The sequence below is a fragment of the Medicago truncatula genome, chromosome 7, assembly GCF_003473485.1.
Source record: "Medicago truncatula cultivar Jemalong A17 chromosome 7, MtrunA17r5.0-ANR, whole genome shotgun sequence".
In the NCBI taxonomy this organism is placed as follows: domain Eukaryota; kingdom Viridiplantae; phylum Streptophyta; class Magnoliopsida; order Fabales; family Fabaceae; genus Medicago; species Medicago truncatula.
Window position 1 is genome coordinate 46,278,534 of NC_053048.1, and position 144,179 is coordinate 46,422,712.

A 144,179-nucleotide genomic window follows, 5' to 3' on the forward strand; every position below is an offset into this window, starting at 1 on the left:
TTTGGATCTCATGAACAACTGATGAAGCTTTTATTAAGCTGTCCTATTCTAGAGGATTTGGAAACAACTAAAAGTTGCTTTATGTTCGGTCTGAGTAACCGTTTTTTGGTGGACTTTATAACCTTACCTAATATAATCAAGGCAAGGATTAGTGAATTCTTTGTTCCACTTAGTATGGTTTGTAAAGCAGAGAACTTACGTATAGAAAAAGTGGTATGTATATCGTGGTGCTAACTCCTAAATAAACCTTTAATAAAATTGTGATTTCGCACTATACATATTTAATGTTATGTCTTGTGTAACTCTTGCAGTGGATGTTCACATATTGCATGCAACTTCCCATGTTTGAGAGTCTGATTCACTTGGAGCTTAGCTTAAATTTTAAAATTTGGTATCCGAGGTGGGAGTGGTTGCTCGGAATGCTCAAACATTCTCCCAAACTACAGAATCTTACCATCCAGGTTTTGTAGATACTATTTAGAATATTTTTTTCTTCTTTACTCTTTTTTTGGGTGAATCTTTTCTTTACTTTTTATTTTTTGGTGCATTTTTCCTTATATTAAAACTCTAATTCTATGTATTTTAATTTTAAAAAGAAAAAAAATGTGAATTGTTGGCAGGATAATAAGGCTATAGAAGAGGCAATTGATGAATGTTGGAAGGATCCACCAATAGTTCCGGAATGTCTTTCATCGCAGCTCAAAACATGTCACATTAGAGTTTACAAAGGCACAAAATATGATCTCGAATTTACAAAATATATTATGGAGAATTCAAAAGTACTAGAAACTATGACAATTAATAGTACACGTTCCCTAGATATGAATGTGAAGTACCAATTGTTAATGAAACTATCTTCATATACAAGAGGCTCTACGACATGTAAACTTTTATTTGATTGATCACGGCTTGGCCATATCAGTTCTACCTTTTACGGCATAGAGATTTTTCAAATAGATATTGTCTTTCAAGTAACTAGTTGATTCTACATTCTCTTAACTTTATTTTTTTTTATTTTGTTATTGCATATTGTTTTTAATTTGAAATTAGGAGATATATCAATGTATATCATTTTCCATCAGTTGTTTTACATTAGGCTAAAATATGGTTTTGGTCCCTGTAAATATGCCTCGTTTTGGTTTTAGTCTTGTAAAAAAATTTTGTTGTTTTTGGTCCTTGCAAAATCTTTGATTTTGCAGGGACTATTTCTCTAATAAATGGGTTTAGTCATCATGTGTCACATGTGCAAATCATCACAAAAGTGGAGTCAGGGACCAAAACCAAAATAAGACATATTTGCAGGGACCAAAAACAACAAATTTTTTTTGCAGGGACTAAAACCAAAACGAGACGTATTTGCAGGGACCAAAACCATATTTTAGCCTTTACATTATTAAAGTGTGTGATATACGAATTTGTGTTTCGTAAGTTTGCCACTGGTATTTTATCAAGCATGTAGTTCTATGCTAGAAAAGAAACTTTTCTTTTTTAAGCTCTTTTCACAAAATTATGACTCTACACATGATATCCCATCTACTAGATAGTAATGGAATGTCTTCATGACACTATAAACTAATAGATGAGGAAACAATAGTGAAATGCAGTTTGTAGAGTGAGATAAGTGTTGAGAGCAGGCTAAAATGAGTAGGAACTTCTTGGAGTTGGAGGAGGCCATAAAATCTGTGTGGATATATAAAGGATTTGAGTGGAATGGCTGTGAGATTAAAGGGGGATATTCATAAATCATGAAGCAAGGTTAATAGAAGAGCTTTTCATTGGTGAGATTAAATGAATTAGAATGTTTGATGGTAATAGAAGATTCATTAAGTTTGTTAGCCGACGTGCCAGAATGATTTATAGTTTTTATTTTATGTTTTTGATTGGAGATTATTGCAAGAAAGATTAGGAATACGGTCTTGAATTGATAAAGAGTTATAGACATGCATATGGCCACTGCAGTTTTCATATGCAGATTAAAAGTTGAAGTTTGATGGGCATTAAATAAAAAAAGAATCTGGAGGTATCCTTAATATATATGTAATGGAATTAGGTGGGGTGCTGGTTTTTTATGGAACAATGAGATGTTTATATGTCTAAGTTGTGGATTATATAGATCAGGATTTCCTTGAGCCTACTCATGTATCTATTTGTTTTGAAATAACAAAAGAAAAGGTTCTACTAAATTATATGAATCTCACAATTTAGAATCAATGAAAAAGAGTGTATTAAAAGCGTGTGTTAGATAGTATTATTAATATATTTTTCTTAATCCAAATGCACAATAGCAATTTGATCGTCTCTTCCATTTATTTTTGGTGTGCTTGTTGATCTTATACTTTTGCTTGTTGATCCTTCTCCCTTTGCATTCTCCCTCCTTTGGGGTGAAGAGTTTCTTGAAGATAGTATTGGAGAATGCAGAGGGAGAATTGTATTCAATTTCTTTACATCCATACCTCCACCTTCCATTTATATTAGGCTAAATTGCACTTTTCGCCACCTAAATTTCAAAATGTTGGGATTTTGACCACCTAATAAAAAAATAGCAATTTTGACCCCCTTTCGTTTTAAAATTGTTGAGAAGACGCCACATGTCCTAAAACAGGGGTCATAATCGCAACTTTTTGAAAAGATAAGGGATCAAAAGATCATATTTCCCTTATGTTAGGAGGTCAAAAGATCATATAAGGGGTCATAATACAAATGTGACTCATTATTTTATTTCTCTTAGTTGTACTAAGCGTTTGAATAAAAAAGTGATTATTGATGATGTAAACCTTTAAAAAATGACACCATTTTTGTTGTCGATAATGCAATACCATTTTTTCGATAACTTCAAATTCTTCTTTTTCGTTCCACTTGATCTTCTTCTGCTATCTTCTTCTTCAACTCCTTCACTCGTCTCGGTCTCTCATCTCTTCCACTTGATATAGGAGATATTCAACATATAAATCATCCACATATGGGATGGAAATAGGATATTCAAGATAAAAAAGCATAGTATATATACTTGCTCTTAAGATGATTCCAAAATTTGAATGTGAACTTGTAAGTATCATTTACAAAGCATAGTGACTTTTAAATATTATTTCTAAGAATAATACAAACATCTTGCATCGTGTTATTGTGTTGACCACTTGAAACCGTGTAAGAAACATACTTAGATTTAACAAAAGAATAATGAGAGAATTTTAACTAAGAACGTAACTAACATAGAGCTTTCAATTGAAAGTGATAGTCGCCTAAATATCTGACAAAAATTATCACTTTATTTGAAAGGTCAGAATGAGTCCATAGGCTTGGCCTCAATTTTATATTGGATTTTACACATCATGAAATGTTAATTTTTCATCTCCGATTAAAATTTGAAAGATGTATATTCCATTATCATTTTTCTTTTACAAAAACAATTATCATTTTTCTTTTACAAAAACAAAAATTTCAATCACAAAAGCAAAAATGTCAAATGTGATATGAGGAATTTCTGAAGTCCATCAATGATATCTCAATTACATCATTCACTTATTATAAACTAAATTTTCATTGTGTATTCCTTCCTATGTGTCAACTTAGATTGTTAAGTACAAATCCATGTTAATATGAGTTCAATTATGCTCGATGATAGAGAAATTAAACTGCATAGAGATTGAAAAACAAAATTAAAAAGGGTTATAGAGAAAAAAGAAAGGCCTGAGAGACATTGAGATTTAAATGAGTCTCATAATTGAAAAGAAAAGAAGAAACAAAAATAATATAAGGGTTAAGAAACTGAAACAACATGTTAAGATAAATAAATTTGCATTCGGAGCAAAGAGTAATGGACTAATTGCAATTGAAACCAACCAATGAAAATAATTTACTTTACAGTAAAAAAAAAAATCTCATTTGTGCATTACATTTGAAGTGAATTAATCAAAGAAAATAATAGAAATTACAGCACTCTCATCCGTCACCAACACACAAATTAAACCCAACCATGCACGCATATATAGAATTAAATTGCAACTATTGTCCATTATGTTTGTGTGAGTTTCTTCTTTGACGCCTTATCTCTTTTGGGATTAGAACTTCTAATCCGGTCCCTGCACCCTAAGAAAAAAAAAAAACATTTTAAAACAACCATTGAAAATGTAATATTGATGAAGAGATAAATTAGAATTGTTACCAAAGTTTGTATTCCCCAATTGAGAAGTGTCTGCATTGGTTTTTGCATTCAAGCACCGAAACTAAAATTGCATTTCCATTCATGCATATGAATTGTTGACTACCGCATATAAGTAATTCCAACCACCCCTGCTGTTCTTATATTTTGTCGTGTAGACAAAACTCCCCTCCCCTCCCCTCCTTTTACTTTATGTATCTCTTCACATTTACGACAACCAAACATCCTTTCTCCGGCGACGTGCCTGGTGCTCCATCTCCCCTTCTATCATTTTCCCTCATCTCTTTATGTGGGTGAGTTGTGTAAAGATTAAATCTGATAACCTCCTTTGTTGTGCGGTTTATTTAAAAAAAACTAAACAATTAAAACTGGATGGAAACTCTTTTTTACCGTTAAGTTTGTTTTTGCCTTTAACAGTTGTATATATTCGCTTCTTCATACTGCTGCATGTTGTAGTTACTCTCATAACGTGTTGAAGTAATTGGTGGCAACAAAGGGTAAATTTGAAAATAGAAAAAATCAAACCATACAATTGAAGAGTACATTAACTCCTTCCTTGTGAGACTCATCTACTCCCTGAAAGAAGAAAAGATAACCTTGAACCATGATCATTGGTTCAATGTAATTGAAAATAAGACTTGCATTTAAAAACTTGTAAAAATGATAAATTGCATTGCAATTGTCATCTCTCTGCTCCTGTCGTCTGATTTTTTTCCTTGACAAAAAATAATGAAGCCGCTCAATGCTTTTTGCTTCAATGAAACCGATCAATTAATTAAGAGAAAAAAGTATAAACTACTAAAGTATTACGTTTATCCCTACAACTTAGTCACCACCACTACCACAAAAATGCAGTCCTTTTCTTTATGCCTTTTTTAGGTTCACACCATGTGGAAGATGAAAACATATAAGCAAGATGTGTAGTAAAAACCAAACCGAATTAAAGAATAAAAGTCAATTAATGATAAAAGAATAACAAAGAAACATGGAAGCAGAGAAAGAAGTTAAATAATAATGGAATGAAAAAGAAGTTTACAGGGTGAGATTAATGGTGTACATAACCGTTCAAATCACAAATGTTGTATTATCCAAAAAACGGTGGTTACAAAAGGGAAACTTTCCACAAATTCACATATAATTAAAAACCAAAAACAAAAATCTAGACACAACAAAAGAAGAAGAAAATAACAAAAAAAACATTTAGTTAGATTTAGAATCAAAACTAAATTGAATAAATAAGTAAAAACTTCAACGTGAAAAAAATCAATTAAAAAGAAAAACTGAATATTGACAGCGGTTGATTCATGCATGGTGTCCTCATCATGTTACAAAGTTGTTGTCAACTAAATTTCGGAAGTAAAAAGAGACAAACAAAGGAGAGGAGGAGATTTAGAGAGAGGGAGAAAAATAAGACAGGGGGTTATCATGTTGTCGCAAACCTTAGCAGTGTGACGCTCCTTCTTATATAGTTTGAATTACGCACCGCTCTTTTCTGCTTCCACAGCGAAATTTCTTTTGTGACTACAATGCAGATCTCAGCATTTCCCCAGGAGGTTCCCTCCTTTCCTTTTTTTTTTTTGGCAGTTAATTCTTTAGTTTGTGTTTGATTGAGAGCATTATTTTTCCATTCTTCCTCCTGCACTTCTCCTCCCCTCTTTCTATTGCACATTTTTTCTTTTATAGAACAAACACATACTATCTATATCTATTCTCCTTTGGTTTGTGTGATTTGAAAGCTTGAAAGGAAACTAAATGAAGAAGTGACCGTGTGCGTTAGCCTACAATCGAAAACTGAAACTTAAGTTAGAGCCAAGTTTAAAACCTTGATTGTGTTGTTCCGATAACATATTCTGACTCTTCTATACAAAAATTTGTCTTTGCATATGGAAAAAGAAAGAAACAGGTTATGTGGTGGTTTTTTTTTTTTTGTAGGGATACAAATGTGGTGGTTCTATTACAAACAATGTTGTTCCAGAAAGAAAGAAAAAAACCGTTGAGAAATTATATTGGCACATTTGAGGGAAAAAACCGCAAAGGTTAAATAGAAAAGAAAAGAAAAAAAGTAATTAAAGGAAATTGTAAAGGGTAGAATTGGAATGTAAAATAGGCTACACCAAAAGAAAAATATTGCATTTATTAATAGGTATAGATTTCTCTCTATTGATTTCTTATGATGCTTTTTGTTTTGGCAAATTCTATGGTACACCAAGTCGTAAAATTAATAATAAATGAGTTGTTTTTTTGAAGAAAAATAATTATTTTCTATCATTGACAACTAAGATAATTATATTTTATTTACCAAAAACTTCGACGAAATAAAATTTAATTTTTAAGAATTTTTATTACTCATAACAATGAATATTGATTATTTTTTATGACAAAATGTAAATTTTTTAATATGATCCTTATAAACAATGAAATGATGATTTTTCTTATGAAATGATGTTTTCTAAAATATAAATATTGACAAATACCTTTTTATTTCATTAAAGTGATCGTTAATTTATATATTTTGTGAAACAAGAGTACCAGTACACTCAAAATTATAAGTATACCATAGAAGTTCCCTTTTGTTTTAGCTAGGACGCTCTTTATAGTGATTCAAATAGGAACAATCGATAACAATAAAAATAACATATGGAAGTTCCTTGCCAGTTTTGGCTTTAGTTTAGGGTTTTGTTGTGCTAGTTCGGATCCCGTATTCATTAGTTTAGCGCTGTCGTCGTAGCTGTTTCTTGTATTTCCACTTGTTTGGTTTTTGTTTTCCTCTCGTGTTTGTGGCTGGTCGGTATGTTTCCTTGATTATGGCTTTCCTCTTTACATATTCTTGATGGGATTAACTTTTTCAATAATAAGTTTTGTTGATTAAAATATATATATATATATATATATATATATATATATATATATATATTCGCGCGCTAAACTTTCCTATAAAATGAAATATTTTTGGGTCATTTAAAAGGATAAGTATACTTTTGAAAAAGATACTTATAGTTTGTTATAATATAAAAATTAAAATAATAATTTATAAAAATTATATTCCATAATAGCTTTAAAAAAAATTATTAAAATTTATCAAAAGTAACACGGGGCATCTTTGGACCGGTCCATCTTAAATAAGCCCATAACATAACAAAATAAAAAGAGGTGAACCCTAGATCCTATTTATATACTGATCCCTTACTCTTTAATCTTATTAGGTTGCAACAACTTAACCCTAGAAATTTGGCTCCAAAATTGCAGCATTAAATGCTAAGTGAGATAACCCTAAAAAAATTTGGCCCTAAAGTGTTTGGAAATTTGAATTTCAAATTATTTTATTGGAACAAACCTACTAGCATTTACCAATATATGTTATTAATAACAATGATATTTTCCAAAGCAAAAATTTGACCCATATATGCTATTTGAAATTCAATTTCTCCCTCATTCACTCCTTATTTTGTGTAATTGTTGTGTCCCTTCCTATTTTCATGCAACATTTAGTGCATTCTTTACTGAATAATTGGACGGTTCCATGATATCAGACTTTTAGAATGCATTGAAATTCCTCAGCTTTTAATATTAGGGTTCCAGCTAAAAACGAATTATCTCTCTTCTTCCTCATCGCTCACCACTCTGTAGTCTCTCTCTTTCTACCAATCTTCTTTCATTTGCTTCTACAATAATTTCTCAGCAACGAGCAACTCACCATTTTCTCATCGGAAACCTGTCCCTCCACCTTTTCATATGTGTCGCTGAACTTAGTGGCGGGGGTTGAGGTAATGCCTAGATATGCTTCTCTAATGGTAGCAGATCATTTGCTGTTCAATTGGAGAAATTGAATCGTTTATTTTTCTTTGATTTTTATCGTTCTTACTAATTTGTATTTTTTTATTTTATTTTATTTTATTTTGATTTGAACTGAAGTACCTGTAACTTTTGATTTGAACGGAAGTCACAATATATCATGGACGACTTTGTGATTTTTTAGTTAACAAAAATAGATTTTTTTTCAAAAACCAACGGGTCACATATTACAACATATTACCTTCTCCTTTGTTTATGACCCGGGCGGTAGCACGGGTAAAAGTTCTAGTTTCACACTAAATTTGTATTGCTTTCCGTGGAGAACTTCTAACTTCTTCTTGTCGTAGTTTATGTTACGGTGTTCTGTTTAATAGTAATCTAGTTTTTTTATATGTTGATGATAATAGTAATAATTTAGCTTTTTAAGGGTTGATGAGCTTCGGTTCAGAGGTTAATTTTCTTTGGAATAATAGATAAAGATGTTAGGTCGATTTAATTTGGAATAATAGATAATGATATTTTTTGTAATGTTTATAAATATCATCATCACTGTTCTTTTAACAACATGATTATTTCCTATGATGCAGAATAATTGAAACCACACAAAATGGTGATGATTGTTAAGACGATCCTTTGTTCTAACGAAAAGCAACTCAAGGTCTCCACATGGTAATGTTTGCATACATTAATTTCATCTTTCAAATCTTTTTTTTTTTCGCAGTATTGTTTTTCTCCAAACAATAATACTACTTGTGTTACTAATACTACTTCATATATTTAAAAAGTGATTATTTTCCTATAAATCTTCTATTTCAGTGAGAGGTTGCTGAAAACCACGGTTTTGGATGCACAGGCACTAATTCAAGCCAAGAAGAAACAGATGGATGCTATCCGAAACGAAATTTCTAAGCTAGTCCCGTATCCGTTAGTATACAGTGCTCTTCCTCTGGTATGTATACTCACTAACTCTATTAGTGTATCTTTTTTTATTTAAGCATTTTTAACCAATGTCTTAGGGTTGAACTGAACAAGTCTTTGGATATTTCTTATTTTGTAACGTTTTTTATATGGTTATTTATGCAGATACGGACTTATTTTCATCAGAAAAATTTGACTCAGCTTCTACATATCATCATATATATTTGTGAAGTAGTTTCTTGCAATCTTCTTTTTATGGAATATGAAAGGTATTCTAGATTTTCAACGTAAATATTAAAAATGGTTGACTAGCTTATCATTTCATTGGATTTGTATGATAACATGTTCTTCTAATCACCCTTCATTCACATGTAAATAATATATCGACCATTCCGCATCGTGCAATCCTTTAAGAACAATAACATATAGAGCAACAATGTTGAATTTGATATTAGGAAGAAAAGAACTAAGTAGTAGTAAAGCAGCATGTTTTTTGTTATTTGCCACCACCTTAGATAAGTCAAAGTTATGTTTAGTGAGATTTTTATTGTTGTTTAATTATTCTGGAATTTTGTATCTGAAGTTTCAATGTTGTTTAGGGAATTCATCCCCGAAATGAAGGAAGCTATTGCTAGTTTATGCTATATTGGAGCAAAGTTTAGTGAACTTCCAGACTTGCAGAAGCTTCGGTCACAATTTTCTAAAAAATATGGGGAAAAATTCATAGCTAGTTTGGCAGAATGTGGTGCTAACAAAGAGGTACAGTGAATGTGAATGATTTTATATGCTCTTTAAGGTTTTGTTTTTGTGGATAAAACATCTTATGCAGTTTCAATTGCAGGTGATAAACTTGTGCATGGTTCCGGAACCACTTGTTGAGGAAAGAAACAAACTTCTTAAAGAAATTGCTACTCAATTCCACATACAATGGAATCCTCCCATGGCATTAAAGTTTGGATGCGATTGTGGATGCGATTGTGCTAGTTGCGGATGCTGCAAATAATTTTACATTTGCACAAACTATGTAAAAAAATAGTTTGCATGCAGATTTAATTTTCTAAGAATCTGGGTTGTTAAAATTAGCTGTTACAATCCATATTAGATGTAAATATTTTCGTGTCTCAAATTTACTTCGTACAATCGAGATTTTTTATGGATTTTTTTGAATTGGATAGATCAACAGAACCTTTTGTTATATGTTCAAGTGTGAGATTACAATCTAATGTTGGCTTGTCATTAGATGTTTGATATTTGACTATATTTTCCAAATGTGTTTGTCTATGTTTTGCTGCACTTACGGTCCTCTGTGTTAAATCCTTTTATCAACTTTTCTTGCTTAAAAGTGACTTTCTATCTTCATCAAAATTATAATACTATCAAATTATTATTAATAACAACATCACAACAAGTAACTAATTGAGTGCGCTTATTTCTATGATAAAACATCTTCGATTTAATCACAAAGGGTTGTGAAACAACCTTCTGTTATGCACATAACTGCATAAAATTTAAAGGCACCTATAAACCTTGGAACCAATACGTTTTGTGTGACTGTCAAGTAAAATGGGAATGCAGTAGTCTACTTTGTTAGAGTAACCAAGTCACGAGCGGTCATAATATAACCAAAAATGGGGAAATTTTTGTTTAATGCAAAACATGGTTCCCAAGTGATAGGTTGGCCTAAAAAGAAATTCCAGAAAATCACCTACCAACACATACTAAGAAATATAATTCATATCTATATGACTGGATACCAGGAATGTTGCCAGTTTGCAACAGCTTTTGAATGCCAAACAACATATGAGCCTGACATGCCTCAACTTAGAAGAATTTACACAATCCAATGGAATTAACTCCATAAATTCACTAAATTTTATTTCTGAGTCAAACTATTGGCAAAACAATCTAAAAGCTTCTATCTAATAATTAATTTTGCAGGCTAGAACCAAATCTGCTTGTTTAGGACCCACATGATTGAATCCATATATGGCATCCCATAAAGTAACTAGTAAAGTGTCTCTCCTAACAAAAACAGAGTTTTGCTTGTTCTTGAATACAATTTGTATACTCTATCTATGCAAACATCAACATGAAAAGCTTTTGGTTCCAAATATTTACTGAAGGTAACTTATAGCCACAAAAATTTACTAGAAATCGAAATTCAAAATTATACATAAAGGGAAAAGAAAATAACAATATTCAACATGAAATTCTTCTGAACAAAATTTGTGCACCATGTTGAGGCTGCAAAGTTATAAATAGTACAGGAGCATGTATATAGCTTGGAGATACCTCAAAACTATAATGTTGAATAATCAAAGCAAGAGCTATCTTTGCCTCGACCAATGCCAAATTTTGCCCAACACAAGTTCGAGGCCCTAATCCAAAAGGAAAAAATGCTGCTAAATGCTTCCGAGGCTCGCTAAATCTCATTGGATTAAACCCATGACAATCTTCTCCCCAGATTTCTCTATTGTGATGAATATCAGTCAATGGCAAGTAGAGTTGAGTCTTTGCAGGAACTTCAATGCTCCCTAGCATCACATTTTTATTTGTTTGCCTCATTAACATTAGAGCAGGAGGATAGAGTCGAAGGGTTTCATTAATTATCATGCTGACCTGTTGGAATATGTAAACTAACAACTATTATTACTCTTTCTTCAAAAAAAAAAAACTATTATTACTCTATAAAAACTCAATCCACAGTTTTGTTCATTTACCGATACAATACAAATACCAAATACATCAACATATTACGTACTTATACCGAACTACTACTACTTTTTGAAGGTTTTGCACAGTGTTCAAATTGACAGCAGAACCAAAACTGGGCTCCATTAAGTACACTTTCATAAAAAATGAAGATCTCTCAAACTGCACTAACCAATATAACTGCAAAGCTTATAAAAGCAAACTGTAATATTGCAAACTTATACAAGCAAACTTATATTTCAAAGTTTATGCTGCATACTCAGCCTGATACTGAACACCAGAAAAGCAAACTGTGCTGATAAAAAGTTTGTAGAATGAAATGTGTCTTTTAAGTGACGTGAGAGGATAATAAAATGTTTAGCTTTAGTGTGTTTGTAGAATGTGTCTTTTAAGTGGCACTGCACTGGAACTGTGTAATACTAGTAGTTAATAGAGGAGAGAAGAAAAAAAATCAATTTTCAAGGAAAAGACTCATAAATAATATATGGAGAAACCCATAACATGGTGCATTAATCACTCCTTATCCTGTGCAATCTTGCAGGTTAGAAAAACCCTTATTTTATTCTAGATTATTGTACTAAAATCATAAAATTCCACTGTTTCTCGATCCATGGTAACATTTTCAGCATCTCTGCTTCAATTTAAATGTCTCATTTAGCATAGGCAGAATGTTCACAATAGACTATTTGACCAATAAATTACTATATGCTCCCAGTGGCATTCATAAAAGTTATATTATTTGTGTAGTACTCATTCTAATACTGATAGAAACAGATTCACACTACTAATTCTTGTGTAACATTAAAGACGTAAACTAGAGTATATAATTGGACTTACAATCTTAAGGTCATTTAAATTGTCTGCAACTGGAAGTTGACTGTGTCCGATGACACGAAGAACTTCTTCACGTGCCATACTTTGCCATTCTTGATGTTTTGCTAATAGAAGGAGTGCCCAAGTCAACAAGTTAGCTGTTGTATCTTTTCCAGCAAAGTAGATGGTTTTACATTCATCAATAATTTCTTCCAGCCCTAGTTTATTTTCTCCACCAACTTCATTCTTGTAGGAACACATTAATGAATTTAGTACATTTTTGGTATTTTCTTTAACACTGCTCTTGGTCTCAATCAGCTTGCAAATTGATTCACGCGTCTCTTTATCTAGTCTCCACCTATCTCTGTTCTTCTTAGTTGGCAAATATCTACCATTTTATCAAAATTTTAGAAATAAAGGGGGAAAACTATTTCACTCAAGAAGGAAAATCATACCAGGCATATCATAAAGTTTATTTAGAGACATCTCTACAAAAGCAAATTGAATTTCACAGACTCATAGTGCAGCCGTTAAAGCATGGAACAAATAGAAGTATACATGGTTGTAATTCTCATCATAAATTATATATTTTCAGTATAAAAAGGAGACTAAATGGAACAATTCACAAAAATTATAAAATATCGTGTCTCAGATTTATATCACTAACACATACTGAAATATGACCTGCATCACTTATAAATTGCTTAAGGTAGTTTATAGTAACTGCTAATCTTTGATATTGTAACTTGAAATAGTAAACTACTCTTTATGTTGGAATATAAGTTATAAAGATTTATTCTAGCAAAAAAAAAAAACTTGTTAAGAAAATTTGGAATAGTTACCTTACCTAAATCCAGGGATATAGACACTTCTAACTGCCTGTGAGAAAAGATGCATCTGCTGCTCTTGTAATTTGAAAATATGTTTACCCTCTTCAAAACTGCTGCCAAAAGCAGTTCTTGATATAACATCTGCAGAAAGTTCATGAAGGTCTCTATGGACATCTATTTCAAAGTCATCTCTTCCTCCTCTTTGATTTTCCCATTTTTCCAGCATTGTTGTCACACTTAACACAATATCTGGCACCCATCCCTGCAACAGTTTTCATGACACCATTTGAATGTTAAATAAATTCTTGCATACAAAACATCAACAAATGTATATTTTTCTAATAAAATGATTCATCAACTCATACATGATTATTATTAATCTAAACTCATCTAACCTTAAGAATCTCAGTGTTGAAAGCCAAGTTGAAAATCCTTCTATGAAAATTCCATTGATCACCTTGCAATCCAACAAGTCCTTGTCCAAAAAGCAACTTAGATTGTGGATTGTAAGGAACCTTCCCATACTCAACACAATTAGTAACCAACACTTCCTTGATCAAATCCGGGTCGGATATAGCCAACCGGGGCGTTGACCCGAACCAATACAGAAAAGTTTTACCATACATGCAAGACCACCTGTTGTAAAATGGAACCACACGTTTTAAGATATCATGGTCAAATGGGTTTGATTCTGATTTAGTTTCTGCGTAGAGGCGTTTGATCTCGGATGAGTTTCCAAAGATCGGACGGTAGGTGGGGCCGGATATACCTTGGTTGCGGAAGTGTTGCTGGATTTTGTATGGGACATAGAAAATTGAGTGTAGAGTTTTCAGCAAATAATAGAGAACAACAAGGACAAGTATGGTAACAAGAACAGGTACGTGATTCATTGTCTGAAAGAGAAGTAGTGAGCAATGAAAGAGAACTAACTTAACAAAGCGTTGACCTCCATTATTATTGTGTGGGTCTATGTCACAACTCGCAACTTCCCAAGTTTCACGTTTTTTTTTTTTTTAATAGGCTAGTGGTTTGAATTCATATGAATAAATAGGGTGGTTGGTGTTGAAACCCCAATCCCTACACATAATAATGCATTGTCCTATAAATACTACTTATGAGTTATATTTATGGGACTCACGGTTCTGTTTTTATTTGTAGTTTTGGTTAATTGTAATTTCTTTTGTTTAACATGCATTCAACTATAAATACTACTTGTAACCAAAAAAAAACTATAAATACTACTCCCTCCGTTTCATAATACTTGTCAAATGGATGTGTATTTTAAAACGGAAGGAGTAATATATTTGATCTTGCGGGCTTAATTTAGTTACTTAGGACAATGAATAATATATGCAAGATGTTATCGAGTTCAATAAGTTAGTTTTTAGTCGATACTCCCTCCGTTTCAAAATAATTGTCCTTTTAAAATTTGTTTTATAATTCTCAAAAATAATTATCACTTTAAAATATCAACGTAACATTTTTTTTCTTCATTATTATACTTAATTATTCTATAATTACAATTAATAAGGGTATTTTAGTAAATGATATTAATTTTACCATTAAAATCAACATATTAATTATTTTTTTAAAGATTGTGTCCAAACCTTAAACGACTATTATTTAGAGATGGAGGAAGTAAAATTTTGAAGTAACTTTGTATAGTGAAATTTGTATTTGAAAAAAAAAATTGAGATTTTTTTTTTATAGATTTTTGTCACTACCTAAGTTTGTAATATTCGTATTCATATTGAATGGGATAGTTGTAAAAAAAAATCTAAAACATTTCACTTATTTTAAAATCCTAATAAATCCTCCCACATTCCTTTAATTTCAATGGAATAAAATTTCACTTCTTAGGATTTTGTATCGCTGAGTTTTATTTTCCCACAAGATTTCACTGTCGGTATGCATTATTTTTCCCATGTGTGGTTTATGACTCATGTATGCATTCAACAAATAAGTGGAGAAGGGAAAAAATTTATGGTCTTCTACAATTAGTAAATTTATATAAATAAGACTCATGCAACACACTATATGTGTTTAGGGTTTACCTACGAATCCATAATTAATATTCATTTTCTTATTCCTGAGGCAAAACTCAAAGCATGTGTTAGAGAAGAAAGGAATGAGAATATGAAAGAAGGAAGGGACCATAAAATTTTACCCCTCTGTCCACTTATTTCTTCCATCTATTTGCTTTGCAAACGAAAGCATGGCAACTTCCTGTATGGCCTTCAAGTACACTACTCTGTCAACTTCCTGCGGACCAGGATCCACTTCGGCGCAGAGAGCAGCGGATTGGGGACTGGTGCTCAAAACTGGTTCGGAGACGGAAACCATATGGAGTTTCAGTGGTGGTTGGTTCGAGGAGGGAATTGATGAATTCCTCTTCTCTCATTATTCATTCATGAAGGGGGCCTTTAATGATATAATTAATAAAGGTTCAAAATCACACCCTTATTGAGGGTGATGACTTTCCCTGGTATAAGAATATATATCAAGTTGTGCACAAGTCTAATTTGATTTTGAAGGATACCATGTAATGTAACTAATGTTCTTTACCCTAATTTTCTTACACCGCATGCTACCGCAATATTTGTATCTACATTTGACAACTAGGCTACCCATGAAAGAATGATGGGTAATTTACCCCAACCATTACACATTAGTCACATAAACACATAACTATCTTGACCCCACAAATAAATTGCTCATTTTCATTGGTTGGTGGGTAAATTACCCACCATTCTTCAAAAGTAATTTAGAAAAAACCATAATTTAAACAAAAAATTCATTATTATATGAGATTAATTTCTATGCACTAACGGTTATTGGATATATCTCTTTTTCTTTGTCAAAGCAAGTAAGGAAGTTGAATAAATATCTCTTACTACAAATCTATTGGAACTAAAATGGAAACTTTTGTAGGATGCAAATGTCTTTAACGTTTATATTAAAAAAAATTGATCAAAATAATGTTCCCTATACTTCTTATGAAGTGTGTTTATAATATATAGACCTGTTTAGTTATATAAATACTAAAATATTTCGTGGATTATCATGTTTATTTGGAAAAATTTGTGAGATAAATATTTCATTTGCTCTTCTAAAATTTGATATTATATCTATATCTCTTCTGTTTATTATGCACTCGTGCATAATAAACTGGATTTTTTTTACGCAGTATAATTGGTTTTTTTAGAGAAATATAACTGGTTAGTATGTGAAGGTTTGTCCCAAAAATTAATAAGGTTATAATGTACAAATTATCCAGCGACACTTCCTTCCGCAACTAGTGATCAATGGAATTTTCATAGAACTTAGAAGGATGATCAACTTGCCTTTCAACATGGAGCTTATTATGGTTAGCTTAGTATCATCTCATGAGATGAATTATCATAAAAATTTGATTTGTTAGATTAAAAAATAGTGCAGTATGTATGAAATATGCTGTGCATCAATAAACGAACAAAACAATTGATCGAGTTAATTGGCCTAGTAATTGTTTTTGGTTTGCATATTTGAACAGGTCAGTATGATCATTAATGAAACACTTCGGCTCTATCCTCCAACTGCAAGTATTTATTTTCTTTTGAATTTTTCTTTGATTTTCAATTGTGTTGTCAAGATAAATTTCAATTTAATGCTTTTAATTTTCTTTTCATTTCAAACAAACCTATTCTTCCTTACTTGCATAAAACCTAATCAAAATAAATTTTCTACTATCCTAAGACAATTAGAATGTATGCAATGACTAAATTACAAGAATCATTTAACCAATTAGTGACTAACTAACTGAAAGTGAAATACACAATAATAAGATAATTTATGAACATAAACTAAATTTTTATATGCAAATTTCGCAAATTTACTCCAAAGAATAAGAAACTGAAGAGACATTACATGATTCTTACACATCAAGTACTTTTATAACACATTCACCGGTTGGTAAGATATTGCAGGCACTAAAGGGAATAGTGAAGCTTCAAGTTATCATTCGTGGTAGAACTGTAAGTCGGCAAGCTATGAGTACTCTGAAGTGTTTGCAGTTCATTGTGGGTATCCATCCAGGCATAGGTCACTGCAAAGAAACTCCAAATGGTTGAAGGAAATTGGGATTGTGGTGAATTTGAAGAGATGCAAGATTCTAGAGACATGATCATAAGGGTGAGCATAGACATAAAATCTTTGACGATGCAGCCTAGATCACGCGATCATCACGGTCACTAAGCTTCTTTTTTTTTTTTTATACAATTAAAAACCGAAACATAGTTTTCATATTTTTTTCAGATGGACTAAAATTGTGAGACAAAGTGGGATGGCAACATTTTATTGAAGAAACGAGTATGTTCCTCTAGAATGTGCAAGAATGAAGCTACTCATATAAATATAATCTTAGAGTAAGATCTTAATTAACTAGTTTTAGTGTTTGTACTTTTCACATATTAAGGTTCTCAAACTTACTGTCAAAATCCTTTTAGAAATCGGCTGAATAAGATAGAAACAAAATAAATATGGAAGATGGAGGTATGGATGAAGCAGTGGGTAGACACAACATTCTAAAAATAAAGAACCTGAAGATTTAGACTCAGTTGAGGGACAAGATCAACAGGCACACAAAAAATAAGGATAGGAAGGAATTGGGACAATCAAATTGCTTTTGTGCATTTTTAAGGAAAATATTTAACAATACACACACTTCTATCCTTCAAAACAAATAAAAAAAATACACTTCATAATGCACTCCTTTTCATTAATTCAAATTTATGAGATTTCATATGATTTAGAAGAACATTGTTTTCTTAAAACAGATAAAAACATCAGTAATAGATACAGAAATAGGCTCAAGGAAATCCCGATCTATAATTCACAACATAGACATATACATCTCATTGTTCTCTACAAATACAATTTGGAGTACGTTCCATAAAAGACCAGCACCCCCACCCAATTCCATCACACACACATATGTATTCAAAAATTAGTTTTGAATTTCATGTTTACTATGCAAAAGGAAAGTATCTTTTCTAGCATAGAGATAAAATATACATACTATTTAGGCATGGCAACAAAATCCAGGTTACCCGCCCGAACCAAACCCAATTTGACGAGTTTTCCCCGTTTTGACTGGGTTTGGGTATGGATATGGGTTTTCCCCGATTTCAAAACATGGGTATGGGACGGGTAACGGGTATATAGGTACCCACCCCGAACCATACTCATACCCGTCCCAAATGTAAAAATTACTTTATGTTGATATGTCATGTTATTTTGTTTGATAATTGCCATGGTAATAAAAATTACCATTGATATTGGAAGGATCAATTAAATCATTACGTCTAACAAATGTTAAAGTGAGCATATTGGGGATGTCAAAAAACTTCTATTTTTTATTAAAAAAAATTATTCGATGCGGGGATGGGGTGGGGATACCCAAACCCGTCGGGGACGGGGATGAAATTCAATTTCTCATCCCCGTTGGGTAGGGGTAGGGTAACAGGTAAGTATATAATCGGATATGAGGACGGGGAAGGTAAAACTCGTCCCCACCCTACCCCATTGCCATGCCTAATACTATTGGCAAACTTAAAGAAACACAAATCCAAACCTAGTTGGGTTGGTCTTAAGATTCTCGAGTATGTTCCTCTCGTAGTGTTTGATTCTTTTGAGTACCACCAATTTGGGTGACCTTTTCAAAACGAAAACAAAAAATAATATAAAACAGCTGCTAATTTCATATTAAAAACAAGCACCAATAAGAAAATAAAAAATAAAGTTAAGAGGATCAAGAATCAACTAGTTACATGAAAGACAATATATATATATATATATATATATATTAGAAAAGTATTTATAATATAGAGGACAATATTCTTTCAAACCATCATCACCTCCTATTGTTGCATATGGCCTAGCCGTAATCAATTAAATAAAAGTTTGCATGTTGTAGAGCCTCTTGTGCTTGAAGATAATTTCGCCAACAATTGGTACTTTTCATTTATATCTAGGGAACGTATACTATTAATTCTCATAGTTTCTAGTACTTTTGAATTCTCCATGATATATATTGCAAATTGCAGATCATATTGTGTCCCTTTGAAAACTCTAATGCGACATGTTTTGAGTTGTGATGAAAGACATTCTGGAATGTTTGGTGGATCCTTCCAACATTCATCAATCTTCTCTTCTAGATCCTCGTTATCCTGCCAACAATTCACGTTTATTTTTTTTATAAAATTAAAATGCATTTAATAAGGAAAAATTTAATATAAAGATCACCTTGATGATAAGATTTTGAAGTTTTGGAGAAAGTTTGAGCATTCTCATCAACCACTTCCACTTCGGATTATAAACTTCAGAATTAAAGCTAAGCTCCAAGTGAGTCAGACTCTCAAACATGGGAAATTGCATGTAACATGGGAGCATCCACTGCATGAGTTACACAAGACACAACATTAAATATGCATATATAGTACGAAAATCATAGTTTCATCAAACTTTTATTTATTTAGGAGTTAGGACCATATGATATTCATACCACTCTTTCTACACGTAGGATCTCTGCCTTACAAACCATACTAAATGGAATATGTAATTCACAAATCCTAGCCTTGATCAAACTGGGTAAGGCTATAAAGTCCGCTGATAAACGGCTTAAAAAATTGGCCACAAAGCAACTTTTTGTTGTTTCCAAATCCTCTAGAACAGGACATCCTAATAGAAGATTCTTTAGATGCTCATAACATTTAAAATCAATCTTATGCAAATGGAGAGTTTTAAGACTAGGTAAATATATATCCACTTGAGAAATATCTCCCACAGTTAAGTTTCTCAACTTAAGAACCTTTAGGGTTCTACAACTAAGAATGGTAGCGGGTAATTCAATTGTAAAGCGACAATACTTATACAGGTCGAGGCACAAGTTTTGTATTCCTCGTTGTAGTACAAGGTAAACAAATTGATTGATATCGTTTTGAATACAAAAGTCACGAGATTTGAAGCGAAAGGAATGGATTGGTAGTGTGATGTCTCGCCGGTACATCGTTGAGTGCACTCCATCAAGAAAGAGATCGGAAGTTTCGATGCCTCCGGAGTCAAAGTCGAGAGCGAGAACTGAGAGCCACACATGTTTCCATCTCTTTGAGAGGACGCTTGTGGTTACAACAAGTTTGGTTGGAAGAAAATAAAGTATTTCAAAGAGAATTGAATCCGGCAAGTCGCTAATTCTGTCTACCGGCAGTGAAGATTTTTTCATCCTTCTCTTTTTAAGAGAGGGAGACGACATCATCTTTGGCAAGGTGAGGAAGATGCATACGATACATCTATTATTTATATCGATCTAAACCTAAAATATATTTTGAGCCAAAATCTAGTATATTTTGTTTAATAAAACATACAAGGGTTCTTTTAAAAAAAAGGAATAAATAAAACACAAAAAGATAATAGATTATAGATTGCATCTATAACAGTATTCCTTTTATATATTGGTGTGTAACAATATATTCTATAACTTTTTTTTTTTTAAAACAATATATTATATAACTTGTGCAACAAAAAAACAAAAGTATATTTTATAACAATATATAAACAGAATATAGATTTTTTTTGGGTTGGACTTTTTATTATTCTAGTTATATCTATATCTTTTTTTTGTGTGGTCGGGGTTTGAACCCAAACCAGGAAAATCTTGCATATATTATGCATTATCCCTACCAACTGAGTTAATATTATGAGGACTATTGAAGTTATATAGTTATATATATATATATTTTTTATTTTTTATTTTTTATTTTATTTTTTGACAAGGTATATATATAAAGAAAAACTATCCATTTCAACACTTTTGGGTTGGACTTTTTTTTCAAAAAATACCTTCAATTTTTAATATAAATAATACATGTAACAAATAGATAACAATAAATTTAAATATTAAAACAAATGTAACAAACATGATATGAATATACATTTGTTCAAAAAAAAATGATATGAATATACATGTGTGTGTGTCTGTGTGTGTGTATATATATATATATGTGTGTGTGTGTGTGTGTGTGTTTGTGTCTTTTTTCCCTTATCATTTAAAAAATATAACAAACTAGATGAATATATTTATACTTACTTTTTCATTATTTCAAGGCTTAAATATGCAATCCGTCCATGTAATTTGGGCGTGTTTTGATTTTCGTCCTCTTAAAAAAAAGAATTAAAAACATCCCTGCAAAAAAAAATTTGTTTTAAAAAGGTCTCTGGCCCCACTTTTTTGCTGACATGGGATGGCTTTGGCCATGTGGCAGTTGCTGACTGTGCAACTTTTACAACGTGATTAAAAAAAATTAAAATTAAAACATCATAAAAAAATTCCCAATATTTTTTTAAATATGAAGAAAAAAATTGGAAATTAGTTTTTTTAAAATCTGGAAATAAATGTTTGAAAAATAAAATTAAAAAATTATATAATCTCAAAATTTAAGGGTTAATAGTATTTTTCACCCCTGTAATATATGCCATTTCCGATTTTCGCCCCTACAAAAATTTTCGGTTTGATTTGCACCCTCGTAAATTATTTTTTTTCGGAAAACATCCCTAATAAGCCATTTTCAGAATTTTTTTTAAGAAATTTTGGTTTTTGAATGGCCGATAAAGGGTGTTTTCCGGAAAATAAAAATTTTACGAGGGTGCAAATCAAACCGAAAATTTTATAGGGGTGAAAAGCACTATTAACCATTTTTTAATTAAAAATAGAAAATTTAATTTTTCAGATATTTTTTAATTTAAAAAAAAAAACAAAAATTAATTATGTGGCATGCCACGTCACCGTCACGTGGCCAAAACCATGCCACTTCAACTGAATAGTGTAGTCAAGGACCTTTTTAAAACAACAAAAAATTTGCAAGATGTTTTAAAAAAAAAAATTACAAGGACGAAAATCAAAACACGCCCAAATTACAGAAACGAATCGCATATTTAAGCCTTATTTCAGTTACACCCTTAAACAAATTTTTCAATGTGTCATTAAAAAAAGAATTTAAATTATAGTTTTTTGTTATTTTGTTGGTGTCATTGCAATAAATAATGTTTGGTTTCTTATAACTTGAAAGCAACAAACATTTATATTTTTTGTTTTAATTCAAATCAAAATTTCATAAAACAAATACCGTTAATAATTTTCAAACGTTAGCGCAATAAAAAAAGTGTCCGTCTTTTCGCTAGTTAACATATAAAGGGAATACATCCTCTTTTTTATTGTACTTTTATTAGTCAATTTTACGCTCCACTTTCTGTTAAAATAATAAGTTGATTCAGTAAAACACCAATAACAGTATTCACTTTATAACAGCCTAAAAACATGAACAAGTGTGCACATTTTCATTTGAAAAAGAAAAAAAAAACTCTACCCCTATTCCAACTGTATTTTATAGAAGGTTATCAATAAAATCAAAAGTGAGTATAAGTTAGCAAATATGCACATTTTCTATTTCGTGAAACAAATTGTTAGACAATTTTGCTATTTCAAAAAATTTAGAGAAATATTGGTTGAAGGTCACAAATTCAAAGACCAAGTAGCATATTCGCTCATTCGTCAAAAGTTACATTGGGAAAGCAAATTTCTTTGAGAATTGTTGTTTATACATTTGATAAGGTTGAGAAACACGAGTAAAATACGATTTTATCCTCTCGGCAGTTGATTGCCGAGGAATTAAAAATCCGGCTGCAGTTAACTGCTGAGGAAATATGAACATAAACAGACGCAGAAATAGAAACATATATCATTTCAAAACTTCTCTAAAATTCTCAATTTCTCTCTAATGTTCACCAAAGTCATTTTCACGAATTGCAAGCAAATCAACTGCACATTATCACAAGTAAGTTGTATCAATCATTTTAATGATAATGTTAGTTTGTTTAGGTTTATTTTTTAAAAAAAATTAGAGTAGTTTGCATGTGGTTAGGGTTGATTTTAAAATTGACAATTTGATGATTGCATGTGTAGTTTATGAATTGATAAATGAATGTAGTTGTTGCCTATTTTGTTTAAATCATAATGTGGCTTTGAATGGTGGCAAATGAACACAATTTGAATATGTTTTATACTTTGCACACAAAGTGTTTGATAAAATGCCTCAATGACAATTTTATTGATTATTTAGTTAGTTTAGGTTATGGATATGGTAGAAATGATGTTAATTATAGTTTGGTTAAGTGTATATTGATGTTTTAGTTAGTTTAGGTTACAAGAATTATGATGGACACAAATGATTAAGTGTATGTTAATTATTGAATGATATTTAGGTTATTATGGAAATGATGTTCATTGTCGTACTTTTAATGTGTTTGATTATGTTTATGTTTAGTTTAGGTTTAACGTGTTTGATTAGGTTATGGAAATGATGTTAATTTAAAAATAAAATAAAAATTGTGTAGATATGTCTGATCAGAACCCGGTTGATCCATCTAAGATGATTGCTGGTAGGCGAGCGATGACTCAGAGCCACCGGAGGGAGAGGCAAAGCGGGCACATCCCAAAAAGGGGAAAAGGTCGGAGGGTGGATTGTTCAGGGAGTTCGCATGAGGCTGCTCAGGCTACATAGCCTGAAGAGCCCCAGGTGGTTGATCTGAGCCAGCAGGTGGAGTACCTGAATTATCAGGATCAAGTACACCACGATGTTACGAATGGTGGGGTATGACCAGGATCATATACCAGATCAACAACATATAGCAGATGATGATGACATTGCAGCATCTGCTGCCCCGAAGGTGTTACCTATGGACCCTCCCTTTCCTGGAGGATCGAAAAACCTATCTTTGCTGCACTCTTATGTCAATCATGTGGCATTGCCGCTTTGGTATAATTCAGAGAACGTAAGTGTAATTTTTTTAAATGTTTTTTCTTTATGTTTAATTATTTTCTTTATACGTGTGTTTGTTTAATTATTATATCAACTTTTATATGTGTTTTTTTTAATTCTTTTCTTTATGTTTAGTTATTTTCTTTATTTCAACTTTTATTGTTTTCTTTATGTTTAATTATGATTTAAATTTATTTTGTTATGTGTTTTATTTAAGTTTTAAGGTTTACATGTGTAATGTTTTATTTATGCATTTGTTAAGTTTTATTTTGTTTAGTTAAATGTTTACATTGTTTAAACTATGTTTATTTTTCTATTATTTCAGGTTCGTAAGCTGCGTGTGGTAAATCCGATTAATCATGGGGCTAAGATCTTGAGTCTCGGACGCTTAAACGGGAATCAAGATTGGTTTTGGGATCCGCTTAGGGAGAGCGGATTACATGATTTGGTTTACCTGTGCTACGCCACTGTGCCTCATGCCCTGCTGATGACTCTATGCGAGAGGTGGCATCCCGAGACCAGCACTTTTCACATGCCCTTGGGGGAGATGACTGTGACCTTGGATGATGTCGCATGTCTTATGCATCTTCAGATTGAGGGGCTGGTGTTGAGACATGGGAAGAAGATGCTGAGACATGAGGGAGATGCACTATTGATGAGGCACTTGGGTGTGTCACAGCAGGAGGCGGATAAAATTAGTGGATGAAAGACATTCTGGAACAATTAGTGGATCCTTCCAACATTCATCAATCGTCTCTTCTAGAACCTTATTATCCTGCCAACATTTCATATTTTATTTTTTTTTTGCAAAATTGAAATACATTGAATTAGAGTTAATAACGAATACACTACCAAAAAAATATTTACACTATAAAAAAGAGTTAATAACGAAAAATAAAATTCAACCAAAAAAAGAGTTAAGAAGAAAAAAATATCCTGAACATCTATAAAACCTGGATGATAAGATTTTCAAGTTTTGGAGAAATTTTGAGCATTCCCAGCAACCAATTCCACTTCGGATACCAAATTCTAGAGTATAAGCTAATCTCCAGATGGGTCAGACTCTGAAAAATGGGAAGTAGTTCCGTGCAACATGGGAGTGTCCACTGAATGAGTTACACAAGACACAACATTATAAATAAATAAATAAATAAATATATATATAGTGCGAAATCACAATTTCATTAAACGTTTATTTAGTAGGGTCTCTGCCTTACCACTTCAAAACATAGGGTCTCTGCCTTACAAACCATACTAAGTGGATATACAATTCATTAACCCTTGCCTTGATCAAATTAGGTAAAGCCATATAGTCCACAAAAAAACGGTTTTCCAGACAGTACAAAAAGCAACGTTTTGTTTCCAAATCCTCTAAAATAGGACAGCTTAATAAAAGCTTCATTAGATGCTCATGACATCCAAACTCAACCCTATTCAAATGGAGAATTTTAGGACTAGGTAAATATAAATCCACTTGAGAGATATCTCCCACCGATAAGTTTTTCAACTTAAGAACCTTTATTGTTCTACAACTAAGAGTAGTAGCAGGTAATTCAATTATCTCGCGATTACTCTTAGACAGGTTGAGGTGCAAGTTTTGTATTCCACGTTCAGTACATGGTAAAAAAATTGATTGACATCCTTTTGGACGATGTCCGTGCTAGAATTAGCATGAGATTTGAAGCGAAACGAATGGATTGGTAGTGTAATTTCTCGACAGTACATCGTTGAGTACACTACACGGAGAAAGAGGTCAAAAGTTTTGAAGCCGCTGGAGTCAAAGTCGAGAGAAAGAACGGAGAGCCACAATCGTTTCCATCTCTTTGAGAGAACGCTTGTCGTTGCAGCAAGTTTGGTTGGAAGAAAATAGAGTATGTGGCTGAGAATTGAGTCCGGCAAGTCGCTAATCCTATCTACCTTGGAAGATTTTCTCAACCTTCTCTTTTTATGTGAGGAATACGACATCTTTGGCAAACGATTTAGAGAAAGGGTGCATCATATGAATGCTCAATACGTCTATTATTTATATCTAAACTTAACATATATTTTGTTCAATAATATAATTTCTTACTTCTATAAAAAAAAAAAACTCACTAAATCTATACTATATTTGGTAAAAAAAAAAAAATTTAACAAACAAAAATTAGATATATATTAACAACGGTGATTTACCCTGCACAAGGCGTGCAAGGGAGAATCACGAAAGAGTGTATACAATATTATTAGTTCCTACAAACAGCAAAGCACAACCAAAAGAATAAAAACAGGAAATGAAAATACAACTACACGTGGACGCCCAGTCATGATAGCTGTAATGTAACAAAGTCTGTTTCAATTTTAGCCATAAAAAAGAGGTCAATTTAACCTTTTCAATAAGAATGGAGAAAATAGAAGCCTGATTGTAGAACGCACGGTCATTCCTTTCCTTCCAAATTATCCAAACAGATGTAAACCAAATGATTTTGAAAAACATATGTGTAGACCTAGGCAAACCCGCCATATTGCTAAATTGTAATAAGTGTTGATGAAGATCAGCGGTTGTAACCGAGGAGATACCCAACCAAATCCATACATGAGACCAAAGAGACTCAAAAAAGTCGCATTCCAAAAAAAGATGTGATGTTGTTTCTCTATTCCCACAACCAGACACACACGCCACTTCAGTGTGAGAAAGAACTCTCCGCCGCAATAAATTGTCCTTGGTTGGAAGTCTGTTGTGAAGAAGGCGCCAAACGAACACAGACACCTTGGATGGAATATTATTATGCCAAATGTCGAGAACCTGAGGCCTAACCGCCAACTCAACTGAAGTTGTGAGAAAGCGGTAAGCCACCCGCACCGAATAACCATGAATAGGATCCAAAAGCCACCTCCAAGTGTCTTCTACCTGCAAAACAATGTTCAAGAGTATCATGGTACACTCCCTAGCTCACACTTTCCTCCTCCCATGCTAACAACCGCCGACGCCACAACCGCTCTCTCCCCTCAACCGACCCAACCATCCTCCTCATCAACTCCACCGAACAATCCTTGTGAACTGACAAGTTAAAAATGCGGGGAAATTTAATTTTTAAAGGAACATCCCCCACCCAAATATCATGCCAAAAAAACTTGCTCTTACCATCACTAACGACCCTCCTAATGTTATTATCAAACCAATTACTTATTCCCTCGCCTACTCCCTCACGCAACCTACATAGAGACCACCACCAAGCCTTGCAAAATCTACCTCCCTCTTTCAACTGACCCCCCTCCTCACTGTAGCGGGCTTTCAAAACCCGGTACCATAAACCCTCCTTATCAACCAACATCCTCCAACACCACTTACCCAATAAAGATAAATTAAATGCTCCAACCCTCCTAACCCCCAACCCTCCTTCCTCCTTTGGAGTACAAACCGAATCCCAATTAATCCAAGCAATTTTCCTAAAATCCTCACCACCCCCCTAAATTTGTTTTGGCAACTTGACTCCATAATCAATGATCCAAAAATAAATATTTTATCTCACATATGAGATGAGTCACTATTTTACTCTATGATTGCTCATTAGAAAATATTGTATCTCACTATCGATGCTAATTTTTCTTTTCTTATTGAGTATATTTATAGTGACATATATTTGATTTAATTTGTTACACTTTTTTTAATGATAAAGGAAAAAAATTTGACATATACTCATATCGTATTTGTTACACAATATATTTTATGTGGTAATCAAAAAATAAATATTGTGTTAGTTGCACCTTTTTTAATATTTGAATTCACTCTCGTACATTATCTTTTTTAAATGATAAGGAAAAAAAAAATCAAACATATACAATTTTTAAGATTTCGTTTTAATATTTGAATTTACTTTTATCTATTTGTTATATGTATTATTTGTATTGAAAGTTGAGGGTAATTTTGAAAGGAGAAAAAAGGCAGTTCAAAAGAGACTATTTTCTTTATATATACTAGCGAAAAGACGGACACTCACGTGCTCGTCTTTCTACTCTTTTTATTGCACTAACGTCATCAATAATAATTTCGTACTTCTATAAAAAAAAACTCACTAAATCTATACTAAATGAGTTTTTACATACTTACTTTTTCATTATCCCAATTATACCCTTAAGTAACTTTTTTTATAATAAAAATTGTTGTTGGTGTCATTACAAAAATAAGAATTTATATTTTATTTTATTTTATTATATTGTTGGTGTGATTGAAATAGATAATCATGGTTAGTTTAGTTTGTTATAATTTGAAAACAACAAATATTTATATTTTTAGTTTTAATCAATCAAAATTTCATAAAAAAAAAAAAAACATTTTTTTATAATTTTCAAAAGTTAACGCAATAAAAAGAGCAGAAAGACGGGCACATGAGTGTCTGTCTTTTCGCTCAAAATCAATATTTCATAAAATAAAATAAAAAACACCGTTCATAATTTTTAAACGTTGGTGCAATAAAAAGAGATGGTGTATGCATCAATGTTTTGCTTGAAGAGCATACATGGACAAAATGGAGTTTTTGATTAAATTGTAATTTTTTTTTCTTAAATCGAAGGATATTGATTTTCAGAATTTTATCCTGTGTCATAGCAAGAAAGCTATTTTCTCATACTTAAAAGATAGAATATGGAAAAATTGTCATAGTAAGGAAATTTTGATCAAAACACTAGCTCAATCAATACCTTCTTATTGTATGGATGTTTTCCTCCTCCCTACCCTCCTTTGTGAGGAGATCGAAAGAATGATGAACATATTTTATTGGGGATCAATTTTGATTACCTTTCTATTTGATTTTCCACGCCTTCTTTGTCTATCGTCTCTGATCAACATTACGACACCGTTTCAATAAGTACCCCTCACTTCTCTTTTTGGTGCATTTGCTTCATAGTTCAACTTTTAAGAAACAACCATTGTTTTAATTACTCCATCCGTTTTAAAATACATGTCGTAGTCGAGCAGTGTACACATGCCAATACACAACTTTGATAATTGATATATTTAATTATGTATAATAAAAAAAATTATAAAAAAATTGATAGTTTAAAAATATTCATCGGGACAAATCAAACAACATCTTAGTATGTATCAAAAACCCATCCATACTCTGGTGGATAAGGGTAAATATTAACTGCTCCTTATATTTCCTATTAATTAAAAATATTATGTTTAATTTATTTTTGGTCAAGAACATTGTTTCTTCAAGCACAAGCAATCTTGTGTGGGACTATAACACTGAAAGAATGCTTGTCTGGAATTTCAACAATATGTCACTTCCGAATAATCTTGTGTAGGAACATTGTTTTTTCAGGGTCTGCTTGTGAGTTGGATTTTACTAGAGAGTTTTGGAATATAAGATTTTAGAGGGCTAACCCTTTATTTCAATATATATTTAATATTAAAAAATCGAAAGAACAAGGAAAATTTTATTTGCGTAAATTAATCGTTACATTAATTAATATTATAAAGCAGATTAAAAAATTACATTGTTGAAACTAAAATTTAGTTCCTATAGAAGACCACTAACTGGTGATGTGCTAAAAACTGACATCTCCTTGTTATTGTTGTTAGCTGCTAAAGATGTTTCATTGTTACCATTGATCTTTCTTCTAGGCTTTGCCTCTCCAAGCATCATTATAACATCCCTCATGCTTGGTCTTTCCTTTGGAAGCTTAGCAGTGCAAACAACTGCTATTCTTAAAACTAGAAGCATCTCTTCTATAACATGTCTGCAGTTTCCTACACTTGGATCTAATGCTTCTTCTAGAGATTTGTTTTCTCTAATTTTCCTTCTAATCCACTCTACAATGTCTACACTTTCTCCAAATTCTGAATCTAATGGCCTCTTTCCTGTGACAAGCTCCAATAAAACTACTCCATAACTGTATACATCAATCTTTTCATCAACCTTCAATGCATATCCGTATTCTGCGAATTTATAAACCATTGAAATGTTATCGATGTAATAAATCTGAGTAAATGTCTCTTAATAAATTAATATTCATTGAAAGTTATGATCTTTGAGAATTTAACTAGAGTTTAATGAGTATGTACAGACAATGTAAAAAGATCTACGCGGGTGTCTAATCACATCTTACCATTATGCCATTTCAAACAGTTTGTTATTCTACTATATAAAACATCACCATAAATATGTGCACAGTCTGATGTGATTAGACGCGAGCGCAAAAGTTTTTGTACAATATCAGTGTATATTCATTAAACTCTGGTTTAGCTTTAATCACAGATAAAATAAGATTTGGAAATAGTAACTTACCAGGAGCGATGTAGCCATAGGATCCGGCAACCATGGATACTGTTTCGTTCTTCTGGATCATCATCTTGGCTAACCCGAAATCTGCTATCCTTGCCTCAAGATTTGCATCAAGCAGTATATTATTTGACTTGATGTCGCGATGAATAACCGGCGGATGACAGTCATGGTGAAGATAAGCAAGTCCCTGAGCAACTCCTAGAGCTATGTTATATCTTGAAACCCAATCCACAAGATGCCTAACTGATTGCCTACCATGCAAGGCATCTCCAAGATTACCATTGTTCATAAACTCATAAACTATCATCAAATCGGTGTCATTATGAAGAAATCCTAATAATCTAACAATGTTCCTATGCCTTAGTCTCCCTAAAAGATTCACCTCTCCAACAAGCTCATCACTTCCTCTTCCTACTTCAACATCATTTCCTGATCTCCACAACTTTTTCACTGCCACAACTGTGTTAGAATGAGGTACCTCGGCCTTGTAAACAATGCCGGTGCCTCCCATTCCAATCACATTTGTTTCTTTGATACAAGCCAGAATGTCAGTACTTGTAAAGCCAAGTCTCTGAAATGCCATCAATCTCCATGGCCACCCTTTGCTACCTTTATAAAATCTTTCTCTGAAGCAAAAACCACCAGTGTACCACCTTACATATAAAGATCTTGCCACCAAAATTGTAATTCCAATGGCTAGAATTGATGATATTCCAATGATCCATCCTGTGATAATGTGTTTTTCATGTGAACTTCCATGCATTGATGAATATGCTGAGTTTTGATTACATGAAAGGAGGGTACCACCACATAGGCCAGCATTGCCGACGAGATTATTCGGGTTTATAGTTCTTAGCATACCATTTTCTGGCACAGAACCTTCAAGCTTGTTGTATGAGACATCAAATGCTTCAAGAGCTGGAGATACACCAAAGTTTTCAGGTATATGACCAGTCAAAGAATTGTTTGAAAGATCAAGCATTGCCATTGTAGGCATGTTAGCTAATGCTTTTGGGATTTCGCCAATCAAAAGGTTATTTTGGAGGTTCAAATTTACTAATTTTTGACATGAACCTATACTATCTGGAATGGTTCCGGACAAATGATTTGACGAGAGATCAAGAACAGTTAGTGAAGGAGAGTCCTGAAATTGGCCTGGAATTTTCCCTTCTAAGTTGTTATTGGAGACCTTGAAAACTTGAAGATTTGGAATGGATAGAATGGTGGAAGGGAGAAAAGAATGAAGTTTGTTTCTTGAGAGATCAATGAAAGAAAGTGACATGGAAGAAGGAATATCATCTGGAATTTCACCAGTGAGACTATTGTTTGCTAATTCTAACCTTTGAAGCTTCTCAAGCTTGCCAAGACCAACAGGAACTTTTCCAGAAAGAAAATTGTTGTGAATTCGAACACGAACAAGAGAAGAACACATTGATAGGCTTGATGGAATTGGACCAGAGAAAGCATTGTTGAAAAGTATTAGCTTGGTAAGATTGCCCTTGCTGCAAAGAGTTTCTGGAATCTCTCCAGAGAGTGAATTGGATGATACATCCAACCATTGCAATGGTGAATTCTCGCCGAGGTTACTAGGCAATGGACCTGATAATGAATTGTTCCATAGCTCAAAAACCTCCAATTGAGGCAAATTTCCAAGTCCAGAAGGAACAAAACCAGATAACTGGTTTCCCATGAAGTTCAGAAGCTTCAAATTCTTCAGAAGACTCATTTCATCTGGAATTTTTCCTGACAAATTGTTATCAGAAAGATCTAAAAACTGCAAAGAAGTAATGTTACCAATTTGTGAAGGAATTCTTCCTTCAAGATTGTTGTTGTATAAGAAAAGTGTATCCAATAACTTGAGATTTCCTAATTCCTCTGGAATCTCACCACCAAGATTTGCTACTGCTAAATCAAGATACTTAAGACTAGTGAGATTTCCAAATTCTGCTGGAATCTCACCTTCGAATTCGTTATATCCAAGAATCATATATTCCAATGATGAAAGATTTCCAAGCTCACCAGGAATTTTTCCAGTGAGATTATTCCCTGATAAACCAAGAAACTTCAACTTATGCAAGTTGCTGAATGATTTTGGAATCGAACCTTCAAAGAAACTGCCTCTGAGATCAAGCATTTCTAAGGAAGTTGCATTTCCAATGTCCAAAGGAATTGAACCTGTGAACTCATTACTTGATGCATTTAATGTTGTAAGTCCCGACGCCTTTCCAAGTCCTAATGGAAATTCACCAATGAAGAAATTCTGACTTACATCAAGACTTTTCAATGTGGTGAGATTGGATATAAATTTTGGAAATGGTGATGAAAATGCATTGCAACATAAGTTAAGAGAAGTAAGATTTTGAAGTCTTTGTATATCACCGGATACTATACCACTGAGATTCTTGTGAGAGAGATCAAGGTTCTCCACAGTTCCAGCCGAGTTGCATTCGATTCCGGTCCAGTTACAATGAGCAGCATCCAATTTCCAATCCTGAAGGGTGTTCAAAGGATCAACAAGACCTTCTTTCAAAGAAAGCAAAGCTGATACTTCATCATTTGAAGCAGCAGAAAAACTGTTAGAAAAACAAAAAATGACAATGTAACAGAAGAAGATGAAAATTTGAGTTTTCATCTGCATCATGTTATTTTTCATTCTCATTGTTTCAGGCTCAATTCTCCATAATGTACACCTACTGCTTCCAAATGTATGTGATTCACTATTCACTATAATATGTGACCAATAAATAAATTATATGATAAGTTTTGGTCAAATTTAAGAACTAGAGAGGTTTTTGAAGTGCTATATGAAAGAAGATAGTGGTGTGTAAGAAATGACAGGTGAAGATTTGGACTTATATGTAGTTTATCCGACATAAAACATGGGAGAGAATATGTATGACTCTTAATGCTGTTGGTTTAGTTTCTAATTTTCATGTTATGGTTATAACTTATTCTTGTCTTTTTGAGGAGTGATTAAAAAATTTATCTACTAGTATTTGTTTATGTTGAATTCCATTTTACGGTAACTACATTCTTGTTAAAATGATTGTTAGAGAATATAAAATTTTCTCTTTATGTTTTTTTTTTTTTAATTTCTTATCTAGTTAGGTAATAAATGTATCATAATTGCATCCATGTCTTAGTTTTTTTTTACTTGAATACTAGATCTAACATGTTCACTAGTATATATCAATTTAGTGATCTATAATTAAGATTCAACCAGCTGTGTGAAAAGAGAAAAACATGAAAAAGTTACAAAAAAAAAGTAGTTAACACATTATTATAGTATTATGTGTTGTTAAGGGAACTTTAAAACCTATTTTGAACTTTATGATCATGTATTCTGTATTAAGACAATAAACATAGTTTAAAGTATCTTTTCTAGTACAGTGAATTTTTTTAATCCACTTTATGTACCATGTTTTTTATTAGACTATTACAATGAGTGTGGAAGTGGAATTTTCTAGTTCCATCTTATTAAAGGGTAACTTCTAAGTATGACAAAGATTTAGAAATGATGCATTAGTGATCAAGCTAATATATGGTTCATGTAAAATCTATAATATCAAAATCCAAACTAAAGCCATGTAATAATTGGAACAACTTCCAATATGAGGGAGGGAAGAAAAGAAAATACTACTCCAGATAATGAGAAAAATGAGACAGATGAAAATTATTTAAATTAAAAACAGATTAAAGTAAAGACAAGAACCATCCCCTATCATCCACTTGATGGTTTTAGCCTAAAAAAAAAGTTAATTATTTTAATAAGAGAATCTTTCCATGTTACGAGGCGAAAGAAACTTGAAAATAAGACAGTTCTTCCTTCCATTATATTAATGAAATGCAAGGTCCACATAAATAATGAGGTATAGTTTAAAGGATGTTGTTAACTTGTATTTTAAGGCGCATGTTAAAACAATTAAAAGTAAAATTTTGTATTGAAAAGTTAAATACACAATTTTAAAGATAAAATTTTTTCATTGAATTTCTTAATATGTATCCTTAAAACATCAGTTATCATTTTTCCTATTTTGAAATTAATATCACTTGTACGCTGAGTTGACCATTGGTTATATACTTAAGGGTAGCCAAAAAACTCTTATTCCGGGTATCTTAGGATAAAATCCAAAAACGAGCATGGAGTAGATAGCTTAACAAATATTCGTAGATAAAATCGTAGATAAAATAAATGGATATTTTAACTATTGTTACTTAATGAATACATATGCATATTTACCAAAAAAAAAATTAAAAGAAAGTGTTATCCATGGTATCAGTTAAATATCTGCAAGTACCTTAAAATACGTGGATTATTCGTTTAACGGATACTCACGCGAATATAGAACGAGTACAAGTATCATATTCATCTAATGGGACAAATGCGAATATCATATTATACGTATGCATGAATCCTCATTTACATCTTTACATATACTAGTACTCTACACCAAAAATCATAATACCTCAAGTCCCTAAATATAAGTCTGTAGGAAATACATTTTAAACTTTAAGACAAATTTTAAGACGAGTCAATTTTAAATTTCATAATAATATTTTAGTAAATATATTTTACTTTTGTTTTCTTATCATTGAACTAACACTTCATTAACAATTGAAACAATATTAATTTTAGATAAGATTTTATTAATTTTGCCTCTCAAAATAGTAAAATAGAGAGTTTAACTCATGAAATGACCATATAAGACATTTTTCTTTAAGTAAAGCATTTTATTTGTGCAGGTCTGCCTTGATGACCTTATCCTGGACAGTAATGTCCAATTGAATCATGATAGATAAATATACTAATAATTATAGTTTTTTAAAGTTTATCCTTCAGGAAGGACAACTAATTTACATTTTCCATTGTGTTACTGCTTACTTATGGTTAATAAATAAATAATTAATGGCGCTAAAAATATAAAGAGATCATATAATTTTTTTTTTTTTTAAAAGAGATCATATAAAAACTTGAAAGTTTATATTTTCAAGAGGGCCATTATTTAAATGCATTGTACAGATATGATCCTTGTCAAATATCTAGATCTGGATCACATTTTTTTTCCTTAAACACAAAATTAGTTTTTTAGATGAAGAAGCAAGTAATAATAGATGAAAATATATACAGGTACGTATATATGTGTTTATTAATGGAGAATAAGGTATTATAATTAACTAAGAGGAATCTGCAAACAGAAGGAAATGGGAGAAAAATGGTGGAACTTGATCAATCATGGTCTGAATCTGAACCCACCAACTGCCACTTCTCATATAAAAAAAAATATAATATATTTGATTAATGTTCCCTTTTCACCCTTTAAAAATAGTCACATGCACACATGGTGTAGACTAAGAAACATTACTGCAAATTTTTTCTATTTGCTTTGATCACATCTCTGATCATATATCTGTCCATGTATTAATACAGATGGAAGGCATGTGAAATGGCAGCTTCCTGGTGAAGTCTGAACTACATCCTTCCTTATTATTGGAGAGAGGACTTCAATTAATATTGAATTTGTTCTATTTTACATTACATGATTACAATTACATCTTTATTTAAATAATAATAATAATAATAATGTTATGTTATGTTATGTTATGTACTTATAATATTACATCTCTTTGCTTGCTTGTGTCCAAATTCCCTTTGTGCCAAGGATAACCATAACCAGCTTTTCATCAATTAAAAAATGGAAAGAAAAAGAAAAACCCAATATTACAGATGCCATGTTGGGATCATTGTGCTCCTCATTGCACATGTAGCACGTGTGTATGATGTGGCTTTGCTCTCTCGTTCGTTGGTTTGGAAAATTATTGAATAAAAAGACGATTTGGTCCCTGAACACAAATCTTTTTAAAATGCTCCCTAAACTACTAAAATTTTCTAAAAGACTTCTACGCTATTCTCTCATCCAATTATTTATTTAGTTCATCAATTAACTTATTCGTCTAAATATCCATTAATTAGGTCAGTCTCAACTATTAGATAAAAAAACTCTTTAGATCCCAAATTTATAATTTTTGAACAAGTATATATATATTCTTTTTTTTTTTTGAAGGGTTAACAAGTATATATTCTATCCGGTCATATTCTTTCGTTTGTTTAGATTCATAAAACAAATGATGTATTTGGACTATATTTCATTCCGGATACATTAGTTATTTGGACTGTATTTGGCCGAGGCGAACATGTGTGTGACGGGTTGTGGCAATGCCGAGTCTGCAACACATTTGTTTCTTCATTGTGACATTTTCGGATCTTTGTGACAGCAAGTCAGGTTTTGGATTGATGTTTCAGGAGCAGAACCACATAGTATTCGGGATCATTTCATACAGTTTACTCATTATCTAGGTGGTTCGAAGGCGAGACGTTCTTTTCTTCAACTTTTATGGCTTCTTTGCGTTTGGCTAGTTTGGAATGAACGTAATAACAAGTTCTTCAATAATGTCCAAACTCCCATTATAGCTCTTATGGAAAAAAGTGAAGCATAATTCTTATTGGTGGTTGAAGGCGAATAACACCTCTTTTATATATGGTTCTCAGAGATGGTGGTCGGACCCTTTGTTATGCTTGGGTATTGACTGACCGTATTTTTGTACATATATGACTGATTGTATTTTGGAGTGGTCTTTTTAGTACACCTTGTGCTAAAGAAGTTCCACTGTCGTTGATAATATATTCCATTTTTTATTCTTCAAAAAAAATTCTAAAAAAAACAAAAGTTGCTTATGGATGTGACCGGAGGAGTATATAATCACTAATAATGAAATAATAACAATTTTTTAATATTTACGGGTCCACAAAAGTATTAATTTTCTGAAGATCAACAATATCTCAATAAAGATTAAATGAATTGGTTTTATCATCTGCTAACAAAGAAATGTTAAATCAAACCAAGTTGTTTGGACTCTAGTGGTAAGGAGCTCTTTCCAAAGACGTATCCGGGGGTATACCGGGTTCGATTCCTATGGGGAACAACGCTTGGTCAGTGCGCATACCTCTACGCATGAGCCGGATTAGTCGTCCACCTTTAGTGGGTCGAAAACCAGTGCGAAAGCAAAAAAAAAAAAAAATGTTAAATCAAATCAATTATAATACAATAATTTAACAAACAATATTGCATATTAGGGGGTCAACCTGTTTGAGGTCAGGGTTGTATCAAACATCTATTGATTAATGACATCAATTAAGATTGTTTCGTTAAAAAAAATAATAAATATTAAAAAGCCTAAAAAATAAAATTGACTTATAAAATATATTTTAAAAAAATTTAATTTTAAAAAAGTCTCATTCTTAAAGTTTGCTTTAGACCTCAATATTTCTTGAGACAAACCTTCTGCAAATATTCCCTAAACCATAAAATTACATTAATATGGTCCTGAAAGTATATTTTTTTTATAAGCGATATAGTCCTAAAGTATACTAAAAAACAATTTAGTCCATTTTATTTCCTAAATCCTTCTATTTAGTCCCTTTACAAGTAAAAAATTAATACGAGCAGTCCATATTTCTCATATTTACTATGCAACTTTTATATTCATCTATCAAAAACAAAACCACATTGAAGGTTCATTCTTATAAGGTATGTGTAGAACCTCCTTCCCTGGTTGGAACTTGCATTTGGTTCTTCAAACAACATTTTAATAATTAAAACAATGACTATCATCAACTCTCTAACTCCTCCATCGTTGTCCTACGATCTCTACACATTTGATTCATAACGTCCCCCTTGTGTTGAGCTCGAACTAGTTTTATGGAATGATCCACAAATAATGATTGAAATTTGGTTTGTTCGTAAATCAATTCTTGTAAATATAATATTCATAGACTTAAAAAGTTAATATTGTTATATGGATTTCTCTAACATGTGCAACATTGCACATGTTAAAACAACTAATAGTAGTAACTTTTTTTTTGAAAAACAACAATTATTTTATTCAAAAATTTTATATTTAATGGCACTGTTATTTTGATCCACTCTTCTCTAACACACTAAAAAAATCGGACGGTGATATGTTGGGGCGGATTGACCCGTTGATTTAAACAAATAAGAAAACTCTTTTTTTTTTCTCACTTCTTTTTTATTTAATGTCACACTCATTTTCATATTTTTTTCTTCTATATTTGGCACATAGTAGAGAGAAGAAAATCATTTTATTTAATTAATTTTGTTTCACAATTTTAGCTTAATGTTTCTAATAGTTCTACAGTACTTCTAACATTACCTTTCAATTTTCAAAAAAGAAAAAAACATGACCTTTAAATTAATTAAAAAGGTTTTTTTTTTATTTTTTTTATAAGTAATTGTACAACAAGTTTGAAATTTTCTGAGATTTAAACTACATAGAGTTGGACTAACAGTATAGTTATAAGTCTATATAGCTCACTATATGATTGGGTTAATCTTGGATATGATTTGTAAGAATTCTGCTCTTCACCCTGCACATTTTGCTCGCGCCTTGCAGCCATGTTAAAAATGCCCTTACGTTAGTTAAGTCATGCAGCGTGACTTAACTAGCGCACCTTATAATCTATGCGTGACTTAAGTCACGCACCATTAGCCTATGCGCGAGTTAACTCACGCACCATGGCCGGTGGTCAGAGCTGAAGAACAAACGTTTTTTGGTCCTTGATCAGTTTTCCAACAATTACATTACATTACATGCACCTTCCAACTACAACAATTGTCTTGCCCCTGAATGGGGCAAATTCAAACTTGCTAAGCAGCAGGACTCCAACATACGATCAACATCTTAAATGATGGTATTCAAGTGTCAAAAGAATGAGGTACATTCCTTGACACTTGAATACCAACATTCAAGATGCTTATCGAATGTTGGAGTCCTACCGATTAACAAGTTTGAATTGCCCCATCCAGAGTAAGACAATTGTTGTAGTTGGAATGTGCATTCCAACTATAACAATTGTCTTACCTTTGAATGATGTAAATTCAAACTTGTCAAACAGCAGGACTAAAACATTTCACCCGGCTTTCATGTTTTCCTTTGAAAAGATAAATTTTTGTTAGGTTTGCTTTAGATGATGGTATTCAAGTGCCAACAAAATGAGGTTCATTCCTTGACACTTAATACCTTCATCTAAACCAGCCTAAAAAGAATTTAATCTTTTCAAAGGAAAAACATGAATGCCGAGCGAAATGCTTGAGTCCTGGCCGTTTGGCAAGTTTGAATTACCCCATTTCAGCGGTAAGATAATTGTTGTAGTTGGAATGCACCTTACCCTAACTAATGACGATCTTCTGGCGGAATCAAGTTGTTAATGATATCTTTAGTTGATCTCAGCAACGTCACCCGCATATCGATCCACTGGAACATGTTGTGCTCCCAAAACATGCTCGTCATGTTTTCGTCGTTCTTTAATTCCACCCAAGTGAATGATATCCTCCCCTCGTCGAGCGTTGGACGTTTATACTGAACGTGTTCCACCCTCCTTGTGTATCTGGGGTTGACTCCTTGGTTGAATTCAGTGAGTTCATCCTTTAGACCTCTTAACGTTACACTAAGCCACCAAACTTTCAACCTCTGCGGTTCTCCGCCGTTGAATTGTGCATGAACGTCTAAACATGCAAACATCTAAACATTTAAACAAACCATAGTCTTAAAAAAATCTCTAAAACTCAAAACTACAACATAAACATGCAAACATCTAAACATTTAAGCAACACAAGTCATTTACATGAAAACATTTTATGATTTCTTACCAAAAACACCAAAATTTAAACAAACTCTAAATCTAAAAAATTTCTAATTTATGAGAAAAATATAACATATAAACATAAAATGTTAATGATGTTTGATCATGAAAACTTACTTGTTATTGGAGTGTTGTTTGATTTGAACTTGAAGGAATTTTGGATTTGGGTGATTTGAGAGAGATTTTTGAGATTTTAGATGAGAAATGAGGAAATGAGGTGTTCTGCCTTGTTTAAGACAACACGTAGCGCAAGTTAACTAACGTCGCGCTAGTTAACTCACGCAGTGTAAGTTAAGTGGCGCAGTGATTAACACTTGCGCTAGTTAACTTGAGCAAGGACATTTTTGGCATGGCTGCAGAGCGTGAGCAAAATGTACAGGATGAAAAGCAGTATTCGATTTGTAATTACTTTACGGTACATCTGTCTCTCGGAATATAGATTACTTTGGGCTCATTAATCTCCTTTCAGAACAAACACAAGTTGCAATGCTCTATACGTAGATTTCATAGGTTTCAACACTGAGGCTAATAATGTAAAAAGAGAGAGATGAGGTACCTAATTGTGTGAAGGGCAATAGACAACACAATACAGTTGATGATTTCAAAACTTTTGTATTACTTAAAGTGAGGGAAGAGGGTTCATTTCATGTTGGTGGTAAGTGCGTTGTTTTAGTTGTGAAAATAGTCCCACATCGCTTACATGAAAGAAATATTCACTGTTTATATTACGCTAGCACACTTCAACTAACGTCCCTTCGGGGACATCCGATAAAATTGGAACGATACAGAGAAGATTAGCATGGCCCCTGCGCAAGGATGACACGCACAAATCGAGAAATGGTCCAAATTTTTTTGCAATTTTTTTTCTTTGATTTTCGTTCAGTTTTCCCTCTTCCCCTGCGTTTTCCCTTATCTAGAACCCTAACATTTCCATTTTCCCCTCTTATTGTCACAGTTAATTTTAATTTTTGTTCCTAATTTTAGGGTTCTTATTTCAGATTACAAACAACTCTTAATTTTACGTTTTTTTTTTCAGTCTTTCAGATTGAATACATTTTAGGGTTTAGATGTTTATTTAGTTTCTGTCACTGTAGATTTGAAAGTATTTATACCTTTTGGGAAGGAAAACAATTTAGTTTTCTTGTATGATTATGGAAATAATTGGTTGATGCAATTCAAATTCATGAGATACTGTAGTTTGAAAATTTGTGTTGGAAAAAAAATTCTGATGATAAAAACAAGTAAAGAAGAGAATTATTTCAGTAAAGATTGGCGGGACCAATCATTTAACCTTTATAAATGGATTTATTTTTAAGATTTGTCTACTAAAACTCCTAAAGCAAAGTTTAGCATAAACTCTGCTCCTAGACATAAATAAAGCAATGAAACTAATGCAACAATGAAAATAATTAAGCTTTCTAAAACAAACTTAGTAATAATGGTTGTAGTTTACTATACTACTTAGAATTCCAACTCACTGCTATTGGGCTTCTAACTCTGTAAGAACCATTCTGTGAGTTTATCCATGTCAAATGTCCTTCTGCAAAGTTCATTGTATCAGAACCTTTTTTCACCCTTTTTCTTGATATGAAATAAACCCTGTAACTCAAGCTTTGGTTAATTTTTTTGAATATAAGTTTTTTGGGTTTCACTATCACTTTTACTCCTTGAGGTGCCACAACCTCCACTGAGTAGATGGAGTTAGGATTTCCCACATTTGTTACCCTCCTGCTGAACATCTTTCGCCTTATTCCATCTTTAAAGATCACTGAGATTGAGGGATAGTTAAGGCTGAATCCTCTATTCATCCGCATGATTGTATGGCAGCTAATGTTTTTGTGTGTGATACTGAATATTTCTGATTTCGTATAACCAATGCTGCAAAGGTGGTTGACATAATCATCTGGTTTGATATCGTATATCAGTCCGGGATTCAACGCTCTTTGTGGATTCACATTTCCAGCTCCCGTGGCGAAAGCGGTAGCTGGTTTGTCTCCATCGAGTATTGGTCTTCCTGTATGGTCGGTTACATCTGCTGTTGTCATGATTGCTGATTTGATGGCGGCAGGGCTCCATTTTTTATGAGCGGAATGAATAAGAGCTGCGATACCGCTAACATGAGGACATGACATTGAGGTACCTGACATGACAGAGAAGTTTACTCTTCTAGTGTCATCTGGTAGGCCAGTAGGACCAAGGTTCTGAGGCCATGCAGCAATGATGTTGACTCCTGGAGCTATAACATCTGGTTTAAGGATTGAAGGGTTTGTGAAACTTGGTCCTCTAGCTGAGAATACTGCTACTGCTGGTGCTCTAGACTTCCCAGTTACAGTTCCTCCAAATTCAATCCTAGCAAGTGGCCTTGTTGTGGAGTTTATGTAAGTTTTCAAGGTGACTGATTCATCAAATCCTACCAATGTTGCAGGTAAGAGATGAACATCAACCGAATCTTCTTCCAAGTTTAGCTCTGTGTTTGCCAAGATCATAGCAGCACCACCTGCTTCCTTCACAGCTTGACCCTTTTCTGATCTTCCGTTGACACCTCGATCACATACCACCATTTTTCCTTGAACTTTGTCCTTTGGAAGAGACCCTTTGAGGCAAAATTGACTCTCACTATCCCCACCAGAGAGGTAAACCAGCTCAAGTTCTTTGCTATTGCTTGCTATTCTGTTCACCGGATACATGGATTCTCCATAGAGAACTTGTCCATTACCCATGCGAACTATAGCTGGGAATTTTCTGTCAAGTGTGCTTGCTCCAATAGTTGCAATCCAAGGAGCATCATTGGCAACAGACATCGCCATTGGGCCATTGTTTCCTGCCGCACATATAACTGAAATCCCTTTCTCCATTGCTCGAAAGCTTCCAATGGCAATACTATCATCATATAGTGGCACCGGGAAACCACCTAGAGACAAGGATAGAACGTCCACACCATCTCTGATTGCCACATCCATTGCAGCCATGATGTCAGAGTTATAACAGCCATTGAACCAGCACACTTTGTACACTGCAATGTGAGCACCGGGAGCCATACCTCTTGCCACGCCATTTGCATAACCAAATACACTCGCCATTGGCACCGGAACTCCACCAGCAGTGGATGAAGTGTGTGTTCCATGTCCAGAGGAGTCTCTTGGAGAGAGATATTCTGGAATTCTTGAAGGTGATATTGCCAAATGGCCTTTGGTGAAGTACCTTGCGCCAATGAGTTTTCTGTTACAATTGGAAGAGTTAAAGGCCTGCCCTGTTTGACATATACCCTTCCATTTCTTGGGAACTGGAGGCATATCATGATCATTGAAGCTAGGACTCTCTGGCCAAACACCGGTATCAAGCACCCCGATTATCGTTCCACGGCCAAAACCTGATTGATACCAACCATTTTGTTTTGCAGGGTTGAGTCCTAAGAACTTGTAAGAATATGTGGTTTGAATTTGGAGTAGCCTATCAGGCCTAATTGAGATAACATCAGGATTCTTTTGTAGGTACTCGAGCTCATACTCAGTTAACTGAGCTGCGAAACCGTCCATTGCGGAACGGTAAGAGTAGAGAAGGCGAGAAGAAGGGTCTTCATCAGATGAAATGGTTTGTTGTATAAATGAAAGGTGCCATTCAAGATTGGAGGTGAACAAAGACTTGGTTGTGCCATGAGGGTGTAATTGAACAATATAAGTTCCAAGAGTCTGTGCATGGATGTTGAGAATGAGGAGGAAAAGGGTGAGGAAAAAGAGTTGAAATTTGGATTCCATTGGTTTTTGTTGTTGTAGTAGTAGAAGAATGTGTTGTAGGTTGCATGATTTTGTGGTGGAATTGGAGGGGTATTTGAAGGTGTTGAGGAAGAATTCAAATGTGAACTAGGTAAGCGTTTGTTGATGTCTGAGGAATATGAAGCTCGTGAAATATAAGAGCTCTTCATCACGAGTATCCTTTGTTGAGAGAGAGAGAGAGAGAGAAAGAGAACAGAAACTGAAACTCAGTGGGAATTGAGGAGCACACTGTATGTGTCACGAGATGTTTTGCTTAGTTTTAATAGATGACTAAGTAACCTTATTTTCAAATTCACTGAAATATTGGTTTCTAATTCTTACTTTGTTACTAAAATTAAGCTCTTTTTATTTTAACGAAACTAAAATTAAGCTCTTAAATTGCCTTTTTACATTTTAACTTTATAGTATTTGTTTATATTATTATAGCTACAAGGAAGAAATAAATGCAAGTATTATTAGAGAACATTCACAATATTCTACAAAAAAAATAATTCCAACTCCTCTTTTGTTTATCATCATAAAAAGGAAGTGTAAATTTTTTGAGAGAAATATAACATCCTGAGTGTAGAAATAATATTGGAGCCAAAAGAATGAATGTTCAATCATACATTCATTTATTAAATATGTACGCTCCTTAATTTGCTATGCAATGGCTCCCTCTCCTCTACCTCTCGTGCTGGTGGTGCGTCCAGTACATGTAACATGTTGGTCTCAAATTAGCAGCACAGGTTTGATCTGACTAGGAAGCTTGAAACAGGAATGTATTAACACAGTCTTAAAATATAATAATGTTTTTATATTTTCACAATAATGATTGATGTATAGTAAACAGAAAGGTTTATTATATATAGTAAACATAAAGGTTTCTCGGACACAAAATCTGACATCAACACACCGAATGTATATGCGATTAACAACTTTTTTTCTCTCTGCCCTCCGTTCCAAATTTCAGCATTATACACATCCTAGTTGTATTTTATACAGTGTAGGATATGGGGTCCAATTTTTGTGTGTAAAAATAACACACCCCATAGTTAAATAATAAAGAGACATAGTAAGACATTAATGCATTACTGACTATGAAGAGACATTGGGATCAGCTTCACACAAGGAATACATGAGTGCATCCGATGTTATCTAGCCAAGACCCTGATACAAGCCTGCCAGAGGCCCCCAACTAATAAAACACTACTAGTCATGTTTCTTTCATTCCACTGTTTGTTTATTGATGATTGATACATGTGTACTCAATCTATTATTAATCTAGGAAGAGGGTAGTAACATACATTTATGCTCCTAGTTTCATGTGTCCCTGCACCAAACAAGGTTACTCCTTGTCAAATTAATTCCTTTGATTTCTTCTGTCTAACTACAATACCTAATAACTGGCCAAGAAAACGACCTCATGCAAGACCAAGACAAAGTTTCCATATGTGCTAGGTACAAGAAACCCCTTTTCTGGCTTTTCATTTTTCATTGGTGACATGAAACATTGCATTTGATTAATAAATTGCCAACATGTTGGGGCTGTATGCAATCTCAGTGACGCCAGTTTGTAAACGTCATCATATAGGAAATTAATCTAGAACAAAAAATGAATTAGTACAGTAAGATATTTTTTGAAGTGACATAAGCTTCACATTTTGGTTTCATATCTAGTTATTTTCATTACAATTTGAATTTCCTTGCGCAAAGAAATTAAAGATTGAACTTAGCACTATATATTTACATCAATTCACATGATATATTAAGATAGTTTCTTTTCATTTTCACAGATTTTCTAATAATAAATGTTTAAATGGTTTTTAAAATCTTGATCCTCCCCACCCCACCCCCACACTACCACCAAAAAAAAAAGGAAAGTGCTCAAGGACGAGTGGACTACATGGAAAGTAGAACCCTAGCCCATCAGCATGAACCCCTGGAGGATTATGTCCTAGATTCCTTTCAGCCAGTTTTTTGGAGGGGTCAATGTGTTAGTTAGTCTCTGTACATACTGGAAGGTTGTTTAAGTCTACAAATCACACTCTCAAAGTGAAAAGGTAGGAATATTCAATTGTGAGGCAAACACTTAAAAAAATAGAATACCCAGGAATCAAATTCTTATCTTTATATTCCAGGATAAATTATTTACAGAAATAACTTGAGTCTGTGAAACAAATGCAAACACCTACGTGTTCAAATTGGGCCACCGTCCATTTTAACTGGATTTATGCGCTATAATTCAGAACATTGTGGAAGATCAACGTGACCATACACATATAGCGCATGAATCCAACAATGGTTATAGTTACCAATCATACACACATCTGCACAGCACATCAAGATCGGACACATTCAGTTAACTTCCCACCAAATAACCTCAGTCGTACTATTTGTCATACCTCTCACTCATCCCGAACTTTCAATGACTTAAATGTTAGAGTGCTTACAAGTACACCAACTCCATCGGAGACTTTACATCATCTCCCTCCGCCACACTCCAACACTTCCGGCTACCTCCTGAGGTTCACTTCGGATCACTATACATCTCTAGTTATCTGTTTTCTTCCAGCTAAACTACCCACCCTCATTCCTTTCAATAGCTAAATCCGGACTTGATCATCTAGTTCAATCTGATCCATATTATTTTGTATCTAGATTCACAGTTAATCGTTTCATTAAACAAGGGCCCTCGTCAATCGCATTACATTTACACTATATTTTTTAACAGTAAACACATGCATAATCAATTTTGAACTTGTTTGTAATACATTCTACTTATAGTCTTTAAACAGTAAATAAATATGCATAATGAGTTCTGATTTTGTTTGTAGTACAAGTACACTCTATTTGCGTAACTTTTCCAAGATCACTTTCTAGACAGATTCACTACCATTTCTTGCGTATTTGCCTGTATTAACAACTTCGTACAAAACAGAAAGATGACAACAAAAAAGAAGAAAGAATACAGCCTGCAGGAAAGGTTTTCTGAAATAATCAAGACAGGACAGGACATGACAAACAAAATACTAAACATTGCCAAATATTCAGCATAGCCATATGAGCAAATACAAAAATGTATGATATTCCATGAATCAGCATAGCCATATGAGCAAGAAGTTACTAATATCATCAAGTATCAAAGCATACATATGCAGTCTGATGCAGCTGCGAAATGATATACTATAGACCATTGCACTTCAACTGACCATTTAACCATAAATTTGTTTACATTTCCTATAAAAATCAAGTGAACAAATATATTGTATGGAGGGAAATAATTTGACCTTGGAAAATACATGTTGAAACCACTATGGAAATACAAAATGCAGAAACAAGGAAGAATGTATATAACAAAACTGTTGTGGCAAGCAGTGAATATCTCTCCAAGCTGGGGGTTTTCAATTTCTGCAGTAAGTTGTTATAGCTTGTCCCCATCAATTATTCTGTAGCTGCAATTCTTGTTCCCTAATTCAGGGAAATCATCAGAATCTTGCTCTAAACAACGTATCAGAAACCTGCAGCCAGCAGAGTGCAATCTTTTACCTCCGCATGACGAATCACGATTGAGTTCTTTGCTCATTTTTCCAAGAATTTTTCGCAACTTCAGCAGAGGAATCACTGGATTCTCCATTTCCATCCTTGGGTTTAGAAAAGAAAGGATCCCATTCATGAGGTCCTACCTCATGCTGTCCCTCATCCAACAATGCATATTTCCAACTATTCTCCTCGATGAAGTTTTCGTCCGTGCGCCCTTCAATAATATCCTTTCTCAAATTGGTAACCTTATCAATCACAGCTTGTACAGAAACATCAAAAGCATCTTTCAAAGTCTCTAACTTAGAGCGAGGATCAGCGTAAACTAATCTAGGAATGAGACTAATCACCTCCTCTCTCATGATCCTCACTCGTTCCTCAGGTATCTGACTAAGCCTCTCCTCTATACTAACATTCCTCTTTCGAATATCATCCTCCGGAATGAACACAGAATACTTTGTATAATCCTTAGGAAGATGCCAAGTATATTGTGTATACGCCGAACCCGGATGGAAAAACACGAGTATACAACCAGCCAACATCGAATCAAAAGCAGATCTTCTTGTATAAGAATCACCCTGAGGTTGAAGACAAAAAACGGACCCCTGAAACATCTGCATTATGCTACTAGGAGAATGACATTTACTTTCCCCAAAATCACACTCCAAAAGCTTACCAACTTTAGAACTCCTACATTGCTCAATTATCTGACCCCTAATCGATTTTGCATTACCAGGACGAGGTGCACCCGCAAAAGAGAAAAGCCATTTCCTCTCCAACCTTCTCATCCTCTCCTGCCAAACAAAAACATCCTTATCTTTCGCGGGATGGAAATACGTCGGATAAGGAATCCCAAAATCATTAGCATTCCAAGGACTAGATTCAACAACAAGCATAGACATATTCTTAGCAGCAGGTAAAAACAAAAGCTTATTACCCCAATCTTTTTCATCCTCACTCAATCTCCTAAAATCCCAAGTAATCCTACCAGCAACAAGAAAATGATCTCTCCCATTCATAACACCCCATTCCGGTCTCTTCATCAACCAATCAACAAGCTCAACAGAAGCAGCATCTCTCATTGAAATATTATACCCCCAAAGATAACGTGCAATGTCAAATCCAGCATAAAACGGTACAAAAACAGCAGCAGCAATTGAAGAATCATTTGTCAAACATTCATATTGTTTCATCCGGTTCGCGAAAATAACATCAACAGCAAATTGATTAGTAGCATACCAACCAGTATCAGAGAAAACTCCGTCGATGTTTTCGAGTGGCGGACCAAGACCTGCATTGGTAGTAAACTTACACATGTTCGTCCAAAGACTTAGGGTTTTGCATTCTCTTAACATGTCTTGGTTGAACCTTGATGGAAGATTGTGGACGTAGATGTATCTACCTCCACATGGATCAGTTTTTTTGATATCAGGGAAGCCGAAATGCTTCCGTGGTGGTGGTTGTTGGATGTTGACGGTGGTGGAGGATTGTTGGTGGGGGAGGATGATGAAATGGAAGTAGAGGAGTAAAAGCCAGAAAAAAGCGGAGAGAGAAGCGAGGAAGAAGATACGGGAATTGTGGGATTTGGTAGTTGATTTCTCCATTTGATCGGAGAAAATGGCCGCCACAGGGCGACGTCTCATTTCACATTACAGTCGCCGGAGCAATTGAACAGAAATTGTGATTTGGTAGGTGAAGAAGGAAATGGAGCAGTGTAGTTAGTAGTGATTGATGACGCGCATGTTAGCAAACTGTGCTGGTCGCAACTGTCGCATGTCGGTGGTGTTACACATGCTGCTGCTTACTACGTGTCGGTTTGCGGTAATACATCTATTTTTATTTTTATTTTTATTTTAAACAATTTTCTTTTTCATACTCGGTTTATTCAACGATTTATGTGGTTTATAGAGGGAGTATATATTTTCATTCTCTTTCTTCTTTTTTTCCCTCCATTGTTTTTGTCCAATAAAAAATAATGGTTGTTACCTCTTATATAAAATTGATTGTACAAATATCACTTCTCATACAAAATACACTACACACGTATTAGTACTAGTGTTACATTCAAACCAATGTGATGCTAATACCATTCTCCCGCTAATGTTAGGTGACGTTGACAAACCACAATCTAACACATGACACAATATCATATGTCATGCTATGGTTGATCAATGTTCCATAACATTGATACCATAATATCACATAATTGTATCCTCCTGCCATATTTCTCATCAATATCAAATAGGAAAAATCAATAAAAATAAAAGTAATTAGTATATTAAGTGAGTGTATAATGTTTTTTCCAAAAAAAAAAAGTGATTGTATAATGTTTTTGCATTATCTCAAAATAAAAGTTTTTGCATTACATCTAATTATATGTTGTCCTGTGGCACAAGCGATCTGTAGTTATATCATGAGTTGTTACAAGATTCCAGAAGGGTGCTGCACTAATATTGAAAGCATGTTATCTAAATTTTGGTGGGGTTCTAAGAGCAACAAAGGAAAATTCACTGGATGAGTTGGGATCGGTTAGGAAGAGCAAAAAGCAAAGGAGGACTTGGCTTCAGAGGCTTCAGTGATTTTAACAAGGCGCTTCTAGGGAAGCAATGTTGGCGACTCATGAACAACGAACACTCCCTCCTTTCTCGGGTGTTCAAGAGTATGTACTTTGCCAGATCATGTTTTTTGGATGCTCAAATTGACTACCAGCCCAGCTATGCTTGGCGCAGTTTGATGAATGCTAAATCTGTGATTGATCTCGGATGGAGATGGTCGATTGGTAATGGGCAACAAGTTAAAATCTGGAAAGACCCTTGGCTTCCTGAACTGTCGAGCTTCAAGGTGTGGAGCCCAGTCTGCAATTTAAATGAGGATGCTGTTGTAGCAGATTTAATTGATGTTGATTTGAAACAATGGAAAAAAGAACTTGTGCTGCATAGTTTCAATGCTTTCGAAGCCAACCAAATTCTCAACATTCCTATTTCATGGAGACTGCCCGAGGATAAGAAGGTTTGGAATTGGGAAAGGAATGGTCAATACTCCGTTCGATCAGCATACCATCTACTCAAGGAAGAGACATTACGAGGCACCCCTGAAGTATCAGTAACGTGTAACACCGGTATGTGGAAGGCCATTTGGAAAGTTAGAACTCCTCAAAGGGTCAGGAATTTCTTATGGAGAGCTGCTAAATGTATCTTACCAACTAGATGTAAGCTGGAGACAAAAGGAATTACTCTAGACACTAGCTGCCCGTTCTGCCATATCGACGAGGAATCCCAAGACCACCTCTTCATGCACTGTCAAGAAACTCAAAGGTTCTGGTTTACATCTCCGCTCGGATTACATGTTCCAACACAGGTTAACTTAACTCAATGGATGATGAAATGGTTATCTAATTCTAATGCCCAAGCTACTCAACTCTTTAGTCTATTTCTATGGACCATCTGGAAAATGCGGAATGACGCAGTGTTCAACAAGCGACCACTTAATGTGGTGTGTGCCGCCCAAAATGTCTCTATTATGGCTGATGAGTTTAACTTAGCTTGTAATCTGTTTTTTGAGTCTGATGAGATGCATGAAACCATAAATGTTGGGAGTGATACTTGGTTACCGGCGCAAGCGGGTTCTGTTAAGGTGAACATTGATGCTGGCTGTTTTAAAGATAACTACACTTGTTGGGGTTTAATCAGTAGGGACCATGAAGGTGTCGTACAAGTTGCAGCCACCAAGAGCGAGAGGATCACATGTTCCCCAAATATGGCTGAGGCGTTGGGATTGAGATGGTGCCTGCAATGGGTAAAGACTCAAAACCTCCAAAATGTGGTGATTGAGATGGATGCTGCTAATGTAGTCAATTGTATTATGGGGAAGATGAACTGTGTTGAAATTGATTTCATTATTGTTGACTGTTTAGACATTTTGGTTAGTTTATTAAATATAAGTGTTGTTGCTGTTAAAAGATGTAAGAACAAAGCTGCCCATGCTCTTGTAGGTGTAGCTAGAAGTAGAGCTGTCAAAACGGGCGGCCCGGCCCGTTTAGGCCCGGCCCGGCCGGGCCAAGGGCTTTTAAGGGCCGGGTTTGAATATGGGCTGCAAAAAATGAGCCCGAGCCCGGCCCTCTTCGGGCTCCCGGGCTAACGGGCCAGCCCTGGCCCGTATTTTTTCTTCCCTTTTCCATTCTTTTAAGTACAAAACATACATAAATATGCCGGGCTAACGGGCCAGCCCGGGCCCGTATCTGTATTTTTTTTTTCCTTCCCATTCTTTAAGGATTGAACATAATAACTTAAATATACACAAATAAATAGGCTAATAGTGAACAAATGATTGATCCAAGATAATAACAATTATCTATAGTAACATTAACACAAGTCACCAATTATCCAGAATGAAGATTCTAAATTCAAAATACTAATTATCCAAAATAAGTAATAACATAACAAAAGTTTTAATCCAAAAAGTCACTCCCAAAGTCACTTAATCTTCTTCAAGGTTCACAATATCCACAGTACTATTTGATGCTTGTCCACTTCCACGAGTTTCATCTTCTTGAACATCATTGTTGTCATCGTATAATTCTACAAATTACAAAATTTGATTGTTAAATATAGAGATTAAAAAATCACTTCAGTATTGATAATTAAAAATAAATCAATTACTGTGAGAATATCTTAGTATTGACTGTGTAACTGTGACAGAACCATAGGCTAGCCGGAACAATTCACAATATCTTAGTATCATAATAGTCAAACAGAATAATAGGAGTTAGGAGATACAGTACTGACTTCTTTGCACATGTCATCATCACACTATGCTGTTTAACTATACATTGCATTCCAGAACTTTGTAACAAGCTTTTATTGAAGGACATGAGTTTCAACTTACGTTAATATCAAACTAATTGCTACATAAACTTGATAAACTTAATGTAACAGTTAATATGCTTCAATTCAGGAACTATGCCATGAACTCCCCTGCTAAAAGACATGTTGCTTTTAATCTCTGTAATTGTTTGGTCTCAAGCAACATGTTGAGTCACTTGATAGGGGTGTACATCAATACATGGTAAATAAACTGAACTGATTTGAACCATATTAATGGTTCAGTACCTTAAAACCACTTCAGCCAGTTCTATTGACAATAATATAAACTATAAAACAATTGTAAAAATGATAGAACTATAAAAACCATACCTTCAAAACCATGTAACCAGCTACGTGCGCACAAGAGAGCCTGAACAGAATCATCTTTCATTGAACTTCTATACCTATTCACAACTCGGGCGCCAATACTAAACGCAGATTCTGATGCCACCGTTGTTATTGGAATACTCAATATATCGCAAGCCATCCTTGCAAGATTTGGACTTCTACGACTTCTTTCCTTCCAAAAAGCTAAGACATCAAATTCTTGAGATAGAGGCATCCGCAACTCATCTAAATAAGTATCAAGTTCTGATTTTCCGGTGCTGTTACTTGATTGGCTTTCATATTCTTCAAATTCCTACAAATCATCCAACCTAACCAAGTTACAAAATATTCATACAAACAAAAACAAATAATTAATAAAAGAATAAAATAAAGAAAGAATGTATGAACTTACATCATATGAAGATGATGTAATTCGAGTTCCTCCACCATAGCTAGGCTGGACTTGTGAAGAGCTTAGATTAGAAGGAATTCCATTCTTGATGTACTCGGAAAAAAGCTTCCCCAAAGTCATCTTAACTTTTTTCAACTTCTCCTCACTTGTGAGTGGGTCAAGTTTTTCATAAGCAAATTTCAAAAAGTTAAACTTTTTGGTTGGATCAAGAACAGCCCCAACTGCCAAAACAACATTATAGTCACTCCAATACTTATCAAATTTCACCTTCATATTTTCAGCCATTTTTTGAATTAAAAGATCTTCACTTGTCAAATAAGATCTTATGAGGCACTCAATCTTCCATATTTCACCAAAGTACAGATTTGATGTAGGATATGAAGAGCCAGATATCAAGTTTGTAATAGTGAAAAATGGCTTCAAAATCTCACACATTATTTCAGCCCTTCTCCACTCCTCACTTGTAGGACAACACTTAAAATTTGAATCCCGTAAACTTAAGCTATAAAATGCACGACGATAAACAAGCGCACTCTGTAGCATTATAAAAGTGGAATTCCATCGAGTAACACAATCTAATCTCAATCCTATGGTTGTATCAATATCACCAACAATTCTAACACATTCAGAAAAAAGTAGTGTTCGACTTTCTGTTACCCTCACATAAGCCACACTTTGCCTAATCTTATGCAAAGCATCACTAACTACCTTGAGTCCATCTTGAACAATGAGGTTCAAGATGTGAGCTGAGCATCTTATATGGAAAAATTCTCCATCAAGCAACAAACTATTTGATAAACCTAGATGCTCTTTCAAAAAGTTAGCCATACTGTTGTTTGCAGAAGCATTATCTAAAGTGATGGAAAAAATTTTCTTTTCAATGCCCCAATCATCTAACATTTCTAAAACCTTCAAAGCTAAATCTCGCCCACTATGTGGGGGTTCCATGTGAGCAAATGCTAAAATCTTACTTTCTAACTTCCAATTCACATTAACATAATGAGCAGTTAAAGAAATATAACCTTCATTGCTGCATGCCGTCCAACAATCAGAAGTCAAGCAAACTCTCCCTCGAATTTGAGCTAACTGTGATTTCAGCTTTTGTTTCTCATCACGATAAACATTCAAAATCTCTTTGGCTATTGTATTTCTACTAACGAAAACACAATCATCATTCAAAAACTTCTGGTATTCTCTAAACACCTTCCACTCAACCATATTAAATGGTGCACCATGTGTAATCATGATTCTAGCTAAAAATTCTCGATTAGCCATAGGGTCAAACTTTTTCTTTCTTAATTTTCCTTCAACATCAATCATCATTTCACCCACATCATGATTTTTTATAGTCTTGCTACAACTACGTACATGACGCTTTAAATGACTAGTTCCGCTTCCTGATTCACAAGTTAATAATTTGTGACACGCCTTGCATCTACATTTCTCTACTCCATCTACAATACCAACTTTCACAAGATATAGCCACACATCAGATGTTAGGGCTTTACCCTGGCTCTTGACCTTGCCCGTATCCTTGTCCTTAGCCTTAGCCTTGCCCTTACGCTTCTTATCCTTTGGATCAGAAGACACTTCTTGTGCATTTTGATCAATTAGTGCTACCGGTGGAATTTCCCGAGCTTGGCTCTCAATTTCCCCATCAACGCACATATTTTCATGACTTCCACTACTATCAATATCATTATCCCTCATATTTGAAGCACAAACAGATTGTAATTCCTGCAACATTATATGCCAAATTATAAGCCTAGAATAACGACTTCTAAACCAGAAATTCAATGACCTCAAACTCATTTCTACATTGATCAGATAAGTAGATAACACATCATGATTTTGGATTACATTCTTGGCAACTTCAATTTTGTTTACATTTGATTGATAACAAAGGTTAAAACACAACCAGACCAAACAACACAGGGTAATATAAGATCAGATCACTCACAATTTATTCACGGATGCAGGGTAATATTCACAATGACAAGTGCAGGATACACAATATCAACTCCTCGTACCGGAACCATGTTCATCTGCATTTTGTCATACTATGAATATATCATGAGATAACAAAAACATTATAGAATACAAACACTATTAGTGAAAATTAAAAGTTAAAATCTCAGGATGTCAAATGATCATAAATTCCCTCACCAAGATACCAAAATTCAACAGCAAAGTACCAATCCAAATAATTTTTTTCTATTAAATTTTTCAGAAGTAATAGATGGAGTTCCTGAAAAGGAATATGAAATGGGACTTTTATAGTTCTAATCAAATTTTTCAAATGATTCCATGAGGCAGAAATGAACCTCAATATGCTTGAGAAATTAAATTATTAATCGTTTCACTAACAAAAATATAAATTAGAGCTTCTTTGCAATCTTCCTTTAATTGCTAAAACTTCTAATATGTATGCTAACTATTGTACAGAAAAATGATAATAATGCTATTAATATCACAGCCAGTCAATCATTAAAGATTACATATAGAATAACTACTCTATATCAATTCATTAAATATGATTACATAAGTATATTATATTTCAGCAGCTATTAATGTTATACTTCAATTTACATACATTGTAATAACTTCATCGATGAAGATTAAGAAAAGAAATACATTGTAATTGTAACACGACACGATGTTGCTGTTACTTCAATTTTAGCCAAGTATATTATACTACACAGTTCACTTCAATAACAAAAGAAATACGAACTGAATTAGAAATGGAGCTGTTAAGCCTAAATTAGAAACAATAGCTGCTGAGCCTGAATTAGAAATTAAGAAAATGATGAGGATCGAAGAAACTGCAAAAAAAGAAGAAACAAAGAAACTAACAAAACCAATAAAACGAAGAAAGGAAGCAATCGAACCTCTGAGCTGTGAGTGTGAGATGTGAGTGAGCTTCTGAAGATGGTGAGCTTGTGCGACCTGAGGGCTGAGAGTGAAACGATACGATAGGGCTGAGAGTGAGACGAGAGGCTGAGACCTGATGGCTGGCGGCTGCGATGCGACCTGAGGGCTGAGAAGTGAGTTCTGAAGATGGTGAGCTTGTGCGACCTCCGACCTGACCTGAGGGCTGAGATTAGATAGAAATGGAGCGGCGCCGGCGGCCGTAAAAATGAGAGAGTGAGAGGAGAGTGGAGCGGCAAGGAGAGTGAGACTGAGAGGAGAGTGTTGAGCGGCGGCCGTATACGTATTGCACGTAAGAGAGAGTGAGTGAGAGAGAGGAGAGTTGTTGAGTGAATTAGAATTAGGGTTTGTACTTTGTTCTCTTTTCAATTCACTTGGGCCGGGCCGGGTCAAATCTCCAAATTGGGGCGGGCTGAGTCACACACACAACACAGACCACACAAAAAAAAAAAAAAAAACAGTTGTATTTTTTGCGGGCTTCCGGGCAGCCCGGAGCCCGGACGGGCTAGCCCTAACGGGCCAAGGGCTTTTACAGGCCGGGCTAAAAAGCCCTATTCAAATTTCGGGCTCCAATTATTCGGCCCAAGCCCTACATTTTATTCGGGCTTTCGGGCCGGCCCTTACGGCCCGGCCCATTTTGACAGCTCTAGCTAGAAGTGTAGGTACTAAGGAATGGATTGGGAATGTCCCTGATCCTGTCTCATCTATTGTAGTTTCTAAACTTCTTGATTGCAATGAATGAGATGGTTTCCAGTCAAAAAAAAAAAATTATATGTTGTCATAGGAATTAATTCAATTTATGTTAGAGATTGGACAAAGTTCTACACCTATCCGCATTGTCATATCGATTAATAAATATGTGAACTAATTTTATATTAACAAAGTATACAAATTAAATTCAAAAGGATAAATATAATTTATTATAATTTTAAATTTTAAAATATCTATAACTATAATTAATCATAATAAAATAATTTTAATTAAAATTAAAATTTCATAAAAATTATTGTTCATAGATGTCAACTTTTGTTTAAGGATAGTATAACTAAATGTGAAAAAAAAACCAACAACGTAATCAAATTTTCACGATAATAAAAGCATATAGACTAAACAGTAAACACTAGTGTTTAATATTTGATACTCTTTCAGCTCCAAAATAAATGTCACGTTTAAATATATATTTTGTTCCAACATAACTGTCAGTTTTCAATGCAATTTTAATTTCTTTTATTTTTTTTTCTATTGTACCTATAATTAATATTATTGCATCACTACCAATTTATCACTCTCTCACTTTGTATGTATTTATTAATGAATTAATCAAGACTCTTTTTAGTCTCACCTTATATAATTTTAGTTACACCTAAATTTATTTAAAATTTTACAATAATACCAACATCTCTCAATTTTGTGGGGATACGGGAACTTAGAATACGTAAACTGGGTTTTCTGGGTTTTAAATTGGATTGAAATTTTTATTTTAATTAAATGGTATATTAATAATTTTGGAGTGTAACTTAGATTATTTGAGGTGTGGGTAGTATCTGACATTGATCAAATACAACCATTTATTTTGGGATAGAGAGTAACACAAATAATGAGTTTGATTTGCAAATAAATAAGTTACTTGACATGACAACTTTTATTGTACATTTTTAATTAAAAAACTGATAATAAGACCAAACAATTATAAAATAAGAGACCGGATAAAAACATGAATTTTTTATACCTTATTAAATCATGGAACAACTTTCCAACTTATTTTTATTGTCGGAAACAACATTTTATTTTATGTATAAGCTATATAAAATATCAAAATACCTTTTTTTATTATTTTTACTCAAAAGTTAGTATCCTCGTCTCATCTCTCCATACTCTCCCTCCATGTTTTTTCAAGCCATATTGTTTGTATAATTCAGCTGGAATTCCATTCCATGTGTTTTCATGGAAGCAAAATTGGAGATAATAATAAAAAAAAAAAAAGGGAGAATGAAGAAGATGAGTGAACATATGTGAGATGGAAACATGAAGCAGGTTAATAAGGAAAAATGATTTTTAAATGTGGAGAAGTGGAGTGTCCAGGATTCGAATTCCGACTCATATATATAATATGTAATGTCCATACCGACTGAGCTAAGTCATAAGAAAGATGATTTTTAAACACCCAAAACTCAATATACATACACATGACAAAAAGAAATAAGTAGATTAAAATGATAAATATGATAAATTTGTAATGAGATGAGAAAATAGACGGAAAAAAAAAATAAGGTGAAGAACTAAATTGATGGTGTTTCAAAAAAAAAAACTAAATTGATGGTGAGGGTATAATTCAAGGAAGGAAGATGACAAATTTGGATGAATATGGTAGTGTAGTATTATTTGAAGAGATGAGAGGAATATGGGCAAATTGGCAAAGAAGTGATGGTGAGAGTTAAAGGAGATGAAAGCAACATATTTTATAGATGTTGGGATGGATGCAATATCAGATGATGAGCGTGGGAAAGTCGTTCTCTTCCTCTTTCACATTCGCATTATCAAAATGCGGTGATAATCATCATCATTAATTTCAACATTCTTATAATCTCTTAACAATATAAATTGAAGAAAAGAAAGTATCAATGCATTCCTAATTTGAAGTCGTAAATATAAACACAATTAGAAATGTTGTTTGGACACAAATTATGTCTTGAAATTTATTACGAGTTGTTTAAACCGCATGATAGAGATAGATGATTCATGTTGTACCGCAAGTATAACTCATATAACAAAAAACTATAGAAATATTTGACATGCTGCGACACATAATAAAATCCACTATTTTCTACTTTGTTATCGTGTTACGCCGCTAAATTTTTTGAAAAAATAATTATAGATGATTCACGTTCTGATTTCGACCAATTGAAAACTCAGAATCTTAACCAACATCTGCTTTTGATAATTGAAGCATCTAATCTAGATCAAATTATTTTCCTATCCTTCCCCCCACACACACACAAAAAGTAAAATAATTAGATAATAAAAATCATACAATGTAGTAACTGGATTTCACAGGATAAAAATGATGATTCTAGTTGAGAAAAGAAGCACCAAGAGAAAAATAAGAGCCAATAACAAAATTAATATGCAGAGACAATAACCAAGTTTATCTCCCCAACAAAATCTTTTGCTGTAAGTGGGAATTCCTTTATCAAACTTCAAATCTTCAAAATATATACTAACACCTGGGTCTCTCATCCTAACCTCACTATCATGCAACACAGAATTTGTGACACCTTGAACATTGTTGTTTACATAAATGTTGATGCAACAACAATCTTTTGACTCACCTTTGTTGTTGCTTCTATGGTGCAACCGCATTGTTGCACCCACATTCTTTCCATCCATGTTGATGTACTCAAATGAACCATCCTTGAATTTAGAGTCCATGGTAAGATACTGTAGTAATCACTGAAATGTGCCACAATCGATGTGCACTGAGAACTTATTCAAGTTTGGAGGGGCTTTTAATTTCACCTTTTTCAATGAGTTAGATTTGATCTAGAGGTTACCTCATGATGAAGGAAACTCAATGTTCTCCTAAGATTACTTGAAATACACTCAAGTGGAAAGTTGAATCAGCCTAAGTTATTAAAAATTAATTGGGCTATTTTTTAATGAGTTGTGTTATTTGAACAACCATTTCAATGATAACTTATAAGACAACCATTAATGTACAAAGAAAATGAAATAATGGTACAAAAACCAAAGCAATAAAGAGAGAAAGTAAAAACGTAATGTGAATATAAAACATAAAGTTATCACAAAGGTTGTTAAAAAATGGTTGTACAAATATCATTTCTCTTTTCTAACTCAGCCGGAACCAATTTGGATAGTAATTAATTGGGCTATTTGAATAAGAGAAGCATAGACAGCCTCTATGGTTGGATTTTTCAGTTAAATAAAAGAATTCTACAATAATTATTTCAAATAACAAAAGACTTTATGATTTATTTTTTTTGACAAAAACAAAAGACTTGATGATAAAAATTCTTGTCTTTTTTTTTTTGGATCAGTTGATATTTTGTGCTCCAAAATATTGGTAATTAAATAGTAGTTAGACATTAAGTACTGATCCAAAACTTTATTGTATATCAGATACATAGGTCTTTTGGTTCAATTTGACTATTTTTGAGTGAGAGTCACTTTTTTTTTTTTTTTTTTTTAAGGAAGTGAAAGTCACTTGAAACACAATAATTTGTTACATTTTTTTACGGGAAAAAACTTATGTGAGTTGGATTCCACTCAAAACCCAAAAAACACTGATGGGGTACTTAAGAGAATTTTTTTTTTGTCATATATTTAAATAAAAGTGATTTTGATATAAATAATTTGAAGATTATTTTTCGAGATATTTAAGAAAAACAAACACAATGGATGAAAGAAATATTGAAGTTCAGAAACTATGTACGGTAAAATATATTTTCATCTGTATGGTTTAAAAGCTGCTTCGACGGTTACATAATAGTTGGTTCAACTGTAAAAAAAATAGTTAGAAATATCAATACTTTTGTAGTAAATTTCATAGAGAGGGTAGTCTTTAATCTGCCTAACTTTTTTGTACAATGGTGGACTAGTCACCTCATTCCTTAGGATCTTTCCTCTTATATAGGAAGATGATTTTCTTTTCACATGTTATCCACTTTCTAACTCTCTTGTATTGATTTAGACATCTCTTGTCTTTTATATTTTAATGTTTTGATAAAAATAAAAAAAACATAGACACCATAAACTATGTTTTTCTTTCTCTACTGTAAAAAATGATTTTATTCAAAACTAATCGAAATAATTATTTATTTTTAACATAAAAACAATTTTTGAAAAAAGCTTACTACCTCTGACTTTAATTATAAACAAAAATAGGTTAAAGAAAATGTATCAATTTTTATTGACCTACTTTTATTTACAATTAAAGACCAGAGGGGGATACACGCAAACATAACTCAAACATCAAAAACAATTTTTTAAAAAATCTTAAACAAACGAGACCATAATTATGTACTCCCTCCGTTCCATAATAACTGAGCCTTTTGTAAAAAAATATTGTCATAAAATAACTGACCTATTTCTCTTTTCAATGCAATATTAATTACTTTTTTCTAATTATAATTCTAATTAATATTACTTTCATCACTCCCAATTCAATATATTATATTTTGAATTTATGATAATGGTAAATGAACAATACTTGACAGGAACATTTAAAACTATTTTTCTCTCTCATTCACTAATACTATATTTTTTTTAATAAGTGTGAAATGAGCAAAAGACTCAGTGTCAATTGAGAGGGATCGAGTAATATTAATTGTTCAATTTAGCATTAATAGTTGTAATATCAATTTTTTTAGTGAGTTGTTCAGAGAGAAGTCAAGTGCTGTAGATACATGGTCCTTAATTGTTCCGAAGGGTGGCATTTAAGACAAAAGCAATGTAAAAGTTCATTCCTCAATAAAAGAGGACAATGTAGAAATTTGGCAATTCAAACAAACAAAAGACACACAATGTGGTGTGGGACAGTTTGTGTACTCATGAAACACGACTAGATACATGTCACAACATTGCTTCTTCTCCTCCTTTTTTCCCTAGTTGATGTTTTAACATAAGAGGAAGGTTATGATAAATGATTGTCTTTATGTGTATGGAATGACTCAAGCTGACTTTTGAAACCCTGGTGTTACTGTTTCATTGTTTTTCTTGAGTTTTTGTGCTAGCAATGACTGTTATTGATTAAAAAAAAGTGATTCTTACTTATTTTTAAAAATTATATGCATTGTCAGAGATTTAACATAATAAAAATAACACATTTTTTTTAAAAAGATATTATCTCAAAAATAATTTTTATGAGAAACTATTGAAACTATTTTCTCATTTTAATCTTTTTTTGAAATTTTAGTATCCAAAAAAAATTTGTAGCAAAAAATAATAATACTTAAAATAACTTTTTAAGTTAAGTTGTTCAAACCAATTCCCACATAAAGCTTTCTTTAAAAAGTTGTTTGTTAAAAAAATTATAGCAAAAATATGAAACCCTATAAATATCATTTTTAAAAAACTATAGTTTACCTCTAAAAAAACAATATTTTATGCTCCTCCGTCTCTAGTTTTTTTTTTTTTTTAAGTTAAATTAACTCATCTAAATTGACACGAAAGAATCGAACATGAGACCTTAAAGAGGAACACACTCACAGGTCCCAAGCCAATACCACTAGGCCAACCCAAGTGGGTTCCCTCCATCCCTAGTTATAAGCATCCATTGAGAAAAAAATTTGTCCTAAATATAACATCTCTTTCAATTTTCTAGATGCATTAATTATTTTTTTCCAAACATAACCCTAGTTAATACTACTAATTTCTCTTGGAATATGAAAAAAGTCAAATTTGAATACACTACAAATAAGGACAATTTAGTATTATCCCCATACAAAATGAACATATTAATTACACTTTCACCTTTTCTTAATCTTTATGAAATTTGCAATGAGGGCTTAGATTAAAGGACGGAGGAAGTATAACAAACGAGCCCATACATGTATATTATGCGTCTGCGATTTACCTCACTCTATGTGCGTAGGTACTCTAAAGCAAGCACATTAGTTACTCCACCAATTGCAGTAAAAAGAAAAAAATTTACTCCACCAATTAAAACTTTTAATTGATTGCATAATGATTTTCTAAGACTTTCTTTTACATAGTGGATTGTTAGTAAGGTAAGACACATTTAGGGTGGAGAAGTGTCTCATATAGTATATGCGTAATGAATACTTAAAGATGGTATGCAACTTGAACAACCGACAACGTTCATAGTAAGTAGAAGTTCACAGTATTACTCCTTACAATTAAGAAGATGGCTCAATCAAAACTGATTCGTCAAAAAACAAATACTATTAGTTAGATCATTGTCTTGGTTTTACCAACATTGAGGACAATGAACTTCTACTTAAAGGTGAAGACGTTGATCTTCTTCGAAATTATGGGTGATTTTCAAGCATCAATTAGCGGTGTATCATACGCAACACTTTCTCACAATTTACCCCAGATGAATCCTACCCTTTCTTGGACCCTACCACTGGGTGTTTTATAGCACTGTCTGCATTACTAGATCCTGCCATACATCCTTATGAGTATGGCCAACAATTAGTATGCATTTTTTTGGGTAGATCAATGAGCCTTTATCACTATTCCATCCATCTCAACCACAAAAACAATCCAAATAAGGAAAATTTTGTTGCATTATAATGCAAGGGATACTACACTACAGAATGAAGATATTGTAAACAGTTAATTACACTTGATAAAAAATAGAAAATTAAATAACTCTGCAGAGAATATAAGATAACCAAATCTAATTTTCCTTTGGGGGTGGGGATATGAGATAGAAATGACTTAATTCTGAACTTTCTCTACAAGTTATGGAATACAAAGGAAAGTTTAAACTCTACCCTTTTCTAACTAAGCAAAAATCTAGTTCCTCAGTCTACAAACTACTTTATTGCACATCATTGAAACCAATTCAGATGCCTATACTTGCTTTCCTGTAATCACAGATGTCTTATTGAGTTACGAAGCATGCTAACCATGCCCGAATTCCTCAAATGTGTTAAAAAGGGAAAAATCAAAACTAATTCTCTCCCACTAGAGTTCTTGAATCACATCCGCTTCTTTTTATTCTTTTTCTATTTTGGTCTATGCATGCGCCAAATGCATCAGTAGCAATAGCATGCAAGGGAGGCATCATCCACGACTGTTTCGACTTCTGAATTGTCTTCATGCTCTGGCCACTGCCCACAATTATGTTTCTAAGCATTGATCTGATCTAAAATTCTGGTATACCACTCGACCGTGAGGAATACTCAGTCACCAACTTTAGAAACATGGATGACCTGTCCTCTAATAGTCGTAACGGAGTGTCAAACTCGGCAACTCGACCTGCAAAGGCATTGTAGGGTTATCTTCATAAGCATAAATTATTGAACCATAATGCAAATCCAATGGACAAAAAAGACAAACAGAAGAATAAAATATGACTGTTACGATACACACCATCACTGAGCACCAGAACTTGATCGCTGTCAATGACAGTAGGAATACGATGTGCAATGGTAAGCACAGTGCAGTCTTTGAACTCTGTTCGGATAATCTTCTGGATAAGATTATCAGTGGCTGTGTCAACGGATGCTGTTGCTTCATCAAGTACAAGTATTTTTGACTGCTTCAGTAGAGCTCGGCCAAGAGAAACAAGTTGTCGCTGTCCTACACTCCAATTGTCTCCATTTTCTATAACTGCAGATTTCAAAGCGTTAAGATAAGTACTTGTGAATCCAAACACTTTTCCTTTTACGGGGTGGGGAAGGAACATGTGTATTTTGCAAAAATCTGCATGGCTACCTACCTGGTGTATCGAGTTTTTGTCCTTTCTCACGGATGATCTCTCCAAGTTGAGACTTATCTAGCGCCTGTGGAAAATTAAAACCCACAATTACAGAGCAGATGTGCATAGTCTTCTACTCAAATAGCCATAATTTTCAAAATGAATTGTTGGTCTATTTTCATGTTATGAGCTCTTGCCTAGTAAAAAGTATTGCAGACTTTTCTTTATATTGGCTTCATGTCCTTTCTTTCTCCCCTTTTTATACATTTTTGTTTATGTTTGTTTTTACTGTTCAGATGTCTTGACCACTTTCTTAATCCTCCCTTAATAACAATACTTCCATTTCAATTAAAAACAATAACTACTTTGGCTAATACAGTGTTATAAGGATGCAAAACCTCTTCTTTCAAACATGCATATACATACGAAATACTAACCTCCCAAATATCTTTATCTGAGTGCTCCTCAAGGGGATCAAGATTTCCTCGAATGGTCCCTTCAAATAAGGTTGGATCCTGTGGTATGATACTGAGATGACTTCGGAGGTCATGCAGACCAATCTCAAAAATATTAATGTTGTCTATGTGGATACTTCCGTCTGCTGGTTCAATCAATCGAAATAATGCTTGAATCAAAGTAGATTTGCCACTGCCAGTGCGTCCAACTATTCCTATATTCTTCCCACCAGGAAATGTGCATGATACTCCATGAAGCACCAAAGGAAGATTTTCTTTGTAACGGACCTTAAGGAGAAACAGGGTTAGGTAATAAAATGGAGGTGGGGTATCATTAAAAATAAACAATTGCAGTAATCATAGTTATGATATTGTAATAAATGTAGCATGGTTAACAGCTTGAATTAGATACAACTAAAAAGTAAATGTCAAGTCAAGCAACAATGTGACAAACTATTCCACCTCTCAAATGAAGACTTCAAAAAAAAAAATGCAGAACATATAAATATGGAGTTATATTGGTACCTTCAAATCAAATATTTCAATTGTCCCATTTGCAGGCCATGAGGATGGAGGGCGGGAATCTTCAATCATTGCAGGTGCTTCACTTGGAATTTGGCTGTACTGATAAATTCTTTCAATAGATATAATTTTGTTTTCAAGTTTGCAAAAGCTAAGTATCCAACGGGATAAACGTGCATTTAAATTCAGACCATATGTCACAGCAAGTCCAGCCATGCCTATGTAGAAAAAGTAATAGTAATAAGCAACAGAATAATGTCTTACTATTATATTCTGCATCATTTGCAACCATTAATTGTGGAAAAAGGAAAGAAAAAAAAAACAAAGGTAGCTTTAGTTATGCAAGTTAGAACTAACAGAACAAAACACGAGTTCTGTCCATGTTTGGTGTGTGTTAATAGTGGAACAAAAGAAGGCAATGTAAAAAAGTGGTATGGTTAGTCCACTGAAAAGGGAGAACAAAATAAAACAGGCTATTCTGTTCCGTTCTGTTTGTGCCAAACAATACCTAATTTCTAATAATACTACATAAATCCTTCGGGATTAGACATATCACTTGCAAGAGTAAGTAGAGGAAACGAGTTATTAGAACCAAGTACTTACTGGGGTCAATACTTCCACGGGGAAAGCTTACAAGCAATACCATGCAGAAAGCAAATACAAAAGTTGACAATAACTCCATACGCAGGCAGAGCCACTCAATAGCAGCAAGACTGCAGAAGAATGGCCGTGCAAAACAATCAAGTAGATAGAGGTTCCGCTTCATGAACCTTTTTTCTTGTCCGAAACCCCTGATGGTGGATGCTCCAGCAATTGATTCACCAAAAAGATTTATAATTGGTGATTTCTGAATGCTTACAATACGTACCAGTTCCCTTGATGAAGCCATATAGTATTTCTGCAACAGAATTCATTATTGTTAGAACAATTCACAAAGCAGTTTGAAAGATTTGATGCTGGAATATGAATATCTCTAATTACCTGCATCCACAAACAAGCAATGGCCATTGGGATGACTAAGAGCAAAACTTGCCATGTTACTTCTGTCATTACACCAACAATACCAATAAGCTGTATCGTTGTTGCAGCAAACCCACCAAGTCTAAAAGGGATGTCAAGATCCACAACACTTTGATCAACTGAAACCTGGACGGATACAGATGACAAGTTATTATGGTCTCAAACCATATACAGCGAGAAATGAGTAAAAGAAATACAAATAGAATACCCAGTTTACACCATATACAGGGAGAAAAAGGTAAAAGAAATTAAAAAGTAAATAAAGTACCCGGTTCAAAATCCTTCCAGCTGGTGTAGAATCAAAGAAATACATAGGTGCACTGAAAACACATCGAAGCATCTTCAAAAATAGTTTTTGTGCAGCTGCGAGACCAAATGTAGCGACTAGAACAGCCCTTACAAATATAAACAATGAACTTCCGAAAGCAAGGGCCATGTAAACAAGAAGAAGAATCATGGGTTTTACTTTGGGCTGGTCTCCTTCTGTTTGAGGGTTAGCCCACGCCATCCACCAATTACTAGCAATCTGAAGGAACTGAAATAACGCTTGTGCGATGATAATGAGTGGAATCAATAAACCTTTATATGCCGCTGCCATGTATGAAAGGTACACCTTCATGCTGACTCTGCCTCTAACCCTCTCTTCTTCCTGAACAAGCTGTTTTTTCCTCGATCTTTTTGCTTTCTTCTTCTCTTTATTTGCTTTTGGATCTGAAGCTGATGGTCCATCTTGCATTTCCTTTGTCAAACTGTCAATATCGTTCGCAGAACAAATGGATTTCTTACTGGTCATAACAGATGCCTCCAATGATAAGTTTTCATCTGAATCTTCTGAGGAGTGACTAGGGATATCCATTGCCTCTATGGCTTCATGGTGAGCTGAAACTAGAGCTTTAAAATCTGTTCCTGCTTGTAACAGATCATCATACTTTCCGGCTTGTATGATGCACCCTTCCCTGAGAACCTTCAAAAATGGAAAGATAAACATAGAAAGAATCACCTTCACTTCATATGAACTGCATGATCACATCCCTAAATTATTTTCGAAATCAAAACTTTAAATCAACCAAAAACTCCATATAGCATTATATATTTTTCCAAGGATTCTTTAAAAAGAAAGAAGTAAGAATGTAAACAGGGTATGGGATGAACTTGAATTTGAAACATCACATTGAAATAAGCGAGGACATCTGAAACCCTGGAGCATGCATCATGCATGGAATGAATGAATGATTCTCAAATGTGAAATGAAAGTAACCATTAACTTTGCCTCTAATTATGTAAAATGAAGTTCAACCATTAACTTTGCCTCTAACTATATAAATGCATGGATGTAAAAGAAAAAACCACATAGCCATACCAGTATCAAATCAGCAGCAGGAAGAAATTCAACTTGATGGGTCACAAAAATGACTGTTTTATTTGCAAGTGCTGTCAGTATATACTCCTGCAGTTCCATATAACAAATTAAGTGAATACAATTCAGTTAAACAGTAACATCAACTCCATGCTAAGGAAAACTAACCCTAAACAACTCTGATCCAGTGTGTGCGTCAACTGCACTGAAGGGGTCGTCGAGGAGATAGATATCAGCATCTTGGTAGAGTGCACGAGCAAGCTGTACCCGCTGCTTCTGACCCCCACTCAGGTTTATACCTCTATCACCAATAATTGTCTGATCTCCATGTGAGAAAAGTTCTAGATCCTTTTTCAGTGAACAGGCATGAATAACATTCTTGTACTTTGGTTTGTCCTTTGGGCTTCCAAAGAGGATGTTTTCTTCTATAGTTCCTGATTGTATCCATGCTGATTGGGAGACATATGCAGCAGAGCCACACACACTGACCTGCAAAATTATCCAATGTATCTTTCAAAACTGTTTCAAAACAAAAGATTGAGGGTCTATTTGGATAAACAGCTCAATTAAGCATTTATAGCATAAATGTTTATCAAGTAAGTGTTTATGTATAAGTTATTTTTGTAGCAAAAGATTAAATAGAGTCAAACTGTTTCATATAAGCATTAAGTTGTTTTCATAAGCTATTCTGGAGAGTTTATGGAAATAAGCTGAAAATAGCTTCCAGACATGTCACAGTATTTTCATATGCTTTCCCAAACAGTGTTACAAGTACTAATACTAGTAGATAACTTCAACTAAGTCAATCCAAACAGCCCCTATAATGCAAATAAACATACAGAAAAATAATATAGAAGGAATTAAAAGCTTAAGTACACAAACATACTTCACCAGAAAGCTTAGGAATCTCTCCGAGGATGCAAGAAAGGAAACTTGATTTCCCTGAACCAACTGTACCACAAACAGCCACACGCATCCCTTTTTCAACTTTCATATTTATCTCTGAAAGAGTAGGCCTGGAAGATGAAGGGTCCCAAGAGAATTCACTATCCTTAATTTCTATAGCAATGTTAGAAACACCTTGTGGCAAGACAGTAGTTGCATCTTCCTGCAATTCTTCCTCCAGCAGGAAACAAGATAGTCGATCAAGAGAAACTTTTGTCTGAGCCATTGTAGATACCAAGTCTGGAAAATTCCTCAACGGTTCTTGGAGGATCCTGAAAGTAGCTAGAGCTGAAAGTACACCACCTGCAGTCAGCTTACCGCCCAATAATATGGAAGTAGCAAAAGTGACGGCTGAAACAAATATAGGTGAGCTCCAGAACATGAAAGTTATGAAAGCCTGGGAGTATAGGGCTTTCTTAAGCCACTTGAACTCTACTCCACGCATTTCCTCCAATTTTATTCGATATCTGTCCTCCCAAGCCTGCAGCTTGAGAATCCTCATGTTCCTTAGGCACTCGGATGTTTTTCTCATCCTTTCATCCTTAGCAGCCATTAATTTGTCTTGATAATCTTCTTGGATCCGAGCCACGGGGATAGTGATTACGATGGAAATGATTGTAGCAACAAGTGTCGCAACAGCTGCAATTCCAACATTCTTATACAAAATTGCAAGGGCTAGAACAATCTGCAGAGGAAGCATCCACATGTCATGAAGATACCAAGCGTAGTCCCCTACCCTCTGAACATCAATAGCCATGTAGTTAACAATCTCACCACTTGTGTGACTTTGCCTGGCCAAACTCGATAACCTAAGCCCCTTTTGGTATACCATTGCAGTTAAAGCAGACCTAACATGCATCCCCATGATGTCAACTCCTAGATACCATTGTCTCGTTGTGAAGGTCTCCACAAGCTTCGCAACAAAGAATACCCCTGCAAGGACATACCCCTCATGAGGGAAAGTCTCTATACCACTCAAGTAATCAACAAAGTAACTTATCATGTATGGACCTACATATGAGACAAGAGTAGTGACACCAGCAAAAATGGCATTAATAGCTGCCTCCTTCCAGAATGATTTGAGAAGTGTCCAAGCTAATGAAGGCTGAGTCGGTGATTTTTCAGCCTTCAATTTCTCCCAATTAGAATTCAAAATCTTAAAATTTGTTTTGGCTCGATCTTTAGGCGCAACAAGGGGAATGTCCTTAAGCTCAAGCGGTCTCTTTGCACCAATGGAAAGAATTGAGTTAAGCCAAGACAGAGTTGCCAAGCTAAAAAGTCCAGCATCACTATAAGGAGTAACCTTGAGGCAACCTGGTTCTTCGTCGTCATCTTCATCAAGAAGTAATGGCTGTTGATTCTCAGCGTTCCTACAAACTTGAATACCAGAAACACCCCTAATTGCTACAATACAAAGGAATGCAAGAGCAGGGGTAGCAGCGAAATTCGCCAAAACATGAGAATGCATATGCCTGGAACCTTCCACCCAAAACCCTCTTCCATCAACATACAAACCACACAAGCAAACAACAAACACCACAAACCAAGAAACTCTCAGCAAAATTGGAAACTTCTGAGACCCCTTGTACTTGCAACGCAAAGCAGTGAAGCTCAAAACAATCCAAACCAAACACTGCACAACCGGCAAAGACAGAAGAGACAAATCCACAACCACAAAATTCTCCTCCTTAATCAAAGCAAAACCATCAAACCCCAAAACCAAAACTTGCACCAACAAGACATACAAACAAGAAAACACCGACAGCTTGAACCATGTCCCAATTCTAACATCAAAAGTTTCTCCATTGCCAACAACAACAACAACATTATTATCATTATCCTTAATAAACCAAACTCTTCCACCAACACAGAAAAAAAACTCCCTCAATAGAAACAAAACAAGAACAGCCAAATTAGTACATATTGCAACAAGCTCCAAAACAGGCAATCCAAGGATCTTACTGAAAAGGGTATTCCACAATGACCCTTTTGAAGAATACAACGTTGTAGGCAAGATTTCATTGAGAGCCATGAGGAAAAAGATGATTTATGAGAAGAATATTGAGTCGGTGTGAATAAGAAGATGAAGAAGTGAAAGAGAGTAGTAACGAAAAGCAAAAGCAAGTGATGTCATCAAAAGCAGGTACTAAGAATGAAGAACATTTTTGCACCATGTGGAGTTAGATTCTGTGTGACACATTGCACGTTGAAACAAAAGAGGTTTAATTCATCAGCATCAAACACGAAACACGAAGAACAGAAAGAAAAAAATAAGAGTTTGCAGCTACAAAGAGACAAAAAGGGTATGATTATTAAGGAATCAAAATTAAAATTCTATACAAACCTGAATTTTTGCTCTTAGATCATGTGAAGATTCTTCACAAAGTTTATACCTTTCGACACCAAATAGAACAACAAAAGGATGATGGTGACTCCAATTGTGTAGGGTAGGTATGGAATGGAATTAACAACCCTTTATATGGAGGTATGTATAAAATATATTAATTAATTAATTGATATTAATGTAATAAGATTTTCAATTCAATTGTGATTGCAGTCAAATCATGAGAAATCAAAACCTTCATGTTCTAACCTAGAAATTACAATGTAGAGAGTGTGCGTTAGTAACTACTTACTATTCAATTGGGTTTTAACAAAGTTTTATACCACGTAAGTAAAACATGTTGAATGTGTTGAGAGACAAATGTTTTTTTATATTTTAAATTTAAAATAAGATATCAATATGATTTATCATTTATATTTTTCTGTACAATAATTTTAAAAATTTAAATATATATTTTAGAAGTTTTTAGTTGGTAAAAAATATATCATGAAAAAAATCATTTAACTTTAAGTTAATGGAAGATAAACCATAAAACGACGATTCAGGTTCCCTTTATCCTTTAAGAGAATAATTTATAGACCATTGTTTGTGAGAGAGAGAGAGAGAACAATTGGAGAATTTGTTTTTTTCATTTGTTAAAGTTTTACACACACAGAATATTACATATCGATGCATGTATGTATACCTTTTAGCATAATGTTTATTACAAAGCATGTTTGTTCCATGTGTGACTATATGCCTGATGAGATCATGATATGGTAGATCTGATTATGGTCCATAATAAATAAATAAAATTAGATTAGATTAGATTATAAGTGGACTTGTCTATTATTTAATGTTTTATCAAAGTGTGAGCTTGCATCTAGTATAATTTTCGTGAAAAGGAAAGGGTGTTTTGTTTGTTTACACTTTACAGCGTGTCTTTGCATAGGCACGTAAGTATAGTGGTAGTGAGTGGGAGATGAATCAGATCATGAATGAGGATTGTGAATGTGATACCATTTTGCTATAACTATAATTACATGCTTTTTCTTTTTAGGATTTGAGACTTTCACAAGCATGTTTGTGAAAATGGAGCATCTACAATTACATCTCATCAAAATAATGCAACGTGTGGTAAGATAAAGAAGGTTAGTTAAAGTTTATAAAAAATAATAAGTAAGTTACTTAATAAAAATATAAACAAACAAACGTGGCAATGAGATGCCAAAGTTAAGATTCTTTTTTATCGATGAAAATTAAACTACAACACTCAAACATCATGACGGAGTGGTATGTATCAAAATTAAGATTAAGACATGAGAGTAATTTTTATTGAACGGTCAACTTTTTTTAGGAAATATTTTTTTATGAATCGACTACCCCACTTTATCTTATACTTTGGCTGTTTCTAATTATGTACATGATACAAAGATAAATGAAAAGCACACGAAAAAGATTGAAACCACTAGTTTACATAGAAAAGTTTTGGAGTTACGAGCATAGATATAGATATATATTAATTAATTGTAGGTGGAATTATAGTTCGTAGCTTCACGGAGGAATATGTTATATGTGGTTGTTAAGTCTTTATTGACTTTTACGAGGATTTGATTTAGTTGACGTATATCATATGGACCCTTGTTATATTTGAAGTAGAAATAGTCATAACACATGCAAGAGAATAGAGGATAGATTAATTTTGCGTTTAATTATAAAAAATATATTTAGATATCAAAAGTGTGTCTTTGTATCAATTCTTGAAGCATAAATTTTTTTTCAAAAATGTAAAGACTTTACGTGTATCCACATCGAAACCAATTCTTACATTCAACCTTTGAGTATTAGAACAAAAAAACTAGAGCATAATTGTATTTTGTATTTTGATGTGTTTTGTTAAAATCACTTAAGGTCTATTTATAAATCACACACTCAATGACTCTTTTAATTTCATATGATCAATAATGCTAATTTACTTAAAAGAAAGAAAAAATGTTTCTAAAATGAAGACATTGACCATCTTTAACTTTATATAATTGTGTATAATATACATGATGACCATTTCCTTATATATACACAATTGACTATATGAAGCAATTGAGACTCTTCAACGTATAATTTATTTAGTTTAATTTTTATTTATTTCAAAAATAAATAATTATAATATGCTCACCTTATATATATATATATTTTGATTTAAAATAAAAATAAATAAATAATTTTTATTTAATTTGTATTCTTTGTATTAGAAAAAAAAAACACAATAATATTTCATTTAGAAAAATTATATTTTGATTAATTAAATTCTCCAATCTAATCATCAAATAATAAAATAATTCTTTCTGTATCAAAAAAAAAAAAACTTTAGTAAGAACTAGAACACTCATTTGTGTGTAACCTTGTAGGTTCAATAATAAATCGGTAATAGAATAATCAAATTAATATATTAAATAAGGTATGTGTCTAGTAACACTCCTTGACGTCGAAGTAGTATGAAGTATTTGAAGAATCAATAAGAATAATATAATATTTTTCTTCCGTCGTTACAACTCTTGTTAACTCTAGAGCATGGTACAATTGTCAAACTCTAATAAGTTAACATATATGACTTAAGAAACATATGGGAAATAGTTTAGAAGCCAGATGTAAAAACTTATTTTTAGAAATTGTGCATTCAATGTCTTGAAAAGTTGAAAATTTATATTTTTAATACAAAACTTATGTTTTATTTCTCTTTTTAAATATTTAAAGGTGCGTTTGGTCCTACTTTTTCGAGGTCTAAAAGTTACTTTAAGAATAAAGTTAAAAATTAGAACTTAAAAGTGAAAGTTAAAGTTGTTTGCTTTTTGTTGTTTTTTTCAATTTTATTAATACTTTTAAGTTAAAAACTGTTTGGTAAATATTTCAAAAAGAGCTGAGATTTTACTATAAATTATCATAAATAAAATAAAATTTGTTTTCTTAATATCAAACTAATGTTTTAATTGAGTACATATAATTAAAGTAATACTAAATAACAACAACATTCATAAATAAATCTAAATACACAAAATTATAATCTTAAAAGTATTTTAACCATTTGTTAAAAAAAAAAGTATTTTAACCAATTCATTTCCTTTCAACAAAAAAAAACCAATTCATTTGATCAATAGTGACTCATTTGTTTTTCTACTCTTAGGACTTTTTATTTTTATAAAAATATTATTTATCATATTATATTATCTCTATATATTATATTTATCATAAAAATATACTGTCAAACTATCTTTTTTTTTTTTTGAGAACACTGTCAAACTACCTATCATTGATATTTTATCTCTATATATATACATAAAAAAAATATTGTAAATATGTGAGTAAACAAAAAAAAAAAGAACGTAACCAAAATGTTAAAAACAAAAGAACGTAAAAAATAATATTGTAAATATGTAAACAAAAAAAAAAAAAAGAACTTCAACAAAATAAAATAAATAAAAGGAATCTGGTGTGGGTGATTTACACAAGAAATAATAAAGTAAAAGAAAAAGTGTCTCATGTGGAAATCGATTGGTGAATCAGTGTTGCCTGACCTCCATGTAAGTTGTTGTAAAGTTCGTTTCTACAACTTATTTGAAAAATCACTTTTACATGATTTTTTTCTATACAATTAAGAGACTTCTTTTAATAAGAGCTTTTTTAAAATTGTGTTTGGCCCTACTTCTCTTTAGAAGTAGAAAATAAGGAGGGCCAAACATGCTCTTATACCCTTAAGACACAAGTTAACATGACCCAAACAATAATAATATCTTGTTTTGATAAATGAAATTTGTCTTATTTAATAATCCAGTCAACATAAGACTTTTTAATTTGTAAAAAGAAAAATCACCAGAAGGCATCTATGCTTAAGCACTAAGTGAGAATATATGTCTAGTGATGTGAAAAATCTTATTCTTAGTGCATGCACTCGGTGGGAATAACGTCCAGTGATGTCAAAAAACATCATAAGTAGTGCATATTTGCTTAGACGTCAGCTTTTCTCATCGTCACATTTCAACGCATTGCCATTTTATGTGAGATGCAATCATAGTATTGACTTCAGCCAAACATTGGTGGTCCTGGTCCATCTTGACTTTGATAAAAAATTACATTTTTAAAATATTAACAACAAGAATTATTTAGTTACATCATGTGTGAAAGTGTGAACAAAATTGCTTTGAAATTGAGTCATTCTTCTCCTCTCATGTTTTTAGAAGCTGAAGTATTCATTCGTTTAATATAACATTATTCATTCAAAAATAGGTAGGTTTCATCTTTTTCAAGAGCAAAATAAAGAGTTAGGATTCTTTAATTTAATGTAAAATGTCTTTTAAAAAGAGATAGACCCATGAATATAATAATATTATTTTCAAAATTATTATTATTCTATTATATTCCATGAGTTCATCTCTTTTCAAACACACACTACCTATTATGAACACGAGGAAAGAAGAAGTGTAATAGAATTTATGCAGTGGCAGTATACTATACGGTTTTGGTCTATATATGACGTAGAAATGGATGAGAATAAAATCTAATCGAACTCACTGGACAAAATGTTCTTTCCCAAGCATTTGGTTTCAAAACTAGTCATATTTTATTGGAAGCATGCAACATGAATTAAGCCTTTGTTTGGTAGTACTGTGTTTGTAAACGCGCATTTGCGGCAATAAACCATGTTTATGAAAAGTTAGTATTTGGAACTTACATTAAAATTACATTGAAAAACATGCAAGCATGCGTGCGTTTGTGTGTTGTAAACGAGAAATCAAACACACACTAAGATAGATTAGTACATTAAGGTAAAAGTCCAATAACAATGAGATAAATACATCAACTCGTCATAATAATTATTTTGGAGGTATTCATTGTGTGTTACCACATTTCTGCTTTTAGATATTTGTTGATCAAAGGTGGAGATATAAGTGGCAGTGTTTGATATTTACATTAAGAAATAAATAACATAATATACAATCTTACCTTAAGTTTGATGTATATAGTAAACATAAATCTAATATTAAACAACATAGTAAAAGAAGAGCATTTTCTATCACCACAAGAAGGGAAAAAAAGAGCATTTTCCTTGAAACAACTTTTCACCAAACAAGATTGAGTTCAGCAGAAGGAGCTAAACTTCAATAATACGTCAAACTTAGCTTCAAATTCAACCTAATTAAAAAAGATATTCACATTTAACGTTCAACGATATCTCTCAAATAAAAAATTAACAAAATGTTATTATAGAATTTAAAAACAGTTATCTTGTAAAAATATTTTATTACTATTCTGAGCCTTAAACCGAAATAGTCCTTGTTCATGGAATATTTATCTCGATTAAACTACAAATTACAAGGACTATTCCTTCAAGAACCGGAGGATTAAGAAAGAGAAAAAAACATTTTTTTTTTGTCTCAGATGAAGTGGTAATCCACCGAAATTAAACTCACACATAACTGTAAGGTCCCGGGTTCGAACTCGGGTCACGACGTCCGGCCTTGCAATTTCGTCCATGACATGATAGGGCCTTCGTTTCTACTTAACTTACCCCCACAATTTTATAATATCCCAAACACTGTTTAGTGCTTCTTATTTTTTCTTGGAATTCCCACACCCCACATTCTTCACCATAAATATACATTTCTCTTTTAATAATTATAGACTGTTAATGCAGTGAAAATATATGGTCTAGGCCAAGTTTGCTGTGGGGAAACTATATAGGCATGTATTGAAGAACCTACATCCTTTCTTCTTACCGAGTCTAATTTCAATTTGAGGTGCTTTTCCGAAAAATAGAAATTAAATGATGTATGATATAATTTGAATATGCAGATTATTGATTATAAAAACACTGAATAAATAAAACTTTCATTTCATGACTATAACTAATGATATATTATCCTATAGACCCCCATTAAGATCATTTTATTTCATTCAAACAGTTGTTTAAGGACCTAGCACAGGATACCTATCAATTTTCAACTTAATTGATGATTTAAAATCAAATAACGAGTAGATACTAACTTAATCAATTATACTCAATCACTTAATTGATTATTGGCAATGCTGAAATCAATGTCAACCCACATGAAGCTCGTATTCGATTATTGTGAGATTCATAATCGATTAATGTTACTACAAAAAACTTCTAATCAATAAAGTTGCCTATATAATCGATTAATTGGTAACAAATTGTGTGGTTTATGCGCTATGCACGTTCCACGAATACGTAAAGAACGCTGCTGCTTCAGACAATGTTTTAAGCTTACAACACATGATTGCGTTACCAAAACGAACGAGTCGTGTAATGGAGGAAAAAAAATCACAAATCAAGGCAGACACGTCAAACTGAGGATGACTCAGAGCAATGTTGGATGTTGTGAGAGAGCAGATTCATCCTATAAACTCTCTAATAGAGCAGTGGCTTTTTCTTGCAAAATCTGCCACGCTGCATGGACATGCCTCACTTCTGTCAACGGTGCTCCTACTGCGAGACGTAGAATGTATTCACCTGATAGAACCTGCACATGTTGTTTATCATCAACGGGAAAGAACATATTACATAGTAGGTAATGAACAGAACAAAACCTTGAAGTTAATTTATGCATACCGTGTGTGTAATGAAAACATCTCCCGTTGAATTTACTGCATCAAGTAGATCATGGTTCAGTTTATTGCCATTATCTTCAGAGTTTTGGGGAGGCAAAAGACGAAAACAAACTAAAGAGAATGTTCGAGGCGCAACAACCTGAGTATATAAATTTGATGCATTTTTTTCATGGTTATGCAGATAATTAAATACAGCAAGTAATTAAGATAAGAAATGCATGTTTTGACAATAAACAAATTATTTAGAGCGAAACTCTAATGCCAGGTTACAGTTTTACATATGATGCATTATGCAATTTGTCGTAGAAGAAAGAATACCTTGAATCTAGTGTCTTGAACAACAAGCTCCTCAAAATAAACTGCCAGTGCAATGTGGCTTCTTATGTGAGTTCGCAGGCCTTCCAATCCATAGAGTCGCATCACCATCCACAGTTTTAATGATCTGGAGCCCAGTGTAGGTTAACAGGCAAGGTTATGTTACATGTCTGATGGTAATTATGGATCTTTAATGTGTATTTTTTTTCATTAAAAAGTGATAGAGGTACCAAGGATTTAATAAAAGTCATAACTGAAAAACCAACTACATATATATAAATCCATAAAAATCGAAGAAACATTACAAATCATGATCACATCAAAACTGATTAGGAGTCCCAATGCATGAATAATGCTAATTTATGTATGAGCAGATGCTGAACACCACATACACACATGTATATATGTTAATAGAGAGCAAAGACATGGTTTTCTAAAGGAAAAATTTCAAAGACGCACCTAAACCGACGCCCAAGAGGAATTTGCCAGTCTTTATAATCTATGACCGTGTTTTCTTGAGAGGCCTGGACATTCAATACCATGAGCACATAATTAGACAAGGACTTAAGCTGCAACATTTTGAAAGATATGCTTCCTGTTTAAGAAACTTAAGCCAAATGACCCTGTTACTCAGTATAAGACTGAATCCATGAAAAAACGGAGGAAGAGAATATGTTTGTCAGGGGGATAATTTAAGTTTCCTAGGAATCTTAATTTCTTATAAACATTCCTAAGAATCACGATTTCCCGTAAAACATACCAATGAAAAAAGACTTCACATTAACAATGGCACTTCTGTCACAAAATTTTAATACAAGCTACAAGCATGCAATAGAAACCTACCTTATTTTTCAGAAATTCTGGATTTGTAGACAGCGACTGAATCAGAGCACTTCTGTCCTGTATCAACACATATCAACTTTACTTATATTTTTGTTTATAAAGTAAAGTGAAACGTTACAGATAAAGTTTCAGAAGTGACATTTAGAAAGAAATTATGGATACCTTAACCCAAAGCACTGAACAGTCGAAGTTAGTAAGGAACCATTTATGTGCATTCATGTTAAATGAATCTGCTTCTTCAACCCCATCAATGAAGTGGCGGTACTCTGGACATATACAAGCGCTTCCAGCATAAGCAGCATCCACATGAAGCCAAATATTGTTGGGCTACCAATAAGACACCCATAACCAAGTATTATCAGATTGAAGCACTCTCCAAGATGCACTCAAAAGACTTATCAATTTTATGTTGGTAATTTCATAGGCAATCTTGCAAAAGCTTAACTGTTATAAGGATGTCCAAGAAATGGCTTAGTCTGACCGTTAACAAATCCATGTCTAAAATTTGTATTTTTTATTTTCCACAGGTATTGTTATCTTCTTGAGTTTCTAACTTACAGCATAATCATTTCTATTTTTCATCTATCTAGTTGTCTGCCTCGTTACTTAGGACTCACATAATTCTTTTAACTATTTGGACTTTGACGTTAGTTAGTATCCACACTACAATGCATTAGTTGTTATACTAGCAAGTTTGCTAATCGATTAAATCAAAGACATTACCTTAGTGACTTTTGCCAATGCAGGTAGAGGATCAACAGCTGTTGATGAAGTAGTACCAACCTGCACACATAAAATGTAGTGAACGGCGAACGCAGTCAACGCGAAAACTTAATAACCATCTCAACTTGATTTGAATATTCAGAAACATCTCCAACAAGAAATACAGAACAAACATTAGTACCGATGATAGAGTTTCAGTTGGTAAAATTCCCCATGTTTATCCCTATTTAGTACAATCTTCAAATTTAACATCCATATAAAAGTCAACTGCTAAATATTTCGACATAGAATCTCCTTGCCTGCACAATTTAAGATCTAAAAGAGTGTAATTTCATGAGACTATGTCGTTAAGGAAAGGACATCTGTGTCCCAGCATCTAACAAAGAAGAAACAATTTTCTTACAACAACACATAGAAAGTTGTATTATCCCCTTGCCCCAATGATTGCATGAGCTGAGGACTTTCTAATTTGCAAACCCATCATACTAGTAAGATACATATATTAAAAGAAGAAAAATATTGGATATAAGGAAAACACACACATAACAAAGCTGGACAATTAAGCGTGTAATGCACGGAAAAGTAATTTATTACAAACTCGCATAAGAGGACTTCAATTCTTACGGTAGCACATAAGAAAAAGGGTGTAAGACCACTGGCAATGTCATTTGAAATTGCTTCAGAAAGTACATCAGGGGAAAGCGCAAAATTTGTGGAAGAATCGGTTTTAAGCAACCTGCAGAGCTCTGGATTAAGTCCTGCTATCTGTGAAAGCAAAAGACCATTATGATTAATCGATAAAATGAACTCTCTTATAATAATGCAACCAAACAACACAAATAAGGACTTCTTTTAAAAAATGCAAGGTTCAAATCTAAGAGTCGCCCCATGAATATAAGACAGCTTTTTTTTACCACACGAGTCATCTATATGGATTGGTTTATAAAATAACAACGGATCAAAAGGCATTTCAATTTGAAATGTCACTAACCATACCTGGCAAGCTTTTTGTAAAGAAGAGTGTGTTTGGTCAGATGCATATGTCACAAGCTTAGGAAGGGCACTCCTTCCAACTGTCCGCAGGATCTTGTCACGGGCAGCCACCAACACTACTAGCACAGCTTCACTTGCTGTTCCCTGTATAACTCCACCCCCTTGCCCTGCAATATAATCACATCCATGAATCACAAGTTTAAATTACATATCATCATAGTATATGATCTTCTGCCTAAAAAATATTTCATATGCCTTTTGGGTTCAAACTTCAATTTTAATAATCCAATTTTATTCATGGTGTAATGAAACCCTGAGCAAGATTTTGCAACGTCATCAAAAGTCAGAAATAATCATCCAAGACCTTACCTGTAGAAAAGAAATCATGAGGCAGAAGGAGTGCTTTGGCAAGCCAGTCGAGGACAATCGTTTCGAGTTCAGTTGCAGCAGGAGAAGATATCCAGCTGAAACCCACAATGCTGAGACCAGCACTAAGCATCTCTCCTAAAAAACCAGCAATGCTACTATTGGATGGAAAATATGCAAAATAGTTAGGGCTTTGCCAATGTGTCACCCCAGGTAGTATCTTTTCCTGTACATCTACGACAAGAAAGCGAGGAAAAAGAAGAAGAAAAAAAAATATCAGTCATTCCCCAAAAGAAAACATCCGTGCTTGAGAAAGAGGGATTAATCATCTCATGTTAGTGCTCATTTGGATGAACAACTTAATTAAACACCTACCATATGATATGGTCAAATTGTTTGCATATAAGCTTTAAGTTGTTTTCATAAGCTATTCAAAAACAAAAACGCATATCAAAATTAGCCGGAAACTAACAGCTTATTAACATGTCATAAATTGTGTTCCCCAAGCACTCTCAATCTCTGTCAAATGCTTCCATAGATAAACTGAAATAAGATGTTCATAAGCCCATCCAAATACACACCAAGGTTTTTTATATTTGCATGACTGCGATTAAGGCCCCATCAACTACATATTTGACAATGATATTTTATAGAAGTAATAACAACACCCTTTTTTCAACACTCCCTCTAGAACTCATTCTCTTATTAGTTGAAAATCATGTAGCACCCCTACTTTGGAAATGGGTCCCACTCAGAAGGGTTCCAACCAATAAGAGAAGAGTGTTAAAAAGCGAGTACTCTTAGCACTCGACTTCTTAATATCCCTTCCGTCCCATAATTGTCACATTTGCACATTTTCTCAGTCTTAAAATAATTATCACTTTAGAATATCAATACAATATTTGTTATTTTTTTCCCACAAATATAACTTTATTTATTGAATTTCACTCGATTTAACTAGTCCACAAATTACGCTTAATAAGAGTGTTTAAGTGATTAATACTAATTTTACTATTAAAACAAACACAACTAATTAATTTCTTAAAAACCGCGCACAACTCAAATGTAAACATTCATTTTGAGAGGTAGGGAAGGTGATTTTATGGCAGACATAATGACCAAAAACAAAGTATGACAAATAATGAGTAAATAAAAACAAACAAGCAAAGGTCAATTAATTGAGAAAAGTAAGTAATTAAACCATTTAAAACATGTTGCAATGATTCAGGATGAGTAGGAGCAGAATCTGGAAGAAGCTTTCCAAGATAACCTGGCTGCAATGGGGTAAAAATGTTGAAAGAAATTGAAACAATAACAAATATTAGATGAAAATGGATAGAAAGAGAACCTGAACTTGGCTAAGAACTGGAAAATTTTCAATGGTTTTGTAGTAATCAGCAATGAAATCAACCATCATATGACCTTGTTCTCTCAGTTGCTCAGCATCCATTGCCTTCAACTCACTTCCTCCTCCTTCTTCCCTGTATGTATGTACATTTTCATAAAACATCAACCAACCACATGAATGAATGTAAGATATATATATATATATAGTAGTATGATATGATATTCAATAATATATAGTTTAATGTTATGATCGAGTTAGATTGATAGAATTGTGTCGTGACTTACATATTTTGGAGTTGAGAAATGAGAATTATTATGTTGAAAGGTTGTTTACAGACTTGTCAGTTATATATAGTTGTTGTCATCAATAAAATATCATAGTATGTTATGTTTGTTTGTTTGGATAGATAACGTACGTAACACAGCACCACTCAGTCAGTGTGTGTACTGTGTAAGCCACTTTGATTACCGGAAATAGCAGGTATCCGCCACCTAACTTTTTATCACTATCATGTGTGAGACACCATATCTGTAAAACCATTTATATTCTTAATTCCTCTCTTTATTCTTTTTTCTTTCTCTATATTATTTTCGATTGTTACAAAAATTTTCATCTATTAATTATATAAAGGCTAAAATATGGTTTTGGTCCATCCAAATATGTCTCGTTTTGGTTTTAGTCCCTGTAAAAAAAATTTGTTGTTTTTGGTCCCTCCAAATATATCTCATTTTGGTTTTGGTCCCTGGCTCCACTTTTGTGATGATTTGCACACGTGGCACATGATGACTGAACCCATTTATTAGAGAAATAGTCCCTGCAAAATATGTTGTTTTTGAAAATAGTCCGTGGCAGGGACTATCAAAAACAAAATATTTTGCAGGGACCAAAAACAACAAATTTTTTTTACAGGGACTAAAATCAAAACGAGACATATTTGCAAGGACCAAAACCATATTTTAACCTTATATAAATATCATTACTCAATTAGGAATTTATCATACCATATTTCAATCATAAAATGGTTGCTGTGAAGCCCCGATACTTCAAAATGGATGACGTACCGTATCCCCTGCGTATCCTGCACCGATACTTCCCGATACGTATCCGGAGAGTATCCAAATATTAAATTTTATTTTTTTTAAAAATAATTATCCGATACATCCCGATACGCACGGATACTTGTGTTTTTTTATATTATTTTTATTTTTAAAAAATAAGAATAAAAACATTATATTACTATAATATATATACATTTCTTTTATCTTTCTTTGGTGCTAGTACGACCCACACCACACCACACAACCAATTGCATCTTTCCCTTTCTAAGAAATTAGGGTTTCAACTTTTTCTTCCAAAGTGGTCGCCGTCCACTTTGGCCATCGTCGAACTATCCAAAAGCTTGCTTTAAAGATTCTTGTGCAACCTTGTTCTTCCTCCTGTTGTGAGAGAAATTTGAGTACTTTCTCTTTTATCTATTCTTTGAAAAGAAACAAAATAGATCCAAAAAGGGTAGAAGATTTGGTTTATGTGCATACTAATCTTCGACTATTGTCAAGGAAAGAAGATGGATATAAGAAAGGACAATCAAGAATGTGGGACATTAGTGGAGATGCGCATGAACCGCTTGATAGTGTAGCATTGATGTATAACAGTGATGATGCTCTTTTTTGTATATATTGCGTATGTAATTGATTAATGACCACTCTCTTAATCGTCAATATTATTTATATTTATGTTAATGTGCTACGAGCCTGGTTTCTTGTGTTTGTTAATATCCTTGCATATTCAAAAAATGGTTATAATTATATTGTACATTTAATTATATAATTTTTTTTATTAACGTATCTCAGCCGTATCGTATTTGATTTTTGAAATTTTTCCGTATCGACGTATCGATGCAGTATCATATCCGTATCGTATCTCGTATCCGGGCTTCACTGAATGGTTGTGGATGAGGTGGTCCAATGATAGTAAAAAAAGAAAAACAATTTCTAGACTTAACACATTCATTTTTTATTTTTTTAATGAAAAATGCTAGGGTCAGACTCTTTTTAAGACACCCAATGATGACCAGCCCTAACAACATTTTATTTTACTTTCTTATAATTTAAGTGCAACTGCTCTCCGTCCGAAAATCTCTATGGATCTTTTCATTCTCAAATCCTCTTTTCCCATCTTCTTCCCTTTCTCATTCTTTTACCGCCGCTTTCTCTCTCTCTTGACCGTCCTCTTCTACATCTGCTTCCGTCACCAACACTCATAAGCTTTCATGTTCTTGGAAGATGGAGCTATTTGAGGAATTGAGATCCAACCCTTGTTGTTACAAACAGATGGGATATTTATTTTCGTTGTTGCTTTCAGAGAATACAGTTGAGGTTGATTTTCAACTTCCCCCGTTTTTGCTGGTTTCACTAATTGATTAGGATTGTTGGAGAAGCAAGGAAACAACCATTGAATTTATGGGAGAGATGGAAGAGAATGTGAAAGACTAAATTAGCAGGATGTAACCCAGGAGATGAAAAGATAAAACTTAATTTAATAATAAATAAAATAAAATATTTATATATATAACACTAAAAAAAGAACAGGTTACAAGTAAAAAGAATTAAAAAAATGGAACACGTGGCAAATTATTATTGGGTGTGTTAAAAGAGTGTGCTAAAATGTGTGATCCTAATCCTAACATTTCTCTTTAAACTCGATATCCGATCAAAAATTAACTAATTTGAAGAGACTAATTCCACCGCTCACTTGTGGGGCCTCATGTATAGTCATAGCAAAACTTTGTATGGATTTGCCCACAAGGACCAGAGGAATCAAACCTAAGACCTTGAGTGGAGTGTTCGGAATTCAAACCTCAATTCTACATATATTATACAATGTCTCTACCACCAACTGTGCTAAACTCAGATACATCTTTTATAAAAAAAAATTGCTCATTTTTGGGTAAAAAATAAAATAAAAAATCTCTTTCAATTGTTTTGAGTTGACTTTTTTCCCTTCTAAAATTACCATCAACTTTCAATACAATTAACAAATAGATAAGAGTAATTTCAAATATCAAAACAAAATGTAACATATTGTATATTTCTGATTATTTTTTCCTTTTCATTTAAAAAAGACAATGGATGAAAGTGAATTCAAATATTAAAAAAATTGTAACAAACACAATATTTATTTTTAGAGACCACACAACATATATTGTGTAACAAACATGATATAAACATGATACGTGTATATGTCCACTTTTATCCTTAAAAAAAGTGTAACAAACAAGATCAAATATATCTATACTATACAGTATAAAGAAAATATGAGATTTTAGATTGACTTTATCATTATCACGGTTATACCCTTAAACTACTTTCCCTATAAAGCCAACCTAAAATCTCATATTTTCTTTTTATATAGTATATATATAGTATAGATATATTTGATCTTATATTTTAAATTCTTATATTTTTAATACAAATATATCTATACTATATATTATATATAAAGAAAATATGAGATTTTAGGTTGGCTTTATCATTATCACGGTTATACCCTTAAACAACTTTCCCTATAAAGCCAACCTAAAATCTCATATTTTCTTTATATATAGTATAGTTATAGTATAGATATATTTTTAATGACATCGACTCGTCTCGTCCTGTTTTAAGCGGGTTTGGGCGGGGCGGATCTAAGCGTGGCAGGCCGGTCCGCTTTGCCATCCCTATCTATTGTGGATATTTTTGCGGGTACTCAATGAATGTGGGTCTAAATTCCATCGCTAGCGACACAACCCCACTGAATATATATTTGAATAATGATAGGGACGCTCTCTTTTCAACACTCTGTCTAACACTCATTCTTTTATTGGATGAAACTAGGGTATGTCTCACCACTTTAAGTGGAACCCATTTCCAATATGTGAGATCCACCTTGATTTAAATCAATAATGTTGCCAGCACTACTCTATCTATTTTTTGCCGTATTTTGTTTTACACAAACTTGTAGTACTAGACTGGGTTCAACCCATTCCAACACATTGATGATACATTATTTATTTTATTTTTTATATGCATATATTTTTCAATTTCATGTGTTTGGTTTCGAATATATTTTTGTGTCTCAAATTTTGTGATTTTTAAAATGCTCAAACAATGAAAGGGGCCTAATTTAAACATTCTTTTCATTTGCGACAAGCAAATCCAACTCATTCATCATTCGGTTGAATTGGTTTGGTTTTTACGGAAAAAACTACGGGTTGGATGCTCAACTAAACCTAAATAAATTTGATTGGATTAAATGAGTTTGATCAAATCTAACCTAACTCTTGTATATCGCTACAAAGTAGAATAATGATACACTTTGAGACTTCTAAGGGCTAATGCAATGAATGATTGAGACAGTTCAATACTATAATTATTAGGTTCAAGTCTATTTTAGGGTATAAGTCATGAAAATTGCCCTTCTCTCAATCAAATTTGTCCATTCCCTCCTCAAATTACTAATCCAAACGTTAATTAACTCACGTTGATTTAAGTTGACTTATACCAACGTAAATTAACTCAGGCTGCTCCAACTTAAGTTCTCACGTTGAGAATTTGTTAAACTCTCTTCTCCTTCTAGAGTTATTCTAGTTCTACTATTTAATGGAAATCAATATTGAATGTCAAATACAAATTGGTTGCTGTATGGAAACATATACGTGGCCAGAGTAGACCAATGCAATTAGTGACCAAAGCAAATATTTGTTCTTAATCTTCCCATATGATTCACTGAATTCATGAAAACTACACCAAATGGAATTTGACAGCCTCCAATATGGAACCATCACAAAACTCAATAATTTATATAGGTTTGTCCCGGTCACAAAAAGAAACCTAGAATATTTATTTATAATAATAAATTAAAATTATTAACAATATACTATGAAGGTCCTTGTAAACATAGCTCAGTCATGCATTGTTATATGCAGGGGTTGAGGTTCGAATCCGAACACCTCATTTATTTACTTTGAAAAAGGTGAATTCTATCCACTAAGTTACTTGACAGAAAAAAAATCAATATACTATAAAGAATTATAAAGTGGAGAACACAAACACGCAATAAATTATTGTCGTCTTATTTATACTTTGAGGCTAAGGTAGTACTTTACCACCAAAATCTAGGGACTTCAAATCATAGATAACCATTCATATTTTACTTACATAATAATGCACAATATCATGTTAATCATCCACCCAATGAGATTGTGCAAGTTTGGTCTCATTATGTTTTAATCTTAGCCATGAGTTTGATGAGACCTTTACCGGTTACCATAACATAACTTCAAAATTTAACAAATTTCCAACGTGAATTAACTCATGTTGATGTAGCTTGAATTAACTCACGTTGTTTTTTTTTTTTTTAACAAGTTCACGTTGGTTTTATTGAACGTGACTTAACTCACATTAGAGTTATTTTAGATAGTTTGATGAGGAAATGAATATATTTAATTGGGAGAAGAGCAATTTTTATAAGTAACTTGTTTCTGTTAGGATCTAAATAAATCTAATATGATGAATCATTGTTTAGTTTGTTAGAGAATATGCCAAATTCTACCTTATATAAGTAGAAAATTAGTTAATGCAATGATCATCGTGAAGAAATGAATGAAGAATTTAGTTGCTAGAATAGTCTTAGTGTAGTTTTTAATCTCTTTTAGAGCTATTTCTTTTTCTTTGTAGGTACCACCAAAAAGCTAAGCTAAACAAACTTGTTTATGCCTGTGAAAAGAGGACATTTGCAAAAAAAGAAAATATATATTTAACTATCCATTTTATCTAAAAAAACATATTTAACCGTAAAACATAACCGTTATAGATGGAATTCCTATACAAAAAATAAAAATTGATTGGAAATTAAACATCTTTATTGATAGGCTTAAATATGTGTTTAATCCCTGCAAATAGGATCCGTTTGAATTTTCGTCCTTGTACTTACTAATCCTTTCAAAACTTCCCTGCAATTACTAATCACTTGAAATTTGATCCTAATTAAGAATTTTTGTGTATGTGGCATGTGATTAGATACGTGGCGCCTACGTGGCATCAGGTAACTGGAAAACCAGCAGGCTGACTCAACTTTTTCCACTTGAAATTCCCATTTTGCCTTTAATGAATCCTGAGCTCGACGAAATGACTAATTTGTCCCTAGGTTTTCATCTTCTTTCTTCCCTATCTTCTTTCTTCGGATATCACGACATTCTCTCTTCTTCTTCTTCCTTCCTTCTTCCTCCATTTTTACAAGAATCCTAATTTCACCAACCCATTCTAGTTCGAATTTCTCATTAAATCCGTTCATAATAATCAATTCCTGACTGTGTTAGTTGTTTACTCACTTCTCGTCGCGAAATCCTACATGACCTCTGTTCCCCTTTCCAGATTTGATCGAAAATTCGATTTTCCGCGACGACGCGACACCGGCAATGGGAGCATTAACTTCGTCGGAAACAGTTTTTGCCAAACAGCAGAAAGTGGAAAACATGGCAGCCTCCACCGGAGCTCTTCCCTTACTTCAAAAAGCTTTCTCCAAATTCGCCGACTCCGAAACACACGCAATTCCCATAGAAAATCTACAAAAATACTTCAGTTTTGCTCGCGAAGGTCGAAATTACCATACCTATAACGCAACATATTCGTTTCCAGTGTTATTGGATCACTTAGGTTCATCTTTAGTTGATCAATTTTTCATATCTGATGCAAATGGAATAAATTGGGTTGAATTTGTGAAAGGCTATAACAAGTGCTGTTCTCGGGTTTCTGCATCGATTTTTCTGAACAAGTTTATCAGAGTGTTCGTTGATGTTAGATAAAAAGCAAATTTGGATAATCATTCGGAATTTGAATCTGATGATGTCGATTGCAAGGTTAGCGGGTATCTTCTCCCCAAGCATGTGTTTCTCTTGCTTTCAATTTGTTGGGCTATGTCATAGGATTGTAGAAATTTGAAAGGGAAAGGGAATTTGAGTGTACCGGATTTGACTCATTTGGTTTTGTCGGCGATTACGTTGTGTGTTCATGATAAAGATGAAGGTGGGTTTGATGTCTGGGATTGTGATGTTTTGAGTTTGGAAGTTCAGATTCGTGTGGGGAAGAGTAAAGAAAGGAACCAGGGGTATTTTGGTCTTTTCTCACATGTCTGGATTCTCTAAGGGCAAAATAGTAATTTTGGTTATGAATTGCTGAGTCAGAAAGGCCTTGTCCCAGTCATGTTGTGACACGTCATCGCCATGTCACTAATTATGTGACACATAAGTAATCAGATGTAATTAGGGTCAAAAGTCAAATGATTAGTAATTGCAGGGAAGTTTTTGAAGGATTAGTAAGTACAGGGACGAAAATTCAAACGGACCCTATTTACAGGGACTAAACACATATTTAATCTGAATGTTCTTAACGGCTTTGGAAATTAAACATCTTGATTGCTATGGCAAACACCAAAGCAAATGCTATTGGACATGCAACATTGACAAGAGCAACCATTCCTAGAAAATCATGCTTGAAACCAAAGTAATTTCTCAGAAAATCTTCCACTGTTTGTCTTCCATCACTAGTTTCAATGTTTTGTTTTACATCTCCATATTGTGAAGCCACCAATCCAAAGAAACAAGTCTAAGAAGCAAAGTTACATATTTTAACACCAAAGAAACAACTTAATTGATTATTCAAAATCAAATGATCAATATATACTAACGTAATATATTAAGCTCACTCAATTAATTGATTATGGGCTGAAATCAATGTCCGACCACAGGGAGCTCAAAATCGATTAGAGTGAGATTCATAATCGATAGTAATGTTTCTAGAAAAACTTGTAATCAATTAATTCTGCCTATATAATCAATCAATTGCTAACATATTGTGTGCTTTATGCACTATACACGTTCCATGCATATGTAAATGAAAGCTGCTGCTTCAGACAACCTTATAAGCATACAGCACATGACTACGCTGCTAAAAGGAAGGAGTCATGTAATAGAGGGAAACATCACAAATCAATGCAGGCATGTGAAAATGAGGATATCTCAAAAAGCAATGGTGGATGCATCGAGAGCAGATTCATCCTATAAACTCTCTAATAGAGCAGTGGCTTTTTCTTGCAAAATCTGCCACGCCGCACTGACATGCCTCATTTCTGTCAAAGGTGCTCCTACTGCGAAACGTAGAATGTACTCACCTGATAGAACCTGCACATATTGTTTATCATCAACAGTCATAGGCTATAAACAGAACAAAAGCCCGAAGTTAATTTATGCATACCGTGTGTGTAATGAAAACATTTCCCGTTGAATTTACTGCATCGAGTAGATCATGGTTCAGTTTGTTTCCATTATCTTCAGAGTTTGGGGGAGGCAAAAGCCGAAAACAAACTAAAGAGAATGTTCGAGGCGCGACAACCTGTGTATATAATTTTGTTGCAATTTTTTCATGACATATTCAGAAAATTAAATGCAGTAAGTAACTAAGATAAGACATGTATCATTATTTGGCAATGCATGTTTTGATTTCAAAACAAATTATTTGGCGTAAAACTCTAATATCGGGTTACAGTTGTACGTATGATGTATTATGCAATTTGTTCTAGAAGGAAGAATACCTTGAACCTTGTGTCTTGACCAACAAGCTCCTCAAAGTAAGCAGCCAATGCAATGTGGTTTCTTATGTGAGTTCGCAGGCCTTCTAATCCATAGAGTCGCATCACCATCCACAGTTTTAATGATCTGGAGCCCAGCGTAGGTTAACAGGCAAGGTTACACATGTGTTGGTAATTATGAATCTTATACTACCAAGGATTTAATAAAAGTCATGACATCTAATCTAAGGTTCTCATTACATTTTAAAAAAACCAATAGATACATAAATCCATAAAAATCCAAGAAATATTATAATCATGATCACATCAAAATGGATTAGGACCAGGAGTCCAAATGCTAGAATAATTAATTCAAGTTTCCAGCAGGAGATAGATTTGAATACCACATACAAACATGCATGCCGTATATCTGTTAATAGAAAGCAAAGACAAGAGTTTCTAAAGAAAAATTCCAAAGACACACCTAAAACGACGTCCAAGCGGAATTTGCCAATCTTTGTAATCTATGACCATGTTTCCTTGAGAGGCCTTAAAATTCAATACCAAAAGACCACAATTAGACAAGAACTCAAGCTGCAAGAATGTGAAAGATATGCCTAGTGTTTAAGAAACATGGCTCAAATGACTTTGTTCCTGAATAAATGAAAGCTCCAAACCCACACACAGTTAAAACAAGTGATCCCAAATTTTGAAAACTTCTCATAGTGAAATTTCAATACAACCTACAAACATGTAAACAGAAGCCTACCTTATTTTTCAGATATTCCGGATTTGTAGACAGCGACTGAATCAAAGCACTTCTGTCCTGTATCAACACGTATCAATTTTACTTATATACATTCTTGTTTATAAAGTAAAGTGAAATGTTACAAAAACAGTTTCTGAAGTGACGTTTAGAATTATGTTATGGGTACCTTAACCCAAAGCACTGAACAGTCGAAGTTAGTAAGGAACCATTTATGTGCATTCATGTTAAATGAATCTGCTTCTTCAACTCCGTCAATGAAGTGGCGGTACTCTGGACATATACAAGCACTTCCAGCATAAGCAGCATCCACATGAAACCAAATGTTGTTGGTCTGCCAATAAGACACCCATAACCAAGTAATATCAGATTGTATCACTCTCCAAGATGCAGTCAAAACACTTATCAATATTTTGTTGGTCATTTCATAGGCAATGTTGCAAAAAGTTTAACTGTTAGATCTTAGATGGATGTTGAAGAAATGGCTTAGTCTAACAGTTGGCAAATCCATGTCTATAAGGTTTATTTTTTATGTTCCATAGGTATTGTTATCTCCTTGAGTTTCTAACTTCCGGCATAATTGTTTCTGATTTTTATCTATCACGCTGTCTTCCTAGTTCCTTATGAGTCACATACTTCTTTTAACTATTTGGACTTTGGTGTTAGTATCCTCACCAATGCAAATGTTATTATACTTGAAAGTTTTATTCATCAAATCAAATACATTACCCTAGCGACTTTCGCCAATGCAGGTAGAGGATCAACAGCTGTTGATGAAGTAGTACCAACCTGCGTGCATAAATGTAGCGTATGCAGTCAATGTGAAAAGTTAATAGCCACCTCAACTTGATGTGAATATTCAGATACATCTCCATTCATCAACAAGAAATACAGAACGAGCATTAGTACTGACCATAAAGTTTCAGTGGATAAAATTCCCCATGTTTATTATCCATTTAGTACAATCTTCAGATTTAATTAATATCTACGTAAAAGTCAACATGAAAAATATTCAACGCAAAATCTCCTAGCATGCATAGTTTAAGATCTAAAAGAGTATAATTTCATGAGACTAAGGTTGTTTCCCAGCAACACTAAACAAAGAAGCAAAGCTTCTACAACAACACGAAGAAGGATATATCATCCCTTGATCTAATGACCGGATGGTTTAGCAATTTCTAATTTGCACACCAAACTTACTAGTAAGATAAAAATTAAAAGAAAAAAAAAAGTCGATATAAGGAACACACACACACACACACACACATACAGACAGACAAAACTGGAAGTTAAGTATGCAATACATTACAAAGTAATTTATTACAAAATAATATTAGAATACTTTAATTCTTACGGTAGCACATAAGAAAAAGGGTATAAGACCACTGGCAATGTCATTTGAAATTGCTTCAGAAAGTACATCAGAGGAAAGCGCAAAACTTGTGGAAGAATCCGTTTTAAGCAACCTGCAAAGCTCTGGATTAAGTCCTCCTATCTGCCAATGAAAATCAAAAGATCATTATAATTAATTGAAAATGGTCTCTTTGATAATAATGCAATTCAACCAAGGAACACAAAGAAAGATCATGATAATAATTCATGAAAAGAGCTATTTTTCAAATCTAAGACTTGTCCCAGGAATATAAGACAGCTTGTTTACTACGCGTGTCATCTTAATGGGTAGGATTTTTTTTATATAAAATAGCAATAGATCAGAAGGCATTTTCAATTTGAAGTGCACTAACCATACCTGGCAGGCTTTTTGTAAAGAAGAGTGTGTTTGGTCAGATGCATATGTCACAAGCTTAGGAAGGGCACTCCTTCCAACCGTCCGCAGGATCTTGTCACGGGCAGCCAACAATACAACTAGTACAGCTTCACTAGCTGTTCCCTGTATAACTCCACCCCCTAGCCCTGTAATGTAATCACATCCATGATTCATAGACATTACATATCATAGTATATGAGCTTCTATCTAATAGGTATTTCATATGCCTTTTGGTCAATATTCAAAGTTTCATAATGCAAATTCATTCAAGGTGCAGTCTAACGAAATCTCAAGCAAGATTTTGCAAATTGCAACATCATCCAAACCCATAGAAATAATTATCCAAGATCGTACCAGTTGAAAAGAAATCAGGAGGCAGAAGGAGTGCCTTGGCAAGCCAGTCGAGGACAATTGTTTCGAGTTCAGTTGCAGCAGGAGAAGTTATCCAGCTGAAACCCACAATGTTGAGACCAGCACTAAGCATCTCTCCTAAAAAACCAGCAATGCTACTGTTGGATGGAAAATATGCAAAATAATTAGGGCTTTGCCAATGTGTCACCCCTGGTAGTATCTTTTCCTGTACATCTACAACAAGAAACAGAAACACATTTCAGTCATCTCCAAAATAATAATAATAATAATAATAATAATAATAATAATAATAATAATAATAATGTGTTCGTGGTAAAGAGGGATTAATAATCTCATGCTAGGCAGGGTTTTGAAGAAAGGTCTCTGACCATGATTTGGGACTTGTTTGGAAAAACAATTCAATTGAACGTCTATCATATCAAAGCTGATGTATAAGCTATTTCTATAGACAGAAAATATGGTCAATCTTTTATTCAATAAGCTTTACATTGTTTTCACAAGCTATCCTAAAGAGCCTATCAAAATTAGTTGATAAAAGTTGATAAGCATGACATAAGTTGTTTTCATAAGTCATTTCAAATACTTTGTCAAGTGTTTATGCCCGTGGATAAACCTAGATAAAATATTCATACGCCAATGCAAAAGCACATCAAGATTTTGATGTCTATGTGACTGTGATTGAAGCCTCATCAGCCACATTTGACCGCAATTCTCAATAGTATAATTATAAAGTGAGTTCATGGCAGACATAATCACCAAAATGATAAGAAGCAAATGATAATTGAGAAAAGTAAGTAATTAAACCATTTAAAACATGTTGCAATGATTCAGGATGAGTAGGAGCAGAATCTGGTAGAAGCTTTCCAAGATAACCTGGCTGCAATGGGGTAAAAATATTGAAAGAAATTGAAACAGTAACAAATATTAGATGAAAATGGATAGAAAGAGAACCTGAACTTGGCTAAGAACAGGGAAATTTTCAATTGTTTTGTAGTAATCAGCAATGAAATCAACCATCATATGACCTTGTTCTCTCAGTTGCTCAGCATCCATTGCCTTCAACTCACTTCCTCCTCCTTCTTCCCTGTATGTATGTACATTTTCATAAAACATCAACCAACCACATGAATGAAAGAAAGGTATATATTATCAATTATCATATACTTCATATATGGTTACTACTACTACTAGTAGTAACGATATGAGTATTGAATTGAATTTGATAGAGTTGCGACTCACATCGAAAAAGTTGGAGTTGAGAAAGTGAGAGAAAGAATGGCGATCATTACAAACAAATTATAAGTATTTATATTCAACTGGGCCGTTTCTTTATTTATTTTTTATTTTTTTTACAAAAATAAACGATATTAATTCATTCAAATTGATAGAGTACACCGATACAATACAAATTCAAATTCGCTAAAAACAAAAAGGATAAATGTGTGAACAAACTCACATCATTCATGTTAATAGCATAAAACGGCAAAGTATATATGCATACAAATATGATTGAAATGACTATATTCATGTCCCCAGAATACTCATGTTTCCGGATCTGCAATGTTGACGACTCCAAAGTCATTATCATTGATCGGATCTGCACTTGCTCAAAGCTAATCTTTCAACTTGAATCAAATAAACACCGCACTAAGGCGGGAAATAAAAAACACACCGCACAAAGATGGGAAATCAAAACTAACAGAGTCGTTCAAAGACGACGAAATCACGAAAACAAACAAAAGAAAACAGAAAATATGTGAAATCACTTATTCAATTAAGATAGAAGGAAAAACAATTCAGAGAGATGATTTTTGGGTCAAAATTGACCCTAAATCACCCTCTAAAAAGAAGAAAAAGAAGAAAGAGGTGACCGAGAGTTTGAGAAGGAGAGAAGAGAGAGGAAGAGAGAGGTTTTCTTAAAGACAGACTTTTATATTCAAGACTATCTCGAAATGAGTGTACTAAATTTTTATTTAATGCAATAAAAGTTGTCTCAAAAGAAAGACATGACCCTAATGATATTTGTACAACCCTTTTGAGACAACATTGTTATTCTCTTTTTCATTGGTCAAAAACAATAGAGATAGAAAAATGAAGAGAGAGAATAAAAATATGATATGAATATGAGAGAGAAAATTGTATAAAAGTTGTATCAAAATGGTTATACAAATATCATTTATCCATAGCTAATTTTATTAAACGTTTCATTGCACTCTAATTTTTTCTTTTAAAAAAATATTAATGTGTTTTTTATTGTCATAGATGAAAAAGTGAAATATATGTTTCCAGAATAATGTATATAATATTGATTAGAGGGTACACCAAACAAATAATATTATTAAATTTACATTAAAAAGTAGTAAGGACATTTATTTTAAAACAATTTTTTTTTAGAATGACACTCATATCCTTTAAATTTACAAAATATCAAATTGATCACTCAAATTGTCTAGCATCAAATCTAAATGCTCTATTTAGAGGATCCACACCACCTCCGGTAAAAGTTCTATTTCCATATAATGAATTAGAGAGTCGAGGAACGTCAACAAGACTTTATGTATTTCATTTCAACTTTTATTAGAGGTGCTCTATGACCTCTAAAAGAAGCTTTTTGATTGACGTTGAAAAATTTAGTGAACAATTTGATATTTCTTAAATTTAGAGTCTCAAATTTGCATATACTTACAATTTCAAGAAATAAAATGGTTGTTTATTTTTTTTGTTTTAGAGAGTTGATAACCAAACTTACCCACATCAAATGTGGAGAAAAGAAATATTGCAATTTGAATGCACACGAGCACAACAAATTTGTCTGTTTGGCTTTCTTTTTACCGTATGAGCTATTTAGTGGTATCTTCAATAACGTTTGATAATCTTTGAAGTGTCGGGTTAATGTGACCTCTTAAAACATAAACACAATGATTAAAAATAGTGATTTCTTGTCATAAAACTAACATTTTATGGGTCTTAGACCAAGTTTGATAAAAAGACTCCTTTTATAATACATCATAAATATTTTTTTGTGTGACTAGTTTTCATGTTCCTCATTGTTCTCTCAAAAATATTTTTTTTCTTCTAATCACACGTTGCTTTGTTGGAAAGATGGGTTCAACATTCATTTCAAGTACAACACTTTTTGCTAGATCATATTTTTGTAAAACCTACCTTTTGATAGTTTTCAAAATATGATAGCATAGATTCTAATTGTTTTATGGTAGCGTCAATGCACATAGACATAGATTGCAACTTTTTGCTAACCATATTAATATATTAATCAAACTCTCCACACCACTCTTTGTATTTACATCATTATCACAACATTCATATAATTCTAACAAAGCCGATCTTATTTGGGGACAATGAAATCTAATAACTTTAACACTCTTAATTCGACTTTCCCAATCTTATTTTCTTCTGCATTTTAGGTTTTACTTCTCATTTTTTGAAGTTTGGCTAATGAAATGCTGGGGTGTGAAAAGCGAATTCTGCTAAGTTGTAAAAAAAAGGGTGAAGGGCTAATGGACTTAAGTCTGATAAATATTTGGGCCCTCTTTATGATATTTGCTATATCCACCCACTATTATTAACCATGTATCACTTTATACACCCGTCTACAAAATAAAAAGGGTTAATTAAGTTTTTAGTCCCTATAAATGTTCACAGTTTTGTTTTTAGTCCCTACAAAATAAAATCACACTTTTTAGTCCCTGTGACATTTTCCTTAAGCATTTTAGGGACTAAAACTGCTGATGGAAAAAATTTATAGGGACTAAAAATGCTTATGAAAAATTTTATAAGGACTAAAAATGTTGATGAAAAATTTTATAGGGATTAAAAAGTGTGATTTTATTTTGTAGGGACTAAAAACAAAATTCTAAATATTTATAGGGACTAAAAACTTAATTAACCCAAATAAAAATTGGGTCCCTACGAGCATGGGCCCTAGACTGTCGCACCCGCGGCCTATCCCTAGGGCCGGCCCTGTTTCTTGTTCAAAATACATTTGCGTGTGAGTTTCTCCGTTAATTAAGCTCTTTGATACCCATAAATACATTGATTTCAAACCTTGGTGGTAAAAATAATTTTCATAAAATAGTAGAAACCACCTCAAAATCACTCACTTTTTTTAATAGTTTAGAGGCGAAATGCATACCCACTGTGTTGAGACGTGGAGAATTGCAGGTCCGAACCTGCATCCCAACATATCAAATATTCATGCAACATTTTACCATTTGAGTTGTACTTACATGACATCGGACCTGCATCCTAACATATATATGAAATATATCAAATGTCACTTAGACCATCTAATCTCTATCCATGATACAATATGTAAATTTCTTCTTTAGATGGAATTCCTATACAAAAAAGTTAAAATTGAATGTTCTTATCGCCTTTGGAAATTGAACATCTTGATTGATAAGGCAAAGACCAAAGCAAAAACTATTGGAAATGCAACATTGACAAGAGCAACCACTCCTAGAAAATCATGCTTGAAACCAAAGTAATTTCTCAGAAAATCTTCCACTGTTTGTCTTCCATCACTGGTTTCAATGTTTTGTTTTACATCTCCATATTGTGAAGTCACCAATCCGTATAAACTCCATGCCACTGGATTTGCCCAACTGTACCACCTCCACCACACTGGAATTCTCTGTTAACAAAGGCTTGAATTATTTTTAGAAAGAAGTTGGAAAAGGAGAAACTATTGTGAAATAAAGTGCCATATTATTTTACAACCGTCTTTGACAGTCTCTTGAGGTTACAAAGGTACGTTTACCAATGAGCTGATACCTCGTGGTCAAAAAACATGAAATTAAAAAGCACCAAGAATTTAAGGAAGTCAAAACTTACTGGTCTTGGGACTATGAATCCTGAGAAGAGATTCCATATTGAGTAGAATGCAGAGGAAACTATAATGGAAATGTGATTGTTTGGAGTCATGGCCACTGACATCATACCATAGAAGGTAAAGTAGAGGAAGGTGAAGTACATGAAGAATAGGCACCACAAAAATTTAACCAAAGTCCACTCAAAACCAATCATAGCATAAACTATAAATCCATAGACCACAGACTGTACAAAAACATGTGGAAGCTCAATTACAACCTGCAATGCAATAGATGTAGATAAGAAAAAAAGAACACAGATGAACTCTTCCTAATAACCTTCCAAATTACTAAATGAATAAATTATTAAATTTTCTTTATGTTCTTTAAGATAGTAAAGACATATCAGAACCTATTTTTTCTTAAGTTGGTTTGTGGAGCGGATTTAGAATATTAATTGATTTAGGAGAACATTGCAGCAGTCAAACGAAAGAGGAGATTTTGAAATAAGAGATTCTTGCCTGAGCAAAAGCATACGGCAAAGCTGAATACATTCCAGCCGCTCTTTCTCTATAAAAGACTGTTCTTTCAACAGAAACCACTGGCTGCACTGCATTACCATTCTTGATTCCAATTAGGAGAACAGCAGAATACATTGACCCCATGGCATTAAAAAGATCTTGTACTTTTTCACTAGAATATTTGGATATCAAATATAATTGTTAGATAAAAAAAAAAGTTATACTGACACGAGTAAACATTTCTAGTTTTTCAATTTGATCTTACATTTTGGAGCCAAGGTTCCAAAACATGGTTCCAAGCATAACAGCTACCGCGGTCGAGTACATAAATCTTATGGCAGTGTATACAGGATTGCGCCAGTAGGACCAATGTTGTTTCCACAAACAAGCCATACATTGTGTCCAAAAGGATCTCGAGTACTGTGAAGTAAAATAAAGATCTTTCGAACAAGGTGCTGGAGTACTCAATTCTTTGATAAGTGCTTTGTTTCTCCTGAAACAGTTGTAGTAGATTATTTTCCATTTCTATAGTTTGATTAGATTGTGCATACCAGTGAAAATACCTGTATAACTCTGAATTTTTGTACACCTCTGCAAAATCAATCCCCAATTCCCTTTCTTTAGATGAAGTGGTGACTTCCAACATCCATGTTGCTGGATTATAACCGTATTTAATCTTGCTAACACCTTTTATTCCCTTCAAGACAAGTATGTACATTTTGTAATGTTCACAAGATGATAATAATTTAAAGCATAAAAATGAATTCAGTATTCCCTACTTTTCAATGGATATCTATATCTATATTCTACCTACCTCAAAGTAGCTGATTAAATTGGAAGAATTATGTCCAAGTGGCCCCACATATATCTCTTGCCCTCCTTGCTTAAGTAGGAAAAGCTGCATTTTGTTGTGACAAAAATATTAAAAATCAGCAATGGAAGAGAACAAACAAAATATCATTAATTTCTTGAACTTTTACTTCTATCACCTCATCAAAAGATTCAAATATATCAATGCTAGGTTGGTGAATGGTACAAACAACTGTTCTTCCAGTGTCTACTGTGTTCCTAACTGTTCTCATAACAATAGCTGCAGCCCTTGCATCAAGTCCAGAAGTTGGCTCATCCATGAATATTATAGAAGGATTAGCAACCAACTCAACTGCAATAGTCAGCCTTTTGCGCTGCTCCGTTGAGAGACTGCTAACACCAGGTAGTCCTACTAATGCGTTCCGCAGTGGTTTCAGTTCCACAAGTTCCATGACTTCTTCAATGAACATCTGCAAGCATAGGTCAGTTTCAAACTTAGCAGCATTGATAAAACAATGAAGTAGTTCGTAAAATCTGAAGTGATTAAAATACTAACCTTCCTGGTTTCAGCATTGATGTCTGGAGACAACCGGAGCCATGCTGAATAGAGCAAAGATTCATAGACAGTAACATAAGGAGAATGGATATCAGTTTGCTCACAGTATCCTGAAATTCTTGCAAAGGTATCTTGCTTCTTTGGATAGCCAGAAATTGTGATGTTCCCACCAATATATCCACCAGTTTTTCTACCAGAAAGCACATCCATCAGAGTTGTTTTGCCTGCACCCGTGACGCCCATCAGAGCAGTGAGAACACCTGGTCTGAAAGCTCCACTGAGACCTTTCAAAAGAACCAACATATTCTCAACAACACCTCGGGTTCTCATTTCCTGCAAGTTCAGTCCAAGGATTTAACAATCTTTAGTTCTTTACTTCACAATATGCTTTGAAAGTTCAAAATAATGTTTTGTCAGTGTAAATATGTTTTATACTATCAATCAATTATAACCGTTAGATCATTAGGAACGTGTAAGTTTATTATAACTTCTTCTATAGTCACACATATGATTGAAAGAAGTTTGCTGACAGTGTAAAACTTTTAACACAGGCAATGTATCAAAATTAAACTCTTTATTTATTCGGTTTCTACATTACCTGTGGCATGTCTACAGAATATGAAACTTCATCAAAGGTGATTGAATGTGGTTCAAATGGAAGAACCATTCCTCTTTTCCTTCTATGGTTTGTCTCTACACCAACTGTTTCTTTCCTACCAGGTAAAGTACTAGGAGAGATGCTTCCGCTTCTGCTTTTGCCGTTTCTCACTGTGAAGTAGCTCCAATGTTATCCATAAGTTTTTATAAGAATTGAAATCAACAATTACTCATCAAGACATTACTAAATTTTCAGTAGTTATTTATGAGATGAAAGTACATCTATTTGAGTGTTGTGAAAAGCTATCCTTTATGAACTTCAATACATCAGCTCTTTTTCTGATTTGAGATTCCTCTGGTATAACAGTTTGATGCTTCCCAAGTGCTGCATAATCAATTTTGTAGTATTAATAAGTGAGTTTGTCTTAACTTTTTATTAAACATTTAAGGTGAAGAAACTTACGATTCAAGAAAGTGAGAGCAAGGATATATCCAAAGTTGAAGATTAATGTATATCCAATCAAAGCACCAACACCTATCCAGTACCAGTATGGCTCACTAAAGAATCCGTGAGATTTCAAAACTTCAACTCCTATCGGTTCCGTTGAGTTAGGGAGAACCTTTCATAAGACAACATATATTAAGACATCATCAGATTATTTATATGATAAGGAAGTCATTGCAAAATGAACATGCAAAATAGTAAAAAAAAAAAAAAAAAAAACTTACACGTTTCCATTTATTCCCAAGGAACTCATTATTTACCATGGCATTTTGTGCATACATCATAGGTGATATCCAAAATGCCCATATCCACCATTTTTTTATACTGTCTGCGAGCATAAAGCAAATAAAAGAGAGTAGAACGCTTAGGATAGAGAGACAAACACTGTGATTGTTTATTTGTTTTAGATTCATGATACCTTTTGATAGGACAAAACCACTCATTGCAAAAAGAATGGCAAGTGCAAATGATCCAAATGTTAGAGCCACTGTCATGTCCCTCCCAACAGCTGCAATGAATCTGAATAACGCAGAAGCCATCTGGTGTACTAGTACAAGAATAAGGTATTGCCTAAAAAATCTGCAGAAAGAATAACGCACATCATTAATGTTTATTAGGATAAGAATAGACAGTGAGATGAGGGAAAAATTCCAAAAATGTCACATAAGAGTTTACGGAAACAACTTATGACATGTCCATAAGCTGTTTTCAGCTTATTTTGACAAGCTCCCGAGGATAGCTTATATGAAAACAATTTGAATTTATTTTCACTTTTATTATCGAAATAGCTTATACAAAAGCAGTTATATGATAAGCACTTAATTAAGTTGTTTATCCAAACATGGCAATTTACAAGTTCACATAGGAATTTTATAAACAAATCACTCTTACCTTCCAATATATGGATCAAAACCAATGACATAGTAAGTGAGGAATACCCAAACAGCCACTTCCACAAAAGACAAGGGGATTTTTAGGATCCATTCAGGAAGAGCATATGCCCATGGAGGGAAGAAGAGGTATCCCCTTTGCTTGTAGAAAACAGGAAGTCTTGAAACTACCATGGAAATTTCAGCCATTCCATTGAACATGATCGTAACAACACCATAGAATATTGCACCTACATATATGCCTCCATGAGTCAATGAATCTCTGTGCATCTCTGTCCGGAAGAAGATGGTCATTGCAATCATTGCCATTACACATAGCTAAAAGGATAGGGAAACTATCAGTAATGGATTTGAATAATGCGCACATACATTGCATTAGATAATTTCCAAACACATTAGTCAAATTATTCAATTTTTTTTTTCCAAACAAAGTTTAAATACATGGTTAATTCGATTGTGCATTTTTTTATGCATTGGCTGATTTGACTCTTTAGGGGTGTATCTGCAGCTCTCTGCTTATCTTGGCAGGCTCTTGTCAGTTTTTTGTTCCTTTGTTGCTATAGGATAGCCTTAGGCTTCCTTTATTTCTTTTGTGTAAAAAGGTTCAGGCCTTAATCCTGGTTTGCAATTTATTGCATTCGCTTTGATAAAAAAAAAACATGGTTAATTAGTTCAGTAGATGGTTAATAGATTTCATATTAATTTGAACACAATGATATTTTGATACGACACTGTGCATTTATTCATTACATGGTTTATGAATTTCAAATACACGGTTAATCACAATCACCAGATGGTTAATGAGTTACAACAATTTGTTATATTCATTAACTATCTATTGAACGTAATTTACCATATACTTGAATTTCATTTTGAAATACATTAACCGTCTAATAAAGGATGAACAACGAAAATGGTGTATATGTCAAAATAACATTTTTCTATGATATAAAATGAAAATGTCCAAATTCCAAACCTACTTGGAAAATCTTGAAGATATAGACAAATGAGTTGCGCTTCATAAGTAAATATTCTCTTGATAAACAAGCTTTAAAAAGTTCCCATTTTCCAACTCCATATTTCTTGGTTGTCAAGGCAGCTGGGTGGCTCTTAGACTTGTCAAATTCAGTACCAAGTTCATCGCCAAGTCTTCTGCCAACATGAAAGGATTGAAATGCCTCAGAAAACTCTTCAGCTGTGATAAATCTATATGGTTGATCCTTGTGTTCCCAGTACTGCTCTTGGTCTTTCCTTGATGTCACCTATAACATAACAATTTTCACCGCAAAAATCAAATTCTCATTACACAGTATAAATTATAAAAGCTTCTTTTTCAAAAAATGAGAGAAGACACAATGACACTCACTTCTTGCAAAAAATCTGCCACTCCTTTCCTATCAGGACATTTAAAACCGATTGATTCGAAAAATTCAAGCACGTGCTCACGGGGACCTTGGTATATAATGTGACTATCAGAGAGTAGAATAATTTCATCAAAAAGATTGAATGTCTCTGGTGGTGGCTGAAGGAGTGAGATGACAGCCGTTCCTTTGAGAATGTGTACATACTGCTTTATTGAATTCACAATTTGAAAAGTTGTTGAGCTATCCAAACCAGTAGATATTTCATCCATGAATAGAGCTTTAGTCGGTCCAACTAACATCTCCCCTACACTTATAGATTCATAATATCAATTTATTGAGATGATTAATCACGATCCGCGTTAATATTGAAATTGGTTTTGTTTTTTTTACCTGTTGTAACGCGTTTCTTTTGTCCACCAGAGATACCTCGTAACATTGCATTTCCTACAACAGTATCAGCACATATCTCTAGTCCCAAAATCTGAAAATGTATAACAAAGAAACAAAGGAATTTCAAACATAGTATTACAATGTAGTTATTATGGTGACTAAAGATGGTTTTGAAAGTAAAAATTATTTTACCCTTAGTACATAATCTGTTATCAAATTTGCTTTCTGGCCTTCAGTTGCTATAGCCTGACCATCATGAATCAAAAGGGAAACCACATTATTATCAGTCATTTTTATTTGTATTGGAAAAGGAATAGATGATCCACAAAGTACAAAAGAGCCCCTTTATTACCTTCATGTACACATCAATGTCTGGATCAGGCATGATATTTGCATGTTTTTCTCTTCTGGACAGCTCTGCTAACAAGTCTGCAGAATGACAACAATATTACACATGGTCAAAACTTTATAATTAAGGATCTCTTTGGGTTGACTTATTTGAGTTTATCTACTAGCATAAGCACTTGCGAGACAGTTTTAGAGAGCTTATGGAAATAACTTATGACATGTCTGTCAGTTTTAACAAACTTATTTTCATAAGCTCTCCAGGATAACTTATGGAAACAACTTATATCTTATACATAAACACTTGTGCGAAAAGCGTTTATGCTGCGCTTAATTAAGCTATCTATCTAAACAAGTCTTTAACACTTGATCTTGTGTTTTCAATACTGAATATAAGCAAAAAGCAATCTTGTAAACTAACCATAACGCGGCCCAACTCCTTGGACCCTTGCCGAGAAGGCCAAGGTTTCTCTAACAGTCATTTCTCCAATGTGAAGGTCATTTTGATCCACATAAGCGGCAGTTCTTTGGGGGACAAACTCACCCATCTCATGACCATTATAAGTCACCTTTCCAGAAACCTGATCATGAAGCCACACCATCTTACCAATTTCTAGAGATTGAAGATTGAAAATATAGATAATATATGATGTGTGTGTGGCATCCTTTTAATGTTCTAACCTTCAATTTTGGATCGAGTTTTCCAGCCAAGGCCAACAGAATTGTGGTTTTTCCAGAACTTGGAGGACCCAAAAGCAATGTTATTCTGAAAAGATCCAAATTGAAACATGTTATACTGATTAAAAATGTCCAAAGAGAAATCAATGAATAGAACATTATTTGTAATGGTACCTTGAAGGCTTTATTATTCCACTAACCTCCCTGAGAATATTTAGATGTTGTTTTCTACTTGGAAGCACATGAAGAGAGTTCAATAGGCCCTTTCAAATGAAAATGTCAAAGTAAGAAACCAAAATGTTTAGTTAGAATCGCTTCAATAAAAAATAACATAGAAATTTGCAGTTTATAAAAAAAAAATTTAAAATTTATAAAAGTTGGTACTTTACCAGTACTATATTAACCATGAAGTTAGTGAAGGTAGGCAAAGACCTGCTTCCTACATTAGCTTCTGCTTCGATATTCAGGTGCTCGAATCGAACCTCTATCGTAGGAAGATCAATTCCAACTCTGATATCATCCCAAGAAAGAAGAAAATGATGACAAGAAAATAAATCAATGTATTTCAAAAGCATTCTTTTTTTAAATCAAAAGAGGGAAAATTGAATTCGAACCTGTCGATTCGATCCTTGAGTTTGAGCAAAAACTTCTCATTGTCCTCTTCAGCAAGTCTAACAAGTCTTTCAAGTAAATCTTTTCTTTCTTGCAACCCAAGCTTCTCAACATCGATCTCAGTGGCTTCCCCTTGCAGCAAAGAGAGCAAACCTTTCCTTAAACGTGCAAAAGTAGGAAGTTTCTGAATGGCAGCCCATTTAAGAGCTTCTTCATCATCTTCTTGGCGAAAAGAATTAGAAAAAATCTCAGCAGCATCACTGTTCCTCCATATTGATGAACTACTAATCCTGAAACTAGCTTCACCCTCCATCATCCAAAAATACTAAGAATAGACAATGTGAAACAAAAATACTAAGAACCCTTTTCCTTTCTCTTTGGAATTTGGATGAATGTGATGTTTGTATATTTAGAGAGAGGAAGTAACATGGGAGATTTTCATATGTTCATATTCCATATAGTTTGAGGCACGAAACATGCAAGCTATATTACATTGTACAGTTTATTATTATTTTCCTTTTTACTTCTTTTAGGGTAAAGCAGCCTCAAATAATAGTGAATCATCATCATCATATCATAGTACTATAATAAAATAGTTTCAGTTTTTGGATAAATAAAATAAATAGCCTAACTCATGGGACAAAAGTATCTTTCAGTGTGGCTGAGATTTCAATATCTTGTTGTTGGAAAACAATATCGTACCAAAGAAACAGGAAAAACAAATAAAGATTTTGTTTGTGGCAGGATAGAAACTTTAACGGTATTTCCTCAAAACAGAAAAGTTTTAACAATGTTGATTTTCCTTCTGATCGGTTCCAACTATATTTATTGGAAAAAAGCTTGTTGTAAAAGGCAAAAACTCAACATGGTGATTTGTGTATATCTCGTCTCTAACATTCTGCAAAAGATATTTTTTGAGTATTACTACACTATTACACCATTCACATAAATAAATAATTTCTACCAAAAAATAATATTATTTTTATTAAACCAAATAATATTATTCTTAACCAACAATGAATTGCTGGGTTTTTTTTTGTAAAAAGAATTGCTGGTTTTTGAACTCTTTAAGCAAATGGTGAGACGTCTTGTCCCGATAAAGATTAGTCATCATTAAACGATGATGAAAACTAGGTATTTATAAATTGATAACAATTTTTTTTTGGCAAAAAAGACACTATTGATGATTATGTACATAGCAATGATCTTGATAATAAATAAGTTACTTGATTAAGAATAAGTTAGCAAACGAAATTTTAAATATTTGATGAAATTAGCGGTTTTGTAAAAATAATTGGGGAAGGGAAACTATTTTATTTTATTTTTATAAAAGAAAGGAAATTAATTTTTTTTTTGGACAAAAATAAACGATATTCAAACAATACAAATTCAAAGTCGCTAAAAAAAAGGATGAATCTGCGAACAAACTCACAATATCCATGTTAATAACATAAAATCGCACAGTACCTATACCTAAAAATTTGACTATATTCATGTAATCATGTCTTCAGATTTACATAGGGAGTATAATTGACTACCCGAACATATCTAACTAAAGTTCTGGAAAATACAATATGTATATAAAATAAAGGATGTGGGATATTTTATTCTTTAGATGGAATTCCTATACAAAAATGTAAAATTGAATGTTCTTAACGCCTTTGGAAATTAAACATCTTGATTGCTATGGCAAACACCAAAGCAAATGCTATTGGAAATGCAACATTGACAAGAGCAACCATTCCTAGAAAATCATGCTTGAAACCAAAGTAATTTCTCAGAAAATCTTTCACTGTTTGGCTTCTATCACTGGTTTCAATGTTTTGTTTTAAATCTCCATATTGTGAAGCCACCAATCCATACAAACTCCAAGCCACTGGATTGGCCCAACTGTACCACCTCCACCACACTGGAATTCTCTGTTAGCCAAAGCCAGCAAGAAAAACAATGTACTATAAATTAGCTATATGCTACTATAAAGTGACACTATATATTATCATTTTACAAAAACATGAAATTAAAATGCCCTAAGAATTTAAGGAAGTTCAAACTTACAGGTCTTGGAACTATGAATCCTGAGAAGAGATTCCATACTGAATAGAAAGCAGAGGAAACTATAGTTGAAATGTGGTTGTTTGGGGTCATGGCCACTGCCATCATACCATAGAAGGTAAAATAGAGGAAGGTGAAATACATGAAGAACAGGTACCACAAAACTTTAACCACAGACCACTCAAAACCAATCATAGCATAAACTATAAATCCATAGACCACAGATTGTACAAAAACATGTGGAAGCTCAATTACAACCTGCAATGCAAGAGAAGATGTATATTAAGAAAGAAAAAAAAAACACAGATGAATTACTTACACAGATGAATTCCTCATTAAATAAATTTTTAACTTTTGTTAATGCTCTTTAAGATATTAAACGCATCTAAGATGGTATCAGAACCTATCTTTTATAAGTGAATTAGATGTTCTTCATTTTTGTTTGGGATATTGATTTATTTAGCAGGATATTGCAGCAGTCAAACAAAAGACATGATTCTAAAATAAGGTATACTTGCCTGAGCAAAAGCATATGGAAAAGCTGAATACATTCCGGCTGCTCTTTCTCGATAAAAGACCGTTCTTTCAACAGCTACCACTGGCTGCACAGCATTACTATTCTTGATGCCAATTAGGAGAACGGCTGAATACATGGACCCCATGGCATTAAAAAGATCTTGTTCCTTTTCACTGCAACAATTTGATATGCAATTTTATTGTTGGTTAAAATAAGTTATACAAATACAAGAGTAAACATTTCTAGTTTTCCAATTTATCTTACATATTGGAGCCAAGGTTCCAAAACATGGTTCCAAGCAAAACAGCTACGGAGGTTGAGTACAGAAATCTTATGGCAGTGTATACAGGATTGCGCCAGTAAGACCAATGTTGTTTCCATAAACAAGCCATACATTGTGTCCAAAAGGATCTCGAGTACTGTGAAGTAAAATAAAGATCTTTCGAACCAGAAGCTGGAGTACTCAATTCTTCGATAAGTGTTTTGTTTCTCCTGAAACAAAATGTTTCAAGTACATTTTATATCAACATACACTCTAATATACTTCATACCATAAGTTTTCTAGGATGGCCTATGAAAACTACTTATAGTTTATATATGAATATGGTTTGAATGAAATACCTCATGTACTTTTCTCTAGTCGGTGCTTTCTAGTTGATTATTTTCGATTTCTATAGTTTGATTAGATTATATATAAGTGAAAATACCTGTATAAATCTGAATTTTTGTACACCTCTGCAAAATCAATCCCCAAATCTACTTCTTTAGATGAATTTGTGATTTCCAACATCCATGTTGCTGGATTATAACCCTCTTTGATCTTGTTAACACCATGGATTCCCTTCAACATAAAAGTATGGACGTATTGAGCTATTAACAAAAAGATAATGATTTGAACCATAAAAATGAATTCAGAATTCCGTACTTTTCACTGGATATCTATATCTATATTCTACCTACCTCAAAGTAGCTGATTAAATTGGAAGAATTATGTCCAAGTGACCCCACATATATCTCTTTCCCTCCTTGCTTTAGTAACAAAAGCTGCGGTTCGTTGTGACATAAATATTAGAAGCTTTGCAATAGAAGAAAAAAAACAAAAAATTCTTATTTTCTTGAATTCTTCCTTTTTTATCACCTCATCAAAAGATTCAAATATATCAATGCTAGGCTGGTGGATGGTACAAACAACTGTTCTTCCGGTGTCTACTGTGTTCCTAACTGTTCTCATAACAATAGCTGCAGCTCTTGCATCAAGTCCAGAAGTTGGCTCATCCATGAATATTATAGAAGGATTAGCAACCAACTCAACTGCAATAGTCAGCCTTTTGCGCTGCTCCGTTGAGAGACCGCTAACACCAGGTAGTCCTACTATTGCGTTTTGCAGTGGTTTCAGTTCCACAAGTTCCATTACTTCCTCAATGAACATCTACAAGCATAAGTCATTTTCAAACTTTAACATAATAATTCCAATGAATGGTAAAATCTCAAGTGATTAAAATACTAACCTTTCTGGTTTCAGCATTGATGTCAGGGGACAATCGGAGCCATGCTGAATAGAGCAAAGATTCATAGACAGTAACATGAGGAGAATGGATATCAGTTTGCTCACAGTATCCTGAAATTCTTGCAAAGGTATCTTGCTTCTTTGGATAGCCAGATATTGTGATGTTCCCACCAATATATCCACCAGTTTTTCTACCAGAAAGTACATCCATCAGAGTTGTTTTGCCTGCACCAGTCACACCCATCAGAGCAGTGAGAACACCAGGTCTGAAAGCTCCACTTACACCCTTCAAAAGAACCAACTTATCCTCAACAACACCTCGGTTTCGCATTTCCTGCGAGTTCAGTTCAAGTATTTAATATTCATTTCTTCAAAATAATACTTTTGAAAGTTCATTATGATATTTTGCCAATTTATTTTTGGATAATAACTGTCAGATCATTGACTGTGATTTGCTGACGGTGTATGAAAGTCAAAATCTTTACTTAATTGGTTTCTACATCACCTGTGGCATGTCTACAGAATATGTAACTTCATCAAAGGTGATTGAATGTGGTTCAAAAGGGAGAACCATTCCTCTTTTCCTACTATGATTTGTCTCTGCAGCAACTCTTTCTTGTCTATCGGATGAAGTACTAGGAGAGGTGCTTCCGCTTCTAATTTCTCCATTTCTCACTGTGAAGTAGATCCAATGTTACTTGACCGTAATGTATTTTGTGAATTAAAATACAACATTCAATCATGAGTTATTGAATTAAAGTACCTTTATTTGAGTGTTGTGAAAAACTATCCTTTATGAATTTCAATACATTAGTTCTTTTTCTGCCACCACCAATTTGCCCATCGCTTTGAGATTCATCTGGTATAACAGTTTGATGCTTCCCAAGTGCTGCATGATCAATTTTGTATTATATCAGTACATTGAACTGTAGGCTCATCTGCTTTATTACACATCTAAGGTGAAGATACTCACGATTCAAGAAAGTGAGGGCAAGGATATAGCCAAAGTTGAAAAGTAATGTATATCCAATCAAAGCACCAACACCTATCCAGTACCAGTATGACTCAGTGAAGTATCCGCGAGATTTCAAAACTTCAACTCCTATTGGATCCGTAGAGTTAGGAAGAACCTTCCATAAGAAAATATATATCAAGACATCAGATTATTTGGATTTCTCGATGAAGAAAAATCGAATTCAAACACTTGCCCTAGACTTTGGCGGTACATCAGGTTATTTATATGATAAGGAAGTCGTAGAAAATAAAAAATAAAAAATAGTAAAAAAACTTACATGTTTCCATTTATTCCCAAGGAACTCATTATTTACCATGGCGTTTTGTCCATACATCATGGGTGATATCCAAAATCCCCATATCCACCATTTTTTTATTCTGTCTGTGAGCATAAGCAAAGAAAAGAGAAGAGAAATCTTATAGGATAGAACATAATGAGACAAACAATGTGATTGTTTATTTGTTTTAGATTCATGATACCTTTTGATAGGACAAAACCACTCATAGCAAAAAGGATGGAAAGTGCAAATGATCCAAATGTTAGAGCCACTGTCATGTCCCTCCCAACTGCTGCAATGAATCTGAATAATGCAGAAGCCATCTGGTTTACTAGTACAAGAATAAGATATTGTCTGAAAAACCTGCGTTAGGAAGTATATAGAGAAATGAATATCATTCTTTGTTTAGTAGAATATGAGAATATACAATATTATGAGGGAAAAAAAGGTAAAGGACGAGGGCTTGTTTGGAATTGCTTATTTGAGCTTATATAACAGGAAAAACACCCGTGAGACTGTTTGGAAGTACTTATGAAAACAATTTCTGCATGCTCATAGACTGTTTTCAACTTATACCAATAAGCACTCAACGATAGCTTATATGAAAAAAAATGGTCTTTTATTTTGTCTTTAATTATAAAAATAGCTTATATATAAGCGTTTACATGATAAATGCTTAATTAAGTTGTTTATCCAAACGAAGACCCAATTCACAAGTACGTTTATGACTTGCAAAAAGTAAAAACATTTTACTCTTACCTTCCAATATATGGATCGAAACCAATGACATAGTAGGTAAGGAATACCCAAACAGCAACTTCCACAAAAGTTAAGGGGATTTTTAGGATCCATGCAGGAAGAGCATATGCCCATGGAGGGAAAAATAGGTATCCCCTTTGCTTGTAGAAAACAGGAAGTCTTGAAACTACCATGGAAATTTCCGCCATTCCATTGAACATGATCACAACAACGCCATAGAACAATGCACCTACATATATGCCTCCAAGAGTCACCGAATCTCTGTGCATCTCAGTCCGGAAGAAGATGGTCATTGCAATCATTGCCATTATACATATCTAAAAGGAGAGGGAAGTCATCAGTAATGGATTTTAATAATGTACATCAAAAAAGTCTCATTTTATTTTGGAATCGAGGCTAATGGTAGTTTATAAACACCTAGTGGGGTGCGCCTTTTAACGAAGGACAAAACTGTGATGGCTTAGACTGACACGAAAATTAAGGCTAACTCATCCTTACAAAACTGGCTTGTACAGTGATGAGTGCCTCCTCTTTATAAACTCTTCTCAAGAATCCTATCTATCCGATGTGGGACTAAATCCCACCGAGTGTTGGCCGCTAACACAAGGCCCAAAAATAGATAATACCTCAGAAAACTGTGAGGGCTTAGAAAAGAAGCACATAAGACTTGAGGTAGGAACATAATATTATAATGAAAATGTCAAAATTTTGTAAACCTACTTGGCAAATTTTGAAGATGTAGACGAATGAATTGCGCTTCATAAGTAAGTATTCTCGTGATAAACAAGCTTTAAACAATTCCCATTTTCCCACTCCATATTTCTTGGTTGTCAAGGCAGCTGGATGGCTCTTAGACTTGTCAAATTCAGTACCAAGTTCATCACCAAGTCTTCTGCCAACATGAAATGATTGAAATGCCTCAGAAAACTCTTCAGCTGTGACAAATCTATAAGGCTGGTCTTTGTGTTCCCAATACTGCTCTTGGTCTTTCCTTGATGTCACCTATAAAAACATAATAATTTTCATATAAAATAGTAAATTGTTATGACATAGAATAAAGTATAAACCTTCTCTTGACTAAAATGATAAAAGACACAATGACACTCACTTCTTGCAAAAAATCTGCCACTCCTTTCCTATCAGGACATTTAAAACCAATTGATTCGAAAAATTCAAGCACGTGCTCACGGGGACCTTGGTATATAATGTGACTATCAGAGAGTAGAATAATGTCGTCAAAAAGATTGTAAGTCTCTGGTGGTGGCTGAAGGAGCGAGATGACCGCAGTTCCTTTGAGAATGTGGACAAATTGCTTCATTGAATTCACAATCTGAAAAGTTGTCGAGCTATCCAAACCAGTAGATATTTCATCCATGAATAGAGCTTTCGCCGGTCCAACCAACATCTCCCCTGCATTGATAGATTCATAATAATCAATTCATTGAGATGATTCATAACTATCCACGTTAAGACTTAAATTGGATTTTTATTTTACCAGTTGTAACGCGTTTCTTTTGTCCACCAGAGATACCTCGTAACATTGCATTTCCTACAACAGTATCAGCACATATCTCTAGTCCCAAAATCTGCAAATGTATAACAAAGAAACAAGAGACTGTAAAATATATTATTACAATGTAGTCATGGTGACATGTTTTGAAAGTATAATTATTTTACCCTTAGGACATAATCTGTTATCAAATTTGCCTTCTGGCCTTCAGTTGCTATAGCCTGTGAGCATTATGAATCCAAAGGACAACCACTTTAGTATCATTCATTTTTTATTTTCATGGAAAAGAAATAGATGATCCACTAAGTATAAAATAACTCTATATTACCTTCATGTACACATCAATGTCTGGATCAGGCATGATATTTGCATGTTTTTCTCTTCTGGACAGCTCTGCTAACAAGTCTGCAGAATGACAACAATATTACACATGGTCAAAACTTTCTAATTTATGGCCTTTTTGGATTGACTTATTTGAGTTTTTCTACTTACATAATGACTTATAAAATTGTCTGAAAGAGGTTATGGAAACAACTTATGACATGTCCATAAGGTGTTGTCAGCTTATTTCCATAAGCTTTCCTAGAGAAGTTATGAAAATAGATTATAGCTTATATGAAAACAGTTTTACTTTAGTATATCTTTTGTTATAGAAATAGCTTATACTTAAATACTTATATGATAAGAAAAAATAAATTGTTTGGACTAACCATAACGAGGCCCAACTCCTTGGACCCTTGCTGAGAAAGCCAAGGTTTCTCTAACAGTCATTTCTCCAATGTGAAGATCATTTTGATCCACATAAGCAGCAGTTCTTTGAGGCACAAACTCATTCATCTCATGACCATTATAAGTTACCTTTCCAGAAAACTGATCATGAAGCCGCACTATATTAGGAATTTAGCTATAGATCGAAAGTTGGAAACTAGAGCTAAAATATGAGTACATAGATGATAGATAGTTAAAATGTGTGTATCTTCTTTTAATGTTCTAACCTTTAATTTTGGATCAAGTTTTCCGGCCAAGGCCAACAGGAGTGTGGTTTTTCCAGAACTCGGAGGGCCCAAAAGCAATGTCATTCTACAAAGAAGCAAATTGAAACATGTTATATTGGTTCAAGAGGACCTATAGTTCAATCAATGAATAGAATAGTATTTGTATTGATACCTTGAAGGCTTTAATATTCCACTAACATCCTTGAGAATATTTAGATGTTGTTTTCTACTTGGAAGTACATGAAGAGAATTCAACAGGCCCTGTACAATTAAAATGTTGAAGAAAAAAAACCATATTGTTTAGTTAGAATACCCTTCAATAAAATACCACATAGAAAGTTAGTACTATTTATCAGAGTTGATTATTTACCTCCACTATATTAACCATGAAGTTAGTGAAGGTAGGCAAAGACCTATTTCCTACATGAGCTTCTGCTTCGATATTCAAGCCCTCGAATCGAACCTCTATTGTAGGAAGATCAATTCCTACTCTGATATCATCCAAGGAAGAAGAAAACAATGATAAGAAAATTAATTAGTGCATTTCAAAAGCACTTCTTGTAAAAGCAAGGACAAAAAAATTGAATTTTAACCTGTCGATTCGATCCTTGAGTTTGAGCAAAAACTTTTCATTGTCTTCTTCAGCAAGTCTAACAAGTCTTTCAAGTAAATCTTTTCTTTCTTGCAACCCAAGGTTCTCAACATCGATCTCAGTGGCTTCCCCTTGAAGTGAAGTGAGCAAACCTTTCCTCAAACGTTCAAAAGTAGGAAGTTTCTGAATTGCAGCCCATTTAAGAGCTTCTTCATCATCTTCTTGGTGGAAAGAATTTGAAAAGATCTCAGCAGCATCACTGTTCCTCCATATTGATGAACTGCCAATCCTGAAACTACCTCCACCCTCCATCCCACCACAACAGATACAATTAGTCCGAGTTACTAACAACAAATTTGGAGAAAAGGGTATTCAAAAAATCACTGGCTACTTGCTAACTTAATTTCCTTATGGTGTTGTTTTGTGTTGTCAAAAGGACCATTTTCCTTTCTCTTTGGAGTTTGAATGAACGTGAAACAAAAATAAACAATGGTGATGTGTGTGTGTATGTATATATATTGAGAGAGAGAGAGAGAGAGAGAGTAACATGGATGCATTGGATTTTCAATGCCGTAAAAGTTGGAGGGACATATAGCTCATGTTCATATGTTCAAATTCCATATAATCTTAGACAACGTGGCCATCATAAACATGCCGGCTAGATATACATTGCACATAATATTAATATTTACCATTTGACATCCTTCAAGGAAAAGCAACCTCAAATAAAGAATGAACCATCGTAATGCTATAATACTATAATAATATAATACTGTCAGTTTATTGATAAATAATGGCATAAGTGACATCATTGATTATGTCTTAAGAAGTGTAAAAACACTAAACAAAATACAGTACGTAATCAGTTATAATTAGTTGACTTTCTTAGATGCTGTTTGTGTTGGTCCAATTGGTTTTTATTCTAAAAGTGGTATATATGCACGTGTAATAATAATTAAATATTAAAAAATTGCTTGATGCCAATCCAACTCATGGTTTTATTGAAGGAAATACGTATCATACAGAAAATCATTGAGATTTCAATATCTCACTGTTGTGGGGAATCAATCTTGTCCCAAAGAAACAGGAAAAAACAAATAAAGATTTTGCTTGTGGCAGGCTGGCAGCTTTAACAGCGTTTCCTCAAAAAATGTTTTTTTTTTGGTTAACTTTGATTCTCAAGGTAAAGATATGGAGTTTGGTCGGGATTATGTGTTGAACAATTTTGTGTAAGACTTTAAAAAAGTGTAGATTTTCATTCTGATCTATTCCAATTGTATTTATGAAAAATTCACTTCACCGACCTTTGTATATGTTTGTTTGAAGTTTATCAAATTTATTCTTAGTAATAACATTCCTTGGAATATAAAGATGGGAATTTTATTCCAAGGAATTTAGGAAAAAATATTTTTGGTTAGCTTTATAATATTCCTAGGAACCATAAAAATAGGGATTATAATAGGTAAACTATTTATGAATTTATTCCCATCTCCATGGGAACTTTATTCCCACCCTTTTCCTTGGGAAATTTTTTCTATTCTCAGGAACATTTTATACCAAGGAATAAATTTTAGTAAACTTGTAACAAACATAGGCATATACATTTCTATCATTTTATTCCCGGGAATCAACAATTATAACTTGAAACAAACACACCCTTAGTCTTTTCTCCTTCATCTATTAAGATGGATGATTTATGGCCAATTTTTATCTAAAATTATTTGTCTAGGTTTGTTATTGTCTTTCTCTTTGTGCACCTAAAAAAGAGGTTTTATAGTGGACTTCTCTTAAAATTTAGCTGTTATAGCATGTTAACATACTATTTTACTTGTAATCGTTTTTAATTTTTTTTTATATAAATATATCATTTTAAAAAGAAAAAGTATGTAAACCTGCTATGGCACCATTGAGATGCATATTAGAGGCATAGGATTTTCACATAAATATACTTAGTTTTTTCTTTGGTGATTTTGTCATAGTATGACACTTTGTTGTTCGTCGTCTTTTGTATGGACTTGTTTTGTTTTCCTCTCTTGTTAAGATGATTGTTCGATGTAAATTATCAACCTAATTTTGATTTAGTGCAAATTCAATCAATAATTTTAATATCGTCAACGTTAATAAATCCAGAGGCATACGACATACTTATTAGAGACACTTGAAGATAATCATATTTGTATTGTATTGTTGTATTTTATCAATCAATTAGAATGAATGAATATCATATATTTTTAGTAGAAAGAAAGATATTTTTCGAGTGTTTCTTTCAAAAATAAAATCTTTCAATGACTCTGACGCAAATATCAAGATCAATTCTTTCAAAGTGACTAGACTTTTATTCATCTAAGAGATTGACATCTCTCAAAAAAATATTTTTCTAGACCTATATCAAGTGACTCACCATTCACATAAATAAAATATCATTGTTATGTATAGTAGGACTCTCTTTGATACAAATAGTCTTTTTTTTTTTTTTTTTGTGTAAACTTGATGCTCTATGTGCAACTGCGAGAAAATACTTTTTATGAATAAATTATCAAACTAAATCTAAAATATTTAATAAAAGTAACTAAGGAATATGAAAAAAGAAAATCAAGATTTTTTTTTTGACAGAACACAGAAAATTATGTTAATAATAATAATATTCGGAATACATGATATATACTCCAACAATGACTAAAATGATTAAGAAAGTTGAATTTTTAAGAGTGAGTTGAATTGCTTTTGAATGGCAGAAATAGTTGACAAAATAATTAACCATCAGTAACGAAATTGAGTTTGACTCTTGAAGTCTTCTAAATACTGCCGTTGAAGTCAAATCTTTCACCTTCAATTTTTTATAAATCTTTTATATTTGAAAGAATATCTTTGTGTGAAAAAAAAAATTGGATGTTTCAGAGTTGATTTAAGGATCACTCTAATATTAAGTCAGTCTACGACAATCAATCTTGCATCTAGACTTTAGATTAGAGGTGGTAAAGGTGAAAATCATACCCAAGTTTTGATTATTTTATTTTTTATATAAAAAAAAAAAATTGTGATTAGTTGACAATGTAAAATATATCTATGTTTGCGTATGAATTAAATCTAAAGTTAAATATTTTTTGTCTCTATAAATATTCAAAAAAAAATTGTAAAAAAAAAGTATTCAAATTTTTCATTTTAATACTTCTATAATTTTTCTTCAACTTTTAGTTCCTCAAAAGTTTTTCATCGATATCTATGATCATACTTTGAAGTCAAGTGATATGTCCCCTTCAAAATTTTGAATAGGTTTTTGCAAGAATATTTAGAATATTATTGAAATGTCTCCCAATTTTTGTTAACAAATAATGAATTAAATAAGATTTTTAAGCAAAAAAATAAATAAAAAATTCATATTTAATCCATCTTTTGTTAAAATATTTTAAACTTTTGCATGAGATAATCATATAAGGTATTAAATATGACTGCAAAAAAAATTTAAAATTTCGAATGATACTCATAGTTGACTTATAAACACATAGGAAAACTTTTTTGAAACTAAAATTCGAAGAAATTTTTTATGAAGATTAAAACAAATTTTTTTTTTTGACAAAAGGATTAAAATGTCTAGTTAAAATATTTATTGCAACTAAAATTATACATAACCTTTAAATTTTTTTTTATCAAGTAACCTAATGATTAAAGGCTACACATTTTAAATGTAGAGAAGTAGGGTGTCAGGAGTTCAGACCTTAATCCCTAATATTCATATCAACTGAGGTAAGTTCATGGTAATATATAACCCTCAAGTCTCTTTTAAAAAAAAAAAAAAATAGAACCCTTAAATCTATTAACCGGTATAAAAATGAAACGACCAACATGTTAACCATGGTTAAACCAATGTCATAACAGTGATTTCATTCGGGAAAAAAATTAAGATAATTTGTTTGTGGCAGGCTTTAACAGTGGAGAATTTCATTCTGATCGGTACCAAGTTCTAACTATATTTATCGAAAGAAAAAAAATCTTGTCTTTTATTGGGAAGAAATACGAAAAGCCCAAAAAAAAAAAAAAGAAGAACAAGTCGCTAAAACAACATTAAAACGAAGTCGCAGCTTCATAGGGTCAAAAGAAGTATCAAGGGAGAAGGATAGTCCTTAGTGATTTTCGAGTGTTTCTATAAAAAATAAATTAAAATCTTTGAGTTAACTTTTTTTTTTTAAATTAAAGATATTCTTCATACACATAAATAATGTTCTTTTTGTATCATATAGAGTAAGACCCTATATGATACAAAAAAGATATATGGTACAAAAAGAGTTTTTTTGTCTAAACTTTATATCCTCCATGACACAAATAATAATAAATTATAATAATATAATACTTTAAGACAGATTATTATTATTTTCCTTTTGACATGCTTTAAAAATATAATACTATAATAATGCTATAATATTATAATACTATCAGTTTCTTGATAAATAATGGCATAGGTGACATCACTGATAATGTCTTAAGAAGTGTAAAAACACTAAACAAAATACAGTACGTAATATTTGCTAAAAATATATATATATATATACAGTACGTAATTTCTTTAAAAAAAAAAATACAGTACGTAATCAAATATAAGTTGACTTTCTTAGATGCTGTTTGTGTTAGTCCAATAGTTTTTTTATTTCAAAAATAATGGTATAAATGCACTTGTAATAATAATACTTCATCCGTTTTAAAATGAGTGTCGTTTTAACTAAAAAAATTATTTTAAAATAAATGTCACTTTCAGTTTTCAATGTAATAATAATTTTTTCTCTTCAATTAAAATAAATGATAATGTTTTTGAATTTTTGGTGCATTTTTTTTATTGGAGGGGCCAATTTTTAAGATTGCATCGGGGCTATTAGATTGTTAAGACGGCCCTGAATCCAGGGTTCGAATACTGACCCCTGCATATCAAGGAAGGAACAATATTATACAACAAGGACTTATTGGCCAAAAGTATTTGATCATGGTAAAAGTCAAAATTGATAAATATCTTTCTACATACAATTATCAACGGTACATAGAAAAATATATAGAATCCCCGTGAACTGAATTCAGTTGATAAAAATAATACATATCATTATCATTATAACTTAAATTTAGTTGAGACCTTAAATACCAAGAAAAATAGAAATCTAAAGCCCTATCCTCTATTGCCTTGGGCTAAGGCCGACCCCGTAACTTATACGACTAAAATGGTGTTATGAGAGTTGAATTTTTCTATCCAGAGTTTGATTCTCCAACTATATATGTGTGAAAGAATTGGATGTTTGAGTGTTCATTTGAGAATTAGGCTGTGTTTTTTCCATTACGTCAATAAGTTAACTTATAATTTGTTGAATTAGTTCGAAAACTTGTTGAATCAAAGTGTGATATGTTTGGTACCAAACATTTTTGTTTTTGTTTTTGGTAGAACCAAACTTTTCTTACATGCTTATAGTTTTTTTTAGATATTATTTTAAGTAGCTTTCGAGCTTAAAATTTATAATTCTTTCTACTTTATTCTATTTTTAACCTTGTTTTTTTTTTTTTTTAATTTTATTATTTTTTTACGCTTTTTACAACTGTCCACTAGCTTAAAACTTCACACGTTTTTTCTTTTTCTTATAAGCATTTGACGTAACGCCATTGCTTTGCTTCTTGTTCTTCAATTGTACTAGTTTCCATCTTGCTCTTTCTATCGTTATCTGGCAATTAATATAGCTATAATCTATCGATTTGTGGCTATTAATAGAGCTGTGAAAAAAAGCTGTTCATAGAATTAGTGGTGGATTCTAAGATAAAGGTTAAAAAAGTCTCTTTCAAAAATAAATAACTGTTTGAGGTTAAATAGAATCTTTCCAAATCTCCAATTGATCTAAAAGTTTTGATTAGTTGACAATATAAAATATATATTTACACCTGCATATAAATTAAATTTAGGGTTAAAGATATTTAGCCTTCTTTTTCGGTACACCTTGTTCTGGGGAGAGTGCCTGTTTTCAGTTTAATATATATATATAGGCAAATTCTATGGTACACCCACTATATTTAAGTGTACCGGTACACCCATTCTTTAAATTCATAGTTAAATGAATTGTTTTTTTGAAGAAAAATATTTTTTTTTTATCATTTATAATTATAATAACTAAATTTTATTCATCAAAAGTGTCAACGAAATAATTTTTTATTTTTTAAAATTTTTATCACTCATAATTGAGAACATTCATTATTTTTTACGATAATTGTAAAAAAAGTTACTATGATTCTTATAAACAATTAAATGATGTTTTTTCTTATGAAATGTTGTTCTATAAAATATGAAATGATCGTTCATTTATAAAATTAAGAAGTAGAAGGACCGGTACACCTCATTTTATAAGTGTACTGTAGAAGTTCTCATATATATATATATATATATATATATATATATATATATCTCTTTTTTGGCTTCTTCAAAAAATATTTTTGCTCCTTATAAATATTTTAATTTTTTTAGTTAGCACCCTAAAAATTTTCTTCAACTTATAGTTTCCCAATTTTTTTTTACCATCTACACTCGTTGTCCCCGCTTTTAAATCATAACATATGCACCCATCATAATTTGAATGAGTTTTTGTAGATTTTTTTTTTTTTTTTTTTACAATTTTGCAAAAATCTCTAGAATGTTATAAGAATATCTTCCAACAAATTAGATTTTTTTAACAGGATATAAATTAAATACAAATTTTTAGTAAAAAAATATAAAATTCATATTTAATTCATCCATGTTAAAAAAGTTTAATTCTTGCAATAGAGAAATCTATAATGTACTAGACATGATTGAAAAAAATTACACCAATGAACTTTAGTATCATCAACGTTAATAGATCTCGTGACATGCTTATTCCAGACATTAAAGATGGTCATATTTGCAGGCTTATGTATTGAACATTGTTATATAGCAAAAAAAGTTTTTAACGGAATTATACGACAGTAGGAAAACACTTGCAATACAAGGGCAATACGATAATATACTAGATGGCTGATGGCTAGATTGGTAATTACAGCTTTAAATTAGTGCAGTTCCTACTTTTCGTTGAATTGATTTTCGTAACAAACAGCATTAGCCATCAAAAATAAAATCTTTCAATGACTTTTTTTGTAAACAGGTATTCCCCGTACAAAGCCACGAAAATCAATTCTTTCAAACTGACTAGACATTTCTCTTGTTTTAAGTTTTATATCTCTTAACAAATATTTTTTTTTCCCTTCATATATATATATATATATATTTCAAGTGACTCACCATTCACATAACTAATTAATACTATTCTTATCTATAGTAGGACTCTATTTTTGGTAAAAAAGAGTTTTTTTTTAAACTCGATATCCTTGGGTGTGCAATTACGAGTCATATAAGTTTCTCGCTCATCTTATATAATTCGAATTATAGAATTCGAACTCATAAACATCCCATAAAATCCTTCAAAAACACGGTGAAATATTTCGAATTTTAAAATCTGAATATGACGTGCGAGAGAAACTGATAGGGTGGAAAATGTAATAATCAAATAATTTTTATGAAAAAATATTGGGCCGATTAAAAAGAATAACACAAAAAATATTGTGCCGATCAATCAAAAGTTGCAAGACTCCAATAAATGAGACATGTTTTTCTGGCTAAAAAAATATTCTAAAACGGTTCGGTTCGTAGCTTTCAAACGGCATTTTATTTTATTTTAACATCTTCGATAGATAAGGAAAATTGCTCTTCTCACAACAAAAAACACCCACTCGCAACTGAATTGACGAAAGTACCTCTCTGTGAGTTAAGTCACACTCGGTACTTCTAGCCTGAGTTAACTTATGCATGTTGTAACCCATTGCGATTTAACTCATGATGCTTGCTGTTATATAGAGCTGTCAAAACGGGCCGGCCCGTTTAGCCCGAATAAATATAGGGCTTGGGCCTAAAATATTGAGCCCGAATTTTAATAGGGCTTTTTAGCCCGGCCCTTAAAAGCTCGGTACCCGTTAGGGCTAGCCCGAATGGGCCGCGGGTAGCCCGTTCGCCCGCATAACAAAAAAAAAATCTATAAATTATATATATTTTTCAAATAATTATTTACTTAGTTGATTATCAAATAAAAAACAAAAGTGAAAATTCAATAAATTAACACAAATATAAATGTAATATAAAATTATATTTATTCATTTCGTTATTTATAGTGTTAGAGATCGAATATATAAATATCTATAACCATAACATATTTAATTTAATTAAAATCATTTTTCTCGTCGTTTTAGTTTACGACGTTTGTACGAAAATGTTTACAATTTACTTTTGTGCTAGACATTATTTAAACATATTAAAAATATTATTTATAAAAAAATTATAGTAGTGTTTTATAGTATTTTTTAAAAATAAAAAAAAATATAATTTTTAATACGGGCCAGGCTCGGGTAGTATATTTCAAGCCCGTTTTGTCAACCGGGCTTTTTGACCCGGCCCGCTAAAGCCCGAAGCCCGCTAGGGCCGGCCCGTTTCGATAGCTCTACTATTATAGAACAAAAACTCGTAAACATAACTATTCACTTTCAAACCATTTCAAAACATCACAAGTGCGATTTTCCCCCCTTCAAGTACGATTTTCTTCATTCTTGCACCATTTCAAGTCAATTTCTCCCACAAAATCAAGTAAGTGTTTGCATTGCCTTTTTTTGGTTTAAATTTTGTTTGGTATTTTTGGAGAAATTTTACATTTTTAGGTTATTAGAAATTTGGTTTGCATGATAGTTTTTAGGATTGTTAGTGATGAATTAAGTTATGCATTGCAGTTTAGATGTTGTTTAGAGTCCAATCTGGTAGTTTAGGGTTTACAAATTGTTATATTTTATATTGATTGAAAGTTGCACTCTAGGTGTTTGGTAAAATGTCTCAATGAAAATTTGTTTGTATTTTGCATTGTTAGTGATGAAGTTAGTTAGAAATTGGTTTATTAATGTTGATTGTAGTGAGTTCGAGTGCAATGTTGTAGTTCACAGATTGAAATGACACTGCCGAAATTTAACTGTTGTTATTGAATAGTTAGAAATGTGATATATAAGTGGAGAATCTCATATGTTCGAACCCAAGCTCCAACTGAGTTGTAATTACGGGACAAATAAATTACATATTTAACTTACTATCTAATCACTAGCACGATACAGTATTTAATTGGTAAATAAAAAAAATACAATCATTGTTGTTGGGTTTTTCATCTTGAGATGGAAAAGAAATTGAATGTTCTTAGCGCCTTTGGAAATTAAACATCTTGATTGATATGGCAAAGACCAAAGCAAAACCTATTGGAAATGCAACATTAACAAGAGCAACCACTCCTAGAAAATCATGCTTGAAATCAAAGTAGTTTTTCAGAAAACCTTCTACTGTTTGTCTTCCATCACTGGTTTCAATGTTGTGCTTTTCATCTCCATATTGTGAAACCACCAATCCATACAAACTCCACGCTATTGGATTTGCCCAACTGTACCATCTCCACCACACTGGAATATTCTGTTAGCCAAAGCCACCGAGAAAAAAAAAATGAACTATAAATTAGTGATATATATATCACTATCAATATGCTTAAAAAAGCATGAACTTTAAAAATAAAAGAAATGGGAAAGGGGAAACCATTATTAAAGTGACACTAATTACTGGTTGATAATCGTTTCCGACTATCCCTTGAGATTACAAAGTTGTACTCTCACTACTAAGATGATACCTTAAAGACATGAAATTAAAATGCATTAAGCGTTTGAGGAAATCAAAACTTACTGGTCTTGGGACTATGAATCCTGAGAAGAGATTCCATATTGAGTAGAATGCAGATGAAACTATAATGGATATGTGATTGTTTGGGGTCATGGCCACTGACATCAAGCCATAGTAGGTGAAGTAGAGGAAGGTGCAAAACAAGAAGAATAGGCACCAAAGAAATTTAACCACAGACCATTCAAAACCAATCATAGCATACACTATAATGCCATAGACTACAGCTTGTACAAAAACATATGGGAGCTCAATTACAACCTGCAATGCAAGATAATTTACTGTTTTTTGTTATGTTCTATAAGATAATAAAGACATCTATGATGGTACCAAAATCAATATTTTATAAATTTTTTTAGATACTTGCCTGAGCAAAAGCATATGGAAAAGCTGAATACATTCCGGCTGCTCTTTCTCTATAAAAGACCGTTCTTTCGACAGCAACCACTGGCTGCACTGAATTAGCATTCTTGATGCCAATTACGATCACAGCAGAATACATGGACCCCATGGCATTAAAAAGATCTTGTTCCTTTTCACTGAAAAAATTGATACGAAATATTACAAACTCGAGAGTTTGAAGCCATTAAATTTATAGTTTTCCAATTTGATCTTACATTTTGGAGCCAAGGTCCCAAAACATGCTTCCAAACAAAACAGCAACTGCGGTTGAGTACAGAAATCTAATGGCATTATATTCAGGATTGCGCCAATAAGACCAATGTTGTTTCCATAAGCAAGCCATGCATTGTGTCCAAAAGGATCTCGAGTACTGTGAAGCAAAATAAAGATCTTTCGAACAAGGTGCTGGAGTACTCAATTCTTTGATAAGTGCTTTGTTTCTCCTAAAACAGTTATAGTAGATTATTTTCTGATTCTATAGTTTGATTTGATTTGATTTGATTTCATACAAGTGAAAATACCTGTATAACTCTGAATTTTGGTACACCTCTGCAAAATCAATCCCCAATTCCCTTTCTTTTGATGAAGTTGTGACTTCCAACATCCATGTTGCTGGATTATAACCGTCTTTAATCTTGCTAACACCATGGATCCCCTTCAAGACAAAAGTGTGTACTTATCGAAATGTTAACAAAAGATAACAATTTGAAACATAATAATGATTACTTTTAATTGGATATCTATATCTATTTTCTACCTACCTCAAAGTAATTGATTAAATTGGAAGAATTATGTCCAAGTGGCCCCACATATATCTCTTGCCCTCCTTGCTTAAGTAGCAAAAGCTGCATTTCACATGAGAAAAATATTACAGACATTGCAATGGAAGAGAACAAACAAAAAATTTCCTGATTTTTCCCCTATCACCTCATCAAAAGATTCAAATATATCAATGCTAGGCTGGTGGATAGTACAAACAACTGTTCTTCCAGTGTTTACTGTGTTCCTAACTGTTCTCATCACAATAGCTGCAGCCCTTGCATCTAGCCCAGAAGTTGGTTCATCCATGAATATTATTGAAGGATTAGCTACCAACTCAACTGCAATTGTCAACCGTTTGCGCTGCTCCGTCGAGAGACCATTAACACCAGGCAGTCCTACTAATGCGTTTTGCAGTGGTTTCAGTTCCACAAGTTCCATGACTTCCTCAACGAACATCTGCAACCATTAATTAGTTTCAAACTTGGTAACATTGATAAAACATGCAAGTATTTATCACCCCTATATTTTTTATTCTGATGTTTTCACATGACATAATAATTCCAATGAGTAGTAAATAAACTTGTTTAAAAAAATGAATGGTAAATAAATAACACAGGTACATGAATGCAGTGTGATTAAAGTGGCTGATTCATGTCAAAATTTCAAGTAATTGAGAAACTAACCTTTCTAGTTTCAGCATTGATGTCTGGGGACAACCGGAGCCATGCTGAATAGAGCAAAGATTCATAGACAGTAACATAAGGAGAGTGGATATCATTTTGCTCACAGTACCCAGAAATTCTTGCAAAGGTTTCTTGCTTCTTTGGAAAGCCGGAAATTGTGATGTTCCCACCAATATATCCTCCGGTTTTCCTACCAGAAAGCACATCCATCAGAGTTGTTTTGCCAGCACCGGTCACACCCATTAGAGCAGTGAGAACACCAGGTCTGAAAGCTCCACTTACACCCTTCAAAAGAACCAACTTATCCTCAACAACACCTAGGTTTCTTCGCATTTCCTGCAAGTTCAGTACAAGTATTTGATAATTTATACTTCACAATAATGCTTTGAAAGTTCAATATGGTCTTTTGTCACTGTCCGTGTAAAGATTTTTATACTGTCAATCAAATTAGAACCGTTTGACTTTAATTATACCTACTTCTAAAGTGACACATATGATTGAATGTGATTTGCAATGTAAATTTTTTTACACTTCAGTGTATCAAAATTTAAATTTTCATTCATTTGGTTTCTACATTACCTGTGGCATGTCTACGGAATATGTAACTTCATCAAAGGTTATAGAATGTGGTTCAAAAGGAAGAACCATTCCCCTTTTCCTGCTATGATTTGTTTCTGAGGCAACTATTTCTTGTCTAATAGGAGAGATGCTTCCACTTCTACTTTCACCGTTTCTCACTGTGAAGTAGCTCCAATGTTATCCATAAGGTGTTATGTGAATTGAAAATCAACTATGTAATAGACTATATCTCATCTAGATATTACTAAATCACTACATTTTCAGTAGTTATGAGATGAAAGTACCTTTATTTGTGATCTGTGAAAAGCCATCCTTTATGAATCTCAATACATTACTTCTTTCCCTGCTACCACCAATTTTTTCACTGCTTTGAGAATCATCTGGTATAACAGTTTGATGCTTCCCAAGAGCTGCATGATCAATTTTGTAGATTATCAGTACATGAACCGTAGTCTCATCTGTTTTATTATACATCTAAGGTGAAGACACTCACGATTCAGGAAAGTGAGGGCAAGCATATAGCCAAAATTGAAAAGTAATGTATATCCAATCAAAGCACCAACACCTATCCAGTACCAGTATGACTCAGTGAAGAATCCGCGAGATTTCAAAACTTCAACTCCTAGCGGCTCAGTTGAGTTAGGCAGAACCTTTCATAAGAAAATATATCAAGACATTTGATTGTTTGAATTTTCTTGTTTGCGTAGGATCAAACTCAATACTCAGGGATTTCCAATAATCGCATGTATTTCGTGCCAACCACTCACTAGACCTTGGTGGTACATCGGATTATTTATATGATAAGGAAGTCACAGAAAATGAATATATAAAAAGTAAAAAAACTTACATGTTTCCATTTATTCCCAAGGAACTCATTATTTACCATGGCATTTTGTCCATACATCATAGGTGATATCCAGAATCCCCATATCCACCCATTTTTTATACTGTCTATGATCATAAAGAAAAGAAAAGAGAGGAGAACTCTTAGTATAGAACGTAGTGAGACAAACACTGTGATTATTTATTTGTTGTATCCATAATAATACCTTTTGATAGGACAAAACCACTCATAGCGAAAAGGATGGCAATTGCAAATGATCCAAATGTTAGAGCCACTGTCATGTCCCTCCCTACTGCTGCAATGAATCTGAATAATGCAGTAGCCATCTGGTGTACTAGTACAAGAATAAGATATTGTCTGAAAAATCTGCATCAGGAAGTAGAAATGCAAATGGATATCATTATTTGTTTGGTAGGATATAAGAATATACAATGGTATGAGGGGAAAAAACCAAAAAGGATCAAGGGATTGTTTGGATTTTCTTGTTTAAGTTTAGCTCAGCTATTGGCATAAACATCTGCGAGACAGTTTAGAAGAGCTTATGGAAACATTTTATCACATGTCCATAAGTTGTTTTCAGCTTATTCTGATAAGCTCTCAAAGATAAATTATATGAAAATGGTTTGACTTTTATTTAATCGTTCATTATAGAAATAGTTTAAACATAATCATTTATTTGATAAGCACTTATGTTATAAGTGCTTAATTAAACTGTTTACCCAAACAGGACACAATTCACTGTTACACTTAGGACTTATAAAAACATATCACTCTTACCTTTCAATATATGGATCAAAACCAATGACATAGTAGGTAAGGAACACCCAAACAGCCACTTCCGCAAAAATCAAAGGAATTTTTAGGATCCATCCAGGAAGAGCATATGCCCATGCAGGGAAAAATAGGTATCCCCTTTGCTTGTAGAAAACAGGAAGTCTTGAAACTACCATTGAAAGTTCAGCCATTCCATTGAACATGATCACAACAACGCCATAGAACAATGCACCTACATATATACCTCCATGAGTCACTGAATCTCTGTGCATTTCAGTCCGGAGGAAGAGGGTCATGGCGATCATTGCCATTACAGCTAGCTAAAAGGAGAGGGTAGTCATCAGTAATGGATATGAATAATGCACGCATACATTGCATTATATGATATATGATGTGTTCCATACACCAAAAAAGTCCAACATTGCTTGGGGATAATGGCTCAGCCCACTGAGGCACCTTTTAACTAAAGGCAAAACTGTGAGGGATTACACAGTGCCCAAAGCGGATAATACCTTAGAAAAGCAATACAACCGACTTGAGGTCGGAACAAAATGTTTAAATCAAAATGTAAAATTTCCAAACTTACTTGGCAAAGCTTGAAGATGTAGACAAATGCATTGCGTTTCATAAGTAAATATTCTCTTGATGAGCAAGCTTTATACAGTTCCCATTTTCCCACTCCATATTTCTTGGTTGTCAAAGCAGCTGGGTGGCTCTTAGACTTGTCAAATTCAGTACCAAGTTCATCACCAAGTCTTCTGCCAACATGAAATGATTGAAATGCCTCAGAAAACTCTTCAGCTGTGACAAATCTATAAGGCTGATCTTTGTGATCCCAATACTGCTCTTGGTCTTTCCTTGATGTCACCTATAATAACATATAACAATTTTTATAGATAAAATTGAATTTACTATTACATAGTATAAATTATAAAAACTTTTAGAAAAAATGAGAGAAGACACAATGACACTCACTTCTTGCAAGAAATCTGCCACTCCTTTCCTATCTGGACATTTAAAACCGATTGATTCAAAAAATTCAAGTACGTGTTCCCGGGGACCTTGGTATATAATGCGACTATCAGAGAGTAGAATAACGTCGTCAAAAAGATTGTAAGTCTCTGGTGGTGGCTGCAGGAGTGAGATAATGGCGGTTCCATTGAGAATGTGGACATCTTGCCTCATTGAATTCACAATTTGAAAAGTTGTTGAGCTATCCAAACCAGTAGATATTTCGTCCATGAATAGAGCTTTAGTGGGTCCAACCAACATTTCTCCTACATTTATAGATTCATAATAATCAATTTATTGAGGTGATCAATCACAATGTCTGTTAATATTCAAATCAGATTTGTTTTACCTGTTGTAAGGCGTTTCTTTTGTCCACCAGAGATACCTCGTAACATTGCATTTCCTACAATAGTATCAGCACATATCTCTAGCCCCAAAACCTTCAAATGTAGAGAAAAGAAAGAAGAGACTTTAAAACAATGCAGTCACGGTGATGTTATAGATATCATTTTGAAAGTATAAATTACTTTACCCTTAGGATATAATCTGTTATCAAATTTGCCTTCTGGCCTTCAGTTGCTACAGCCTGTGAGCATTATGAATAAAAATGACAGCCACTTCATTATCAGTCAGTTCTATTTGAGTGGAAAATAAGTCTAAGATTCACTAAGTATTAAAAGAACCTCTATATTACCTTCATGTACACATCAATATCTGGATCAGGCTTGATATTTGCATCTTTTTCTCTTCTGGACAATTCTGCTAGCAAGTCTGCAGAATCTCAACAATATTACGAGTTGTCAAAATTTTATAATTTAGGGTCTGTTTGGATTGACATGTCATAAGTATTTGTGAGATGGATTGATATAGTTTATGGAAATAACTTATGACATGTCCATAAGTTGTTTTCGGCTTATTTCTGTAAGCTTGTCAGAATACCTTATGAAAACAACTTAAATGAAAATTTTTGACTTTTTTTTATAACTTTTGTTATTGAAATAGCTGATATATGAGCACTTATATGATAAGTGGTTATGTTTGATTTTTACAATAATAATCGTTCATGTCATAAGCGATTAGTTAAGTTGTTTATATCCAAACAAAGCCTTAATACTTGTAGACTGACTAACCATAACGAGGTCCAACTCCTTGGACTCGTGCTGAGAAGGCCAAGGTTTCTCTTACTGTCATTTCTCCAATGTGAAGATCATTTTGATCCACATATGCAGCAGTTCGTTGGGGGACAAACTCACTCATCTCATGACCATTATAAGTTACCCTTCCAGAAAACTGATCACAAATTCACACTATATTAGGATTTTAGCTATAGATCTAAGCTTGAAAACTAAAGATGAAATATGAAAACATAGATAAGAGGCATGTTTATCTTCTTTTAAATGTTCTAACCTTCAATTTTGGATCAAGTTTTCCGGCCAAAGCCAATAGGAGTGTGGTTTTTCCAGAACTTGGAGGACCTAAAAGCAACGTCATTCTGAAAAGAACCAACTTGAAACATCTTATATTAGTTCAAGAAGTCCTAGAAAGAGAAATCAATAAAAATAACATTATTTGTTTTGATACCTTGAAGGCTTTAATATTCCACTAACATCCCTGAGAATATTTAGATGTTGTTTTCTACTTGGAAGTACATGAAGAGAGTTCAATAGGCCCTTTAAAATTAAAATGTAAAAGTAAGAAACCAAAATGTTTAGTTAGAATCCCCTTCAACAAAACATCACATAGCTAGTACTATTTATGATAGTTGATTATTTACCTCTACTATATTAACCATGAAGTTAGTGAAGGTAGGCAAAGATCTGCTTCCTACACGAGCTTCTGCTTCGATATTCAGGTGTTCGAATCGAACTTCTATTGTAGGAAGATCAACTCCAACTCTGACATTATCCAATGAACAAAAAAGGAACGGTAAGCAAAGAAATCAGTGTATTTCAAAAGCACTTCTTTTAAAACCACAAGGACAGTTTTTTAAAATCTGAACCTGTCCATTCGATCCTTAAGTTTGAGCAGAAACTTCTCATTGTCCTCTTCAGCAAGTCTAACAAGTCTTTCAAGCAAATCTTTTCTTTCTTGCAGCCCAAGCTTCTCAATATCAATCTCAACGGCTTCCCCTTGAAGTGAAGTGAGCAAACCTTTCCTCAAACGCGCAAAAGTAGGAAGATTCTGAATTGCAGCCCACTTAAGAGCTTCTTCATCATCTTCTTGGTGAAAAGAATTTGAAAAAATCTCAGCTGCATCACTGCTCCTCCAAATTGATGAACTACTAATCCTGAAACTACCTCCACCCTCCATCCTCACCACCACAGCAATAACAAGAAAACGTTTTATCAATTATAATACCTCAGTTAAAATCGTTAGCTATTTGCTAACTTTGCTTCAGTTTATTTCTGTTGGTGTTTTTTTTCTGCAGTCAAAATGACCCTTTTCCTTTTTTCAATGTTGAGGTATATATATATAATATAGAAAGAGAGGAAGTAACAACATGTTACACGGGGATTTTAATTTCATTTTCCATGACGTTTAAATTGGAGTGACATAGCTAATATTAATGTTTCATACCATACAGTTTGAGGCAAGGTGGCCATGAACATCCCAGTTCCACATTGTAGTATAAATATTTATTAAATTTTTTGTTATTTACTTTAAGGTAAAACAACCTCAAATAAACATGAATCAGCACAGTGCTATAACATTATAATAGTAGTAATATTGTATCAGTTTTTGGATAAATAATAGCTTAACTAACATCATTGATTTTGTCTTGAGAAGTTTAAAATACCATACAAAATACGTAATCAGTTAAGTTGACTTTCTTAGATGCTGTTTCTGTGAGTTTATATGGTACAAAGTCTAATAGTCTTTTTATTTATATTAAAAAAATGGTATAAATGCAGTTATAATAATAACTAAAATAAATAAATTGGGTGCCTCCAATTCAATGGTTGGTTTTCTAGAAATATGTTTCATTCAGCAAATCACGTCTATTCTATTTTTAAATGTTAAGCATGAGTTTTAATTATTATCTTTCTCTACTGCATGATGCTGTGGGAAAGCAATGCAGTACCTAACTACCTAAGGAATATGAAAAAAGAAAATCAAGATTTTGTTTCTTGCAGTTTTTTATGAAAAAATAAAATTAAGAAGAGGTGATGTTTTTTTATGCACAGTGTAATTTGAAGTCAGTCCATCACAACTAGGTGGTTAAGGTAAAAATCACACACTCCAATTGATCTAAAAGTTGTGATTAGTTCACAATGTAAAATATATTTATAGATGCATATAAATTAAATCTATATAAAAACGATCAACAAGTTAATCATGGTCAATTCTTCAGAAGAAAAAAAAAAGTTAACCATGGTCAAACCCAATGTCATAAGCAGGAATTACATTCGCTTTCTAAAAGCATTAGCTAATCACATGCCATTTATTACTAAAAAAAGAAGCAATACGCACGCCATTATATAATAGAAGCATTTTTTGAGATTATACAATTAACTATTATTTTTAATATATATGGTTTAGTTAAGTTTGAATGAAATTTGTCTTTTTCTACTCATTTTGATTCCTTTCATTTTGTTTTCATCAACAAAACAAAAGCATAAGACAAAGAGAAGTTTAGATAAATTTTGTACAAGATGAGGATGGGTCTATGGCTGGAAGTTGTTGACCCTTGCGAAAGGAAACAAAAAGCGAGACAAATTTTTCCTTTTAAAATATACTTTTAATAGTTGACTCATTTTTTTATTTTATTTTGGTCATCATAATTTGATTAATTTACCGTGGATTTAAAATAGGGATTAAATAATCGCTTAGAGGGGTGTAACTGTTCGGTTTGGATTGGTTTTTTGTCAAAAAAATGTCCGAACAAATGAAATCTTCATCAGTTTGGTTTGGTTCAGTTTTTACTGTTTTTTAAAAAAGAAACTGAACCAAACTAATCAGTTTTGTTTGGTTTGGATCAGTTCGGTTGATCAGTTTATTTGAAAGTACAATTGAAAAAAATAATCATATTTTTACAAATTTGTATTTCATGCTTACAACAACTCAAGTATTTCATATAACTTTATTTTCCATGTTCTTTGTTTTTCAATCTACTTTGTATAACTAACATAAAAAACTAACAAGAGATGGACGATCCCAACGGCGATGAGGAATGATTGTTTAGGTGTGACTGACGGCTAGCGTTCTTTTTTAGTATAAACGAAATAGATTATGAGTGATGAGATGAGATGATGATAGGAGAAAGTGAATGAATTCAGGAGTATTTTTTGTAGAGTGATTAAAAATTAATGTTGTTCACACTATGGTTAACATCCCAAGGGTAGGTAATACACTACTGACCTTATCTTGCCACTCAAATTTCTTTCGTTTCTCGATTTCATTCTTTAATTTATAATTTGTTTTCTTGGAACATTAATGCTGCAATTTTAGTAATGGTGTGTTTTTGTTTTGTGTGAAACTTATATCCATGGTATGTATGTGTTTTTGATTCCAGGGTATATTTGCTTTTTTGGCAAGCTCAATTCCTATTTTGGTGGGAATCATTGTTGGTAAGTTCACACTTCATATACTTTCTTGTATTTCTGCAGTGTCTTGTTATTTGTTAAGCGTTGGCAAGACGAATTCCTGCTTGGCCACCACTATTTTCTAGCGTGGAACAAACAAACAATGAGTAGCACGGGACAAACCAACACGGACTAGCGTGGACCAGAATTCAGCTAATGTCTAGTTAGCATCTGCCGGATAATTGGTTGATGTTCATATACAATGGTACCTGTGGTCTGCGGTTATTACCACAAACATGGCAGAGACAATCTTAGAGATTAATCACTTTGAAAATACTACTTGTTGTCTTAGGGGTCTTAAGACTTCATACAATTTAAAAGTCAATAAATATCTCTGTAAACAGTTATAGCACTCCTGTCTTAGCTATTGATGCTTAAAACCATAAAGAGAAGAAACATTTGTAACACTAAACCATGGTATTAATCCACATCTGGTTTATTCTTGAGTTGCAAATTGAAACTTTTCATTATTACACATAAAATACCAATAGTTAATACTACACTAAAATATTCCAGACTCTAGCGTCGTTGAAAATTTAATGTCTTGATGGATAAAGCAAAGACCAATACAAAACCTATTGTAAATCCAACAACTATAACTGCAACAATCCCCAAAAACTCATACTTGAAACCAAAGTAATCGCGCAAAAAGTCTTGTATTGGAACAATTCTTCCATTGAAATCCAAACTATCCGTTATATCTCCAAATTGCGAAGTCACCAACCCGTTTAGACTCCAAGCTGCTGGATTTATCCAATAAAACCATCTCCACCATACAGGGATCCTCTGCAAGCCCATGCCAGAAAATTATTATAAAGAAACAAAAAAAAAAAAAATCAATTTATTATTTCTAAAGTAGAAATTTGTGGAGTTAACATCAAAGGAAGCTAAAACTTACTGTTTGGGGGATTAAGAATCCCGAGAAGAGATTGAACAATGAATTGAACGCACTGGTGAGTATAGAAGCCATAGCTAGGTTTGGGGTCAAGGCTATTGTCATCATGCCAAAGTATGTATAGTAAAGGAAGGTGAAAAACATGAAAAAGATGTACCAAACAAATTTAGTGACGCTCCACTCATAACCAATCATTGCATAAACTAGAATCCCATAAACCACGGCTTGGACAAGATTATAAGGGATTTCAATTAGAGCCTACATGAAAGAAAAGTTGAAGATTAGAAAATGTAGACACAAATTTGTTTACATACATGGGACCACGTAAAATATAGATTAATTCAATGCTTGCCTGAGAAACAGCATATGCCAATGCCGAATACATTCCAGCAGCCCTTTCCCTATAAAAGACTACTCTCTCTATACCTATCAGTGGTTGCACTGAATTACAATTCCTGACACCAATAATCAAAGTAGCAGTATACAAAAACCCCATGGAATTAAAGAAATCTTGTTGGTTTTCACTGCAAGCAATTCATATGTAAATTCGCGTTAGATTAATTAGAAGCAAAACTTTGAAAGCCATATACAACTCCTAGTAATTTCAAGTTGATTCTTATTACATTTTGGAGGCAACTTTCCAGTAAATGCTCCCAAGCAACACGGCGACAACGATTGTGAAGATAAACCTTATTGAATTGTACAACGGATTGCGCCAGTAAGACCAATGTTGTTTCCATAAACAAGCCATACATTGGATAAAAAAGGACCTCGAATACTTCGAAGGAAAATAAAGGCTCTTTGAACCATGAGATGTAGTGCTCAAATCTTCAATAAGAGCTTTGTTTCTCCTATAACAAATGTCACATAAGTTTCTACTTAAATAACCTGTGGATATATAACAATTCATAGCAAAAATTGTTTCGTGCCTTTTGCATTTATTTATTTGCTATCTAGCTTTTTGTTTTCAAGTTCAATACTTCACAAAACATAAAATACCTGTACAATTCTGAGCTTTTGTACACCTCAGCAAAATTAATCTCCATTTCCATTTCTTTTGCTGAGCTAGTAACTTCCAACATCCAAGTTGCTGGATTGTAGCCATCTTTAAGCTTACTGACACCTTGTATTCCCTTTATAAAAAATAATGTGCACAAAGGTAAATTTCATGCTACAGTAGATTAGAGATGTAAAACATACACTTCAATTCGAAAACTTTCAGAATATTTTTACCTCGAAGTATTTAATTAAATGTGAAGAATGACGTCCAAGTGGCCCCACATATATCTCTTGTCCTCCTCGTCTCATTAAGAAAAGCTTAATTTCATTGAAAATAAAGATCAAAATCTTTCGACAAGAAGAAAACAAACTAACATTAAATTGTTATGAATTTTAGCTCTTTTTGTTTACCTCATCGAAAGATTCAAAGATATCAATGCTGGGCTGGTGAATGGTACACACAATTGTTCTTCCAGTGTCCACTATGTTCCTAACTGCTCTCATAACAATAGCTGCAGCTCTTGCATCTAACCCAGAAGTTGGCTCATCCATGAATATGATAGAAGGATTACACACCAGTTCAACTGCAATAGTCAATCTTTTACGCTGCTCAGTTGATAGACCGTTAATACCTGGGAGACCAACATATGCATCCCTCAATGGGTTCAACTCCACTAGCTCCATGACTTCCTCAACAAACATCTGTAACCATTGGTCAGCTCCAAACTATTCTTGCTTCCAACAAAATAATGTACTTGCAAAATAATGTGTGCATAACTATTTGAATACAACATCAAACAATTTAGAAAAATTACTAGCTCATCATCCATGTCGTGTGTCTATATAGGCAACTTAAAAATAATCTGGTGAATCAGGTTAACAACAACTGTATCATACTTAAAAACATATGAGAACTTAACATGAAAGTCAAGCGAGTGTGCGTTTAAAATGATGCATAAACAATGAAAACATTAATCAATATGGCAGGAAAGTCACATGTGACACTTAGCTGCACAAAAATAATACATGTGTTTACATGAACATTTTGTAGGTAGAAATATGGGCGTGGGTATTGACATGTTATGTATATAGAAAATCATAAACAACATGATATTCAAATGCCAACCTTCCTAGTTTCTGTATTGATTTCCGCTGGCAACCGGAGCCATGCTGAATAGAGCAAAGACTCATAGACCGTAATATGAGGAGAGTGTATATCATTTTGCTCACAGTATCCGGAAATTCTTGCAAAGGTTTCTTGCTTTTTGGGATGCCCGGAAACTGTGATGTTCCCACTAATATATCCCCCACTTTTCCTACCAGCAAGTACATCCATCAAAGTTGTTTTGCCAGCACCAGTGACACCCATAAGTGCAGTGAGAACACCTGGCCTAAAAGCTCCGCTGACACCGTTCAAAAGAACCAACTTATCTTCAAGGACACCCTGAATCCTCATTTCCTTCAAGTTTAGGACAAGGATTTAATAAAACTTATTTAGAAATTAAGAACTGATTGGAATGTGAGCCTTTTCATTTGAATGTATATTACCGGAGGCATGTCGACAGAATATGTTACTTCATCAAAGGTTATAGAATGTTGTTCAAAAGGAAGAACCATTCCTCCTTTTCTTCCACCATTCTCCTCATTGCTTTGAGATTGCTCTGATTTCACAGCCTGATGCTTCTCAATTTCTGCAGAATCAGTTTGCAATATTAATTCATACTTAAGGCTCATTTTCTTACAAAAAAAAAATCTAATTAATGTAAAGAAACTCACGATTGAAGTAAGTTAGAGCAAGAATGTAACCCAAGTTGAACAGTAATGTATATCCGAGCAATGCCGCAAAACATATCCAATACCAGTATGACTGTGTAAAGAACCCACGAGATTCCAAAACATCAACTCCTAGCGGTTTAGTTGAGTTAGGAAGAACCTTCAAAAGAAAATATTTAACCAGTTATCAGAGTTCATACTATATTTATCAGATATAGAAAATGTAGATGTAGTATAGTGCAAAGCATACATGTCTCCATGTCTTTCCTAGGAACTCGTTATTCACTAAGCCATTCTGTGCATACATTACAGGTGATATCCAGAAGCCCCATATCCACCCTTTTGTAATATTATCTGAAACCAAAAAGCAAAAAAGTGGGAAGGTATTGTTACTCTAAATTCTAACAATAATATATAGGAGAAACATTAACTTTGACTACTTCAATCTATGAAGTGTAGTACCTTTCGAGAGGGCCATGCCACCCATGGCAATGAGAAAGGTCAATAGAATTGACCCAAGTGATGTAGCCATTGTCATTTCTCTACCAACTGCTCCAAGTAATCGGAATAATGAAGTGCCCATTTGGTTGATAAGCACAAGAAGAAGGAATTGTCTAAGTAATCTGCATTAACATAATCAGGAATTGTATTGTTAAAAAGAAACATAATCTGGAATTGTCAAAGTCAATCTGAGTTGAGGAATACTTGACAAGTTTTGCTGAATACATATTGAAAATTTCTTTTTTACCTTCCAACTTCAGGATCATAACCGATGACATAATAGGTGAGGAATGTCCAAACAGCTGCTTCAGCAAACGTTACAGGGATTTTAAGGATCCATGAAGGAAGACCATATGCCCAAGAAGGGTAGAAGAGAAGGTCTCTTTGCTTGTAAAACACGGGAAGCCTCACAACGGTCATTGAAAGTTCAGCAAATCCATTAAACATAAGCACTAAATTTCCAAAAAACAATGCACCGGCATAAATGCCCCCATCAAGCACTGAATTGTGGTGCATCTCAGTTCGGAGAAAAACGGTCATGGTAACAATAGCCATGAATGCAATCTTAAAGAAGGAGAAATGCATTAGTAACGGAGTAGCAAGTACATAGTTTATACATAAAGTTAAATACTATAATGTTCAAATTGTTAAACCTACTTGGCAAAGTTTGAATTTGTATAAAGTTGAATTGCGCTTCATGAGTAAAAGTTCTCTTGATAAGCAAGCTTTGAACAATTCCCGTTTTCCAATTCCATACTTGTTGGTCGTCAAAGCAGCTGGATGGCTTTTAGACTTGTCAAATTGAGTAACAAGTTCATTACCAAGGCTTCTCCCAACATGAAATGACTCAAATACCTCTGCAAACGCTTTAGGAGTCACAAATCTATAAGGCTTATCTCTTTCTACCCAATATTGTTGTTGATCTTTCATTGATGTCACCTAAAGCATAATGGGCAAAATTAAATAGTTAAAATTCACTCGTCCATATAGATTGTAGAAAGAAGTTAAATTTCCACTTACTTCTTGTAAAAAGTCTGCCACTGATTTTCTTTCAGGACACTTGAAACCTAATGAAGCAAAAAATTCAAGCACGTGTTCACAAGGACCCTGGTACACAATGTGCCCCTCAGAGAGTAGAATAATGTCGTCAAAAAGATCATAAGTCTCTGGTGGTGGCTGCAAGAGTGAGATCACAGCAGTTCCATTGAGCAGGTGGACATACTGCTTCATTGATTTCACAACTTGAAAAGTTGTTGAGCTATCCAAACCAGTAGATATTTCATCCATGAAAAGAGCCTTAGCTGTTCCCACTAGCATCTCCCCTGTATTAATAGGTTCATAAGATTTTCTCATTGTCACTTTGTTATCGTGAATCATGATGTGTACCTCAATACTGAAATTATGTTTGTTTTACCTGTCGTAACCCGTTTCCTTTGTCCTCCAGAGATACCTCTTAACATTGCATTTCCCACCACAGTATCTGCACAGGTCTCTAGTCCCAAAATCTGAACATACAAAGCCAATAAACTATAAATTTAATTGTTACTTAACGAAGATCAAAGAAGGCTTAGTGTACGAATTTTTACCTTTAATATATAATCTATTACAAGATTTGCTTTCTTGCCTTCAGTTGAAATAGCCTATGCATATTTTCATGTCAAAAGTTCATCCACTGTGTTATTAGCTATTCTATTTGTAATGGAAAATAGGAAAAGAAAAAGATATTGCACCGTCTCTTACTTTCATAAACACATCAATATCTGGATCTGGGATAATGTTTCTCTCCTTTTCTCTTCTAGATATCTCTTCTAGCATATCTGCATTTTACCATAGATATTTTCCATTAAATTTGTAATCACGCTGAGATATTTTCCATTGAGATGGAACATTTAGCAAAAGATGCAATGCCGTGCACTAACCACATCTAGGTCCAACACCTTGGAATCTTGCTGAGAATTCCAAAGTTTCTCTAACTGTCAATTCTCCAATGTGAAGATCGTTTTGACTGACATAAGCAGCAGTTCTTTGAGGTACAAACTCATTCATCTCATGACCGTTGTAAGTCACCTTCCCAGTGAACTGATTATTAAATTAAAGATTTTTAGCTAGCTATAAATTCAAAATGGAAAATATGAAGCACATACAAAAATATTCATAATTAAGTTTAACAGTTAAATAACATGTTTTAATTTGTCTTAATTAACCTTTAGCTTGGGATCAAGTTTTCCAGCCAAGGCCAGAAGGAGCGTTGTTTTTCCAGAACTTGGGGGCCCCAATAGCAATGTCATCCTGGAGATAAATAGATTAGGAAATGAAAATATATTACATATATTAGAATCTTCACCAAGGTTCTCTAATGATGCTTATCATGTTCATTGTTACCTGCCAGGCTTTATTATTCCACTAATATCCTTTAGAATATTCACATGCTGTCTTCTTCTTCTTAGTATATAGTTCAATGGAGCCTTTGAAATCCAGAAAAAAGAAAAGGGAATTAGTATATTAGAGTTTCTCCATCAATGATATATGCTATAAACTGTTGGTGTTCAATGTTATTATTACTCACCTCTACCATATCAAGAACGTAATTAGTGAGGGTAGGCAAAGCTCTTTTTCCTACGTGAACTTCTGCCTCGATATTCAAGTGCTCAAATCGGACTTCGATTGTAGGAAGATTAATTCCAACTCTGAGATGTCATAAAATACATGCAAGGTGAAAGTGGAAACATTAGTGCAATCTTTATGATGTAGGAGAAAACAACAATAACAATATTAGTGTTAGCAATATTTAGAGAGTGGAAACGTCACCTATGAATGCGATCCCTGAGCTTCAATAACAATTTCTCATTGTCAACATCTGCAATTCTCACCAGTCTATCTATCAGGTATCTCCTTTCTTGCTGCCCAAGATTGTATACATCAATTTCACAAACCTGTCCTTTAGAGGTAGTCAACAAACCTCTCCTCAAGCGTGCAACAGTCGGAAGCCTCTGAATTGCAGCCCATTTCAAAGCCTCTTCATCGTCATTCTCCTCCCTATTAACAGAGTTAGGGAAGACATTATCCATACCACTGCTCATCCTAAGTGATGAACTTTCAAACCTGCTTAAAGTCCTCTTAATGCTTCCTTTGAATCTTCCCTCACTTTCAATACTACTCTCCATTTCCAATTCTTGAAAACAATAACAATTTCCTTTCTAACTGAATGCTCAGTAACACAAGTTTGTGTGATGTACATATAAGATCATATGTATATATAAATAGGATGTTCACATCTTCTAGATGTAGTTAAAAGTTTTTAGCATGTATGTAAGATTCATCTTTTGTGTTGTTTCTTTTTTTGTTTTTTTTCTTGATTTTGTTGATTTTCTTTACATTTTAGCTTTTTAAACAGATATACATACATTGTAAATTTAATACTGGTTAATTAATGACTTGTTATTGTTATTTGAACCATGTTTCTTCAAAAGTTTAGCATATTTAGACTTTTATTTTGTTTTATTGTAGTTAAATTTAGGTCAAAAAGCAATCGTTCTTCATTTCTTTTTTGACTCAAAAATCTTTCATATTTTTTTTGACTAAAGAATCTTTTATCATGAATACTGAAGATTATGAAAATATTTTTGACCAAAGAATCTTCCATCATGAAGACTGAAGATTATGAAAATATTTTTGAGATACGTACGTCCCCTTAAGCCACTAACTTAATGGTAATCTTTTTTTACTTAACTTAATTAATGCCAATCTTTTTTTACTTAACTTAATTAATGCTAATCTTAAAACTACAGTATCGTATCAGATTATTAGATCAAAATTAAATTTTACCTATCGCGTATATATATTACAAGATTCGTTGCCTTCTAGTAAAAAATAAAACATTCCTTCTAAAAAAAAGTAAAAAATAAAAGGGTTAATAGGTCTTTACTCCTCTGTAAATCAAAACAAAAATATTTTACAGGGGTGAATCAAAATAAAAAATTTACAGGAGGAAAACCGGAAATGACCTATATTACAGGGGGTAAAGACCTATTAACCCAAAATAAAACATATTTTATTTTTATATAAAAAACAAGATATTTTCCTCAAAAACATAACGACAATTTTCGCCTCTTTTTTTGGTGGTGGTCGGGGTTCTGGACCTTGCATATATTATACATTGTCCTGATATAAGCTTATGAGGATAGAATTATTGCCTTCTAGTAAAAGAAAAAGATTTCCCGTACCAAAAAAAGAAAAATAGTTCCTACCATATTATCTTAAGATTTGAATCATACGTATGAATAGCATGTGGAAAAGAATGGAGAGGATCTACCTCTACAAGGAAATACTTAAAGCTACAAGATAACTCTTTTTTTTTTTGGTTGATAGAAGAGATGGCAAAACCATCATAAAATCACACACATAAAGTGGAGGTACTGGGATTCGAACCCCGATACGTCTGGCCTAACAATTTTGACATTTTAACCAGTTGAGTTAAGACTTATGCAACATTAGATAACTCTCTTTATACCATGGATAAATTACCTTTTAAGCTCCGTCTTGTATATAAATTAATATGAGTATTAGTCTTGAGATTATGAGATTTTTTTTTTTTTTTTTAAACAGAGAAATATTAAAAATTAGAAAGTATATAATTGTCTCAATAATAATTATGCGGGGAACTATAGTTTTCTAGCATAAATCAATAGTATATATATAAAGTAATGTTTTTTTATGCCACGTGTCACTTCCACGTATATTCGCAATATTTTTATTATTTTTTCATTTTTGAAAACCAATATTTGATTTGGCATAAATATCTCAACAAACTTTTGATCTTATCTATTAAATATTTTATTTAACTTTTTCATTGAATTCCTAATATTTGATGTAACAGAAATATCGCAACAGAAATAACACAAATTTCTAAAAGTTAATTTTATTATTTATGTGTTAATATTTTTACTAAATCCAATTAATTTTATCTGTATGTGCATCTATAAATTTACGAGTATTTATAATATGATATATTTTATTATATTTGTGTAATTTATTATGATATTCATCATATTTCAATTCGTGATAAATTTTATTTGCGGATATATTTTATTATAATATGATATATTTTATTATATTTGTGTAATTTTTTATCTTCTTGAATATATCTAACCCGGACAACGCCAGATAAATACATTAGTATCATTCATAACTAACATTCTCTCAATTTTTGACTAATCACTAAATTTGAAGATATTTACTTCTTTTCAAACTTTGCTTCGAGGAGCTATCCTTCCATTTTCAAACGTAGTTTTAATTGCTAAACTAGTGTCCATGGACATCAGTTAGCATCATCCTTTATATTAGAGAGATTATATTTACATTCTCTTCGGTTTCACCATACATACATTATTAAAATAAAACTATTATTTTTCCAACCCTAACACCTTCTCGCATGCTCTATGTTTTTTTTTTTACGAAAATACCCATGTGATTTACGGATTTTAGAATTCGAACTGAGTTTTTTCTTTATTATGGGATAAAAAAAATGAGTTTTTCACAAATTTGAATTTTATAATCCGAAAACCTTAAAAAATAAGACGCGTTACTTGCTATTTTCGGATTATAGAATTCAAACACCCCATAAACACCCTTTTTCAAGGGAGAAATA

At 33.2% G+C, this 144,179-nt stretch overlaps 12 protein-coding genes and 1 non-coding gene across 18 annotated transcripts in view; 2 read left to right on the top strand and 11 right to left on the bottom strand.

Annotated features, from left to right (window-relative positions):
• Positions 1–958, top strand: part of LOC11444775 (F-box/FBD/LRR-repeat protein At4g26340) — a 1,489-nt gene extending 531 nt beyond the window's left edge. Inside the window, exons 1-3 of the mRNA XM_003625332.4 lie at positions 1–213; positions 312–461; positions 621–958. The exon at positions 1–213 is cut by the window's left edge and continues 531 nt beyond it. Of these exons, the coding sequence (XP_003625380.1) occupies positions 1–213; positions 312–461; positions 621–902 (645 nt within the window). The 3' untranslated portion in view covers positions 903–958. The remainder of the gene's footprint in view (positions 214–311; positions 462–620) is intronic.
• A 9,882-nt stretch (positions 959–10,840) lies between these two features.
• Positions 10,841–14,219, bottom strand: LOC11418505 (cytochrome P450 734A1). The gene is made up of 4 exons (XM_003625336.4): positions 13,620–14,219; positions 13,242–13,486; positions 12,419–12,782; positions 10,841–11,488 (listed from the first exon to the last, which is right to left on the bottom strand). The coding sequence occupies exons 1-4, from the start codon at positions 14,112–14,114 to the stop codon at positions 11,069–11,071; spliced, it is 1,524 nt and encodes a 507-aa protein (XP_003625384.2). The 5' UTR covers positions 14,115–14,219; the 3' UTR covers positions 10,841–11,068.
• Positions 14,220–19,148: 4,929 nt separating this feature from the next.
• LOC11441487 (F-box/FBD/LRR-repeat protein At3g52680) lies at positions 19,149–20,512 on the bottom strand. Its single transcript, XM_039828016.1, has 3 exons — positions 19,766–20,512; positions 19,507–19,656; positions 19,149–19,436 (listed from the first exon to the last, which is right to left on the bottom strand). The coding sequence occupies exons 1-3, from the start codon at positions 20,510–20,512 to the stop codon at positions 19,149–19,151; spliced, it is 1,185 nt and encodes a 394-aa protein (XP_039683950.1).
• Positions 20,513–29,472: 8,960 nt separating this feature from the next.
• LOC11421682 (MDIS1-interacting receptor like kinase 1) lies at positions 29,473–33,195 on the bottom strand. The gene is made up of 2 exons (XM_003625340.4): positions 30,344–33,195; positions 29,473–29,994 (listed from the first exon to the last, which is right to left on the bottom strand). The coding sequence occupies exons 1-2, from the start codon at positions 32,997–32,999 to the stop codon at positions 29,576–29,578; spliced, it is 3,075 nt and encodes a 1,024-aa protein (XP_003625388.1). The 5' UTR covers positions 33,000–33,195; the 3' UTR covers positions 29,473–29,575.
• A 7,612-nt stretch (positions 33,196–40,807) lies between these two features.
• Positions 40,808–40,910, top strand: LOC112416908 (U6 spliceosomal RNA). The gene has a single exon (XR_003007419.1). It is a non-coding gene; the product is annotated as a U6 spliceosomal RNA (small nuclear RNA).
• Positions 40,911–41,300: 390 nt separating this feature from the next.
• Positions 41,301–43,994, bottom strand: LOC11430833 (subtilisin-like protease SBT1.2). Its single transcript, XM_024770191.2, has one exon. It carries the CDS (start codon positions 43,811–43,813, stop codon positions 41,516–41,518), a length of 2,298 nt encoding a protein of 765 aa, XP_024625959.1. The 5' UTR covers positions 43,814–43,994; the 3' UTR covers positions 41,301–41,515.
• A 2,834-nt stretch (positions 43,995–46,828) lies between these two features.
• On the bottom strand, positions 46,829–49,154 carry LOC11428219 (xyloglucan galactosyltransferase MUR3). The gene has a single exon (XM_003625344.4). It carries the CDS (start codon positions 48,991–48,993, stop codon positions 47,374–47,376), a length of 1,620 nt encoding a protein of 539 aa, XP_003625392.1. The 5' UTR covers positions 48,994–49,154; the 3' UTR covers positions 46,829–47,373.
• Positions 49,155–63,210: 14,056 nt separating this feature from the next.
• LOC11437949 (ABC transporter C family member 5) lies at positions 63,211–71,104 on the bottom strand. 2 transcript variants are annotated; one of them, XM_024769612.2, is made up of 12 exons: positions 70,930–71,104; positions 68,527–70,772; positions 67,809–68,129; positions 67,644–67,730; positions 66,552–67,247; positions 66,245–66,409; positions 65,867–66,161; positions 65,267–65,481; positions 64,724–65,029; positions 64,308–64,371; positions 63,959–64,198; positions 63,211–63,844 (listed from the first exon to the last, which is right to left on the bottom strand). In XM_024769612.2, exons 2-12 carry the CDS (start codon positions 70,615–70,617, stop codon positions 63,732–63,734), a joined length of 4,593 nt encoding a protein of 1,530 aa, XP_024625380.2. In that variant the 5' UTR covers positions 70,618–70,772; positions 70,930–71,104; the 3' UTR covers positions 63,211–63,731. The 2 variants fall into 2 exon arrangements, with proteins under 2 accessions (XP_024625380.2, XP_039684057.1); XM_039828123.1 differs by lacking the exon at positions 70,930–71,104 and having other exon boundaries at positions 68,527–70,923.
• A 5,888-nt stretch (positions 71,105–76,992) lies between these two features.
• LOC11419480 (phenylacetaldehyde synthase) lies at positions 76,993–82,542 on the bottom strand. 2 transcript variants are annotated; one of them, XM_024770186.2, is made up of 13 exons: positions 82,402–82,542; positions 82,118–82,250; positions 81,971–82,043; positions 80,773–81,003; positions 80,407–80,570; positions 80,035–80,175; positions 79,411–79,470; positions 78,850–79,014; positions 78,688–78,744; positions 78,304–78,368; positions 77,848–77,971; positions 77,531–77,668; positions 76,993–77,441 (listed from the first exon to the last, which is right to left on the bottom strand). In XM_024770186.2, coding segments are annotated over exons 1-13 (1,476 nt in total). In that variant the 5' UTR covers positions 82,404–82,542; the 3' UTR covers positions 76,993–77,318. The 2 variants fall into 2 exon arrangements, with proteins under 2 accessions (XP_024625954.1, XP_024625955.1); XM_024770187.2 differs by having other exon boundaries at positions 77,334–77,441; positions 77,531–77,565.
• Positions 82,543–89,802: 7,260 nt separating this feature from the next.
• Positions 89,803–94,906, bottom strand: LOC11423672 (tyrosine decarboxylase 2). Its single transcript, XM_003625349.4, has 13 exons — positions 94,864–94,906; positions 94,576–94,708; positions 94,429–94,501; positions 93,607–93,837; positions 93,235–93,398; positions 92,839–92,979; positions 92,214–92,273; positions 91,654–91,818; positions 91,488–91,544; positions 91,203–91,267; positions 90,743–90,866; positions 90,406–90,543; positions 89,803–90,332 (listed from the first exon to the last, which is right to left on the bottom strand). Coding segments are annotated over exons 1-13 (1,476 nt in total). The 5' UTR covers positions 94,866–94,906; the 3' UTR covers positions 89,803–90,209.
• Positions 94,907–97,770: 2,864 nt separating this feature from the next.
• Positions 97,771–115,533, bottom strand: LOC11444776 (pleiotropic drug resistance protein 1). 4 transcript variants are annotated; one of them, XM_039828218.1, is made up of 24 exons: positions 105,724–106,281; positions 105,499–105,619; positions 105,284–105,372; positions 105,113–105,197; positions 104,853–105,012; positions 104,439–104,515; positions 104,279–104,332; positions 104,087–104,177; positions 103,699–104,000; positions 103,313–103,594; positions 102,334–102,650; positions 101,861–102,021; positions 101,667–101,770; positions 101,401–101,557; positions 101,218–101,322; positions 100,939–101,108; positions 100,341–100,673; positions 99,964–100,254; positions 99,789–99,872; positions 99,538–99,671; positions 99,240–99,467; positions 98,975–99,146; positions 98,479–98,733; positions 97,771–98,278 (listed from the first exon to the last, which is right to left on the bottom strand). In XM_039828218.1, the coding sequence occupies exons 1-24, from the start codon at positions 106,035–106,037 to the stop codon at positions 98,012–98,014; spliced, it is 4,353 nt and encodes a 1,450-aa protein (XP_039684152.1). In that variant the 5' UTR covers positions 106,038–106,281; the 3' UTR covers positions 97,771–98,011. The 4 variants fall into 4 exon arrangements, with proteins under 4 accessions (XP_039684152.1, XP_039684151.1, XP_003625399.2 ...); XM_039828217.1 differs by lacking the exons at positions 98,975–99,146; positions 99,240–99,467; positions 99,538–99,671; ... (17 more) ...; positions 105,499–105,619; positions 105,724–106,281 and adding exons at positions 108,292–108,463; positions 108,555–108,782; positions 108,998–109,131; ... (17 more) ...; positions 114,724–114,844; positions 114,947–115,533 and having other exon boundaries at positions 97,828–98,278; XM_003625351.4 differs by lacking the exons at positions 97,771–98,278; positions 98,479–98,733; positions 98,975–99,146; ... (19 more) ...; positions 105,499–105,619; positions 105,724–106,281 and adding exons at positions 107,139–107,640; positions 107,777–108,031; positions 108,292–108,463; ... (19 more) ...; positions 114,724–114,844; positions 114,947–115,521.
• Positions 115,534–123,964: 8,431 nt separating this feature from the next.
• LOC11440459 (pleiotropic drug resistance protein 1) lies at positions 123,965–132,391 on the bottom strand. Its single transcript, XM_003625353.4, has 24 exons — positions 131,781–132,391; positions 131,556–131,676; positions 131,363–131,451; positions 131,189–131,273; positions 130,912–131,071; positions 130,476–130,552; positions 130,314–130,367; positions 130,131–130,221; positions 129,746–130,047; positions 129,357–129,638; positions 128,774–129,090; positions 128,202–128,362; positions 128,000–128,103; positions 127,646–127,802; positions 127,437–127,562; positions 127,153–127,310; positions 126,574–126,909; positions 126,056–126,346; positions 125,890–125,973; positions 125,650–125,783; positions 125,344–125,571; positions 125,094–125,265; positions 124,733–124,987; positions 123,965–124,468 (listed from the first exon to the last, which is right to left on the bottom strand). The coding sequence occupies exons 1-24, from the start codon at positions 132,089–132,091 to the stop codon at positions 124,202–124,204; spliced, it is 4,362 nt and encodes a 1,453-aa protein (XP_003625401.2). The 5' UTR covers positions 132,092–132,391; the 3' UTR covers positions 123,965–124,201.
• A 2,404-nt stretch (positions 132,392–134,795) lies between these two features.
• Positions 134,796–141,895, bottom strand: LOC11445272 (pleiotropic drug resistance protein 1). The gene is made up of 23 exons (XM_039827358.1): positions 141,341–141,895; positions 141,099–141,219; positions 140,915–140,997; positions 140,737–140,821; positions 140,452–140,611; positions 140,273–140,349; positions 140,119–140,172; positions 139,947–140,037; positions 139,553–139,854; positions 139,190–139,471; positions 138,780–139,096; positions 138,494–138,654; positions 138,282–138,385; positions 138,035–138,191; positions 137,807–137,949; positions 137,385–137,717; positions 136,670–136,960; positions 136,493–136,576; positions 136,259–136,392; positions 135,883–136,110; positions 135,612–135,783; positions 135,263–135,517; positions 134,796–135,150 (listed from the first exon to the last, which is right to left on the bottom strand). The coding sequence occupies exons 1-23, from the start codon at positions 141,694–141,696 to the stop codon at positions 134,884–134,886; spliced, it is 4,257 nt and encodes a 1,418-aa protein (XP_039683292.1). The 5' UTR covers positions 141,697–141,895; the 3' UTR covers positions 134,796–134,883.
• Between the last annotated feature and the right edge of the window lie 2,284 nt (positions 141,896–144,179).

Excerpts from the sequence above, each read along its gene's own strand:
- LOC11418505 (XM_003625336.4), bottom strand. The coding sequence starts at position 14,114 with ATGAATCACGTACCTGTTCTTGTTACCATACTTGTCCTTGTTGTTCTC. Across the intron at positions 13,487-13,619 it reads TCAACACTGAGATTCTTAAG|GGATGGGTGCCAGATATTGT; the intron begins GTTAGATGAGTT and ends AAACTGTTGCAG. Across the intron at positions 11,489-12,418 it reads ATTTAAATGACCTTAAGATT|GTCAGCATGATAATTAATGA; the intron begins GTAAGTCCAATT and ends ATATTCCAACAG.
- LOC11441487 (XM_039828016.1), bottom strand. The coding sequence starts at position 20,512 with ATGTCGTCTCCCTCTCTTAAAAAGAGAAGGATGAAAAAATCTTCACTG. Across the intron at positions 19,657-19,765 it reads TCCTACGTGTAGAAAGAGTG|TGGATGCTCCCATGTTACAT; the intron begins GTATGAATATCA and ends TAACTCATGCAG. Across the intron at positions 19,437-19,506 it reads TTCAAAATCTTATCATCAAG|TGGCAGGATAACGAGGATCT; the intron begins GTGATCTTTATA and ends AACGTGAATTGT.
- LOC11421682 (XM_003625340.4), bottom strand. The coding sequence starts at position 32,999 with ATGAGAATGAAAAATAACATGATGCAGATGAAAACTCAAATTTTCATC. Across the intron at positions 29,995-30,343 it reads CTATGGCTACATCGCTCCTG|AATACGGATATGCATTGAAG; the intron begins GTAAGTTACTAT and ends ATAAATTCGCAG.
- LOC11430833 (XM_024770191.2), bottom strand. The coding sequence starts at position 43,813 with ATGGAATCCAAATTTCAACTCTTTTTCCTCACCCTTTTCCTCCTCATT.
- LOC11428219 (XM_003625344.4), bottom strand. The coding sequence starts at position 48,993 with ATGAGACGTCGCCCTGTGGCGGCCATTTTCTCCGATCAAATGGAGAAA.
- LOC11437949 (XM_024769612.2), bottom strand. The coding sequence starts at position 70,617 with ATGGCTCTCAATGAAATCTTGCCTACAACGTTGTATTCTTCAAAAGGG. Across the intron at positions 64,372-64,723 it reads CAGATAAAGATATTTGGGAG|GCGCTAGATAAGTCTCAACT; the intron begins GTTAGTATTTCG and ends AATTTTCCACAG. Across the intron at positions 64,199-64,307 it reads ACAAAAACTCGATACACCAG|TTATAGAAAATGGAGACAAT; the intron begins GTAGGTAGCCAT and ends TGAAATCTGCAG.
- LOC11419480 (XM_024770186.2), bottom strand. Across the intron at positions 78,745-78,849 it reads GTTCAGTGCTTTGGGTTAAG|GACAGAAGTGCTCTGATTCA; the intron begins GTATCCATAATT and ends GTGTTGATACAG. Across the intron at positions 77,442-77,530 it reads ATGTTTTCATTACACACACG|GTTCTATCAGGTGAATACAT; the intron begins GTATGCATAAAT and ends CAACATGTGCAG.
- LOC11423672 (XM_003625349.4), bottom strand. Across the intron at positions 92,274-92,838 it reads CCTTTTTCTTATGTGCTACC|GTTGGTACTACTTCATCAAC; the intron begins GTAAGAATTAAA and ends TTATGCACGCAG. Across the intron at positions 91,819-92,213 it reads CATTGGCGAAAGTCGCTAGG|ACCAACAACATTTGGTTTCA; the intron begins GTAATGTATTTG and ends TCTTATTGGCAG.
- LOC11444776 (XM_039828217.1), bottom strand. The coding sequence starts at position 115,257 with ATGGAGGGTGGAGGTAGTTTCAGGATTGGCAGTTCATCAATATGGAGG. Across the intron at positions 114,615-114,723 it reads TCATGGTTAATATAGTGGAG|GGCCTGTTGAATTCTCTTCA; the intron begins GTAAATAATCAA and ends TTAATTGTACAG. Across the intron at positions 109,132-109,250 it reads ATTTAATCAGCTACTTTGAG|GGAATCCATGGTGTTAACAA; the intron begins GTAGGTAGAATA and ends TTTATGTTGAAG.
- LOC11440459 (XM_003625353.4), bottom strand. The coding sequence starts at position 132,091 with ATGGAGGGTGGAGGTAGTTTCAGGATTAGTAGTTCATCAATTTGGAGG. Across the intron at positions 127,311-127,436 it reads TTCACAGATCACAAATAAAG|TGAGAAACGGTGAAAGTAGA; the intron begins GTACTTTCATCT and ends GCTACTTCACAG. Across the intron at positions 124,469-124,732 it reads GATTCATAGTCCCAAGACCA|AATATTCCAGTGTGGTGGAG; the intron begins GTAAGTTTTGAT and ends TTTGGCTAACAG.
- LOC11445272 (XM_039827358.1), bottom strand. The coding sequence starts at position 141,696 with ATGGAGAGTAGTATTGAAAGTGAGGGAAGATTCAAAGGAAGCATTAAG. Across the intron at positions 137,718-137,806 it reads ATTCTGTCGACATGCCTCCG|GAAATGAGGATTCAGGGTGT; the intron begins GTAATATACATT and ends CTAAACTTGAAG. Across the intron at positions 136,961-137,384 it reads TCAATACAGAAACTAGGAAG|ATGTTTGTTGAGGAAGTCAT; the intron begins GTTGGCATTTGA and ends CAATGGTTACAG.